Source organism: Pinus tabuliformis, chromosome 5_1 (genome assembly GCF_031772625.1).
Source record: "Pinus tabuliformis cultivar Carrire ecotype Pingquan chromosome 5_1, CPIR1, whole genome shotgun sequence".
Taxonomy (NCBI): domain Eukaryota; kingdom Viridiplantae; phylum Streptophyta; class Pinopsida; order Pinales; family Pinaceae; genus Pinus; species Pinus tabuliformis.
In genome coordinates this window covers 15,201,749-15,345,927 of record NC_142305.1, presented here as the reverse complement: position 1 = coordinate 15,345,927, position 144,179 = coordinate 15,201,749, and the positions used below count along the sequence as shown (strand labels likewise).

The window sequence follows — 144,179 nt, the reverse complement described above, 5'->3', positions numbered from 1 at the left end:
TTTCTTTGCTAATAATAATCAGCCCTACCCTAGTGATTTGTACTATCTGCTTAAATCCCGACACTTTTAATTGTAATTGAAACTTTGGAAGGGTGTCATTTGTTTTATCACCGATTGCGATGCGCTAATCTTGTACTGTTTCGAGCGCCGACATGACATGTCGTTGGAACCTTTGATATGCCCTGCTACTGTGGACCTCTCACATTTGCAATCACCGATATGAAGGATCGCTAGAACCCCCAATCTGCAATTTGCGATATGTTCCCAGACCTCTGATTTCTGACAATCGGCGATTTCTAATCGCTAGTTTTCTCTGCCCTCCTTTGTTGCTACTTTCAGAAAACTCTGATTGCAATTTGCGATGAGCTGGGACCTCTGATATGCCAGGACCTTACCCTTGGTCGTTTTCTCTTTGTTTTTTGGCTTTCAAAGGGCAGCTTCATTATGCTCTAACTTCTGATCCAGGAGTCCATTTTTGGACTTCCACATACAATTGGAAAGCTTATTCCAAGAACTATCCAATGGAGAGGGTTCGATTTAGCTTTGAGAGTTTCTGTGGTTTGGAAGATTGCTTCAAACTTCATTGCTCTTTTGCACTTCAGGCAACTGAAAACACATTTAGCAGTCAATGACAACAGAGAGTCTCTCTACTCAACTAGTGCAATAATATGAATTATATCACTAGTAAACATAAATAAGTAACAATCTATAATAAACTTCAAAATATTTTTCTTATTATACATCTCACATTGCGAACATCTTACATTGTTAAGACTAAAAAAATTAGGAAAATTAATTAAGTTATAACTTTATTATTATTATTATTAAAACAGAATTAGTATATGAATTAAATAATATCCATTTGAAAAAATATATATGATGATGATGATGATGATGATGACGGTTAATATCCAATGAGACAAAACTTTGGTCTATCGGACCTAAAGAAATGAATTATTTTGTTTTATTTAAGATTTTATTCCTATGGTCAAAAAGCTTGGAGAGAAGCCTCCCGAGCTCACTATAATTTTGACAACGCAAAAGGCTAGGAAGGTCAATATTGCAACAAAGATTTTGAAACTGAGATCTAATGTGGTTGTACGTGGGGCACTCTAAGAGGAAGTGATTTTCATCCTCGATGTTGGTATTCTCACAGAGATGGCAAAACCTTTCCATCCATGGTGTTTTAGGAACTGCCAACAACCTGTTTCACTATGGAGCTTGTGAGAGTTCGTTCTAATATTGGCTATATTAATTTTCTTCTTTGAGCTAGTTAAAACAGAGAGATACTTTCGATCTTCTAGGGTGGGGTTGATGACCTCCTTATAATATCTTAATTTTCTTTTAGCTGCTAAATCTTTCTCACACCACATTTTTTCTTTGAACTTAGAAGTAATAATATTTTTAATGTTATTAATGTTTTGCAATGCAACATTCTCGGTGATCTCCCAATGGTTTAACCAGGCCTTGGTGTCTTTATACGAACCTCGTTTGAGCCTTAGGTGGTTTTGGCTGAAATTTAAAGCTAGCTTAGGAAGTTTATGGTCTCTTATGTTATTGAGTTTGTGATTGTGCAACAGAAGCCTAGTCATAGCTAGGCTCTCGATAGGGAAAGACCCACTTCTATAAGGAGAATAGGATATGGTGTGTTGCTTTTAATTTTGAGGTTATACGTTATAAAACGCTTCTGGATTTGCTCAATCTTTCTCCAGGATTCTCTAGAGATGCTACAACCCCAAACCTCACATCCATATAAGATAGCCACAGTGACTAAAGTTTCAAAGAGGAACTTCTTTCTATCCCACATTACGAGGTTTTCCATTTTACAATTATTTTCAAGACCAAAATAAGCTTTCCATCCCCCATTAATCCTTTTCTCAATGCTATAGTTCAAGTTGAGCTTGTGATGAATATCAATTCCTAGGTACTTGTAGGTAGACACTTCCTCCAAGTTATTATTGTCATACATAAATTAGTGTAAGTGTCATTCTTGGATTTGATAATCATAACTTCTGTTTTATGAGTGTTAACAATCATACCCATGGTAGAGCACAAATCATTAAGAAGTATAATAAAAAAGACGTAATAAAATAACAATAAAAAAAAGTATATATATAAAAATAACATTTTTGATAATTAAATTGAAAAATAAAAAATATATATATTTTTGAAATAAATCTCAATTTTCTATTTTTATATTATTTTAATTAAATTAAAAACAAATTTATATAAATATCTTTAACCTCAATCTTAATTCATATTAAAAATATTTCAATGAATTTTTAACTACTAAATATACTTAGTAAAGATTAAATCTTACCACCCTTCGTTTTTGACATTTTACGTGTAATAAGACATTATTTTAAAACAGTTTCGAAGTTTCGCAGCTGCAGCGATGACAGCGTTATCTTTCCAAAAAATCCTCATCTACGATAATGTAAAAGGATCCGTCCGTTTTATGTGTGAACGCAGGATGCCAATAGGAATCTCGAATCTCAGTTGTCGTTGTAGTTGACCATCAATCTCGACCCACCTGCCTTATCGAAACACCTGGGCCGTAGTTATAAATTCGAAAGATTCAAGGAAAAGATGGATTTAAATTTAAATTTATTTTAAAATTTTAGTAGTAGTTACTAACTTTGTCACAAACAGAAAATTTAGTTGGTTAAACCACCTAATTTTATGAAAAAGTTATGAAAAAAAACGGTTCTACTAGGTAGCCTGGTTTTTTGATTAACCTAAGACAAGAACGATTAACCTAAATTAAAATATTTTGGTCAACGACAAGCATTATGAACATGTTGTCCACTCAATCTTTCTGTATTCATCCAATAAATTCTAACAGTAATTGTATAGCCACCCAATATACATTATTTAATGTGAATCCTCCTCGAATAAATTGGCATTCCAATCACCGAGTGGGGACTAACACAACATTACAACCAAAGCCAGGCATCTCTGAATCATCACGAGTCCCGTACTGACCATAGGCTAGCTAATTCGTATATCTAATGGCCGGGCATGATGCAGCTACCTCAAAAAGGCTTAGTCACAACGCCAATGAAAGAGATCGGCGAAAGAAATTGAATGGACTCTACTCTCAGCTGCAATTATTGCTTCCAAACACAAGTTCAAAGGTAAAATTCCAATCATTTCACTTTGCAACATTTTCAAATCCTTACAGGAAATTAGTTATAGTTTAAATTGGAGTAATGTTCCTCAAACATTAAGTTTTCTGCCGGAATTCTTCTGCTTTCAAAACTCTCCACTGACTAGCATTATTAATCTGTTTATCATTTGCCATTGGTTTTCAGGCGAAACTATACAATCCCACTATTGTCTGTGAAGCTCTAAACTACATTCCTCAATTATGCAATCAAGTCAAAGAACTAAGTAGACAACGTGACGAATTGCTAACTACCAAAAGAATGTCTGAGTGCTCAGTCTTGACTGTACCTGGCAATTCTGAATATAACACGGACCTCAGCGGGTCTTCAGCTCACAGTGTCTCACCGATCATTACAATAAATCGAGCTTTTGAGCGCCCAGATCAGCTGGCGATTACAATTATTACGTGTAAGGTTGGGGGGCTTGTCTTCTCTACTCTCTTGTTCTTGTTCGAACAATTAGGGATGGAGGTCTTCAATGCTTCAATGTTTGTTGCTGGAGAAAATGTGTGTTACAGTATTCACCTACAGGTCAGTCTACTCATTTATTTTTATGTTTGTTAATGTTTCGCATATATTACTTTTAACAGAATTCATGTGGAATTTGTTTTGAAGGAGTGTTTTAACAAAAAGGAGTTGTCTTTAAAGAGATTTTTTTGGAAGTTTTTCTTGTGGGTTTTCCTAGTCAAAATCTGGCAGTAATTTATTGTAATCCCAAGTTTGATAGCTAATTGAGCTAATTTCTGCACAATCAAAGCCTCTCATGGGTTTTTCAGGGTGCTGAATCCAAATATACAGTTAAAAAACCATTTTAAATAATACAAATCAAGATTTAACCTCAATTTTTTCCTTCGGATTCCGTCACCGAAATGTCCAAAAAATCGCACTAAAGACAACTCCATAACAGAATACTTGATCAATCTCAATTCAAAACCAATAAATAAAATTAACTGCTTTTAATATATTATTTTTTTCCCAAAAACATCTAAATTATATATCAAAAATTTATCTTCACTAACTATCCTTAAAAATATCATTTTAAAATTAACTCGAGCTAACCTAGGACAAGAAACTGAGAAGATTATTTTTAACAGTATTGTGGATTGTGTTTCAAGAAACTGAGAAGATTATTTTTAACATTATCGTGGATTGTGTTTTCAGATGAAGGCGAAAATTGGTGACTTGGACATTGCTGCTCTTCGCAATAAGATTATGTTTTTGTGGTTGTCCTCCGAGAAAAGAGCTCAAGCCTGAAAACGATGTGGGTGGGTTGAGTTGCAAAGACGAACAAAATTCTCCAACATTCATCTTTCATAGGAAAATTGTAACCATGATTGCAACTCGTTGTACAAATTCACTAGGTTAATGTATAAGTTCACTGGGTTAAGAATTGTAGGAATATAGGGTTAATGATTGTATGAATTTAGCAAGTTTGACAAATTAAGAGCTGGAAGGTTGGAGTAAGTCGTCATCAATGAGTTGGAGATTGTTAGAGCTTTGATAGTCCAATAACATGGAAGCATCATTTGTTTTCTTAAGAATTAAGTTTAAGAGTTGTGAATATGTTTATTCAATAGATATCATATTTATATTAAAATGTTTTATTATTTTCTTATAATTACATATATATGATTAGTGTTGGTTTAAGAATTTAAAAATTTATTTCTGGACCATTTTTTTTGTTAGGTGGATTTGTTAAAGAAGATATCAAATTTGTGTAGATGTTAGAGGAGATATATAAAATCTTTTTGTAGAGAGAAAGGAAATTGTAAGTGGAAAAATGACACATAAAGGAAGCATGTGAGACAAGGATAATTTTAGGGGCGAATGTTCGCCCTTTGGGGAAATTAAGGGGTTTTAAATTTTTAGTCGACGAATATTTTGTATCATAGTACATTTTTACAAATCACCTCAAATAGCCCACCTTATTTTAAGGGAGAGGGTAAAAAAATGTAAATTTAGCCCTTGAAATTAGGACTTACAACCTTCCATTCGCCCATTTTCAAGAATAGGTTTTATTTAAGTGAATCCATTAGCCCATTTTCAAGAATAGGTTTTATTTAAGTGAATCCTATGGGCCAAATACCATATTTATAAAAGCGGTATGGTAAATTAATAAAAATATAAATAAATGAGAGGTATGGTAAATAAATAAAACATTTTTTTATATTTACTCCATAAGTCACCTTATATACATGTAAGGGTGTAAACAAATAAAAATATAAGTAAAGTGGAGGTATGGTAAATAAATAAAACGCCTTTTTATACTTACTCAAAAGGTATGGTAAATAAATAAAAATATAAATAAACTAGACGTATGGTAAATAAATAAAACCTCTTTTTATATTTAGTCCATAACCCTCGTTCTATTTATGAAGGCTCAAGAAAGAGGTTTTATTTAAGTGAATCCTATGGGCCAAATACCATATTTGTAAAAGAGGTATGGTAAATTAATAAAAATATAAATAAACGAGAGGTATGGTAAACAAATAAAATATTTTTTTATATTTACTCCATAAGTCACCTTATATTTACGAACACTCAAAAAATGGGTTATATTTAGGTGAAACCTATGGCCAAACTACTATGGGACAAATACCATGGTCTAGATTGTTATTAATACCATGCAAAAAACCATTATTAACCCTAATATTAGGATTAATAAAAATAAAAATGGCACATGGTATTGACCCATGGTATTCACCAAAATGGCACATGGTATTCACCTGGAATGTAGCCTATTTAAATGGGGGAATTAAACCAACATGTAGCCTATGCTAAGATTCACTAGGACTTTACAAAGTTTTATTATTTAGTGAAAGACTCGCCAAGATCTTACAAGATTTTATAATTGAGGTAAATATTCGCCATGCCTGGTGAGAGATTCACCAAAAAATTATATATACATATTATATTATTGATAAAATTGCCTTCCATTTTTCCTATATACCATGGAGATTCGCCCATTTATTATATTTATAAATTTAGGGGGGTTCTTAAAATTTTCCCTGATGTGAGATGGAAAATGAAGAAGTTAAAATAGTAAAGATGAGAATGAGGTTAAAGGAGTTGTAAAAGTTATTTGCATATTTGGAAGAATTTCAAGGGAAATAGGTTTGAAAAACAAAGAGGATGGTTTATGGGAATGAAGATCATAAGCGAAAGGAGATGTCTTTTGAATAGGCACATCAATTTAGAAGTTTAGGAGAAGCTAACACTAGGGTGTCAATTAGGAAGGAATGACATAAAGTAAATAGCTAATTAGCTAGTTGAAAATAAAATTGGTAAATGATATTTTTAAAGGGAATAAGGAGTATGTATATAAAGAAAAGAGATATAAGTGTAGGACACTATGAATAAAACAACAAAAATAATATCATGAAAAAAGAGTTTTCATATTGTTATGGAGAAACAAAAATATGATTGGGAAGATCATGTGGTTGTATGTGTGGGAGATGTAATGGAGAAGTACTTTTCAAAGGAAATAAAGGAAGACAATACACCTTAACAATTTTTCAGTGAAGGAAGATGATCTACTAGAGAATGTTAATGAGGAATTTTTTATTTCCCTAATATGTTCTACTTTTATTTTTGATCATAGAAGAGGGTTTGAATGAGACCAAACATGGTTATGAATATCATTCAATTAAAGAACCATAGTAAAGTAAAATTAGGATCTAGATTTGGTCTAGTATGAAAAATTCTTATTATTGAGTTCGAATTCAAAAACTAATATTCAACAAGTTTATGTAGTTCTATAGCACTCAAATACGATTAGGTGTAGTATTTTTATATGCAAATTGTTAACTACCTATAAATCTCACTTTGATTAAGATCTTGGTAAGGTCAAATTGAGATATGATTAATATTCTATTAGACTAATAACTATGGATTATATTATATTTTCACTACTTAGATTCCATAGCAACATTAATTAAAACCATAATGAAGTCAACTTGAAATATGATAAACATTTTATATCATAAACTGATTTAAGAAAAAAACCCTAGATAGTGTGAATATAGAAAATTTATGCATGGGAGAGAGATGATGCACATTAGATCTTTGCCACATGCCATCTATTCTCTTCTGGAAGACACCTCCCTCTTAGGCCCCGTAACCTAATAAGAGTTAGGTGGAGGTGGTCACTATGGAGACAAGACTCCCAAGGTGAAGTTATGGGATGAGATCTAAATTTTTTGACTTTGACCAACTTTCTCAAAACTTCAAATGGAAAAATTGTTGTTTTCATCTCGTCCAAATGATTCCAATGGTCTAAATTTCATCTTGATGTGACTTAGGGATCCAAAGTTATGACTCTTCAAACATAGGAAATTTTAAACTTTTCCACATCACCTAACCTCCACATGGAAACCACACAGTGGCCTACATGGTGGGTGACATATCCACACCTCACAGTGGGTAGGCCCACATGGCACCTAAAAAACTTGCACCGCCGCCGTGGATAGACACACACTCATCCCTAGGAAGTCTGGGTCAACCGCCTTGATGTTTCGGTGCGATAATGCTATGTTGGGCTCAACCCCCTACCCCCAACCTAGGGGTTGGCCCGACCCCTTTCCAATATCGAATAGCTATGGGTTGGGATCAACTTGACCCCCCAAACTAGATGACTTGTGGGTGAATGTCTGTGTGGTCGACCCACCATTGGTTAGAGAGGATACTCGCTTTAGGTCCAACCCTTTTGGACAACTTCCCAACCTACGAATTGGTTGACTTTCTAACTGTTAGCCTCCTATTGCAATAGGTTTCATATTTCATGATTGACTGTTTTACATGCCAAATATGTCATCTTTTCATGCTGCAAGATTCCATATTTCCAAGTTCCATTTTGAAGAATCATACCATTTTTGAAGAGTGTTACAGATAAGGGAAAGCCAAACAGCTTAATCTTGGCTTCCCTAAGTTTTAATTACTTGTTTTAGAAAATAGAGAATGAATATCTGTCGAAACAGCTTAAACTTGGCAGATCAGTAGCTAGGTAGAGAAATGAAGGAGCCCAACTGCTTAATCTGGGCCCTTGGAAGATATAAGGGTACATTTAGATAGGAGGGCAGTCAAAAGAAAAGAAGATAATCAGGGTCTGCAAGTCTAAGTGCACCCAAACCAAAAAGAAGAAAAAATGTTAGGTAAGTAGGCTGGGTAAGTAAGTTTTTGAGGTTGCAGAATGAATAAGTGTGATCAATTTTTTATTTCAAAGTGTTATTTTACTTCAGATCACAAGTGCAAGGCAATTTTCCCTTGGAGCAGCTCAAGCGAGGCATGTCTAACTCCCCCTTCTTATTCCCCAAATCAGTCACTAACATCCCCTTGAGGACCTTGGGATCTGCCCAACCAGTCCTGTTACCACTTCATTTTTTGTAAAATACTAAGTCAAGCTTTGACTTTCTTCAGTGAAAAGAAGCCACATTTCTTGTGTAAAAATCATTTCTCCACAGTTCATTCACTTCCTATGTTTTAAAAGTTTCAGTTCACAAACTTAGCCTCTCCCCTACACTTCGCCTCACAAATTCATATTAACTTCTAACATTATTATATAAATCCCTATCTATTTTCCCTTCTCCTTACTAAAAAGCACTAAATAGCTCCCCTATGTACATATCCCCTCCCTCTGGTTGGAGGATAACCTTGACTATGCTTGGGAATCGCTATGTTTGCCTGAAACTTAGCTAGAACCCTCAGCTTGCCTCTCAAACCATCTTCTAAAAATGCATTAGGACTCATTCCTATGCATAAAATTCCCCTCCAAATGTATAAAATCCATCTTTGGCTGTGTTTTACTTTTCCCAAGGCATAAACCTTTTTTGGCCATAAACCCCTTTTCAAAACACATAAAACCCTTCTCAAGTGCCTTTGAGCTCCTCTGAAGCGTGCAATTCCTTTTTAGGTTATCGGACCCCTTCCGTGGCCTCAAAAACCCGTATTTCCCAGAGTTTTGATCCCCCCGCACATAAATATTAATTTAATATTCGGGCGGGCCCCCACATATAAACCTGTCACCAGCTCCACACTCTGTCAGCCCTCCGATCCACCCGCCCAGATCCAACGGCTCTCAGTGATTTCGGACCCGCCCTGATGATCGACGATTATCCTCTGATAGCCTAGCGGTTTTGCCGTCGTACAGAAGACAGGTGTCCGCCCTTTATTGCATCGGAGCCCCTCTGACAATTACCGCTCTCGTACAGAAGGCGGTCCGATGAAACCACAAACCGCCTTCTGTCTCTCCGTCCCTGACATCATCGCCACGACAGAACTACGTCACCCCCCGCATCAACCCACCACTGCGTCCTGTGCCACGTCGTCACCCTGCCATGTCACCACCATACCGGGACCCATTGCTGACGTCATGTTGATGTCATCACCGAAAAAAGGCGTGAAGGACGAAATCGCAGTGAAGGATGCCCAGAATGAGAAACTGAGGCAGTTTTTGATGCGCGATTAGCGCTTAACGCTAATCGCGCATCGCTAAGAAAAAATGATCAAAATGGAAAGCTGCCTGTGGCTAGGCTACCAGCAGGCCCGAAAATGCGCAGTTTGACAGGATTTCTTCATGAAGGTTTAGAAAAGGGGCGATTTGACAAATTCAAGAGTATCAAAGGAAAGACGAAGCCCAGATTAAATTAAAAGAGTATCAGTGAAGCGGAAAAGAGTATCATATCGGCAATACCAAAGCAGGTGAACATTAAAGACCCCCAAAGCAAAGTCAAAGAAAACGGTGAAGACATCTAAGGCTCTCAGATCACAGTTAATGCACATCAAAACCACTCAAGAGCAGGGGATCAAAGCCCAATGCACATTTATGGCTAAATGAACAGCACAGAGCCAAAAGGACACCATATTAACTCATTTTGATACCGCTGCCTCCAGCGCAGCTCAAAGATATTTTCCTGCATTAAATTTAGAACAAAATTAGGTTAAAGAAGTTATTTCCCTCAGACCTATTTAAGGTCTACTGTAATAGATATTTGAGATATTTTCCCTATATAAACCACCCTAATTCATTGTTTAAAGGGTTGGTTGGTTGATATTCCTGATGTTGGACTTGCGCTGTATTTTTGAGAAGCTCTGTAATCAAAGACTGCTGGAATGTTTTGGATGAAGAACTGATTGTTGTGTTATTAATGGTTAAAGAGTGACTCTGGAATTCCTGTGCTGCTACATGGCTCAATAAGTTTTTCTACCTCTGTTTACAGTTTTATTATGTTTCTGGACAATTGTGTTACCATCTAAATAGCAAGAAAAAAGAATAGCTTAAAGTTTTGCTTGACTGCACCTTATGCTCAGTTCTTGTTATTTCTATATGTTTTCTTCAGAAATGGTTATGAATATGCATACTTAAATGATCATGTTTACCCTGTTTCTTTCATATATAACTGTTTTTTAGGAATTCTTTACTGCTCCTAGACAAACTTTCATCACCTTCCCTCTATGTTAGCTAATGAAAGATTCTTAGTTGCCTTTCATTTCTGACCTTCATTCCATCTTTATTCCAGCCTGATATTGTTCTATGTGTAGCTATCCTGCTCTATATTCCTCTTGTGACCAAGAAAACGCAACACCAAGCCCTAATCCATGACTCCATGCCCAATGGTTTGAACTTCTCACACTATGCATCCCAACTCTGCTTGAAAACATCTCCTTCCCACCAAAATCAAAACAAAACCCTTGTATACCCTAACTAGCCTAAAATCAGCCCAAAACAAAGTTAAATCATAAAGAGAGAACCCTCTCTGACTGCAGGTAGGCTAGGACCTGCAGCCCAAAGATTGGTTTGTGGTTAACTCGGTCGTATCCATTAAGGAGCCAAGGGACAACCTAAGTGATAACATCATTGGCGACTCCACTGGGGACAATCCTCAGATAATTTCACAAATCAAGTTGGGAAGCTCTGCTGGGGACCTGTTGTGCTCTACAACGATCCCCCATTTCATAACATTTTCATTTACACAAAAAATTATTATATGGAATGGGTCCCTTTTTAAATTTAATTGGCATCAATGCTCTTGTGTTCAAAAAGGTATGATAATCAAATGAGTTTACGTATTTAAACCTTTTTGAATAAAAGTGTTCCAATAATGAAACATTCTTTTGTTATTGCGATAAAGCGATCGCAAGATCGCATATCGCAATGGCATAAGAGATACATTAAAACGGCACCTTGATCTCCACCGATGCGATATCGCTATCGGCGATCGGCGATATCCCATGCACATCTAATAAAGGCACATAACTCTTCCCCTGACGCGACGCGATATTGGCGATCGGCTATCGGCGCTGCCTCATGTGTAAAGAAAAATGCTTTAAGTTATAACCCCGACCCGATGCGATATCGTTATCGGTCGTCGGCAGAATCCCATGTACTTCGATAAGGCGCTCGGGTCTTATCCCCGATGCGATGTCGCAATCGGCACTCGGCAGGATCTTGTCTAAAGATTGTGTAGCATCTATTCCCCGATGCGATACGGTATTGCTCATCGGCAGTCGGCATTCTCAAAAATCATCATTTGAAACTTTAAAGTTACAACGATATCTGATTGATAAAGCGCAAATTTCAAAATGCCGTTAATGCAGGGGTAAGGTAACGCATGTGTATTTAAAAAACTTTGCCCCTTCGATTAACGAATACTTGCGTTTAACCGCCAAAATATCTGTTCCACGCTTAAGGGGGTCATTCAGCCGGATAACGGTGTGATACTCATTTAATGAGTAGCAGCCCTTAAATCACCATTAATGCATCTGCAATATCTTCCCAGTGATTGGATCCGCAGCCACTTTTGAGAATTAATATCACCACGCTTCAAATGATATATCTTTCCCTTTATGGATTGTCATTGTTATTTCCTTGTTACGATTTCTCTTGCCTCTGTGTAGAATTCATCTGTTGAGACAAGTCTGAGCATGATGGGGAAAAAATCCAAGAGGACCGCGGGCTCCGCTACTGCATCTGTTGCAGGACAAGCTGCCGCGGATAAGAAGAAAGGCCTAATTTCAGACACTACGTGCACTGGTCTCAATAGGACGTCATGGCAGGGCACATATAACCTATTAGAAGCTGAGAAACCTGAAGTGACAGTGACAGAGGCTAGTGTGGATGTACTAAAGAAGTCCGATGCTACTCTCAAAGACCTGGCCGACTCCTTTCTCCACAGAATAACAGCCAGAGAGCAGGTCCTTCCCTACACTGATGTAGTGCGCTGGGCAATCGAGGAAATTCCAATCATTGATAGAACGTTCCACAAAATGGATGGAAGGATTTTCGGGTCGTTCAAGCCAGAGCACCTAAGGCAAATGTATCATTTGCCCGAGCCGGAGAAAATCTATAACAAAGCCTTCGTGGAGAAATTTGCAGCCGAGAATGAAGTACAATCTGAACCCATCCGGGATTGGAGGTAGAATCCAGCCAAACACAAGCACGAAAGCTCGGGTAAGTATTCCGTCGATTCTTTGGCTTCTCCCTATTGCTATGCAGGGATTATGATGTGTAGGCTATGGGGGTTACATGACTCTTCTAATTTCGACATAGAAATGGTTCCCCTGATGGAAGCAGCTGTTAATAGTATAATCATGGATTGGGCCACCATTCTTTCTGATAAGTTGGCCATAGCTGTTCGTGACTTTAGAGCCAAATCCAGAGTTTCCGAAAGGAAAATCCCACCATTTTATTATAGCGCTTACATTATGGACACTTTATGTTTTAATTCTAAATTTCCTATCCTCGGTTGGAGGTGGACCACCCAAGACCCCTCACCCATTCATTTGTATCATCAGAAATTGTGGAAGTCCTCTTACAAGGACCATTTGTATCAAATTTGCAATGGTTTTATGGTTCCCATTCATTATTCCATTTTTGATCGGCCTATTCCCAAAATTTCCTATCTCGCTTCCTTCGACTTACCAGCTGTAGTAGGTTGGTTTGGAGAAGAGCATTTTACCTATATTAGGTTCTATGGGAGCCAAGCCAAACCACATGTTCTCCCTTTATATGTTCCAGACAAATTGTTGGCCCGAGAAATCTCCTATCAGATTATGGCTGAGAGTGTCACACAAACTCTCAAGAAAGAAAAGAAGAGGGGCTGGCCCTCTTTTCCCTTGAGAATTGGTGTTTATACTCTGCATGATCTCAAGCATGCAGAAAAAGAGGCAACAAAGATGCAAGCTTTATCCCTGGCCACTCTCCCAAGTAGACTCTATGATCCACGTAAAACTGTCTACACTGCCCTAGAACAGGCCAAATTAACAAAAATTGATCATCAAGAGGATGTGTTTGATGACCTATTCGCCGCTGCCGATACAATCGGTCAGACCAAAGAGCTTGCTAGAATGAGATATAATGATGAGACGCTAACTGAGTTCAATAAACTTAGGGAGCAGAGGTTGCAAACTCTGCCTCTAGATTTATTGACAACAACCCCAGCGTCTTCCTCAAGCGAGCCTGTTCGGTAATAGACGAGCCAACCTCCTGTTACAACTAATGATCAAAAGAAACAGCACGAGGAGAGGCAAAAGAAGTTACAGGCAAAAAAGCAAAGAAAAGAGCAAGCTGAGAGGCAGAAGAAGGAGCAGATAGAAAAACAGCAAAAGGCGCAAAAGGACCAAGAACAGAGAAAGCAGAAAGAGATAGAGGAACAGAGGAAGAAAGAAGAAGAGGAGAAACAAAAAAAATAGCAAGAAGAACAGCAGAAAAAGGAATTGGCAGATAGGTAGAAAAAAGAGCAAGAAGAGCAGCAGCGAAAAGAGTTAGGGGAGCAGCGAAGGTTAGAACAAGAAAAAGAGCGGAGCAAATCCCAGACAGAGCAACATAAGCAGACTTCCATTGATCCCGAATTGCTTAAACAATGGAACCAATTCGATTCCATTATCAATGGAAAGGAGGGCTCCAAAGATACAGACACCTCTAAGACAAGCGATGCACCAGATACCACTTCTTCTCAGGTTCTAAGTGGAACTAGCGGCCCACCCATTTCAAAGGATGTCGAGGTAATTACTATAGACCCTTCTGATCAAATTGTCCTCCAGGTGGAAGATATTCCTCCCCTGGATGTTTTCTATAGTCCAAGGCATAAAGCCGTTGTTAAGCGCTCAAGGAAGAGACGAAGGCTTGATCAACCTTCTATCTTTCCTGAGCAAACAGTCACGGGCAATGTAGTCTGGAAGGAGGAATTGGACCCCTCCGATGATCTAACCAAGCTATCGCAGTATGCGGGAGCTTATTCTGCAGCAACTATTGATAAGGCATCAGAGGTAAGTCTTCTGTTGAGGACTAAGGATCAGGAGATTTGTGCATTACAAGTAGAAGTAGCCGAGGCGCAAAATAAGGCAGCACAGGTAGAAGAACAGTTGCTGGCACAACAGCAAGCAAACAATGTATTAACCCAGCAACTGCAGACTGAAAAACAGAGAATCGACCAGAGCGCAATTCAGAAGCCAAAAGAATTGTCGGAGGCATTGGCACAGTTGAGGGCGGCGAATGAGCTGATGATGAAATCAAAAGATGAGCAAATAGCTCAACTATTAGCACAGTTTGAAGGCATCAAAGGCACCCAGAAAGTCGAAGATTTCAAAGCAGAGGCGGCTCAAATAAATAGTGCATTAATCTCTCAGATTAGACTCCTGTGCCAACAACTAACTGAGGCTGAGCCATTATGTGAAGTATCTACAGCAGTATGTCAGCAGATAGGGAAAGCCAGAAATGAGCTAGATCAGGCCGAAGAAACCATAGCCTCATATCTTGATTGGCAAGATACTGATGTGGGGAAAGCAGCGAACTTGCCTAGGATCTATGAGCCATTCAAGGACATACTCTTCACGGAATGGAACACTCAGATGGTGAAAGCGGAAAGGGAAGCTTCAAGGTGTAAAATGATTGCCAACAATATGATTGATTTAGTCAACAACACACTCTATTTGGCAAACATGATTTCCCAGTGTACACCTGGAAGCATAACAACAGCAAACATGATTGAACAAACAAGTTATCATGACTTGGAGGAGACGGGAAGGTTAATCGCTGGAGTAAATACTTTAACCTCCGAGGCATATTGGCTCTTTCTAATCAAGCCGCACACTCAAAGGTCAGCCCTTAAGTGTTTAACAGATTCTCTCGGATGCCTGATCCCCGACATTCAGGATGCCACATATGATGCCCAGCTCACTCCGCGTCTCAACACTCCACCGGAAGTAGAGCCAATGCTGGCGATATGTCAGCTGAGGTTTAAAGGCAAAGAGCCCACCGAATGAAGCATTGCTGCCGACTGCCAGATCGCCAAGAAAGATGGAAAATATTTATTGATGCCAATTTAATAGCTTTTCAGTTTTTCTTAGATATTTAGATTAGATTAGTATTTATAGACCCTTTCATTGTTTTGGAAAGGGTCGTAAAATTTTGTAATAGACTTAAAGGCTAATGTTTGCACTACTGTGCTTCAGTCTATATTCTTTTGTGAAACTCGACCGATAGTCCTTAATTTGACAAGAAGGCTGTTTCATGCAATTGCGCACTATTGTCTCTTGTTTGGAATGTTTTCTGGTTTGAAGAAAGGACTGCGACATAGCGATTTATATAATGGATTGTTGAAGCGGCTTACATGGTACTTTTATCTGCATCTGTCTTCTTTCCTCTTATATGAATTGCCGTGTTATTATTTCTTGCTATTGTTGAATACATGTATGCGCTGTAACAACAAATCTTCATTTCATTCCACTATTGGATGTGTCTGTGATATGCCCTTTCTTTTAAACATGCATGTAGCAATGATATGAATGACAATGTGTAGTAATTCGCTATTATCGCTCTGCATAACTAATTATGCAGAGCAATCTTAAATGGTTTAAACATCTATGCTTTAGTGTTAGAGTCATCTATATGCCTACCTTAAAGCACAGATCATCAAACGCTACGCTTTGAAAGATTGATAAGTCCCGGGATTAGATTATAGTTAATATATTTCGCCGATAGTTTTAGCTGTTCGCTTATCACCATCATACATCATAAGTTACTCATCCATCCCACTTTTATCCATTATTGGGAAACTGGTCCCATTATTCCCAATCGGAGCCACTATTCCAAACGGAAAAGGAGCTGTACTAAGGTCCGGACTGGGTGGTTTCCCCTTTGTTGTGGCAGCGATTTTCGAGACCTCAACAAAATTGGCGCTAGAAGGAAGGCATCAACTGTGAATGGCACATAAGTCCAAACCTATAAGTCATTCCAAGAGTATATCCCCCTCCGAATCCCCTCGACCTTCTCGTTTGCATACTGGTTTGCCGGTATCCAAACAAGGAGAAGGGGAATCAACTACCACTGCTCAAACCCATCATACCACAGAACAATTAGGTCTTGAATCACCTGAAGTCCAGTCTCTAATCCATAAACTTCAGAGCTTCTCGATATCACCACAGAAATCTGAGGTATCAGAAAGCAGTGCGACTTCGCAATTCAACCTCACTCACCCTCTCACCAGACTTCAAAGCAAAAAACTCGGTATTGAACCCACTGAGTTTCCTTTACCTAAAAGGAAAAGGGCAAAGAAAATTACTGAAGGATCTGATAGTGAAGAGCTTTCATCCACCTCCTCCATTGCATTTTCTCCTCTGCGAGGTCAACCATCCACTCCCCCATTACAAATTGTCATTCATCAGGGATCAGAAGCCTCAATATCCCAACCTATTCACTCCTCATCTTTGATCTCTTCCCATACATCTGGAATCCCAACAGTAGTGTCAACCACTGTCGCTATCATAATGGCAGACCCATGGACTAGGCCAGGAGCAGTCAACATGCCTGCACCATTGCATGATTTACCCGATGCTCCCGAAAAATGGCTGCCTAAATTTAATCCAGATGACGGGACCCAGGCTGAAGAACACATCAACAACTTTATGTTAGCAGTTAACCTAAAAGGAGTGACAGAGCAAGATGTTGTTGTAAGACTCTTCCCTTACACCTTACAAGGATCTGCAGGATCCTGGTATTTTTCCTTACCTTCTGGTTCAATTACCAGTTGGAACACATGCCAAGAGCAGTTTCTCACCAAATATGGAGATGACAGGTCCTTAGCCACTTTAATAAACGACCTCTCCAATCTGAGAATAGAGCATAGGGAACCAATAAAGGAGTTTAATGCTAGATTTAATAAACTCCTGAATAAAATCCCTACCGCTTCTAAACCAAGTGAACAAATACGAAGCGAATGGTATATTACAGCCCTACCCGCCAACATAGCTATTTTTGTAGACAGGGCTGGGAAACCTACCTTAGCTGAAAACATGAGAGAGGCACTTGCTGTTGAAAAGCACATCAATGCTTTAGAAAAGAAAGCTGCTTTGGAAGATAGAAAAGCTAAAAAAGTCTCGTTTAAAGAAGATTCCAAGAAGAAAACCCCAAAGGACCCGTATGACATGGAAGGTTTACAAAAGGTCCTTAAAACATTGTCTAACGAAATGGTTGAGATAAAGAAGCAGGTGGCCGAAACTTCAAACAAAAGACCATTTAGAACTTATAAGAAAACTGAATCAAAGCCGCCCAATGTTATATCTAACGCAGATTCAGACCAAGAAGAAGAGGAAGAGGAAACGACTTCACAAACCGATGATGAAGAAGAAGTAGCTGAATGCCACGGAATGTGGGATTTTATACTCCCAAACTCTGATACCGAGAATGAAGAAGAAGCCTTTCCAGTTACTACAAGAAGTAAAAGCACTCTTGAACCGGCCCAGGCAACTTCAAAGAAGAGGAGCGCAGGTGCTGCTACAGCAAAGGAAAAAGTTCCCCCAAAAAAGCCACCTGTAGTAGTTCCCCAAAACCAACCTTCAACTTCTAGTTCTCCTTCAACATCCAAGACACTAGTGGTATCCGATTCAATGGAATATAACATTGTTGATGACATGAAGAAAACTAAGGCAAATATAACCATGTTTGAACTTAGCAAACTAAAGCACCAACAAAAGTTACTTCTTAAAGAATTAAATGTTGTTCCCTCTACTCCCCTTCCCAGTGCAAGAGCTGCCAACGATTCAGGCCAGCCTCCTGCAGGTATGGTTGAAATTACCGATTCAGTTTTAATCGGAGATAAATCAAATTCTCACACTCCACCCTTCCTGCTGACTTATGAGATTTATAATAGAAACCTGCACAACTGTTTAATTGATTCAGGGGCCTCATCTAATATAATGCGAGCTTCAGTTTGTTCTAAGCTGAACATCGAACCCCAGAAGTCTGCCATTCATATTTTACAGTTGGATAGGACTAAGGTGCAGGTTGTGGGAGAAATTAATTCTGTAACCATCAGGTTGTCAGCCGACCCCAGAATTGTTCAGAGGATTGACATCTTAATTGCCGACATACCTGAATTTTATGGTTTGATTTTAAGCAGAGATTGGTCCGAAAAACTGCATGGGTATATTTCCACAGATTGGTCACATATGTGGCTTCCCTACAAGGGAAAGCCGAATCAGATAAGGATCGATCGGGAGAAGCATATGACCCACACAGTTACTGAATTTGAGCAAGAAAACCAACCTGTAGCATTCAACAACAACATTTTGGGGAACTATTCGTTAGAATCATTCTTTGGCAACTTTGTTTCCCAACCATCTCCTTTTTCAGTCAATCATTTTACATCTCAGATTGAAAATTTTTCACAAACAGATAAGTCCAGATGTTTTAATGATGATGAGAATAATGTAGATATTTTTGTTAATACTCCTTTATTTTGGTCTTTATATTTTGATGGCTCTAAGTCCAGCGAAGGCTCAGGAGTAGGTTGCATTTTGGTTAGCCCGCAAGGAGAAAAGACAATGCTGTCTTGTAGGTTAGAATTTGAGTGTACCAACAACACAGCCGAATATGAAGCTTTAGTCCAAGGCTTATATAAAGCGATCGGCCTTGAAGTACGATATCTAAAAGTGTTCGGCGATTCGGAAATAATTGTCAAACAGGTGAGATATGCAATTCACTGTCTTTCAAGTCACCTCAAGCATTATCAATCGCTAGTACAGGATCTTACCTCACACTTTTCAGCCTTCAACATTTCTTCCATACCTAGGTCACAAAATTCAGCAGCCGACCTACTAGCCAATATAGCTTCTAAGCTTCTACCTTCTGAAGACTACAGCCTTGATAGATTTTCTATAGAATTACTTTTTAGGCCTTCAATTCCTGACAATGTCACCAATTGGAGAGTATTTAACCATGACGAGGATATCTTGCAGTTTCTAACTTCGGAAAAATCCTATGACAATCAAGTCATTGAGGAAGATGATCACGATCTACTAATGAAACAAGCGCCTCAAGAAAATTCAATTCCCAAACCCGTGGTGAAGCTTGAAGACCTTTATGATATCAAAGACAGGTTTAAACCTGTAATTAATGCAAAGCTTGAAAGTTCCACCCTTAGGTTTGAATTAATAAATCTAGGCACTGACGATGCTCCTCAAAACATCAACTTAGGAATAGGACTTTCCCAGGAAGAAAAGGAAGCATTTATTAAACTATTGAGAAAAAACAAACAGGTCTTTGCTTGGAAATATGATGACTTAAAGACATATGATACATCTATTATCCAACATACCATTCCTATGCTTCCTGATCAGAAACCGATTCAGCAAAAGTTAAGAAAAATACATCCAAATTTGGAGGGCCAGATAAAGTCGGAGCTTAATAAGCTCTTGAAAGCCAAAATTATTTTTCCGGTCCAACATTCAAACTGGGTCTCTAATATGGTGCCAGTCAGAAAGAAAAATGGCGACATTCGAATCTGTATTGATTTCAGGAACCTGAATAAAGCGAGCTTGAAAGATAACTTCCCATTACCTACTATGGAGCAAATCCTCCAATCAGTAGCAGGCTCTGAATTGATGTCCTTTCTTGATGGATTCTCCGGATATAACCAAGTTTTGGTTCATCCTGATGACCAACTTAAAACCACATTCAGAACAAAATGGGGAACTTATGCATATCAGAAAATGCCTTTTGGACTCATAAATGCGGGAGCGACATTCCAGAGAGCCATGGATATAGCCTTCAAAGGGTTGATTAATCGATCAGTAGTCGTCTATCTAGACGATATTACTGTATATTCTAAAAAGAGATATAATCATTTGCATGACTTAAATCAAATCTTTCAGCGATGCAAAAGATATGGTATTTCTCTAAACCCAAAGAAGTCTTTCTTTGCTCTTGATCAAGGAAAACTCTTAGGCTTTATAGTATCCAAAGATGGCATTTATATTGATCCTGATCGGATTAAGGAAATTTCTGAAATCCCTTTCCCACACAATAAAAAATCGATGCAGTCATTTTTGGGTCAGATTAATTTTGTCAAACGATTTGTTCCAGATTTCTCTCAAATCGTATTACCACTTCAGACAATGATCAAGAAGAATTCAGTCTTCAAGTGGGGATCAGAAGAAAAGCAAGCTTTCGATGTTATCAAGCAATCAATAATCAATGCCCCAGCCTTGAATACTCCCAATTTTTCTAATCATTTTACATTGTATACCGTTGCGTCCGATGTATCCTATGCTGCAGTTCTCAGGCAGCCAAATGCTCACAACTTGGAAGCACCCATTTCATTTTTTAGCTCAAATCTTCAGGGTGCCGAATTAAATTATTCCGATGTGGAGAAACAAGCCTTTGTTGTGTTCAAAGCAGTCAAACATTACATGCCCTTTCTTTTGAAAACTCACACGAAAGTTATAGTCCCTTTCCCAGCGGTAAGGCAACTATTAATTCAAAAAGAACTGGGTGAAAGAAGGGCCAATTGGGTCACAGCCCTCCAAGAATATGACTTAGAAATAAAGCCAGCAAAGATTGTTAGGGGCCAAGGTTTTTGCAGGATATTGGCAGGCCCGAATCAAGCGATATGGATCAGACTGAATCAATCAATCAGATAAGTGTCACTGATTTTGAATCTCAATATGCAGATTTAATATTTTATTTGAAGAATGGTTATGCTCCTCCAAATTTATCTTACAAAAATAAAAGGGCCATTAGGTTAAAAGCGAAGAATTTCACTCTCATTGATGATGTGCTTTTTAGACAAAATTATGATTCTATCCTGTTAAGATGCCTTGAGAAACCTGAAGCTCAAAAGGTTTTACAGGAGCTACATGATGGGCCAGCGGGAGGACATTTTGGAGCAGACACAACAGCCCACAAAGTTATTCATGCTGGATATTATTGGCCTACTCTGTTTAGAGATGCTCATGAATACGTAAGAAAATGCTTCAATTGCCAAACTTCTAGTGGAAGACAACGGAAATCAGCTTTCCCTCTGCAACCTGTCAACATTGAACAACCATTTGAACAATGGGGATTAGATATCATAGGGGAAATTACTCCTCCATCTTCCAAACAACATAGGTATATCCTCACTGCTACCGATTATTTTACCAAATGGGTAGAGGCTATTCCTTTGAAGGCAGCAAATTCAAAGGCAATCATCGAGTTCATAGACCAATTCATCATTACCAGGTTTGGTGTCCCAAATGCTCTCGTTTTTGATAATGCTTCCTATTTCTCAGGAAATGCTATATATGATTTCACTATTAAGAGGGGGTTTAAACTGAAATATTCTGCTAATTATTATCCCCAGGGAAATGGTTTAGCCGAATCTACTAATAAGAATCTCATCAAAATCATTAAGCGAACTGTTGAACAGAATCATAGAAACTGGCACAAATCTCTAGTGTTTGCATTATGGGCTGATAGGGTTACACAAAAGGCAACTATAGGTTCCTCCCCATTTAATCTGGTGTATGGAAAAGAAGCAGTATTGCCTACGAATCTTGTTTTACCCTCTTTAGCCCTAGTACAGTACATTGAAGAGACTCCTTCTTCCTCTATCCAACTTAGACATGATCAAATTCTCAAATTAGAAGAAGAAAGGGAAAAAACTAGAATCACTCATGCCAAGCATCAACAAATCATCAAAGCATCCTTTGACTTAACCTCATCCGGCTCCAAACAGTTTCAAGTTGGTGACTTAGTTCTCAAATGGGACAAGGCCCATGAAGATAAAGGTAAGCATACCAAATTTCAGAAAATGTGGCTTGGACCATTTCAGATCTGTGAGAAGATAGGCCATTCGACCTTTTTATTGCAAGACTTATCAGGGGTGAGAGATTCTCTCCCTGTTAATGGCCTGATCTTGAAGAAATTCTTCAATTGAGAAGGTAATCCCTTCTCCTCTTTGTATATTTGTGTAGTTTGTAGGATCAGTAGGAAATAAAACTGTAGAGTATCCCCATTGACCTTTTGCTGGGTTTGAAGAAGTTGTCCCACAAAATAATATGAATATTTGCTTTTAGATAGTAGAACCCTCAACCAAAAAGAATAATTTCTAGGAAACTAGATATCTGTGTGTTCTGAAATCACAACCTAACGTTTTGGAAACTCTTCTCAAGAGGTAAAAGTTCTGTGAATCATTCTCTGTTTTCAAAACTGGTCTCCAAAGGTTATCCATTTTGAGATAGAAGCTAACCCATTTTCAGCATCTTCAACTCTTCACCTGTCATCCATCTGCTCTTAAGGAGAAAATTGTTCACCCCATTCGCTAAAGTTTATGGTTACTCAGAGTGTAATTCTAAAATATAAAAGATTAAAGATAAGAGGTCTTATTACAAGCCTGCTTACCATGTTCATAGGAAAGTAGTTTGACTGACATTACCAATACTGCCTACCAAAACAGGGTAATGGCTTGAAATTTCAAGACAAGAGGTCTCATCACGAGCCAGCTTGTTCAGTTAAATTATTACCAGTGAATGGCATTGTCAACAGCTGGCCACCAAACCAGGACAATGGCTTTTTATCTTATCAATAACAAAGAAGAAAAAACAGGTGAAAAATAAAATATGGGAACATGTTTTAGATTCATTCTGTTAACTACACTCTTATGTGAATGGAAAAGTGAACAATACTATGGTTAAAAGGTATCCCTGTCGAGACTATAAACGTTTGCTGGCAACAGAGGCTCTACCTATGACAGAGGAGTTAATTATAAAAGCTGATTTGGGAAAGTTTTTGTTTTATCATTATAAACCAATAAAAGGCCTATTTTAAAGACTTAGGATGTATTTATTTTTTCTTGAAACCAAAAGGAAAGAAGTTAACAGAATAAGTTCACTTGGTTCAGAACGCATGAATATCCAGTTAAATTAGAAGTTTTCCCTTCTGATTGAGTTTCTATTTTCAAAAAGCTTAAGTGTTTGTTTTAATTTCAGAGATAACTGGTTCTTCTAGCGAATCGCCAATTGTTGTGCTCTACAACAACCCCCCATTTCATAACATTTTCATTTACACAAAAAATTATTATATGGAATGGGTCCCTTTTTAAATTTAATTGGCATCAATGCTCTTGTGTTCAAAAAGGTATGATAATCAAATGAGTTTACGTATTTAAACCTTTTTGAATAAAAGTGTTCCAATAATGAAACATTCTTTTGTTATTGCGATAAAGCGATCGCAAGATCGCATATCGCAATGGCATAAGAGGTACATTAAAACGGCACCTTGATCTCCGCTGATGCGATATCGCTATCGGCGATCGGCGATATCCCATGCACATCTAATAAAGGCACATAACTCTTCCCCCGACGCGACGCGATATCGGCGATCGGCTATCGGCGCTGCCTCATGTGTAAAGAAAAACGCTTTAATTTATAACCCCGACCCGATGCGATATCGTTATCGGCCGTCGGCAGAATCCCATGTACTTCGATAAGGCGCTCGGGTCTTATCCCCAATGCGATGTCGCAATCGGCACTCGGCAGGATCTTGTCTAAAGATTGTGTAGCATCTCTTCCCGATGCGATACGGTATCGCTCATCGGCAGTCGGCATTCTCAAAAATCATCATTTGAAACTTTAAAGTTACAACGATATCTGATTGATAAAGCGCAAATTTCAAAATGCCGTTAATGCAGGGGTAAGGTAACGCATGTGTATTTAAAAAACTTTGCCCCTTCGATTAACGAATACTTGCGTTTAACCGCCAAAATATCTGTTCCACGCTTAAGGGGGTCATTCAGCTGGATAACGGTGTGATACTCATTTAATGAGTAGCAGCCCTTAAATCACCATTAATGCATCTGCAATATCTTCCCAGTGATTGGATCCGTAGCCACTCTTGAGAATTAATATCACCACGCTTCAAATGATATATCTTTCCCTTTATGGATTGTCATTGTTATTTCCTTGTTACGATTTCTCTTGCCTCTATGTAGAATTCATCTGTTGAGACAAGTCTGAGCATGATGGGGAAAAAATCCAAGAGGACCGCGGGCTCCGCTACTGCATCTGTTGCAGGACAAGCTGCCGCGGATAAGAAGAAAGGCCTAATTTTAGACACTACGTGCACTGGTCTCAATAGGACTTCATGGCAGGGCACATATAACCTATTAGAAGCTGAGCAACCTGAAGTGACAGTGACAGAGGCTAGTGTGGATGTACTAAAGAAGTCCGATGCTACTCTCAAAGACCTGGCCGACTCCTTTCTCCACAGAATAGCAGCCAGAGAGCAGGTCCTTCCCTACACTGATGTAGTGCGCTGGGCAATCGAGGAAATTCCAATCATTGATAGAACGTTCCACACAATGGATGGAAGGATTTTCGGGTCGTTCAAGCCAGAGCACCTAAGGCAAATGTATCATTTGCCCGAGCCGGAGAAAATCTATAACAAAGCCTTCGTGGAGAAATTTGCAGCCGAGAATGAAGTACAATCTGAACCCATCCGGGATTGGAGGCAGAATCCGGCCAAACACAAGCACGAAAGCTCGGGTAAGTATTCCGTCGATTCTTTGGCTTCTCCCTATTGCTATGCGGGGATTATGATGTGTAGGCTATGGGGGTTACATGACTCTGCTAATTTCGACATAGAAATGGTTCCCCTGATGGAAGCAGCTGTTAATAGTATAATCATGGATTGGGCCACCATTCTTTCTGATAAGTTGGCCATAGCTGTTCGTGACTTTAGAGCCAAATCCAGAGTTTCCGAAAGGAAAATCCCACCATTTTATTATAGCGCTTACATTATGGACACTTTATGTTTTAATTCTGAATTTCCTATCCTCGGTTGGAGGTGGACCACCCAAGACCCCTCACCCATTCATTTGTATCATCAGAAATTGTGGAAGTCCTCTTACAAGGACCATTTGTATCAAATTTGCAATGGTTTTATGGTTCCCATTCATTATTCCATTTTTGATCGGCCTATTCCCAAAATTTCCTATCTCGCTTCCTTCGACTTACCAGCTGTAGCAGGTTGGTTTGGAGAAGAGCATTTTACCTATATTAGGGTCTATGGGAGCCAAGCCAAACCACATGTTCTCCCTTTATATGTTCCAGACAAATTGTTGGCCCGAGAAATCTCCTATCAGATTATGGCTGAGAGTGTCACACAAACTCTCAAGAAAGAAAAGAAGAGGGGCTGGCCCTCTTTTCCCTTGAGAATTGGTGTTTATACTCTGCATGATCTCAAGCATGCAGAAAAAGAGGCAACAAAGATGCAAGCTTTATCCCTGGCCACTCTCCCAAGTAGACTCTATGATCCACGTAAAACTGTCTACACTGCCCTAGAACAGGCCAAATTAACAAAAATTGATCATCAAGAGGATGTGTTTGATGACCTGTTCGCCGCTGCCGATATAATCGGTCAGACCAAAGAGCTTGCTAGAATGAGATATAATGATGAGACGCTAACTGAGTTCAATAAACTTAGGGAGCAGAGGTTGCAAACTCTGCCTCTAGATTTATTGACAACAACCCCAGCGTCTTCCTCAAGCGAGCCTGTTCGGCAACAGACGAGCCAACCTCCTGTTACAACTAATGATCAAAAGAAACAGCAGGAGGAGAGGCAAAAGAAGTTACAGGCAGAAAAGCAAAGAAAAGAGCAAGCTGAGAGGCAGAAGAAGGAGCAGATAGTAAAACAGCAAAAGGCGCAAAAGGACCAAGAACAGAGAAAGCAGAAAGAGATAGAGGAACAGAGGAAGAAAGAAGAAGAGGAGAAACAAAAAAAAGAGCAAGAAGAACAGCAGAAAAAGGAATTGGCAGATAGGCAGAAAAAAGAGCAAGAAGAGCAGCAGCGAAAAGAGTTAGAGGAGCAGCGAAGGTTAGAACAAGAAAAAGAGCGGAGAAAATCCCAGACAGAGCAACATAAGCAGACTTCCATTGATCCCGAATTGCTTAAACAATGGAACCAATTCGATTCCATTATCAATGGAAAGGAGGGCTCCAAAGATACAGACACCTCTAAGACAAGCGATGCACCAGATACCACTTCTTCTCAGGTTCTAAGTGGAACTAGCGGCCCACCCATTTCAAAGGATGTCGAGGTAATTACTATAGACCCTTCTGATCAAATTGTCCTCCAGGTGGAAGATATTCCTCCCCTGGATGTTTTCTATAGTCCAAGGCATAAAGCCGTTGTTAAGCGCTCAAGGAAGAGACGAAGGCTTGATCAACCTTCTATCTTTCCTGAGCAAACAGTCACGGGCAATGTAGTTTGGAAGGAGGAATTGGACCCCTCCGATGATCTAACCAAGCTATCGCAGTATGCGGGAGCTTATTCTGTAGCAACTATTGATAAGGCATCAGAGGTAAGTCTTCTGTTGAAGACTAAGGATCAGGAGATTTGTGCATTACAAGCAGAAGTAGCCGAGGCGCAAAATAAGGCAGCACAGGTAGAAGAACAGTTGCTGGCACAACAGCAAGCAAACAATGTATTAACCCAACAACTGCAGACTGAAAAACAGAGAATCGACCAGAGCGCAATTCAGAAGCAAAAAGAATTGTCGGAGGCATTGGCACAGTTGAGGGCGGCGAATGAGCTGATGATGAAATCAAAAGATGAGCAAATAGCTCAACTATTAGCACAGTTTGAAGGCATCAAAGGCACCCAGAAAGTCGAAGATTTCAGAGCAGAGGCGGCTCAAATAAATAGTGCATTAATCTCTCAGATTAGACTCCTGTGCCAACAACTAACTGAGGCTGAGCCATTATGTGAAGTATCTACAGCAGTATGTCAGCAGATAGGGAAAGCCAGAAATGAGCTAGATCAGGCCGAAGAAACCATAGCCTCATATCTTGATTGGCAAGATACTGATGTGGGGAAAGCAGCGAACTTGCCTAGGATCTATGAGCCATTCAAGGACATACTCTTCACGGAATGGAACACTCAGATGATGAAAGCGGAAAGGGCAGCTTCAAGGTGTAAAATGATTGCCAACAATATGATTGATTTAGTCAACAACACACTCTATTTGGCAAACATGATTTCCCAGTGTACACCTGGAAGCATAACAACAGCAAACATGATTGAACAAACAAGTTATCATGACTTGGAGGAGACGGGAAGGTTAATCGCTGGAGTAAATACTTTAACCTTCGAGGCATATTGGCTCTTTCTAATCAAGCCGCACACTCAAAGGTCGGCCCTTAAGTGTTTAACAGATGCTCTCGGATGCCTGATCCCCGACATTCAGGATGCCACATATGATGCCCAGCTCACTCCGCGTCTCAACACTCCACCGGAAGTAGAGCCAATGCTGGCGATATGTCAGCTGAGGTTTAAAGGCAAAGAGCCCACCGAATGAAGCATTGCTGCCGACTGCCAGATTGCCAAGAAAGATGGAAAATATTTATTGATGCCAATTTAATAGCTTTTCAGTTTTTCTTAGATATTTAGATTAGATTAGTATTTATAGACCCTTTCATTGTTTTGGAAAGGGTCGTAAAATTTTGTAATAGACTTAAAGGCTGAAGTTTGCACTACTGTGCTTCAGTCTATATTCTTTTGTGAAACTCGACCGATAGTCCTTAATTTGACAAGAAGGCTGTTTCATGCAATTGCGCACTATTGTCTCTTGTTTGGAATGTTTTCTGGTTTGAAGAAAGGACTGCGACATAGCGATTTATATAATGGATTGTTGAAGTGGCTTACATGGTACTTTTATCTGCATCTGTCTTCTTTCCTCTTATATGAATTGCCGTGTTATTATTTCTTGCTATTGTTGAATACATGTATGCGCTGTAACAGCAAATCTTCATTTCATTCCACTATTGGATGTGTCTGTGATATGCCCTTTCTTTTAAACATGCATGTAGCAATGATATGAATGACAATGTGTAGTAATTCGCTATTATCGCTCTGCATAACTAATTATGCAGAGCAATCTTAAATGGTTTAAACATCTATGCTTTAGTGTTAGAGTCATCTATATGCCTGCCTTAAAGCACAGATCATCAAACGCTACGCTTTGAAAGATTGATAAGTCCCGGGATTAGATTATAGTTAATATATTTCGCCGATAGTTTTAGCTGTTCGCTTATCACCATCATACATCATAAGTTACTCATCCATCCCACTTTTATCCATTATTGGGAAACTGGTCCCATTATCCCGAGTCGGAGCCACTATTCCAAACGGAAAAGGAGCTGTACTAAGGTCCGGACCGGGTGGTTTCCCCTTTGTTGTGGCAGCGATTTTCGAGACCTCAACAAAATTGGCGCTAGAAGGAGGGCATCAACTGTAAATGGCACATAAGTCCAAACCTATAAGTCATTCCAAGAGCATATCCCCCTCCGAATCCCCTCGACCTTCTCGTTTGCATACTGGTTCGTCGGTATCCAAACAAGGAGAAGGGGAATCAACTACCACTGCTCAAACCCATCATACCACAGAACAATTAGGTCTTGAATCACCTGAAGTCCAGTCTCTAATCCATAAACTTCAGAGCTTCTCGATATCACCACAGAAATCTGAGGTATCAGAAAGCAGTGCGACTTCGCAATTCAACCTCACTCACCCTCTCACCAGACTTCAAAGCGAAAAACTCGGTATTGAACCCATTGAGTTTCCTTTACCTAAAAGGAAAAGGGCAAAGAAAATTACTGAAGGATCTGATAGTGAAGAGCTTTCATCCACCTCCTCCATTGCATTTTCTCCTCTGCGAGGTCAACCATCCACTCCCCCATTACAAATTGTCATTCATCAGGGATCAGAAGCCTCAATATCCCAACCTATTCACTCCTCATCTTTGATCTCTTCCCATACATCTGGAATCCCAACAGTAGTGTCAACCACTGTCGCTATCATAATGGCAGACCCATGGACTAGGCCAGGAGCAGTCAACATGCCTGCACCATTGCATGATTTACCCGATGCTCCCGAAAAATGGCTGCCTAAATTTAATCCAGATGACGGGACCCAGGCTGAAGAACACATCAACAACTTTATGTTAGCAGTTAACCTAAAAGGAGTGACAGAGCAAGATGTTGTTGTAAGACTTTTCCCTTACACCTTACAAGGATCTGCAGGATCCTGGTATTTTTCCTTACCTTCTGGTTCAATTACCAGTTGGAACACATGCCAAGAGCAGTTTCTCACCAAATATGGAGATGACAGGTCCTTAGCCACTTTAATAAACGACCTCTCCAATCTGAGAATAGAGCATAGGGAACCAATAAAGGAGTTTAATGCTAGATTTAATAAACTCCTGAATAAAATCCCTACCGCTTCTAAACCAAGTGAACAAATACGAAGCGAATGGTATATTACAGCCCTACCCGCCAACATAGCTATTTTTGTAGACAGGGCTGGGAAACCTACCTTAGCTGAAAACATGAGAGAGGCACTTGCTGTTGAAAAGCGCATCAATGCTTTAGAAAAGAAAGTTGCTTTGGAAGATAGAAAAGCTAAAAAAGTCTCGTTTAAAGAAGATTCCAAGAAGAAAACCCCAAAGGACCCGTATGACATGGAAGGTTTACAAAAGGTCCTTAAAACATTGTCTAACGAAATGGTTGAGATAAAGAAGCAGGTGGCCGAAACTTCAAACAAAAGACCATTTAGAACTTATAAGAAAACTGAATCAAAGCCGCCCAATGTTATATCTAATGCAGATTCAGACCAAGAAGAAGAGGAAGAGGAAACGACTTCACAAACCGATGATGAAGAAGAAGTAGCTGAATGCCACGGAATGTGGGATTTTATACTCCCAAACTCTGATACCGAGAATGAAGAAGAAGCCTTTCCAGTTACTACAAGAAGTAAAAGCACTCTTGAACCCGCCCAGGCAACTTCAAAGAAGAGGAGCGCAGGTGCTGCTACAGCAAAGGAAAAAGTTCCCCCCAAAAAGCCACCTGTAGTAGTTCCCCAAAACCAGCCTTCAACTTCTAGTTCTCCTTCAACATCCAAGACACTAGTGGTATCCGATTCAATGGAATATAACATTGTTGATGACATGAAGAAAACTAAGGCAAATATAACCATGTTTGAACTTAGCAAACTAAAGCACCAACAAAAGTTACTTCTTAAAGAATTAAATGTTGTTCCCTCTACTCCCCTTCCCAGTGCAAGAGCTGCCAACGATTCAGGCCAGCCTCCTGCAGGTATGGTTGAAATTACCGATTCAGTTTTAATCGGAGATAAATCAAATTCTCACACTCCACCCTTCCTGCTGACTTATGAGATTTATAATAGAAACCTGCACAACTGTTTAATTGATTCAGGGGCCTCATCTAATATAGTGCCAGCTTCAGTTTGTTCTAAGCTGAACATCGAACCCCAGAAGTCTGCCATTCATATTGTACAGTTGGATAGGACTAAGGTGCAGGTTGTGGGAGAAATTAATTCTGTAACCATCAGGTTGTCAGCCGACCCCAGAATTGTTCAGAGGATTGACATCTTAATTGCCGACATACCTGAATTTTATGGTTTGATTTTAAGCAGAGATTGGTCCGAAAAACTGCATGGGTATATTTCCACAGATTGGTCACATATGTGGCTTCCCTACAAGGGAAAGCCGAATCAGATAAGGATCGATCGGGAGAAGCATATGACCCACACAGTTACTGAATTTGAGCAAGAAAACCAACATGTAGCATTCAACAACAACATTTTGGGGAACTATTCGTCATAATCATTCTTTGGCAACTTTGTTGCCCAACCATCTCCTTTTTCAGTCAATCATTTTACATCTCAGATTGAAAAATTTTCACAAACAGATAAGTCCAGATGTTTTAATGATGCTGAGAATAATGTAGATATTTTTGTTAATACTCCTTTATTTTGGTCTTTATATTTTGATGGCTCTAAGTCCAACGAAGGCTCAGGAGCAGGTTGCATTTTGGTTAGCCCGCAAGGAGAAAAGACAATGCTGTCTTGTAGGTTAGAATTTGAGTGTACCAACAACACAGCCGAATATGAAGCTTTAGTCCAAGGTTTATATAAAGCGATCGGCCTTGAAGTGCGATATCTAAAAGTGTTCGGCGATTCGGAAATAATTGTCAAACAGGTGAGAAATGCAATTCACTGTCTTTCAAGTCACCTCAAGCATTATCAATCGCTAGTACAGGATCTTACCTCACACTTTTCAGCCTTCAACATTTCTTCCATACCTAGGTCACAAAATTCAGCAGCCGACCTACTAGCCAATGTAGCTTCTAAGCTTCTACCTTTTGAAGACTACAACCTTGATAGATTTTCTATAGAATTACTTTTTAGGCCTTCAATTCCTGACGATGTCACCAATTGGAGAGTATTTAACCATGACGAGGATATCTTGCAGTTTCTAACTTCGGAAAAATCCTATGACAATCAAGTCATTGAGGAAGATGATCACGATCTACAGATGAAACAAGCGCCTCAAGAAAATTCAATTCCCAAACCCATGGTGAAGCTTGAAGACCTTTATGATATCAAAGACAGGTTTAAACCTGTAATTAATGCAAAGCTTGAAAGTTCCACCCTTAGGTTTGAATTAATAAATCTAGGCACTGACGATGCTCCTCAAAACATCAACTTAGGAATAGGACTTTCCCAGGAAGAAAAGGAAGCATTTATTAAACTATTGAGAAAAAACAAACAGGTCTTTGCTTGGAAATATGATGACTTAAAGACATATGATACATCTATTATCCAACATACCATTCCTATGCTTCCTGATCAGAAACCGATTCAGCAAAAGTTAAGAAAAATACATCCAAATTTGGAGGGCCAGATAAAGTCGGAGCTTAATAAGCTCTTGAAAGCCAAAATTATTTTTCCGGTCCGACATTCAAACTGGGTCTCTAATATGGTGCCAGTCAGAAAGAAAAATGGCGACATTCGAATCTGTATTGATTTCAGGAACCTGAATAAAGCGAGCTTGAAAGATAACTTCCCATTACCTACTATGGAGCAAATCCTCCAATCAGTAGCAGGCTCTGAATTGATGTCCTTTCTTGATGGATTCTCCGGATATAACCAAGTTTTGGTTCATCCTGATGACCAACTTAAAACCACATTCAGAACAAAATGGGGAACTTATGCATATCAGAAAATGCCTTTTGGACTCATAAATGCGGGAGCGACATTCCAGAGAGCCATGGATATAGCCTTCAAAGGGTTGATTAATCGATCAGTAGTCGTCTATCTAGACGATATTACTGTATATTCTAAAAAGAGATATAATCATTTGCATGACTTAAATCAAATCTTTCAGCGATGCAAAAGATATGGTATTTCTCTAAACCCAAAGAAGTCTTTCTTTGCTCTTGATCAAGGAAAACTCTTAGGCTTTATAGTATCCAAAGATGGCATTTATATTGATCCTGATCGGATTAAGGAAATTTCTGAAATCCCTTTCCCACACAATAAAAAATCGATGCAGTCATTTTTGGGTCAGATTAATTTTGTCAAACGATTTGTTCCAGATTTCTCTCAAATCGTATTACCACTTTAGACAATGATCAAGAAGAATTCAGTCTTCAAGTGGGGATCAGAAGAAAAGCAAGCTTTCGATGTTATCAAGCAATCAATAATCAATGCCCCAGCCTTGAATACTCCCAATTTTTCTAATCATTTTACATTGTATACCGTTGCGTCCGATGTATCCTATGCTGCAGTTCTCACGCAGCCAAATGCTCACAACTTGGAAGCACCCATTTCATTTTTTAGCTCAAATCTTCAGGGTGCCGAATTAAATTATTCCGATGTGGAGAAACAAGCCTTTGCTGTGTTCAAAGCAGTCAAACATTACATGCCCTTTCTTTTGAAAACTCACACGAAAGTTATAGTCCCTTTCCCAGCGGTAAGGCAACTATTAATTCAAAAAGAACTGGGTGAAAGAAGGCCCAATTGGGTCACAGCCCTCCAAGAATATGACTTAGAAATAAAGCCAGCAAAGATTGTTAGGGGCCAAGGTTTTTGCAGGATATTGGCAGGAGCATCAAACATTCCTAAATCAAGCGATATGGATCAGACTGAATCAATCAATCAGATAAGTGTCACTGATTCTGAATCTCAATATGCAGATTTAATATTTTATTTGAAGAACGGTTATGCTCCTCCAAATTTATCTTACAAAAATAAAAGGGCCATTAGGTTAAAAGCGAAGAATTTCACTCTCATTGATGATGTGCTTTTTAGACAAAATTATGATTCTATCCTGTTAAGATGCCTTGAGAAACCTGAAGCTCAAAAGGTTTTACAGGAGCTACATGATGGGCCAGCGGGAGGACATTTTGGAGCAGACACAACAGCCCACAAAGTTATTCATGCTGGATATTATTGGCCTACTCTGTTTAGAGATGCTCATGAATACGTAAGAAAATGCTTCAATTGCCAAACTTCTAGTGGAAGACAACGGAAATCAGCTTTCCCTCTGCAACCTGTCAACATTGAACAACCATTTGAACAATGGGGATTAGATATCATAGGGGAAATTACTCCTCCATATTCCAAACAACATAGGTATATCCTCACTGCTACCGATTATTTTACCAAATGGGTAGAGTCTATTCCTTTGAAGGCAGCAAATTCAGAGGCAATCATCGAGTTCATAGACCAATTCATCATTACCAGGTTTGGTGTCCCAAACGCTCTCATTTTTGATAATGCTTCCTATTTCTCAGGAAATGCTATATATGATTTCGCTATTAAGAGGGGGTTTAAACTGAAATATTCTGCTAATTATTATCCCCAGGGAAATGGTTTATCCGAATCTACTAATAAGAATCTCATCAAAATCATTAAGCGAATTGTTGAACAGAATCATAGAAACTGGCACAAATCTCTAGTGTTTGCATTATGGGCTGATAGGGTTACACAAAAGGCAACTATAGGTTCCTCCCCATTTAATCTGGTGTATGGAAAAGAAGCAGTATTGCCTACGAATCTTGTTTTACCCTCTTTAGCCCTAGTACAGTACATTGAAGAGACTCCTTCTTCCTCTATCCAACTTAGACATGATCAAATTCTCAAATTAGAAGAAGAAAGGGAAAAAGCTAGAATCACTCATGCCAAGCATCAACAAATCATCAAAGCATCCTTTGACTTAACCTCATCCGGCTCCAAACAGTTTCAAGTTGGTGACTTAGTTCTCAAATGGGACAAGGCCCATGAAGATAAAGGTAAGCATACCAAATTTCAGAAAATGTGGCTTGGACCATTTCAGATCTGTGAGAAGATAGGCCATTCGACCTTTTTATTGCAAGACTTATCAGGGGTGAGAGATTCTCTCCCTGTTAATGGCCTGATCTTGAAGAAATTCTTCAATTGAGAAGGTAATCCCTTCTCCTCTTTGTATATTTGTGTAGTTTGTAGGATCAGTAGGAAATAAAACTGTAGAGTATCCCCATTGACCTTTTGCTGGGTTTGAAGTAGTTGTCCCACAAAATAATATGAATATTTGCTTTTAGATAGTAGAACCCTCAACCAAAAAGAATAATTTCTAGGAAACTAGATATCTGTGTGTTCTGAAATCACAACCTAACGTTTTGGAAACTCTTCTCAAGAGGTAAAAGTTCTGTGAATCATTCTCTGTTTTCAAAACTGGTCTCCAAAGGTTATCCATTTTGAGATAGAAGCTAACCCATTTTCAGCATCTTCAACTCTTCACCTGTCATCCATCTGCTCTTAAGGAGAAAATTGTTCACCCCATTCGCTAAAGTTTATGGTTACTCAGAGTGTAATTCTAAAATATAAAAGATTAAAGATAAGAGGTCTTATTACAAGCCTGCTTACCATGTTCATAGGAAAGTAGTTTGACTGACATTACCAATACTGCCTACCAAAACAGGGTAATGGCTTGAAATTTCAAGACAAGAGGTCTCATCACGAGCCAGCTTGTTCAGTTAAATTATTACCAGTGAATGGCATTGTCAACAGCTGGCCACCAAACCAGGACAATGGCTTTTTATCTTATCAATAACAAAGAAGAAAAAACAGGTGAAAAATAAAATATGGGAACATGTTTTAGATTCATTCTGTTAACTACACTCTTATGTGAATGGAAAAGTGAACAATACTATGGTTAAAAGGTATCCCTGTCGAGACTATAAACGTTTGCTGGCAACAGAGGCTCTACCTATGACAGAGGAGTTAATTATGAAAGCTGATTTGGGAAAGTTTTTGTTTTATCATTATAAACCAATAAAAGGCCTATTTTAAAGACTTAGGATGTATTTTTTTTTTCTTGAAACCAAAAGGAAAGAAGTTAACAGAATAAGTTCACTTGGTTCAGAACGCATGAATATCCAGTTAAATTAGAAGTTTTCCCTTCTGATTGAGTTTCTATTTTCAAAAAGCTTAAGTGTTTGTTTTAATTTCAGAGATAACTGGTTCTTCCAGCGAATCGCCAATTGTTGTGCTCTACAACAACCCCCCATTTCATAACATTTTCATTTACACAAAAAATTATTATATGGAATGGGTCCCTTTTTAAATTTAATTGGCATCAATGCTCTTGTGTTCAAAAAGGTATGATAATCAAATGAGTTTACGTATTTAAACCTTTTTGAATAAAAGTGTTCCAATAATGAAACATTCTTTTGTTATTGCGATAAAGCGATCGCAAGATCGCATATCGCAATGGCATAAGAGATACATTAAAACGGCACCTTGATCTCCGCCGATGCGATATCGCTATCGGCGATCGGCGATATCCCATGCACATCTAATAAAGGCACATAACTCTTCCCCCGACGCGACGCGATATCGGCGATCGGCTATCGGCGCTGCCTCATGTGTAAAGAAAAACGCTTTAAGTTATAACCCCGACCCGATGCGATATCGCTATCGGCCGTCGGCAGAATCCCATGTACTTCGATAAGGCGCTCGGGTCTTATCCCCGATGCGATGTCGCAATCGGCACTCGGCAGGATCTTGTCTAAAGATTGTGTAGCATCTATTCCCCGATGCGATACGGTATCGCTCATCGGCAGTCGGCATTCTCAAAAATCATCATTTGAAACTTTAAAGTTACAACGATATCTGATTGACAAAGCGCAAATTTCAAAATGCCGTTAATGCAGGGGTAAGGTAACGCATGTGTATTTAAAAAACTTTGCCCCTTCGATTAACGAATACTTGCGTTTAACCGCCAAAATATCTGTTCCACGCTTAAGGGGGTCATTCAGCCGGATAACGGTGTGATACTCATTTAATGAGTAGCAGCCCTTAAATCACCATTAATGCATTTGCAATATCTTCCCAGTGATTGGATCCGCAGCCACTCTTGAGAATTAATATCACCACGCTTCAAATGATATATCTTTACCTTTATGGATTGTCATTGTTATTTCCTTGTTACGATTTCTCTTGCCTTTATGTAGAATTCATCTGTTGAGACAAGTCTGAGCATGATGGGGAAAAAATCCAAGAGGACCGCGGGCTCCGCTACTGCATCTGTTGCAGGACAAGCTGCCGCGGATAAGAAGAAAGGCCTAATTTCAGACACTACGTGCACTGGTCTCAATAGGACGTCATGGCAGGGCACATATAACCTATTAGAAGCTGAGAAACCTGAAGTGACAGTGACAGAGGCTAGTGTGGATGTACTAAAGAAGTCCGATGCTACTCTCAAAGACCTGGCCGACTCCTTTCTCCACAGAATAGCAGCCAGAGAGCAGGTCCTTCCCTACACTGATGTAGTGCGCTGGGCAATCGAGGAAATTCCAATCATTGATAGAACGTTCCACACAATGGATGGAAGGATTTTCGGGTCGTTCAAGCCAGAGCACCTAAGGAAAATGTATCATTTGCCCGAGCCGGTGAAAATCTATAACAAAGCCTTCGTGGAGAAATTTGCAGCCGAGAATGAAGTACAATCTGAACCCATCCGGGATTGGAGGCAGAATCCGGCCAAACACAAGCACGAAAGCTCGGGTAAGTATTCCGTCGATTCTTTGGCTTCTCCCTATTGCTATGCGGGGATTATGATGTGTAGGCTATGGGAGTTACATGACTCTGCTAATTTCGACATAGAAATGGTTCCCCTGATGGAAGCAGCTATTAATAGTATAATCATGGATTGGGCCACCATTCTTTCTGATAAGTTGGCCATAGCTGTTCGTGACTTTAGAGCCAAATCCAGAGTTTCCGAAAGGAAAATCCCACCATTTTATTATAGCGCTTACATTATGGACACTTTATGTTTTAATTCTGAATTTCCTATCCTCGGTTGGAGGTGGACCACCCAAGACCCCTCACCCATTCATTTGTATCATCAGAAATTGTGGAAGTCCTCTTACAAGGACCATTTGTATCAAATTTGCAATGGTTTTATGGTTCCCATTCATTATTCCATTTTTGATCGGCCTATTCCCAAAATTTCCTATCTCGCTTCCTTCGACTTACCAGTTGTAGCAGGTTGGTTTGGAGAAGAGCATTTTACATATATTAGGGTCTATGGGAGCCAAGCCAAACCACATGTTCTCCCTTTATATGTTCCAGACAAATTGTTGGCCCGAGAAATCTCCTATCAGATTATGGCTGAGAGTGTCACACAAACTCTCAAGAAAGAAAAGAAGAGGGGCTGGCCCTCTTTTCCCTTGAGAATTGGTGTTTATACTCTGCATGATCTCAAGCATGCAGAAAAAGAGGCAACAAAGATGCAAGCTTTATCCCTGGCCACTCTCCCAAGTAGACTCTATGATCCACGTAAAACTGTCTACACTGCCCTAGAACAGGCCAAATTAACAAAAATTGATCATCAAGAGGATGTGTTTGATGACCTGTTCGCCACTGCCGATACAATCGGTCAGACCAAAGAGCTTGCTAGAATGAGATATAATGATGAGACGCTAACTGAGTTCAATAAACTTAGGGAGCAGAGGTTGCAAACTCTGCCTCTAGATTTATTGACAACAACCCCAGCGTCTTCCTCAAGCGAGCCTGTTCGGCAGCAGACGAGCGAACCTCCTGTTACAACTAATGATCAAAAGAAACAGCAGGAGGAGAGGCAAAAGAAGTTACAGGCAGAAAAGCAAAGAAAAGAGCAAGCTGAGAGGCAGAAGAAGGAGCAGATAGAAAAACAGCAAAAGGCGCAAAAGGACCAAGAACAGAGAAAGCAGAAAGAGATAGAGGAACAGAGGAAGAAAGAAGAAGAGGAGAAACAAAAAAAAGAGCAAGAAGAACAGCAGAAAAAGGAATTGGCAGATAGGCAGAAAAAAGAGCAAGAAGAGCAGCAGCGAAAAGAGTTAGAGGAGCAGCGAAGGTTAGAACAAGAAAAAGAGCGGAGCAAATCCCAAACAGAGCAACATAAGCAGACTTCCATTGATCCCGAATTGCTTAAACAATGGAACCAATTCGATTCCATTATCAATGGAAAGGAGGGCTCCAAAGATACAGACACCTCTAAGACAAGCGATGCACCAGATACCACTTCTTCTCAGGTTCTAAGTGGAACTAGCGGCCCACCCATTTCAAAGGATGTCGAGGTAATTACTATAGACCCTTCTGATCAAATTGTCCTCCAGGTGGAAGATATTCCTCCCCTGGATGTTTTCTATAGTCCAAGGCATAAAGCCGTTGTTAAGCGCTCAAGGAAGAGACGAAGGCTTGATCAACCTTCTATCTTTCCTGAGCAAACAGTCACAGGAAATGTAGTCTGGAAGGAGGAATTGGACCCCTCCGATGATCTAACCAAGCTATCGCAGTATGCGGGAGCTTATTCTGCAGCAACTATTGATAAGGCATCAGAGGTAAGTCTTTTGTTGAAGACTAAGGATCAGGAGATTTGTGCATTACAAGCAGAAGTAGCCGAGGCGCAAAATAAGGCAGCACAGGTAGAAGAACAGTTGCTGGCACAACAGCAAGCAAACAATGTATTAACCCAACAACTGCAGACTGAAAAACAGAGAATCGACCAGAGCGCAATTCAGAATCAAAAAGAATTGTCGGAGGCATTGGCACAGTTGAGGGCGGCGAATGAGCTGATGATGAAATCAAAAGATGAGCAAATAGCTCAACTATTAGCACAGTTTGAAGGCATCAAAGGCACCCAGAAAGTCGAAGATTTCAGAGCAGAGGCGGCTCAAATAAATAGTGCATTAATCTCTCAGAATAGACTCCTGTGCCAACAACTAACTGAGGCTGGGCCATTATGTGAAGTATCTACAGCAGTATGTCAGCAGATAGGGAAAGCGAGAAATGAGCTAGATTAGGCCGAAGAAACCATAGCCTCATATCTTGATTGGCAAGATACTGATGTGGGGAAAGCAGCGAACTTGCCTAGGATCTATGAGCCATTCAAGGACATACTCTTCACGGAATGGAACACTCAGATGATGAAAGCGGAAAGGGAAGCTTCAAGGTGTAAAATGATTGCCAACAATATGATTGATTTAGTCAACAACACACTCTATTTGGCAAACATGATTTCCCAGTGTACACCTGGAAGCATAACAACAGCAAACATGATTGAACAAACAAGTTATCATGACTTGGAGGAGACGGGAAGGTTAATCGCTGGAGTAAATACTTTAACCTTCGAGGCATATTGGCTCTTTCTAATCAAGCCACACACTCAAAGGTCGGCCCTTAAGTGTTTAACAGATGCTCTCGGATGCCTGATCCCCGACATTCAGGATGCCACATATGATGCCCAGCTCACTCCGCGTCTCAACACTCCACCGGAAGTAGAGCCAATGCTTTTGATATGTCAGCTGAGGTTTAAAGGCAAAGAGCCCACCGAATGAAGCATTGCTGCCGACTGCCAGATCGCCAAGAAAGATGGAAAATATTTATTGATGCCAATTTAATAGCTTTTCAGTTTTTCTTAGATATTTAGATTAGATTAGTATTTATAGACCCTTTCATTGTTTTGGAAAGGGTCGTAAAATTTTGTAATAGACTTAAAGGCTGAATTTTGCACTACTGTGCTTCAGTCTATATTCTTTTGTGAAACTCGACCGATAGTCCTTAATTTGACAAGAAGGCTGTTTCATGCAATTGCGCACTATTGTCTCTTGTTTGGAATGTTTTCTGGTTTGAAGAAAGGACTGCGACATAGCGATTTATATAATGGATTGTTGAGCGGCTTACATGGTACTTTTATCTGCATCTGTCTTCTTTCCTCTTATATGAATTGCCGTGTTATTATTTCTTGCTATTGTTGAATACATGTATGCGCTGTAACAGCAAATCTTCATTTCATTCCACTATTGGATGTTTCTGTGATATGCCCTTTCTTTTAAACATGCATGTAGCAATGATATGAATGACAATGTGTAGTAATTCGCTATTATCGCTCTGCATAACTAATTATGCAGAGCAATCTTAAATGGTTTAAACGTCTATGCTTTAGTGTTAGAGTCATCTATATGCCTGCCTTAAAGCACAGATCATCAAACGCTACGCTTTGAAAGATTGATAAGTCCCGGGATTAGATTATAGTTAATATATTTCGCCGATAGTTTTAGCTGTTCGCTTATCACCATCATACATCATAAGTTACTCATCCATCCCACTTTTATCCATTATTGGGAAACTGGTCCCATTATCCCCAGTCGGAGCCACTATTCCAAATGGAAAAGGAGCTGTACTAAGGTCCGGACCGGGTGGTTTCCCCTTTGTTGTGGCAGCGATTTTCGAGGCCTCAACAGGACCTTATTCAGAAAATTCCAAAAAACAAGTTAGAAGCTGGCGCCCAAGAAAAAAACACACAATACTAGGTCAAACCCAGACCCAAATCCACCAGCTATTTTTGAAAATCCAAATTTAATATCTCGAAACCTTAGCAAGCAAAAACAAGGAGAGCTTGCTAATTCTAGTCCTGAAACAATTCAGCCAAGCTGTTTTCCAACCCCTGTTAAAGTTTTGTTTTGTTCAACCCCTACTTCCCCTTGTTCATCATCCACCTCTCCAAGCACCTTTTCCACACCTCCATTCACTGCGCATACTACCACTACCACCACTGTTTTTACAGTTCTTCCAGCTGTTCCAGTCGTTCCACTTATACCTGTAAATATGGCTAACAGATATGCACCTTTACAGTTACCTGCAAATCCAGGGGCTATGCCTTAGGACTATCAAACTAAAATCACATACTTTGATGCTACTGGTTCTGGCATAGCCCTGCAGCATACCAAGAAAATGCAGGACTTTTTTGAGAGTTATGAAATAGATGATGATAGTGTAAGAATGAAGATTTTTGTCCAAAGTTTAACAGGAGATGTAAGGCCTTGGTTTAGAGCACTTACTACAAATTCCATAGCTGACCCAGAGGCTCTTTACCAAGCATTTCTTAACAGATGGGAAAAGAAGAAGGATCCTCTACACATATTATCCGAGTATGACACTATCAAAAGAGGCCCTCAAGAAGCTATCTTAGACTATTGTGCCAGATTTAACAATGTCTATAACACTATTCCACAAAACCTTAGACCTTCACCTGATCTTGCTTTATACAAATTCCCTGATGGATTTGATCCAGACATAGCTTATCAATTAAGAGAAAGAGCCCCTCAAACCTTAGCAGACATGCAGAATGTAGCTGTTAGTGTGGAGGCAAATTTGATTGCCAAGAGAAATAGAGCAAGAGCTGAGAGAAGAACCACTTTCAAAGATGAACCTTCAGCCTTTGAGCAAAAATTGGATACAATCATCAAAGGCATGGACACCTTTGAAAATAGAATGGGAACTATTGAAAGAAAAGCCACATGGGAAGGACAACAAAACAATCCTATGAGAAATCCAAACTTTAGAAAAAATCAGAACCCAAATGTTGGAAGGGCAAGTCCTGACCATGATATAAGACCTCCTTTTCATGAAATCTATGCCAAAGCATCCACATCTAATGAGCAGATAGAGGACACTCACATAAACTTGATGGGTTTGAAAAGTGAACAACAAGTATTTCTAACCCAGGAAGACCAAGATAACCATGATATAAATCAATTTCAGACCAAGTCTGGAGAGTCACTTGACTTCAAACAAGGCTATGATTCGGCTGTCTACAAAGTCCATAAACAATACAAATTGAGAACAAGAACCATTGATGTGTCTGATCCCATCAAGCCAAAGGATGCCAAGCTAGCTGAGAAAGTAAAGGACAAGACTGCTATCACAGAACCTGCTGACAAAACAGACCCAAAATTAAAAGAAGTGACCATAGAGGATGTATCTGACATACAGCCCTCTAATAACTAGCCTTTTGTATCCTCTCCCTCAAAAGACAAAGTAAATAGCACCCCTCTAAGCCTTCCCAAAACAGAACAATCTCAAGAAATTACTGATAACCAAGAGAAGATCACTGAAGATACAATGGAAAAGGGAAAATTCGCCAATCACAATACTAAAACATAGTTAGAAAAACCTTTTGATTTAGAAGCAGAAATTGGTAAATTAAAGATATCTATTCCTCTCTCTGAGCTTGCCAAACATGATGTGTACAGACAACAAATCAAAAAATCACTACAAATACCAGAGAACAGGGATAATGTTAATGTCTTAGATAATCAACCTGAATTACTTTTTGGTCCTGAGGTCAACGGTAAATCAAGACATGGAGCTGTTCCACCCTTTTATGTCAGTTTGCACATTCATGATAAAGTGTTGCACAATGCTATGTTTGTTTCAGGTGCTTCACACAATTTAATGCCCAAAGCTGTAATGCAAAAACTAAAACTTGATGTCACTAGACCCTACAAAAACTTATTCTCATTCGATTCTAGTCAGGTCAAGTGTTTAGGCTTAATCAAAGACCTTTGTGTGTCTTTAGTCCAATTTCCCAATAAAACGATCCTAATGGACGTGGTGGTTGCTGACATTCCACCAAAGTATGGCATGCTCTTATCAAGATCTTGGGGAGCAAAACTCCAAGGATCTCTCCAACTAGATCTCTCCTATGCCACTATTTCAGTCTTTGGGAAACCAAAGAGACTGTATAGAGAAACACTGATGAAGTATGTGGCAAGTAGTGAGAAAAAACCCCAAAAATTCCCATTTACTCAATCCATTCTGACATGGATTCCTTTATATTGTTCAATGATAATAGCTGCCCTCCCACTGATGAGAAGCCTTTGCCTTTAAAACAAGAAACATGCATCAATCAAGAATCGGTTTCCCATACCCATGAAACTGTTAAAACAATTAGTGCAACCAGCATACAAGAAGAACCACATGAAGCACAAAACCAAGGTCCACCCAATCCTAAAATGACTGAAACGCTTAATACTAACCACAAGCAATAAATCACATGGTATTTAGAGTTTGATGGTTCTGTTAATAAGCTAGGAGCAGGGGCAGGAATATGGATTCACAATACACATAATAGCCATGCAGAGGGTCATGCTTACAGACTAAACTTCAAATGCACCAACAACATGGCAGAGTATGAAGCTCTCTTTTTAGGCCTTAAACTGCTCAAAGCTCTTGGAGCTGCAAAAGTCTCCATTATAGGTGACTCCGATTTGATCATTCAACAGATGAAAGGCAACTTTGTTACTAATGACAATAGGCTGAGAGCTTATAGGTCTGCTGCCACAGAAATACTCAATTCTTTCACCGAATCCAAGCTTGCTAAGATTTCTAGAAAACATAACATGCATGCTCATAGTCTAGCTACTTTTGCTAGCACTTGCAACCTGTCCTTTGTGCCCAATTACCACTTTACTGCTGAGATAAAGCACAGGCCTACTATCCCTAACAATATCAAAGATTGGCAAGTGTTTGAGGATGATGCTCAAATCAACAATTTTCTTACCTTACAACAAGAATTCTCAAGCTTAAACATTGATGAAGATGCCATGAATGACCCACAATAGCAAATGAGCCAAAATGAGCAAACTATAACAGCTGGAGTAGCAAATCAAATGTTGCACCCAACTATTTTTTAGGAGAAAAATATGCAAGAGTTGAAGCAAATACATTCAGAAGAAATGGCTGAAGCAGAGGCCGAAGTAATTGATTTAAAAGACAATTTTCTACCTACTGGCCTCACTCCATTAGAAGACATATTTGATTCAAACGATGTCCCCAAAAAGCCAAAGATGCAGCCCTTAAACACTGCTGTGGAAGACTGTAATATTGGGATAGCAGAAAAGCCCAAAATGATTAAATTGTCCAAGTCTTTGCCTCTCGATCAAAAACCAAAATATGTTGATTTATTTAAAGAGTTTCAAGATGTATTTGCCTGGAGTTATGAGGACCTTAAGTCCTATGACACCTCTGTTATTCAACATACCATTCCCTTAATGCCAAATCAAAAGCCCTTCAAACAGAAACTAAGGAGAATCAAGCCTGTGCTCCTCCCTTTGATTGAGAAAGAAGTGAAAAGAATGTTTGAGGCTGGTATTATAGCACCCATTAGATTTTCAGAATGGGTATCCAATCTTGTTCCCACAAGGAAGAAACAGGGGAGATTAGACTATGTGTGGACTTAAGAAATCTGAACCAAGTCTCCCTTAAAGATCACTACCCTATGCCAAAAATGGACCACATTCTACAAAGAGTAGTGGGGTCATCAAGAATTTCTTTGCTAGACGGCTTTTCAGGTTTTAATCAAATACTTTTTCACCAGGATGACCAAGACAAGACAACCTTTACAACACCGTGGGGAACGTTTAAGTATGTGAAGATGCCTTTCGGACTAAAGAATGCAGGTGCTACCTTTCAAAGGGCCATGGACATTGCATTTGCCAAGGAAATCAATGATTTCCTAGTGATTTACCTGGATGACCTTACTCCCTTCTCAAAATCTGATCAAGAGCACCTAAAACATTTGAGACAAGTGTTCCTAACCTGTAGGAAATATGGAATTTCCTTGAACCCCAAGAAATCTCTCTTCAGCCTAGAAGAAGGCAAATTGTTGGGCCATATCATCTCAAAAGATGGGATTAGAATTGATCCTGAAAGAATTCAAGCCATCCTTCAAATCCCTTATCCAAGAAACATCAAAGAATTGCAAGCATTCCTAGGAAAGATCAATTTCCTAAGGAGATTTATTCCAAACTTGGTCGAGCTGATAACAATGCTAAATAAAATGTTAAAAAAAATTCCAAGGTAAAATGGACTTTAGAGGCCAAGCAGGGCATAAAATCTGCCTTAACACAAGCCCCAGTCCTCACAAGTCCTCAATTTGATAAAGATTTCATCATTTTTTCATTTGCATCTGAACACACCATTGCTGCTGTCCTTTTGCAGAAAGATGATCAGGGAAATGAAAAGCCAATTGCATTTTTCAGCCGAGCCCTTAGATATGCACCCTTGAAGTATCAAATCATGGAGAAGCAAGCATATGCCCTTGTTAAAGCAATCAAAGATTTCAGAATTTACATTTTATATTCACATGTGATTGCTTATGTACCAAATGCTGTTGTAAAAGACATATTAACTCAAGAGGGCATAGAAGGAAAAAGGGGCAAATGGATTGCCAATATCCTTGAGTATGACATTGAGATAAAACCCACCAAGCTGATAAAGGGACAAGGTTTAGCCAAACTGATGTCCAAAACCAATTTTCAAGCCTTAGACATTAATCAACTAGACAATGAACAGGAGCTGGCGACTCCACAGATCAGTCAAGCTTTTTTGCAATCCCCATGGTATGCTGATATATGTTTTATATTGTTAAACCTGTGTGATCCTCCAGGGTTGCCCAGAACCAAAAAGAGATTTTTAAATATGAAAGCATCAAAGTTTTGTGTCTTAGATAGTGCACTGTTTTGGAAAAGTCATGAAGGAATATTGCTAAATTGTCTAACTATGAATGAAACTGACAGTGTCATGAAAGAATTCCATGCAGGGGACTATGGAGGGCACTTATATTGGAAGTCCACTGCTGATAAAATACTAAGGGCTGGTTTCTATTGGCCCTCTTTGTTTGTTGATGTAAGAAAGTTTGTTGTTTCATGCCACAAATGCCAAATCTTTGGAGGCAAAAGAAAGCTTCTGCCCTTGCCCCTTAAGCCCATTTCAACCGAGAAGCCTTTCCAATAATGGGGTCTTGACTTCATTGGAGAAATCCATCCATCCTCTTCTGGCCAACATAAATTCTAACAGCCACAGATTACTTTACCAAGTGGATTGAAGCCATCCCATGTAGGCAAGCCAATGACTCCACCATTATCCAATTCCTCGAAACCAACATTTTGTCCAGATTTGGCTGTCCTGAGAAGATCATTACAGATAACACTGCTACCTTCAAATCCAAGAAAATGATTAGTTTTTGCAACAAATTCCACATTACCTTAGGCCACTCCACAGCTTATTACCCTCAAGGCAATGGCCTAGCTGAGTCCTCCAACAAAAGCCTCATCAACATCATCAAAAAGATTTTGGAGGAGAACAAAAAGAATTGGCATAAGAAGCTGGTAAATGCACTGTGGGCAGACAGATTGACCACCAAAAGATCCATGGGTACAAGTCCATATGAACTAGTTTATGGAATGGAGGCAAAATTCCCTTCATCTGTGGGAATCCCTGTAATCAAATTGCTGCAAGAAATGCAGGCAGAGCCAAATGATATCCAAAGAAGAATAACCCAAATCATCCATTTGCAGCAAACAAGAGAGCAAGTGTACGACAGAGCTCAGATTTTACAAGAGAAGCTCAAGAAAATGTTTGACAAAAGAACCAAGGCTGAAGACTTCTACATAGGCAACAAAGTCTTAAGATGGGATTCAAGAAGAGAGGACAAAGGAAAGCATGGCAAGTTTGATTTCCTGTGGAAAGGCCCCTTTATTATTTCTGCTGCTCAAGGTAACAACACATATTTTCTGAAGAATTTGGATGGCATCATAGCTGAAGAAGGCCCTGTCAATGGCTGAATGCTAAAGCACTATCATGATCCCATTTGGTGAATTTAGCACAATTCTGTATACTATATGTACATTAATATTAGTATTTTCAGCACTTTTTCTTATAACAGGCCAATAAGAGGGAACAATTCAGCAAATTTTGAAGGAAAGATCAAAGAAAGTTCTATTTCAGATCTCTGTTTTTGAAATAATTACAAAGAAGTGCTCAAGTGGATTTCAATATGATTACAAGCACCCAAAGGGCAAGAAGCGGAGCTGGAATTTTTCTGTAATTCAGCTCAAACGAATACTGCATATCAACTTATGAGAATTCAGTCAAAGGCATTAACAAGAAGGAAATTTTCAGCTCACAACAACAAGTGAAGATCAAGGCATTCTGACCTGCTGTTCTTGGCTTTTCATCCTGAAAAACCATCCCCAAGTGGAGCCACTGTTAGCCTCCTATTGCAATAGGTTTCATATTTCATGATTGACTGTTTTACATGCCAAATATGTCATCTTTTCATGCTGCAAGATTCCATATTTCCAAGAAGTTCCATTTTGAAGAATCATACCATTTTTGAAGAGTGTTACAGATAAGGGAAAGCCAAACAACTTAATCTTGGCTTCCCTAGGTTTAAATTACTTGTTTTAGAAAATAGAGAATGAATATCTGTCCAAACAGCTTAAACTTGGCAGATCAGTAGCTAGGTAGAGAAATGAAGGAGCCCAACTGCTTAATCTGGGCCCTTGGAAGATATAAGGGTACATTTAGATAGGAGGGCAGTCAAAAGAAAAGAAGATAATCAGGGTCTGCAAGTCTAAGTGCACCCAAACCAAAAAGAAGAAAAAATGTTAGGTAAGTAGGCTGGGTAAGTAAGTTTTTGAGGTTGCAGAATGAATAAGTGTGATCAATTTTTTATTTCAAAGTGTTATTTTACTTCAGATCACAAGTGCAAGGCAATTTTCCCTTGGAGCAGCTCAAGCGAGGCATGTCTAACTCCCCCTTCTTATTCCTCAAATTAGTCACTAACATCCCCTTGAGGACCTTGGGATCTGCCCAACCAGTCCTGTTACCACTTCATTTTTTGTAAAATACTAAGTCAAGCTTTGACTTTCTTCAGTGAAAAGAAGCCACATTTCTTGTGTAAAAATCATTTCTCCACAGTTCATTCACTTCCTATGTTTTAAAAGTTTCAGTTCACAAACTTAGCCTCTCCCCTACACTTCGCCTCACAAATTCATATTAACTTCTAACATTATTATATAAATCCCTATCTATTTTCCCTTCTCCTTACTAAAAAGCACTAAATAGCTCCCCTATGTACATATCCCCTCCCTCTGGTTGGAGGATAACCTTGACTATGCTTGGGAATCACTAAGTTTTCCGGAAACTTAGCTAGAACCCTCAGCTTGCCTCTCAAACCATCTTCTAAAAATGCATTAGGACTCATTCCTATGCATAAAATTCCCCTCCAAATGTATAAAATCCATCTTTGGCCGTGTTTTACCTTTCCCAAGGCATAAACCTTTTTTGGCCATAAACCCCTTTTCAAAACACATAAAACCCTTCTCAAGTGCCTTTGAGCTCCTCCGAAGCGTGTAATTCCTTTTTAGGTTATCGGACCCCTTCCGTGGCCTCAAAAACCCGTATTTCCCAGAGTTTTGACCCCCCCGCACATAAATATTAATTTAATATTTGGGCGGGCCCCCGCATATAAACCTGCCGCCAGTTTCGCACTCTGTCAGCCTTCCGATCCACCCGCCCAGATCCAATGGCTCTCAGCGATTTCGGACCCGCCCTGATGATCGACGATTATCCTCCGATAGCCTGGCGGTTTTGCCGTCGTACAGAAGACAGGTGTCCGCCCTTTATTGCGTCGGAGCCCCTCTGACAATTACCACTTTCGTACAAAAGGCGGTCCGATGAAACCACAAACTGCCTTCTATCTCTCCGCCCCTGACGTCATCGCCACGACAGCACTACGTCACCCCCCGCATCAACCCTCCACTACGTCTTGTGCCACGTCGTCAGCCTGCCACGTCACCCTGCCACATCACCGCCATACCGAGACCCACTGCTGACGTCATGCTAATGTCATGCTGACATCATCACCGAAAAAAGGCGCGAAGGATGAAATCGCAGTGAAGGATGCCCAGAATGAAAAACTGAGGCAATTTTTGATGCGCGATTAGCGCTTAGCGCTAATTGCGCATCGCTAAGAAAAAATGATCAAAATGGAACGCTGCCTGTGGCTAGGCTACCAGCAGGCCCCAAAATGCGCAGTTTGACAGGATTTCTGCATGAAGGTTCAGAAAAGGGGCGATTTGACAAATTCAAGAGTATCAGAGGAAAGAAGAAGCCCAGATTAAATTAAAATAGTATCAAGGAAGCGGCAAAGAGTATCAGATTGGCAATACTAAAGCAGGTGAACATTAAAGACCCCCAAAGCAAAATCAAAGAAAATGGTGAAGCCATCTAAGGCTCTCAGATCACATTTAATGCACATCAAAACCACTCGAGAGCAGGGGATCAAATCCCAATGCATAGTTATGGCTAAATGAATAGCACATAGCCAAAAGGACACCATATTAACTCATTTTTATACCGCTGCCTCCAGCGCAGCTCAAAGATATTTTCTTGCATTAAATTCAGAACAAAATTAGGTTAAAGAAGTTATTTCACTCAGACCTGTTTAAGGTCTGCTGTAATAGATATTTTAGATATTTTCCCTATATAAACCACCATAATTCATTGTTTAAAGGGTTGGTTGGTTGATATTCCTGATGCTGGACTTGTGTTGTATTTTTGAGAAGCTATGTAATCAAAGACTGCTGGAATGTTTTGGATGAAGAACTGACTGTTGTGTTATTAATGGTTAAAGAGTGACTATGGAATTCTTGTGCTACTACATGGCTCAATAAGTTTTTCTACCTCTTTTTATAGTTTTATTATGTTTCTGCACAATTGTGTTACCATCTAAATAGCAAGAAAAAAGAATAGCTTAAAGTTTTGCTTGACTGCACCTTATGCTCAGTTCTTGTTATTTCTATATGTTTTCTTCAGAAATGGTTATGAATATGCATACTTAAATGATCATGTTTACCCTGTTTCTTTCATATATGACTATTTTTTAGGAATTATTTACTGCTCCTAGACAAACTTTCATTCACCTTCCCTCTATGTTAGCTAATGAAAGATTCTTAGTTGCCTTTCATTTCTGACCTTCATTCCATCTTTATTCCAGCTTGATATTGTTCTATGTGTAGCTATCATGCTCTATATTCCTCTTGTGACCAAGAAAATGCAACAACAAGCCCTAATCCATGACTCCATGCCCAATGGTTTGAACTTCTCACACTATGCATCCCAACTTTGCTTGAAAACATCTCCTTCCCACCAAAATCAAAACAAAAACCTTGTATACGCTAACTAGCCTAAAATCAGCCCAAAACAAAGTTAAATCATAAAGAGAGCACCCTCTCTGACTGCAGGTAGGCTAGGACCTGTAGCCCAAAGATTGGTTTGTGGTTACCTCCGCCATATCCCTTAAGGAGCCAAGGGACAACCTGAGTGATAACACTAACCAAAAAAAAAATTGTCTTAATTTGCTTCTTTTCTGAGTTATTCAGCACTTTGACAATGTTATGTATTTTCTAACTTTTCAAGCACTGTTACCAGCACTTGATTTCCAATGAATCCAAAAGATTCATGAATAAACTTGGCAATAATCCATCATAAGAATGGTACGAGATCAATATCAATTTTAAATGAATTTCCTTCCATATATATAGAGAGATGGAACAAGTCATTAACAAGGCAGTAAACATACTTTCCTTGACTCAACAACCCTAATAGTTGATCACAAGGTCCAACATGACATTCATATACATATATTCAAATGAAAGAATGAAATCACAAGGGTTGGAAACAAGCCTCCTTCGATTTAATCTTGCATAGACCAATAGGCATACAACAACTATGCTAAAACTTGTTCAACAATTCAGCATGCCACAATGTTGATTAACACTACTATGAAATCACTTCAACTAGTGCAACTCAACACCATCATAGTGCACTAACTCTTGCATCCAAGATGGTAGTGTAGTGCACTCCTGCATCCAAGATTCTAGTGTAGGACCATTCATCTCATGAAATAATTCATTCACATCCTCATGTGGATTATAATGAGAATTTTATGCACATAATTACAAGTAAACCAAGGGCTTTTCATACAACCAATTAGTACAATATCAATTGACAGTTCAACATAGATTCATAACAAGGTCATACATGAGAATACTTATCGTGGTTTTGTTTTAATGGTGTGAAACTAAGTTGTGGAATACAAATCTCCAACCAACTGTAGATAGATGCATCCAAGCTTACTTGCAAATGTCACCCCTGATCTGGATTCTAGAGACGTGGGTGGTCTTGTTGAAGGCACTATATACCAACTGACAACTGAAATAGGGATTCCACAGGTCCCCCTATCTCCACCCACTAGCTACCCAAAAATAAACCAATACACATGGAATCGAGAGACCTAATATCTCCACCCTTCGACTATCCAATAACCACGCACACTCTTGAGGGAATTCTAGAAGCTTCACATCCACCCTAAAAGCATGAAACAAAGTGGTTCCACCCAAGAAGGGAATCTAGAACTCATTGTTAGAACCAAATGAAAAAAAAAGAAATGGAGACTCCAGAGCTTCCCCAATCATGAATCCAAGTCCTAAGTCTCTACCCTAGGCTGTCAAAGGGAATATAGAGAATGCCATCTCCACCCTCCATTCCCCAGGGAATCCTGAGACTAGACCTCAACTCAAGGAAGTCCTATTACTCGACCAAAAGTGTGAATCACTTCTGAGAGTGGCGAATCAACAAAATATCTTCCACACTATTGTAGGTGTCACTGGTTATTTTGCGAATTAGGTGCTCTTTCTTCTGTTGTTCACACCAAAATGTCATGTATCCTTTTGAGCATGTACCAACACTACCAGTGAACCTCCATTTTCTCTCCTTTCCTGAGCACATTTCCTAGTCGAAATGCTCCTCACAAGTTGCTATACATACCACCTTTGCATTGTCCAGAACATCCACAAGACTCATGTGTAATCCTCCTCTATGTGCGCACTCTTCCAGCTCATGTTTTTGTTTTATTTCGGGAATTCATTCTTTGCTTAAAAACAAATTCTCTCTGCTTCTTCTATGCATATCTATTATTTTATACCCACTCTCTATCCCCCTTCTCCAACCATGTGTTTTTCCATGAAGTCTCTCCCCACTTCATATGCAACTTTTGTGCATTTACCTTTTTCCTTTTCCTGTCCTATGCAGTTCCGAAGAAAGCATGCACCATGTCCCTTCCTTTAGCAGCCCATAATTCACAACATAAGTCCCATTTAAAAATCCCACTAGTTCATTAAAAATCAACAACCAGCCTTTAGTGGTTGTCCCAAAAACAATGCAATATTCTTACAACAAGTTGAACTTTCCAAGCAATTTTCCTCCTTCAGTCACTTGGAATCCATGTCCCTTACTCAATCCATTTTAATTTTTTAAAATTCAAATACAAAAACAAAAATATTCACATGGCATGCATAAGCCAAATACAACATGGTTATCAAAAACCCCTCCCCCTTGGGGGAACACCATCCCTAGTGTTCTTTGTCCATATACAATAGAGAAAAAATTCTTAAAGATAAATAAAATATTGTCTAAGGAGCTTTATATACAGAGCTCTATAGAAGATTCACAATTATATACGTGTTTTCTTCAACCAACAAATAAAAAAGGATAAATTTCTCTGAATTTATCAACCATTTCCAAAGTGGCTTCTTGGGCCCAAAGTGACTCCCCTGCAATTTGACTTTCTCTATTACTCAGTTGCAGAGAGTGAGAATCCTCCATTATAGAGTTCATAATGGATTTGGCTGGAACTCTCCCTCTGGTTCCACTTGTAGCACAAATCAATCAATCACATGATTAGAATCCTATACATATCTTTTAAGTAAAGAAACATGGGAAAACATCATGGGTTCTAACTGATGGATAGTAAGGCTAATATATAGGTCACTAGTCCTATCCTCTCAAGTAGCTTGAAAGGCCCAAAAAATGGTGCCAACTTGGCACATGACCCAATATTCAAGGAACATTTCTTGGGTCTAACTCTCAATTAAACATGTTCTCCAACCTAGAGCTTCTTGTGCACTCTATGTTGTTTTGCATAGCTATTTTGCATGTCTTTTGCTACCTTTAAATTTTCCTAATGAGTTCAATTTTCTATTCCATCTCTTTTAACATATCAGGTCCATTAAGGACATTATTCATTGGGATACTCAGCTAATAGGAGTATTGCACCTTCTCCCATACAATGCCTCAAATGGGATCATCTTTAGAGACTCTTGGTACACATTATCTTATGCAAACTCTACAAGTGGTAGATACCCTTCACACTTCTTTTGCTGGTGAATTACGTACATCCTCAACATGTATACAAAGGATTCATTTTACCCTCTCTATTTGTCCATCTGTCTATGGATGAGAATCAACTCCGTCCCTAAGGTTGTAAATAGTTCCTTCCAAAAATTAAAAGTGAACTTGGCATCTCTATCTAAAATGATCGTTTTGGGAACTCCATGGTGGTGAGAGCCAGTATTGCAGCAATAATGCTGCAACACTTGGGCTACCAACTTTACTTCTATCAACCCATTAGTTCGTAACAAACTTGGAAGCATCAATGCTATATGCACAAGTACTAGTTCTCACTGCAGGTTGTCACTTGGTCATCCGACGCGAGATCACTAGGAGCTCAAGCCAACTTCTATAGATTTTAGAAGAAGCTCTATGTGTGATGAAAGGAAAGAAAGATTACTCTACAGATGCTATTCTAACTCTAGAAAGGAAAAATATTGGAATGTAAAGCAAAACCTAGTAAACTCTAATTAACAAGCTAATTCTACTTTTTCCAAAAACACTATGAAAACCATGAAAGAAATGCCATTACCTACTCAAGGAAGTAAACAACATATATCCATGCTATTTCTGGAAGCAAATAAGCAAAAAACATATTTTTGGATTTTTATGTGTTTTTATGTGAATTTAACATGCATCTAATTTATTGTGTGTGAGTGTGGCAGCAAATAGGTGGCGTTAGAGGGCGGTTTTGGAGCTTGGGAGGATGTAGGATGGTGTGAATGGGTCCTAGGATGTCTAAGGTAGCCTTCTAGAGGCTTTTCCCACACTCAGCCTTCAAAAAAAAGCCTACAGGAAAAACTACAGGAGGACACAAGAAAACTACAGGAGGAAAACACGGAAACTACAGGAGGCCTATAGGAGGAGGCCGAGAGAAATTTTCGTTGTTTTGAGGGTGTGAGAGTGGGTGGAAAAGGTGGATGAAGGTTGGAATGAGGTGTTAGGGTGCCTAAGGTCTACCATTAATCACCAGGAGAGAGAAAGATGGCCGGGTTTGCTCAAGGAGAGAGGAAGAATTTCTATGAAAAATGAAGGAAACTAGGGCAGAATTGAGGTGAGGTTTGGGAGACCCATAGGGCATGAATCAGATGGAGGGTGTGATTTCTGGTAAGCTAGACTACTGTTGGAAGGGACCTGCTGCATAGAAACTGATAGTCAACCAAGAAAATCAAGCAACCAATGAAATGAGTGCATCCTAGGAAAGACAGAGTTTTACATTAAAATGGCCTAAACTATGATGCATAGAAGGAAATGCTGGGGAAAGTTATAAGAAAGGAAAGCATGCAAGAGGACTATTGTAAATCAGGAAGTGAACATGATAAAGAAGATCTAAAGCAAAGAAAAACTGGACTATCAACCTATTAGAGAGCTGCAAACACTAGAAGTCCTAGGAATGAGGAAAATTTGTGTTTTTGGGCAGCAAGAGAGTCTTTGCCTCAAATCATGTCCCAGAGGGAGGAAGAGAGGCAAAGGCACTGTTCTAGCCTTTTTAATCTTCTCCGATCACTGCTTAACCCGCTATAGAAAGCACAAATGGAAGCAAACTACTAACTCATCAAAAGAAACCTATTCTTAACCATAAAAGAAATACATCTAACAACAAACTAATCTACAAACTGAAGTAAAGCATACAAATACAAGTAAAGACGAGGTTTGCTACTTGGATTGGGCCCTAACTGAAGAGCTTCAGCCCTTTGAGGTAACTCAGTGCTAGCTCGAAAAGGATTCCATCTTCATTATCAAAAAATAGCAAGATTACATAAAATTGTCATAAAATAGTAAGATCGAAATTTGAGCAGAGTTTACATAAGAAAAAAGTCAACCCTAGTGAGGCCCTAGGCCTCTCTACCTATACATCTGAAGCTACCAACAACTTCCTTAAAATCCTGGAGGCTTGGCTCCCAAAACTCATGCTAACTATCAATCATCTTCCACTTGCTCAGTTGCCTTCTAGTGCATGATTCAGCTGCTTGTACTCTGAGCTGAATGAAGGGGAATTTGAAGTGAGGAGCAATAAATGAGCGGGATTCCATCCAATAAGTCCTCTCCTTTGTCTACTTTGAGTTATTACTGAAGTTTGACCACTAGATCCTTTAATTTGACCTCGAAATCCATCAATAATCTGCATTAAATACATGTTAGATTACATGGCATAATAACTAACTCAACTCACCCTATAAGCATAAATATAATCAGAAAATCATACAATAAGCTAAGAGAATGGTTGATTTTACTAGGTTAGGAGGTAAAATGATCCCATATAATTACCCATTTATGAGGCTCATCATCACACAGTCATCCCCAAGTAGCCTAAGCAAATCTTTAAAGTGTGCAATGGCTTGTGCCTGATTGACTAGATGTTTAGGGGCAATCTGAGGGTAATTGGCAAGTAGGTTGTGTGTGTTGATGAGTGCCATAGGATTTGATGTCTTAGCTCTTATCATTAATGGTTCATTTTTCTCTTTTATCAACAATATTTTTATTTCTGATGCCCTCAATTCTTCATGGTTCATCCATGATGCCATGGCCATTAATTGCAGATCCCCTAGCTTGGCATTGGGGTCCCACACATTTAGGTCTGTGAGGACCATGTTATGTAGATATAACTCTGCCATCTTTTCTTTGTCGTCAGAGTTTCTTTAGTCACACAAATCCATGATCTGCCTGTAATCTTGGAAAGGCATTGTGCCTCTTTGTGCCAAAGTTTTTATTTGGAATTGAAGCCATTGATCCTTTAGATTGAGGCCATAATATTTGGCTGGTGTTCTACATTATGAGGCTTCCATGGATAAGCTAGCCATGTATTCCAAATGAGTCTCTTTCTCCTGCAGCTACCTCCTTAGTATTTCATTCTCATTCTCAAGGTGGCTTCTTGTAATGGCTTCTCTGTCTCTGAGAGCACTCAATTCCTTGCCCATTTCATTGAGTTTGTTTTCTATGTGGCCAATATCCTCAACTACTTTGGATTTGGCTATCTACATCCACCTATGTGTTCTCACTCTCTCTTTTTCCAATTTGAAAAATAGTGGAATTGCAAATTTCTGTGGGATTATCTTGCCTCCCTCAAGTATTATGTAATAGGAGTCAAGATTAGGCTGGGGATCAGGTTCTTGTAGCTCTTATGCTTCTTCTTTCTCCTCTGTCTGTCCTCCTATCCTTTCCTTAAGCTTTTGAGTCTCCTGCAGTTTGGACAGTGTCTCTTGTAGAACTGTTTTAGCCTCCTGTAGGTCTGGTTTGGGTTCCTGTAGAATTTCCTTCCCCTTCCATGTAGAAGATCTTGTAATCCCCCTTTCATAGGTTATGGGTGTCCTGGAACGAGAGTCTTTCACCTTGGCAGATGGTGAATCTTCAATGTGGATGGGAGTCTTTGATGAGGGCCGAGGTTTGCCTGTTTTAATTCTGGTACTCTTCCTTGCCTTGAAATACATGGAGGTGTTTATTTTCCTCTTCTGCTTCTACTTGCTTGGTGTACTGAGGGCAGTGAGGGAAGCTGCTGCTTCTCTTTCCAAAGTTTCAGGGGACTCTTCTCTTTGCTCTGCCCTCTCTATCTCCTCTTCTCCCTCTTTTGTCTCTTTTTCCTCCTCCCGCTCTGTCTCTTTTTCTACCTCCTTCCTTTCTTGCTCTGCTATGTCACCACTTGCTTTATCTTCTCCTCCTTGTTATTCTCCCTCCTCACTAACAGTAGGACTAACATCATAGGTTAATACCTTGATGTCATCCTCAGCTGTCATATTTCTGAAACTTCCCATGCTATAGGGAGTGTAAGGGTATGGAGGGCTTCTTCTACTAGGATCTTGATTAGGCCATGGTGAGCTAACTGCTGTGAATTTCCTTCTTGCACCTTGGTGTTGGAGTCAATGAGGGACTGAAGGAGAAAGTAAGGGATGCTTAGCTTTTGATGTGCTGGGGTATCCATGCCATATCTCAATTCTTGGAGGATTTTGAAATGATATCCATAAACAATGTTGTGCCTCCCCTCACAAGAAATGTATTTGATTATTTGGTAGCTAATCTCATCCCAGGGATATGGTACACTTCCCCTCCTAATTCCATTCTTGTCTTCAACAAGGGTTTCATTGTCTTGGAAAAATTTCCTCTTGGCAGCCTGGCCCATTGGTTTCTCATCTTTACTCCAAGGCAGCCCAAGAGGAAGGGTAGTGACCCTACTGATGAATTCAGGGGTTATTTCATTGGAGAGGCCTTTAATGGTTACAGTAGCATGATTTTTTGTGTGAGGGACCAAAGAGAGAGAAAAATCATGGGCAATTTCATCATCAAACCCTCTAAACTTCTCAAAGAAATTCATCCAGTTTTCCCTTGTAAATATGTCCACCACTTGAGGATGTGCATGGAGCCTAGTGGAGTTAGTGGGCTCTTTTCTCATAAACCCCCCTATCATACTGCCTATACTTCTTTTTGAAAAACCAGATATGGAGTTGGAGACAAAGAATTTTGAGTGAAATAGAAAAACAGAGGGGACTGTGTTTTTTTTTTTTTTTAAACATAAATTTTTTTCTATGTATTTCTACCCTTTTAAAGACTCATTTTACTTTCAATTTGAGACCAACCCTTTCAAATTTTGGTATTCAAGAGAGGTTATTCATGAAGCCTACCTCTTTAGACTGAAATTTGTGCCACAAATCATGTTTCCTCCCTTCAAAATGACTCACTGCCCCTCCTATAGAAGCCAGCTGTCCCTCCTGTAGATTTCCTATAGGTGCTCCTGTAGAAAATTACGAGAGAAAAAGTATGGAGGAAATCGATGGAGGATGGTGATTACAAGGCTATGGGGGCACAAGAAGACTGCTGTGTGGCTGAGTTACAAGGAGAAGTTGAAGAAAAGGTGGTGAGAATGCACGAGGAGCAGTGCTCATCACCTTTTATGGATATTTTCGGTTATGAGTGCTGAGTTGGCAAGGTGTATGTTGCCCGTATTTGGTCCCCACCTACTTGGTCATCATGATTTCTCCTCGTAATCATCCCTCATTATTGCATCGAAGTTTACTCTTCCTCCCACTAGGTGATATCTCGGTTAAGTGGAGCCAACTAAATGAAGGTGGCCAAGTTAACTGGCAACCTTTCCCTCTTTCAATTTCAACCATCTTGTTGCCTTTGTATGATTCCTAATTACGCAAATGTAGATAGAGGAGTGATTTAGCTACTTACCTACAATCCAAGTGTATTTGCTGCCATTGACTATGAGGTGTTGTGGCTTTCTTTGCTGCATGCCTTCATTTTCCTTCATGCATGCTGTTCCTGCTTGCGGATGTGTTGTTGAGTGTTTTTGCAGGTTCTTCTATTACTGGAGCTGAGCTGCATGTGCCTTTTCAACCTTCAGATGTACTATCCCTTGCTGTTGATGCTGGACTTCTGTGGGATTAACTGCTACAGGAATTCCTACAGGAGCTCCTGTAGCTGCTTCTCCCCTTGAAACTTCAGCTATTTCCCTGTGCTTGGAGCTCGAGAATGATGCCAGAGGTGGAGATGCATGATGGAGGGATAGTATATAAGCTTCAGGTAAAGTTGATGGTGCCTTTTCCTCCTTTTATTTTTGTTTTTTTCAACACTGAAAAACTGTTTTTCTGTGTTTTTTTCTTGGAAAGGGAAAAAAATAAATAAAAAAATAATGTTGCTTGGAGTGTGATGCAGGCTTGGAAATGATGGCAAGGAGGTTTGAATATGGTAAGAGATATTATAGATTCCTCATGAAGCTTCTCTTGTCCCTCAAACTGCCTTCTGTAGACATTTTTGGCTCTCTGTAATTCCTACAGGAGCCTCCTATAGAAAACACAGAGCTTTCTATAGAAAACACAGTTTTGGAAGAAGAGGTAGAATGGGGTGAAAGAGATACCAAAAATGATGGAGGAAGGTGTGGAGAAGATGAGATGGATGTTGGTGTGAATGTCAGGGTCCCCTTGGTACCTTCTCCTGCTCCCTGTAGTCCTCCTACAAACCTACAATGCAATAAAAATTCATTTTTTCCTTCTCTCTTTTTTTTTTGAAAACAACTAGGACACCTCAGAGAGGTTTTCACCTAAATTTCCTGCCCTGGGCGCCTCCAAGGGAGGTTTTCACCTAAGGATCTTATTCTTCTCCCCCTTTTTTCTTTTGACATCGCTGGGTTGCCTCAAAAGAGGTTTTCAACCCAATGATGGGACTCAAGTGCCTCATGGAGGTTTTCACTTGAGTCCTTATTTCTTTCTCTTTTCTCTTCAGAGAGTGGGTGAAGTGGAAGCTAAGCCATGCTCCACTACCATTACTATTTTATTCAAATCTTCAATAAAATATCATATAGAGAGGGGTTTCTTGTAGACTTTCAACCGATGTCCATTGGCAAGCATGGGGATGGCTTCATCATCAATGGTTCTAATCAGAACTGAACCATTGTCATTACATTTCTCCACAATGTAGAGTCCCAACCATCTTGTCCTCAGCTTGCCTTTGAAATCCTTGTATCTTGAATCATAGAGTAGTGCCCAATCTCCCTCTTGGAATTGCTTCTCCCTGATATCTGTCATGCCATATCTTTCTCTAAAGCCGAACTACCTCTGTATGGAGAAGGGCTTGCAATCCATATTCATCCAATCCATTGAGCTGAAGTAATCTCTCTTTCTATGCATGGCTGAGGTCTAGGTCTAGCTGAGCTGCCATCCTTAGGGTATTGAATTCAAACTCTATTGACAGCAAATCCTTCTTCCCATAGACCAGTTCATAGGGTGTGAACTAAGTGGCCTCAACTAATCTGCCCGCCCAGTATTTTCTACTGTTGCTCACTACCTTGGTTAGGATCCCTTCCAATGCTCTGTTAGTGACCTCCACTTGCCCATTGGCTTGTGGATGGTAAGGGTTGGAAGTTTTGTGCTTGATCTTATGATGTGTGAGCAGGTCTTCAATCAAGTTGGAAGTGAACTGGCTGCCTTGGTCTGTGACCAACTCTCTCAGATACCTGAACTTGTAGAATATGTTTTCCCTCAAAAACTCAGCTACTTGGAGTAGCATGATCCAGATTATCCACAGTACTATGTTCCTTATGTCGACGTTTTGAACCCCAGAGGGGGTCCATCATCAGGACCAAAATTGATAGAATATGAATGATAGTTTTTTGAGAGAAGAATCTCCGACCAGAGTATATATACCAAAAACCTAGATATAGGAGCCGACCATATGAATTTTTAATTTTAATTTTAATTATTTTATTTATTTAAGTTTAATTATTTTAGTTTTAATTGTTCTAAACTACTTTTTCCTCTATCGCTGCTTTGATTGCTTTTGTCTCCGCCCACTTTGTCAGGTAGTCAGTGCACACAATGATGTATTGCTTCTACTTTGAAGGGGGGTTGATAGGCCCCACAAAGTCCATGCCCCACTTCTAAAATGGCTCAAAGGTCACTTGAGATTGCATGGGAACTTCATCCTTTGGAGTGGGTTTCCCCATCCTCTGACACCGATCACACTGGCTTGTGTATCTCCTCACATCCTGATGAAGAGTGGGCTAGTATTAGCCTGCTTGCAATATCTTGAAGGTGATTCTTTTTGCTGCAAAATGACCTCCACAAGGCCTGTCATGACAGGTCAGGAGGATGTCAAAGACTTCCTCTTCCCTGATACACCTTATTAAGATCTGATTTGGGCCAAGTTTGAAGAGATTGCCTCCAATCCAGGTGAAAGGGGTGCTTTTCCTTACTATCTTTCTCTTCTCTTTTGAGGATAAATGTTGTGGGAACTGTGCTGAAACCAAGTAGTTTGCTATATCAGAAAACCATGGAGAGAGTATTGATATAGCAAATAGGTGTTCATTCGGAATTTGGTCACACACCATTCCTTCTTCACCTGGCGGCAAATTTACTCTAGACAAAAAGTCAGCAACAACATTCTCTTTAGCAGGCTTATCAATAATGGTCAGATCAAACTGTTGCAGTAAAAGAAAACATCTAATAATGCGATCATTTACATTTGGTTTGTTCATTAAATATCTAATTGTAGCATGATCAGTGTGCACAAATGTTTGATAGCCTGTGATATGATGTCTGAATTTGTTTAAGGAATGAATGACAGCTAGGAGTTCCTTCTCGGTCACCGTATAGTTTAACTCTACCTTTGACAAGTTTTTTCTTATAAAGTATATGGAATCAGGTAAATTTTCATCAATTTGTCCTAAGGCTACTCCCATTGCTTTGTTCAAGGCATCTATGTGAATGTGAAAAGGTAGGGCCTAGTTTGGGCCTCTGAGAATTAGGGCAATCACTAGCTTGCTCTTCAAGGTATCTAGGGCTTCTTGACAGTTTTCCGACCATATGAACTCGACATCTTTGCCTAGGAGGCCAAACAAAGGAGAGGCTATCTTGCTGAAGTCTTTAATGAATCCCCTGTAATATTTGGCTAAGTCCAGGAAGCTTTTGACATTTCTCACCTTTTGAGTTGGTGGGACCCTTTGGATGATGGCAATTTTGTTGGGGTCCACCTGCAGTCCTTGTTGAGATATTGCATGACCTAGCACAGTCCCTTTAGTCATCAAAAATTCACATTTTTCCAGACTGAGGGACAGGTTCATCTCAATACACTTTCCTAGAAATTTCCTAGGTTAGATAAAGCTTCCTGAAAGGCAGAGCCATAAGGAGTAAATTCATCCATGTATATTTCTACTGCATCATGAACCAGTTCAGAGAATATACTCAATACCACTCTTTGGAAAGTGGCTAGAGCATTGCACAAACCAAAAGGAAGGACCTGGTATGGAAAGGTACCCCAAGGACAAGTGAAAGTGGTCTTATCTTGGTCTTCTGGGCTGATTTGAATCTGATTGTACTCGCTAAACCCATCTAGGAAGGAGAAAAACTTTTTCCCTGCCAGACCATCTAACACTTGATCTATGAAATGTAAAGGAAAATGGTCCTTTTTGGTGGCTTTGTTCAATTCTCGATAGTCAACACAAATTCTCCACTTACCATTTTTCTTTGGCACTAGCACTAAAGGAGAGACCCATTCACTGTCAGAGATGGGATAGATGAATCCTACATCAAGCAATTTCTACAGTTCTTCCTTAACAATATCTTTAAGTGTTGGGTTCATCCCCCTTTGAGGCAATCTGATTGGCTTGCAATCTTCCTTGATGCATATATGATGAGTACATACTGAAGGGTGCACTCCCTTCATTTCCTTATAACTCCAGGCAAAGGCATCTCGATGTTTTCTCAATATGCTGCATAGCTCCTTCTCCAGGGAAGTAGATAGGGATGGATTGATTTTCAATGTTCTTTCTGGGCCAAACTCTATATTTTTAACATAGAGAGAAGTGGGGTCAGCCACACAGATATCAGCTGAGGGGTTGTTTTGGGTTTCTCTTACTATGTCTTCTAATGGAGATATACTGGGAGGTGGATTCTGAATCAAATTTTCAATCATATCATCCTCATCTTGGGATTTTCGCCCCATGGTGATTTCGACTATACAAAGTGGTGCAGAATAAACTTCATCCTCATCCTCCTCTTCCAGCTAGAGAGGTATATCATGTTATAGCAAGGGTTGGGCAGGAGGATATAGGATTAACTGCTTGGACATGTGCCCGTTCTTTATGGTCATGTTCCCAGTCGGCAGTTGATGTAGGCATCGACTGTAGCCAACCAGGGTCTTCCCAAAATGAGAGGATACCTAGTGAGCTTTGCCTTTGGTTGGAGAACTAAGAAATCAGTAGGGTACTCCCAAGAATCAATGGAGACCATCACATCTTCCACAATCCCCTCAGGGGTCACTGTAGAGTGGTCTCCTAGCTGCAGCACTATCGTGGTCTTCCTCAAGGAGCCGTAGAGGTTAAGTTTGAGCATTGTGTCCTTTGTCATCACATTAATGGCAGTTCCCAGATAAATCAAGGTATGTGGGACCATTGTGCCATTGTTGTGGACATCAACTACTGGGCTTCCAGGGTCCAGATATTTTGGACAGATTATCTGCCCCAACATTAGGTCGGACAATTGTCCTATGACATTGATGGTTGGGGCATCTCTCTTGCGCCTTCCCGGATGACTAAAGCACTTCTCTTTCATCAACCTATTGTAGATGGGCACATCTTTTATGGATTGGAGAAGCGGTATCTTCACACATAAATGTTTCAATTCTCCTAGGAGTTCAGTCTCTTTTGGGGCAAGCTATATTGTCATGCATAGTCTCTCAGGAAAGGATGGAGTTGCTTTAGGTTCGCTTTCCTCTTTATCTTTCTCAACCTCGTTGGGTGGAGGTTGGCTATTTGGGAGAACTTTCCCAGATCGCAAGTTAATTTCTTGAATCTCCACAACTGTTATCGGGAAATCTAGTGTCTATGCAGAGCTAATAGTCCCACTAAGACTGGTAGCTATCTTAGAAACAAACAAACTAAAACTACTTTCGTTTTCCTTTATGAGAAGTAGATAAGAGGGGAACAAAGGAGACCAACCTCTGTCTTGCACTTGGTTCCTTGCTTGATTCCTCTCCCTTATAATAGATCTTTGCCACTCGCTTCCTCGTCTACCCAGCTTCAAAGAGCACCTGTGGAATCAAAGCAGCATAACACTATCCAAGAACAGAGATCTACTATCACAAACAACATAGGACCAGAAATATATTGACCACACAAATGCATATATCATCAATCATACAAGAATATGGAGGAAAACTTGAATAGCTTTATTAATATCAAGAATAGCAAAGAGGATTACAACCAATTGTTCTGACCCAGCATCATCCTCTCAGAAAGAAAGCCCTTCTTCACCTCATGCAAAGCTTAGATCACCCAAAACTATGATGTTACACCAAGAAACCAGCAGAACTTCCTTACAAGATACAAAATTCCAGCCTCTGGATCTCTGGGATGAGGGATCCATATATAGATGATTGTAGGGAGGTGAGTCAGCTTCTGAGATTTGATTAGTGTCCTCTCTCTGATAGTTCTTGATTCCACTTAGAGATTGATGATCTCTTACTCATCCCTAGGCGAATTCAGAGAGGCAAGTATCATAGGAGAAGTTTCTGGAAGATTCCATGTCGAACCACTTTGCAAACTATCTCTGCCATTTGTCCACTCTTTCTCATTGCACCCTGAAGAAGAGCTATCTAGTATGCATCGCACCTTTTACTCTGGGCAGGTGGGATGCAACACACCTTCTGCACTTGGCAGTCTGCATGGTCCAGATTTGACCAGTTCTGAGCAGTTTTCTGTGGATAACTTCTGGGAGATGATGTAATCAGCTGACCTTGTTCCTTTAGGTTGTGAAAAAACACTTTTAGGGACTTAGTATCCCTCAGTTTATAGACATATATGATTGGGGTTGCAGTGCCCAAAAATGTCTATAACAGTTGCTCCCTAAAGCATGAGTTCGTTAATATTTTGATGTCAGGTAAAATGTTTTATCATGAGGATCCGAAGTTTTTTTGAGTTGGAAGGCGACCTGTAATAAGATACAATACAATACATTATCTTCATAATATTTTCATGATCTAGCTGAGGTGGGCATTCCCATGCTCGGCTTTATAAATTCATTTTCATGTACATAAGACAGACAATCGTCTGTTTGCAGACTGATGATTCTGGTAGAGCCATCATCCCTTAGATTGGATGATTATTTGTGCAGAAATGATGTACGTTTGATGTCTTTATTTTCCTGAATATATATCGCAGCCTGGATGGATGAAACTAGATCCGGGGTCTTCAATCTCGTTCGATCTTCACTCAAAGTACAATTCGATCCATGTGAGAGATGTTCTGGAGTCGAACATGGAAAGACATCACCTTATTACCAGCTAGTGATGAAAGGTGTTAACAGGCGTGAGAGGAATCACTGATAATGATGATGACCCTCAAGGTACGACAGTACAATTCACGTGGTGTGAAAAAGGGACTTGATGTCGAACACCACGCAAACTCTTTCGGTTGAAGGCCATTGATGTAAACCTGTCGCCGGAAGTGAGAAACTTGCCATTGAGGCATGCAAGCTTCAAAGTACTGAAAGGGTTGTTCCTAGATCGACTTCCTGGATAATGAGCTGATGTCGACAAGAAGCGATCCATCGTAGGAGGGCATTAATGAATCCCACATCTACGACACAAAACGAAGCAAATGATTTTAATGGAGTTGAAAACGATCTGATGATATAAGGTTCAGGGTGGCGGTCATGAAAGAATCGAGCGTGAATGTATTGTAGTGGATGAGACACAGGTGAATGCTCTGAGCAAATTCTCTTGAACATATCGGCGACACTGACATGATGGATTGGTAGCGTTAACGCCAAATGTGGATGGTGTGATGGACCAATGGTGATATGACCAGTGAACGGAACAACCAACCTCAACTCGGATGCGGAGTGAAAGTGTCATGTTCAAGAGCGACTTGCTACCAATAAAGTTTCTTCAAGTTTTCTTCCCAATTTTTCCCCAGTCATTTCTGACCAGTACCTCTTTATTTTTGTCAAGCTTGAGGAGGATAACATATGCTTGTTCTATAATTTTCCCTTCAGGCGAACCCATCGCTATGTTTTAACGAGCCTAGCGATAGTGAAACTCGTTCTTGTCTGTATGGACAAGTTTGTCGCTATTCGGTTTTAACGAGTTTAACGACAAAGATAACTCAGTCCTTTTCAATTTTAGAGATTCTGAAAGGGATGTAAAGAAAATTCCAATAATCCTTTTTTTTCTTATAATCCCTTAAGTCTGAAAAAGTATAAAATGTTGGAAATAATACTGAGAGGGGGGATGAATCAGTATTATTAGATCAGATAAAACTTTTTCAATTTCATACTCAGATTCATACACGCAGCTTCAGTTAAGGATATCAGCGTATATACGCGACTTCGTTAAGGGCAACTAGCGTACATGCAGTGATCTTATGATTCAGTTAGCTTATCTTCAGTAAATGCATCAGAACATTATTAACCATATTAACAGTAAACAGGTGCAGTATAATAGAACATATCATCACACATAAGGCACACACATGAACACCATGATATAAGGTGGAAACCCAATGTGGGTGAAAACCACCTGCTGCAATTTGTTTCTATCTTCCTTTAATAAGAAACTTCTTTTACAATGTACTGGTGCAGTCCTTTACCAGCACGCAGGCTACAACCTGCAGAGGGCTACAACCCTCGTAGCTCTTGTACTAGCCGATCCATTTACTAGTACGTAGGTGCCAACCCTACAGAAGGCTACAACCTTCACTCGTTTTCCAGCTGCTCCTGGAAGGGAGCTACAACCCCTTGGCTCTTGTACTGGCTGATATGTTTACCAGTACGTAGGTGCCAGCCTACGATCTTCCCGGGACCACGTTTCATACATTTTCATACTGGATCCATAAGACAATCACCATTGTAGTACAACCTGCATCATCAATCACTGAAACCTTGTCAACAACATCATAACAACAACCAGATCCAACTCCATCTTCAAATATCATACTTCACATTGTATATGCTACTTGGATGAACCCAACCTGCGTGTATACGCTCTTTTACCAAAACCAACCTGCGTACAGATCTGCAAATTCAAGCTTAAAACTCCGCAGCTATATCAGACATCAAAACATACCCAGATCATAATAATAATAAACATGCGTCAGTAGATCTAGTCTGTCCACAGTCAAACCATATGAAGATAATTATTCCAAGCCTTGAGATCTCGTTCCATCATCCTCCACATGAGTGAAACCTTGGTTCAGATCACCAACCCATAACCAGCATTTGGATCTCACACTTCCTCAGATCTTCATCATTCACACACACTCACTACTTCCTCTGGCCTAATGATCTTTCTCCTTATATAGCTTTAGGCCCTTCACAATATCACGGTCCAAAACCATAGTAACCCAATAACATCAACTCAATACTAGGGATCAACATGTCTGTCGAGACTCCATGGTCCAAAACCATAGGCACAAATTCCAAGGACTAACTACCACGGACCAAAAGTAAGCTTTCCGACATGTACGCTCTTTTCCGTTCATGAAATTGCGTGTATACCCTACTTGGTATATAGCGAACCAGCGTGTATACGCGACTTGGGCTTAATGAACTTTCTTGGCATGCTGTACTAAGATCTGTCCTCTGATTAAGTTGCCATCACCTGTACCAACCTCTGAGTGAGTTGCCATCAAGGACAACACTTGAATCATAATGCCAACAATCTCCCCCTTTGGACTTGATGGCAACCACCACACCAAGTCACTCTCCCCCTTTGACATCAAGGGCAAAGGGCGGACCAAGATATTCTGTTCTTTGGTATACCTTTTGCTGTCCATACTCCCCCTGAAGTTCCTGATTGGGCTCCCCTTTGTATATGCCAAGTTGTATCAATCCATCCATGCTCCCCCTGAGCAGATGCAGGTTCTAAGACCAGCAATTCATTCAAGACCATGACTATCATTCATCATATGTGATCTGTACCATAAGCATCAGCCTGCAATATCATTCCTTTGATCAAACAACAAGATGTATCATTTAGCTTCATAGACTTTATCAACAACTTCTAACCATAATGCCAACAATGTAAAAGGCATGTGCTCCCCCTCAACCTGTGCCATCTATTTTTCTGTTAGATCTGATCATGCATACATCAGTAATAAGCATCAAGATCTCATCATCATCAAGTTAGGATTAAAACACTTCTAACATCTTACAAGTATCAAAACATTTCCAGACATCCTCAGCAGACTGTAATTGTTAACCAAGAGAGCAGATATTGGACTGAATCATATCAGACCCCTTTTCTGAGCCTATCCCCACTGCATTTCTTCAGACTGACATATACACGATTTTGTAGTGTGAAACTCACGTATATACGCGACTTCCCTTAATTAAACTTGCGTATGAGAATTAGAACACTGAACTTCTATACCTTCAGCTCCCCCTGAGTCTGTTATGTCTGTACTGTGCTGAGTACCTTGTGCTGTGCCACATCTTTCTAACTGAACTTCCTTCTTCTTCCATATCTTCAGGCATGTTGATGATTTCTTCTTATCATGAGCTTTGTTCCTGCAATCCTTTGCTCTATGTCCAAACTTGTTACATGCATAGCATCTTACATGTTTCATATTCCTCCTATAGCAATCAACAGCTTTGTGGCCAAACATATTGCAAGAAAAGCAATATCCATTAAAGTACCTTGAATGTGACGATCTTTCTGCATGATGGTCTTGAAACCTTCTTCTTCTACATATGGCTGAAACATGTCCAAGATTATGACATACATAACATTCAACATTTTTCATGGGAGGAGTAAAAGATTTTCTTTGAGGAGTCTCTTTCCTTGACTGTTGATGGGGTTGTCCTTTCATTTCCTTGTAGAGCCTTTCAGATTTTGCATTAGAGATTCTTGTCTTACTTTGTGAACCAGATTCACCTTCAATAGACTCATGAAAACCAAGACCAGTTTTGATAGCAGGGGACCTTTGACTACTAAGAATATCATCCAAGATCTTAGTACTATCTTGAAATCGTAATAGTTTATCTTTTTCTTCTAATTTACTTTTCAAGATATTTACCTCAACTTGATGTTGTTCTTCTCTTTCCAGACATTGCTTCTTCAAGGTCTCTTCAGCTTTCCTTCCTTCATCCAACTGATGCCTTAGTTCGAGGATCTCGTTTTCTTTCTCTTTATTCAGCGCTAGCAGCATTTGTCGAATTCTGGATGCACATTCCAACTGATCTTTTAATATGATGATTTCTTCTTTGAGGGCATTCTCCCTTTTGCTAGGTAGATCTTGCTGATCTATGATTTGATCTGATGCTTCATTTGCTTGTCCATCTTCAATCTGAGGTGATTCAGGATCTGAATACTTGCTTCCACTCAACAGTAGGTTGTCATTGTTCCTTTGAGCTGTATTCTTCTTCTGACGTGCTTTCTTCCCCATTGTTCTATGAATCTCCTTCAAGCGATCAAGCTTCTCTGAAGGACACGCTCTGATACCAATTGTTGGAAATAATACTGAGAGGGGGTGTGAATCAGTATTATCAGATCAGATAAAACTTTTTCAATTTCATACTCAGATTCATACACGCAGCTTCAGTTAAGGATATCAGCGTATATACGCGACTTCGTTAAGGGCAACTAGCGTACATGTAGTAATCTTATGATTCAGTTAGCTTATCTTCAGTAAATGCATCAGAACATTATTAACCATATTAACAGTAAACAGGTGCAGTATAACAGAACAGATCATCACACATAAGGCACACACATGAACACCATGATATAAGGTGGAAACCCAATGTGGGTGAAAACCACCTGCTGCAATTTGTTTCTATCTTCCTTTAATAAGAAACTTCTTTTACAATGTACTGGTGCAGTCATTTACCAGCACGCAGGCTACAACCTGCAGAGGGCTACAACCCTCATAGCTCTTGTACTAGCCGATCCATTTACTAGTACGTAGGTGCCAACCCTACAGAAGGCTACAACCTTCACTCGTTTTCCAGCTGCTCCTGGAAGGGAGCTACAACCCCCTGGCTCTTGTATTGGCTAATATGTTTACCAGTACGTAGGTTCCAGCCTACGATCTTCCCGGGACCACGTTTCATACATTTCCATACTGGATCCATAAGACAATCACCATTGTAGTACAACCTGCATCATCAATCACTGAAACACCCAATACTGAATCACTGAAACCTTGTCAACAACATCATAACAACAACCAGATCCAACTCCATCTTCAAATATCATACATCACATTGTATACACTACTTGGATGAACCCAACCTGCGTGTATACGCTCTTTTACCAAAACCAACCTGCGTACAGATCTGCAAATTCAAGCTTAAAACTCCGCAGCTATATTAGACATCAAAACATACCCAGATCATAATAATAATAAACATGCGTCAGTAGATCTAGTCTGTCCACAATCAAACCATATGAAGATAATTATTCCAAGCCTTGAGATCTCGTTCCATCATCCTCCACATGAGTGAAACCTTGGTTCAGATCACCAACCCATAACCAGCATTTGGATCTCACACTTCCTCAGATCTTCATCACTCACACACACTCACTACTTCCTCTGGCCTAATGATCTTTCTCCTTATATAGCATTAGGCCCTTCACAAGACCACGGTCCAAAACCATAGTAACCCAATACCATCAACTCAATACTAGGGATCAACACGTCTGTCGAGACTTCATGGTCCAAAACCATAGGCACAAATTCCAAGGACTAACTACCACGGACCAAAAGTAAGCTTTCCAACATGTACACTCTTTTCCGTTCATGAAACTGCGTGTATACCCTACTTGGTATATAGCGAACCAGCGTGTATATGCGACTTGGGCTTAATGAACTTTCTTGGCCTGCTGTACTAAGATCTGTCCTCTGATTAAGTTGCCATCACCTGTACCAACCTCTGAGTGAGTTGCCATCAAGGACAACACTTGAATCATAATGCCAACATAAAATAATACAAAAGGGATGAATTTTCGGTAATTTTAACGAGCCGAACAAAACAAGCGCTCAATCTTTTTGTGTAATAATCCCTCAGGTCCAAAAAGATTAAAATCTAGAGGAGGGATAGCACTTCCGGTCACTTTAATGAGTTGGAGAGGCTAGTTGCTCGGCAATATTTTCATATTTTATGAGTCAGATGAAAAGAGCTTAAAGGAGACTCATTTTTCGAGGAACGAGTGATAAATTCGGGTAGCAGCTAATTCCAGGTAAGGTTTGGAATTTTCCAATCACGGTAGTGTGACAAGGATGGCTAACAGGATCACTCTTCACAGCTGTTCCTCAAAAAGGGTAAACAATCAAATGGAGGTGAATGATCGGCCAAAACAGAGTGGAGGTGATGATGAGAACATGACCAAGGCTCAAAGTTTGATGATAACGCATTCATGATGGTTATTTACCAGAAATTGGTTCATTTTTTAATGAATGAGCTTAAAATCTAGGGGAAACATTTGCTCATTTCTTATGTTTAATTTTTAATGAGCTTGAACTCCACGTACAAACTGCTCAATACAATGGTCATTGATTACCTTGATTTTACCATTGACAACTTTGTTCCTTCAAAGGTTGTACTGCCTATTCAATTGCTTCATCAAACTAGTTAGAAATGAATAATATATGCTTGAAAAATGAGTCAAAACACTAATATTTTACTTGAATTACGTGAAAAGTAATTTAAAAGTGGTTTTTACCTCTCATTTTACCATTTCATTTGAACTTTGGTTTGTTGGAGCTTTGGAGGTGCTTTCCCCCTTGATTTTCACTAGCTGATTCCAAGAGATTCTGTGGATGATTCTTGGTGCCGTCTGGACCAGGTAAGTGCTAAACCTGAGCTCTTCAGTTTCATTCTTTCCTTTTTCAATTCTGAGCATGTTTCCTGTTTTTTCTGAGCCCCTGGGGTTTGAAAAATTTGCCTTGGCTCCATCGCACCTTTCCTACATCGAAAAGTGCGATGCATACTGGCCTGGCCATTGGCCAGTCAGTATGCATCCCACCCAGTACACTGCTGGGGGTGCGATGGGCGCAAGGAGGGAAACTTGTGCACAATTTTTTCATGGAATTTTTGCCTATTTTTCACCAAATCAGGATCATGACTCTTCTCTTGTCTGTTTTCAGAGATTCATCAGTGCAAAATTCCTATTACGTGGCGAGAACGTGAGCATGAAGAAGAGGACATGCTTGCTTTACATGATCTGGAAACGGTAACTGCACTGCGGAACTATGGCCTGTTGAAGTTCTTTCGCATCTCTAGCATGAGGCAACGAATCAACTTGTTGCAATATTTTTTCGATGCATGGGATCCTACTGACCAGGTGTTCCAGATTAGGGGCAAATCCATCCCCTTGACTGTTGTGGACATCTATTTTTTGACCGGTTTATCGAGGCGTGGTGCCCCTATCTCATTATCAGGTTCAGCCCGTGGGGGTGAATCCGTGAGAGATTATATTCGCCGGTATTGCAGAGAGGGATCTCAGCCGAGTAGGGATGGCAAGATCAATATCCGAGACGTCACTGACAGGTCCTTGAGGACCATTCTATTCACTTTTGCTAGACTGGCTGGTAGTGTGGCTCTTCATGTGGCCAACAGGTCTTATATGCAGTATGCCTTGGAATGCCTTGAACCAAAGGTGTTCAACTGGTGTGATGCAGTACTCCCTGTGATGAAAGAACAACTGACCAAGGTAAAAAACGGAAGATTGAAGAACTTTGGTTATGGTTCTATTTTGACCGCTTTCGCCTTGGAAAAGATCCCACTGATGCAGCCACAATATATTTCACTTGGTTTACCTCCACCGACTAAGCCATGGATGCAGAGATGGGTTGACTTCATGGCCCGACATGTGGGTCAGTCCCAAATTTCTTTCTCTGATACCTTCTTTGAGTGGTTCAACCGTCAGCAGATGGTTTTTGCTGAGTGTCCATATGCTGGTATGGATTTCCGGGGTGATCCGGATTTGGCACTGCTGGCTGGTGAGCAGTGGGGTGCCATAGGTAAATCCTCTGACCATATTCCTGTTTATTGCTTTTCATAATGTTCTTATATTTTCTTTACTCAAGACTAATCAAAACTCATGCGCTCATGTAGACATTGGACCAGTTCGACCAGCAGTATGTCCGAGAGCGCCAGCTGCCGCTCCGGCAGGAGAGGTTGTGGGGAGGGCTATCCTTCGCGACCTTGATGTGGTCGAGACTCTTTCAGCATTGCAGGATCAGGTCAAGGGTCTCACTCTTGGTATTTTGGATGTGAGGACTGACGAGCTACCTCTGAGGCTGTAGCGACATACTACTGGCGTGCCAAGTCGATGGACTCGGCTTTTACGCATGATTGCACAGGCGGTGACTTGTTATCATTAGCACCATTAGACTAGGGTGCCCCCTATCATTTTGAATTTTGGGTCATCTGACCAATTTTGTCTTGGTTACAAAAGTAAACCACAAATAGCTATATATATATTTTGATTTTCGGAGTTTTATTTTGGTTAAGTTACATGATCCTGATGCAAATATTGATGAAATGCTTCTTTTTATAAATGTTGCAAATGTCTATCTAACACATAATTTGCCAATGAGTCTGTTAATGTGTTTAAGTTTCTGGAAATATGCTGATATTGAATAGAATCAAACTGCCTTTCCGAAATCTTGACCCTTAGGAACATGCAATAGATAGTTGGATTTCGGACGGAGTAGATACCAGTGAGTTGTAGGATGACGAGTTGTGAGTCTAGCCTGACGACAAGTCGGTGTATGCCATGTGTGATGGCATCAGAGAGGAGTTCTATCAACGCGTTATATTCAACGATGTTATTTATTGACCGACCAATACATACCCCTCTGAAACTTACTAACTCTCTGCTTGGATCAAAAATGGCCCAGGCCGCAGAAGATAGGTTCCGTGAACTACGACTCTCTCCATCGTCATATCCAACAAATGATTCCAATAGGTTCGACATCTGCAACAAATGTAAAAAGTGGATTACTTGACCAAAACAATTACCCTTAGCGAAAACAAAAATGTAACAAAAGCATAGGGGTTACTACACTGAATCATGCGTAGTAACACTTAAGGTACAACCCGTTATGGGGTTGCGCCAGTGGAATCCCATCATAATCCACTAACTCGTAGGCCCCTTTTGCTAATACACGTTTAACAATATAGGGGCCCATCCACAAAGACTTGAATTTACCTGCTCCCAATTTATCGGATTCCTGGTCGTAAAGTAAGACCAAGTCACCTTCTGAGAAGACACGGGGTTTGACATTCTTGTCGAACTGCGCCTTGACTCATTTCTTATGGGCTTCATTAGCCAAAGCGGCATCACGACGGGTTTCATCCAATTGGATTAGTTCCAAGAAACGAGCCTCCTCTTCTGAAGTTCCGAGGAGAAGGTCAACTGCGAGTTTGAGGGACGAGATTTCACACTGAACTGGTAAGATTGCTTCTAGGCCATACACCAGTTGAAAGGGTGTAAACCCGGTTGCATTCCTTACCGATGTTTGGTATGCCCACAAGGCTAAGTACAAGATCAGGTGCCAACTCATTTTGTGGACTCCAATCATCCTTTGCAGCATTCGCTTCAGGACCTTGTTGATTGCTTCAACTTGTCCGTTGGCCTGTGGGTAATATGGAGTAGAGCTGTCGTGGGACAACGCCAATTTGGCATCCAATTCAACCATCATGTGATTGCGAAAATGTGATCCATGATCTGTGACTATGGCCTGTGGAACGCCGAATCTGGCGACTACATGATTGAAAAAGAAAAGGGCAGCCATTTCGCTGGTGTTGTTTAATGTAGGCATTGCCTCAGCCCATTTGGTAAAATAGTCTACCACGACTATGATATACCCATGCCCCCTGGTCGAGGTGGGGTTACATGTCATGAAATCTATGCCCCATTTGGTGAATGGCCCAACAGCAACTACTGGTTGCAGGGGTGCGGGTGGTCTTCTGGTTTTGCTATCGAAAATTTGACATGCATGGCAACTTCTGACTGCGGTTATGCAATCTTTGAACATTGTTGGCCAGAAGTATCCTGCTCGTAAAAATTTTTGCGCCGTAGCGTAACCAGATTGATGCCCCCCACACACACCTAAATGGTAATCATTCAGGACTTTTTCAGCCTCCTCATGGGTGAGGCACCTCCTTAGAACTGTATCCACGCCACGACGGTAAAGCGTATCACCGATGATCATGTAGTATTTTGATTGGTATCCAATACATCTTTGTTCCGAGCGAGAGGTATTAGACCTATATTTTTGGGTTTGGAGATAGATGATTATATCTCCATACCACGGATTGCTTGAAGATATCAGACAAAGATTCATCCACGTTGGTTTCTTCGGATGTTTCATCGTTGGACGACGATGGGAGATCGCATATTAATTCTGCGAAAACCAGGGATTTCTTTGATTTGGATTTTACAAATTCCATATCAAACTCTTGAAGAATTGCTATCCATTTTGAATATTTTCCCCCCAGCAACTGTCGCGACAAGATATAAGTCATGGGGTCGCAATCTGACAAAATGGTAGTTTTTCGAAAGAGGACATAGTGTCAAAATCTCTGTATCGCTTGAACAGATGGGAGAGCCATCTTTTCAACGTAGGAATACTTGATTTATATATCATTTAAGTTTCTACTAAATAATATATAGGATGTTCAATTCCATTGTCTTCTTGAACTAAAACCATTGCGATGGTTGTATCCGCTGCAGTCAGATACAGGTTAAAGTCTTTTTGATAATCAGGAGCGTACATTAATGATGCTTTTATTAGGGATTCCTTTAAAGCATCAAAGGAAGCTTGCGCGACCTGATCCCAGACGAAGGGTACTTCTTTTTTCAATAGACGTGTATAACCTTTAGCAAGTTCGGCGTAATTTGGAATGAACCTCTTCAAAAAGTTTGCTTTCCGTTGGAGTTTCTCAATCTGAAGCAAATTTGAAGGTGGAGGAAAATTTATGATTTCCTGAACCTTACATGGGTTGAGACGAATCTTGTCCTTTGAGACTACAAAGCCAAGAAAACGACCAGAACTGACATAGAACACACATTTGTGTGAATTGAGTCGTGTCTTGTAGTGTCGGCAACATAGAAATATCGCTCTCAAATGTTGCGGATGATTGGTCTGCTTTTGCGAATGAGTCGGAAGATCATCGAGATATGGTTGAACAATGTTTTCGATGTCATGGAAGGCATAATTCATTGCCCTCTGAAATGTTGCCCCTGCGTTCTTTAAACCAAAGGGTAACTTGCGATGTGAAAATGTGCCCCACGGACAAATAAATGCAGTCTTTGACTGGTCCTGTGGGCAGATATTTATTTGATTATACCCGGAGAATCCATCCATAAATGAAAAGATTTCACATCTGGCGCATTCATCAATTATTTGGTCAATAAAGGGTGCAGGGTAGTTGTCTTTTGGACAAGCTTGATTTACATCCCTATAATCGACGAAGACTCTAATCGTTCTTTGTTTTTTCATTATAGGAACAATGTTTGATACCCAATCGGTTAGAGGAACCGGGTAAATAAAACCAGCATGGAGAAGTTTTTCAACTTCTACCTTGATGGCAGCGGCTTTCTTGGGGTGCACCTGCCGTAGCCGTTGTCGTACTGGTTTGACATCTGGATACATCTTTATTTCGTGTTCAACTATACTTGAGTCAATGCCTGGCATTTCATCATATGAGCAAGCAAAGACATCTTTGAATTCATGAAAAAGAACTTCGTATCTTTCGAGTTCTGAAGGAGAACAACATTTGCCAACATAAATATTCTCTACAACATCTGTTTTGGTTGAGATACTTATGGCGATAGTCTCTTCGATATTGGACAAGTTTCGCTTGGAATCCACCGTGTTTACAGTATTTGATAGGAAATCAAAAACTGAAGGATGATGAAGGTCATTAGGAGTATCTTCTTGACAATCCAGAAGATGGGAACGATGGTGGTATTCTTCCCATGACGCCCCGTCAATTATCATTGACTGAACAATTCCTTCGTCTATGTAATGTACTTGCGACCAAGGATATGAAGGGGTGCCATATTCCTTAGACCTATCTATCCAAATTCTTGATGAGAGTTGATTTGGGTTTGCCTCCCATGCCAAAAACATTGATTGCTACAATATTTCTATTGGGCTTGGAGGCAATACCTGCAGATGATCCATGCTAATATCGTTTTCTGAGATCTTTTGAATAGAAGATATCATATTGCAGGTTCCTACCATCGCCACTTCCGCCAGATTGATTGGAGGTGGGAGGGAAAAAGTCCCCATTAATATAGGGTCTTTTAGTAGGCCTACTCCGATATTTTGAAGTGAATGGGGGCTTCCATGGATCATCGGAATGCTTCCCGTAACTTGGGAACTATTGGGGAGAAATGTTTGTTGGTTGACGATTGTAATTCCCCCTTGAAAGGGAAATGCAATCTTCCTGAAGTAGGTCAACACAACCGCAGCCATAGCATATATCCAGGGCCTTCCCAGTAGGATGTTGTAATCGAGGTTTCCATCGATTATTTCAACATCTATTTCTACTGTTTCCCCCCCCAGTTCAACTTGAAAGTTACTTAAAATCCCATATGGGGTATATGTTCGTCCATCAAATGCTTTTAATGTCGTCAAAGATCGTGACAAGGTTGGAGATCCTAAAGTATTCCAGCAACTCATTGACATAATACATGTAGATGCCCCCTCATCAGTAATTGTTCGATGAACAATTTTGTTGAGGGCTTTCACTTGAATGAGGAAAGCTAGTTGAGCTGGTAACTGAGGATCATATCCTTTGTGATTAAAGGACACAAGATTAGAATCCTTTGGGTCAATCCCACCTATTGCTGATAATAAAGCTTGCTTTTGGGAGGGGAAATTTTGCATTACCTCAAGTGTCGACATAGCGGATGGTGATTGGGCCAGATCTTCCACCATATTATAATGTTGTGCTGCTCTGGCACGAGGATTAAATGTCGACTTGTGTACTCCTCCCTTTGGCGGTTTTATTGTTAGCTCTGGAATGATGGGCGGCACAAATTATGTCGAAGTTGTTGTCGAACTGCTAGGTTGATATTTATCCTTGTTGTTCGACAGTTGTGGATTCCCGTAATCTTTATTCCTTGTCGTTATCAAAGCATCATTTTGCTGCTTCGAAACCGACAACATCAGCACTTGGGACGGGGAAGCATTGTCACTGGCAACCAGATTTGTTCCTGGATTTGGAAACGGATCAGTTAATACAGGCGAAGCTTTTGAATTCTTGAAGAATCTTTTAAGCTCAGCTTTATATGGACAATCTCTTATCCAATGATCCTCATCACATATAAGACATGGACGATTTGGTTTCTTATCTCCAGAAGGGTTTGCAGAAGATTTTTCAGGTGATGATTCCTCCTGTTTCTTCTTCTTCCCTTTGTTTTTCTTCTTGCCTCTTGGTTGCTTGGTTTCTTTGCCTTTGTCAGTTGAGACGGCATTTACTTCCGAGGTGAGAAGTTCCTCATTTGCATTTTGACTAGAAATCTTACGGGCCTTTTTAGATGTAGCCTTTGTTGATTTCATGTTTGTCGTACCAATCACGCCATCGTCGGCATGAGAGTCATTGTTTGATTTAGGAGGAGGAGGAATGGAGAATTCCAGTCTGGGAGCATCATGGATTTTATCGTAGAGCATGCCAAACTGAGTATAAATCAAGTCTAAATATTGCGCACGAGCAATAACTTGCTCTTCAGTGACGACTCCTCCCTTTGCCACATCTTCTTTAATGGAAGCTAATAATGACTTAATAAGCCATTCAGCTAAAAGTTGATCAGGAACATACGTTTTTACCATTCTACAACGATGTCGCCACTCATGAATATGATCGGATATGTGAGTGGCCGTCGTTTGCTTGAAATTGGTAAGAAGTTCTATTCCCATTTCGTACCTTATGGGTAACTGAAAATGGGTTAAAAAGGTTGTGGCTAGGGTATTGAAGTTATCAAACGAAGCTCTAGGTAATTCGATATACCATTTTGCTGCTGGACCAGTTAACGTTCTCTGAAAAAGGCAAAGCCTAATCGAATCATCATTTAGGGTGTTTGATGAACACCACAGATGAAAGGTCATCACATGATTCGACGGGTCTTCACCCGAATTTCCATTAAATTTAGGAATATCTGACGGAAGTTTATGCAGAATCGCTGTCCACCAAGGGGTGTAAGCAATTGGATCATTCGTTAGAAGATTTAGATCCGGTAACTCTAAAGTCGCCACGAAGGGTAACTGTTGATTTAGTTTTGGCGAAGCATACTTAGGATAAGATGGAATTGCCTGAGTAGTTGGTCTTTGCATACCAGCATAATGCATTTGATGCTGGTAACTTTGGTAAGGTTGATGGGCATAACCATTATAGAATGGTTGATTTTGACTGTTTTGAATATACGGCTGCCCATTATTTGCAAATATTTGTTGCTCAGATCCTTGGTAAGCTTGTTGGAATAGCGGTTGTTGATATTGCACCAGCCATGGTTGTGAAGCCATGTGCTATTGTCCAATACTGGCTGTTTGACCAAGATGAGGGGTAATTGTACCCGTTTGGGCCTGTTTCATTCCACTAGTTGGTGATTGTGGTTGAGTCACAGGGATAAGAGGTTATTGCATTACGACCTGAGAAACCTGAGGTTGGCATACAACAGGCAACGCTTGTACTTGTGACACCGTCACAATAGCCGACGTAGTTGGTATATTTGACATAGGTAAACATTGTTGGATCGAGTATACAACTCTTGGTTGTTGAGGCAGTATTGGCACCCAACTGCTAGATGTAATTCCAGCATAACCTGAATTTTGTTGTGAACTCTCGTATGGTTGTCCTCCCGGAGGAGACAATGAAAGGGTATATTTCCCCCCATATGGCGGTAATCTGGTACTTAAAGGAATGATTTTCCCTTGAGGACCGGACTGCCCAAATTGACACCATGAAGGATCAATTTGCTGAGACTCAACATAAGAGCTCCCGGATATTATTCTGGATGAACAAACGGGAATGGAACATATTGTCAAAATAGCCCCTGAGTGGGCCCCATCTAGCGATTCAGAGCTAGTTGGGATAGATGGTATGCTGGCGAACATTGTTGGAGTGACAGCAGGAAGTTCTGCCATCGCTGTGTCAGATGACACAGTCCTAGATGTCGACGGTTGTTCAGACATTTCTAGTCTATCCAAAAGATTTCCTAGCGATTCTACAGGAGCTTCTGATAACGGTAGACTAATTTCTGATAAAGAAGGATATAGGTTGATCCCGACTCCAAATTGTGATGGAGTACTAGATGGAGGATCCTCCACAATCTCTTCTATAGCAATCAGACCAGGTGGAAGAGGTAGACCGTCAGGTCCGTAAAATATTTCTGGTGTCGAAGAAGGTATAGATTCTGTAGCGACAGATGTTTGGGGAATAACACCTTCCGAATCAGCTGTAGATGGAGCTGGTTCAGTAATACAAGTGTTTACCTTCACACTAGGATCAGTTCTACTGTCCTTTGGTGGCTGTGGAACTTCTTCTGTAAAGGAAGGGATACCAGAAATCTTTGGAGTAACCGGAGTCCCTGATGGTGTCGGAACACTCGTTCCAACTTTACCAGGGGATTTTGAACCGGTTAAATGAGTTCGCTTCGCCGATAACAATTTTGATTCTGGAGACAAAGACGGTTGACTCGTAAGCCTCCGCGAACAACGGGGTTTCAATTGACTTTCTTCCACGATTGCGGATTACTCGATCAACTAAAAATCAAGGGGAAATATGTTTCTTAATTAAATTAATTTTAGACGCTTTGACACAACTTGTTTTTTCAATTTTTAAGAGTCGAGAAAAAACAAAAGATGACTCTAGTCGCCTTCGATTTTTAATGAGCTTGAAGTGACAAGTGCTCAGATGGACCTTTTCTTTTAAGGAGTCTAAAAAGGAATGAAAGAGACTACTCTGGAAGTCTAGACAGAGGGATTACCAAACCAATCGCAAAACTACAGAATACTTTTTACGGTACGACAGTCAATCTTCCCGAATGCTGTGTTCAGTGCATTGCGATCGATAGGGCGGCAGACACGGCTTCCTATGGATAAAGGATATAGCCTATTGTGGTCTCCCAATATATACTCGACGGTACGTGGGAGCACAAGTTCGTACTGGAACTTGTCGTCTAAAAGTGGAGGAATCACCCAACCAGCAATGAAAACAATAGTTACCAGGCTTTACGACACTGGAATACGTCTCTAGCCTAGACTTCTAAATGTTGTGCGTTAGGTTCCAAAGCATTTTTATCTTCATTAAATTTATTTTACAGTTGATCTTGTTTAAGAAATTTTCCTTTTAGGTTCACCGCGTGATGTAGATATACAATTCCTAAAATGCAATCTAAGATGATAAACAATCGTTTAATCTTCTTTTTGCAATGAAAATCCTAGCTACTAAAGAAAGAGAGATGATATTCTTTCAACATAGAGCAGAGAGCACACACTATATGCACTGTGCTAAATCAAACCAACAAATAGTCTAAATGCAAATGCACATGCATGTATTTTTTTTCAGCCTTCTTAATGTGTGAATGATAAAAAGAAAGCTAAACGCAAATCTGAATTATTTTTCAAAGCGACATTACTAACAAGCTTCTTTTCAAGACAAAATGAAGACAATGACGACACTTTGCGATTTGGAATTGAAAACTTGCTTTCGACACTTGAAAAACTATTAATTCAAATCAAATACAAGAGTAACAGTGTAATCGACTATCAAGAACAATCGGATTCTCTTCTATGACTGAAAATGACACTTGCGACACTTCCAAATCAAGAAACGACAGTTCAATTACGCTACTTCTTTGTAAAAGAGAACTGAAAATGGCTCACAATACATAAAAACATTTACAGTTCTTTGCACAATGGAGGCGGAATAATGGCAAGGAAGGGGGTTTCCACAGAGGTGTACTGACTACAGACAGCAAAACTCCTGAACAGAGCTGAAAAGAGTGAAGAAAAACCAAAGTCTAGAGGCAAAATTACCCTTCTTTGACTATCGCACCTGTTACACAGGGATTCCATTATGCATCCCACCTACTGCACATGGGAAGTGCGATGCATACTGATATCCTTGAAGAGAGGGTGCGATGGTACAGTGCGAGACTTTTGATCCAGTTCTTGATCACAGTTTGCAGCACAGTTCAGGGATTTAGGCCGAGCAATTGATAATCAGTAAATAAATCACAGGGGTAGATCTAAGGAGGTTACTAGAGACACCACAACGACAATTAGGATGTTTACAAATCAATTGTTCAATTTATAAACAAAACCCGGAGATAGAATGAAGCAGCATTGATCTACTTTGCACCTGCATAGCAAATGCAGTTCGAAGGCTTGCTGGCTTGACTTCAGGCTCCGTCTGTAAGTTTATAAAACAAACAAATATAGAAAAGTAAACAAGCTATTAGCTCCCCAGTGGAGTCGCCATTTTGTTATCGGGAAATCTAGTGTTTATGTAGAGCTGCTAGTCCCACTAAGAGTGGTAGCTATCTTAGAAACAAACAAACTAAAACTACTTTCGTTTTCCTTTATGAGAAGTTGATAAGAGGGGAACAAAGGAGACCAACCTATGTCTTGCGCTTGGTTCCTTGCTTGATTCCTCTCCCTTCTGATAGATCTTTACCACTCACTTCCTCGTCTATCTAGCTTCAAAGAGCACCTATGGAATCAAAGCAGCATAACACTATCCAAGAACAAAGATCTACTATCACAAACAATATAGGACCAGATATATATTGACCACACAAATGCATATACCATCAATCATACAAGAATGTGGAGGAAAACTTGAATAGATTTATTAATATCAAGAATAGCAAAGAGGATTGCAACCAATTTTTCTGACCCAGCGTCATCCTCTCAGCAAGAAAGCCCTTCTTCACCTCATGAAAAGCTTAGATCACCCAACACTATGATGTTACACCAAGAAACCAGCAGCACTTCCTTACAAGATACCAAATTCTAGCCTCTGGATCTCTGGGATGAGGGATCCATATATAGATGATTGTAGGGAGGTGAGTCAGCTTCTGAGATTTGATTAGTGTCCTCTCTCTGATAGTTCTTGATTCCACTTGGAGATTGATGATCTCTTACTCATCCCTGGGCGAATTCAGAGAGGCAAGTGTCATAGGAGAAGTTTCTGGAAGATTCCATGTCGAACCACCTTGCAAACTGTCTCTGCCATTTGTCCACTCTCGCTCATCACACCCTGCAGAAGAGCTATCTAGTATGCATCGCACCTTTTACTCTGGGCAGGTGGGATGCATCGCACTGTCTGCACTGGGAAGTCTGTATGGTCCCGATTTGACCAGTTCTGAGCAGTTTTCTGTGGAGAACTTCTGGGAGATGATGTAATCAGCTGACCTTTTTCCTTTAGGTTGTGAAACAACACTTTTAGGGACTTAGGAGCCCTCAATTTATAGAAATATATGATTGGGTTTGTAGTGCCCAAAAATGTCTATAACAACCACATAAGTTGGGCATGATGGTTCCCCACTATACACTTGCTGAGCCTGTCTGTTGTTCGGGTTCAGATTTGGCTGGGCAGGAATTTGGGATTGCCTTGGTGGAGCAGAAGGTAATGGCTGTGGTTGGGCAGGTGGTGGAAGCAGAAGAGCAGGAAGAGAGTTGTATTGTGGCCTCCACCCCTGATGAGATGCATTCCACTGAGGTTGCAGCTGAGCATAGGATTGAAATGAATGGGTGGCTGGTTGGGCATGATATTGAGATGTGAAGGACCAAGGAGGAGGTGTGGACCAGAAAGGATGAGCAGGAGGGCTCCAAGAAGGTATGGAGGTGACTTGGTTGGGTTTTTAGTATGCATGAGATGTCCCTTGCATCTGCTGCTGGTATGGTCTAGGTCCATTCGATCTCCTTTGGCTTATGTAATAGATATGTTCACTGACTCTTTCAGCCCCTTGGTATACAGCTTTAAGTCTGGGCAAGGAAGGGCACTTATCTGTAGAATTATCTTCTTCACAGACTAAACAAACCTCTATAGAGTTCAATGGGCATTCATTCCTAGGATGCCTCCTGGTGCATCTAGGGAAAAAAATGGCCAAAGCCCTCTCTGCTTCCTCTTGTTTTCTTTTGATATGTAAGGTATCCATTTGCATGGCAAGAGTCTGCAGCATCTTACTCTTGAAGTCTTCCAGCATGTTTCCAATTTCACCTTTAATGGATGAATTGGAAGAAGAGGTATTCACTATGGGTTGACTCCCCTTACCTTTCTTTCTGGCTGCTCTAGAATGGCTTCTAAAAACAGTATTTATGTCCTCATAGGATAGTTGGTAGATGTCTCCCCTAGCTAGTAGATGGAGGGTGTCTAAAAGGTATTCCCGAATTCCCCTGATCAGGACCAACTTTAGAGACTCAGGGTCAAGTGTACACCTGGCCCTTTTGTAACTGAGCTGGAATCTCTCTTCACAGTCTTCTAGGGACTCATCACTTCCCATGGTCATTCGGAAGATTTCTTCTTTAGTATCTTTTGACCTACAATAGTCTCGATACTTGTCGTTAAAGGCCTGATGCATCTGAGCCCAAGTTGTGATGCTATTGCCAGGTAATCCTATGAACCAACACAGTGCTGCATCCTTGAGAGTAGAAGGAAACAGTTTCAACTTTTTCTCGTCTTCTGCACAGTCATAAGTTCGATAGATGATAGCAAACTCGAACAAGAAGGTGTAAGGATCTTTTGTAGTCAAACCATGGAAGTGAGGTAGGGCTGAAGGACTTATATTCTTCATTTTGGTGTCCACATTGGTCTCTCGAATGGGGAAGGTAACCTCTATTCTCTCTCCATTTCCCCTATCATTTCTGTTTTCAGCCATTGGCTCCGAAGGAATGTTTTCTTCTTCTTCTTCCCCTATAAGTTCCTCAAATATTTCTCGCTATTCACCTAAGGGTTCTTCTTGAGTGCAACCACCAAAGAAGAGAGAAGGTTAGCTGTGTGAAGCAGTGGAAGTGTTGGGGAAAAATTTTCCTAAGTTATCTTTATTCCTACGAGGCATGAAAGGAAATCTTTTTGGTTGGTTTTCTGTTTCTTTTTCCCCACACTGAAAGGACCTACAAAAACTAAAATTGTAATTGAACAAAACAAACTGCAACTAGCTGAAATAAACTTGCTGAATGGAAATTTGCAAAATTGAAAAGGAAAGCAAGGAAATGCAGAACTGAAAGAAAAGAAATGACTAGTCTACTCTTGCTGAAACAAACTATTAGCAGAATGTTGCAATAGGAAATAGAAGAAAGAAATAATCACAGAATACTCTGACGCTTCCCTAGCAACGATGCCAAAAGGTGGTGAGAACTAGTATTGCAGCAAGAATGCTGCAACTCCTAGGCTACAAATTTTACTTTTATCAACCCGGTAGTTCGTAACAAATTTGGAAGCGTCGGTGCTATATGCACAAGTACTATTTCTCACTGCAGGTTGTCACTTGGTAAGTTGGCGCAATATCACTAGGAGCTCAAGCCAACTTCTATGGATTTCAAAAGAAGCTCTATATGTGATGAAAGGAAAGAAAGATTACTCTACAGATGCTATTCTAACTGCAAAAAGGAGAAAGACTGGAATGTAAAGCAAAACCTAGTAAACCCTAATTAACAAGATAATTCTACTTTTGCCAAAAAAACTACGAAAACCATGAAAAAAATGCCATTACCTACTCAAGGAAGTAAACAACATCTAACCATGCTATTTCTGGAAGTAAATAAGCAAAAAACATATTCTTGGATTTTTATGTGTTTTTATGTGAATTTAACATGGATCTAATTTATTGTGTGTGAGTGTGGCAGTGAACAGGTGGCGTTAGAGGGTGGTTTTGGAGCTTGGGAGGATGTAGGATGGTGTGAATGGGTCCTAGGAGCTCTAAGGTGGCCTTCTAGAGGCTTTTCCCACACTCAGCCTTCAAAAGAAATCCTACAGGAAAAACTACAGGAGGACAGAGGAAAACTACAGGAGGAAAATAGGGAAACTATAGTAGGCCTATAGGAGGAGGTTGAGAGAAATTTACGCTATTTTGAGGGTGTGAGAGTGGGTGGAAAATATGGATGAAGCTTGGAATGAGGTTTTAGGGCACCTAAGGTCTACCATGAATCACTAGGAGAGAGAAATATTATTGGGTTTGCTCAAGGAGAGAGGAAGAAGTTCTATGAAAAATGAAGGAAACTAGGGTAGAATTGAGGTGAGGTTTGGGAGAACCATAGGACATGAATCAGATGGAGGGTGTGATTACTGGTAAGCTGGCCTATTGTTGGAAGAGATTCATTGCATAGAAACTGATAGTCAACCAAGAAAATCAAGCAACCAATGAAATGAGTGCATCCTAGGAAAAACAAGTTTTACATTAAAATGGCCTAAAATATGATGCATAGAAGGAAATGCTGGGGAATGCTGTAAGAAAGGAGAGCATGAAAGAGGAATATTTTAAATCAGGAAGTGAACATGATAAAGAAGATCTAAATCAAAGAAAAACTAGACTATCAACCTACTAGAGAGCTGCAAACACTAGAAGTCCTAGGAATGAGGAAAATCTATGTTTTTGGGGCATCAAGAGAGTCTTTGCCTCAAATCATGGTCCCAGAGGGAGGAAGAGAGGCCAAGGCACTGTTTCTAGCCTTTTGAATCTTCTCTGATCACTGCTTAACCTACTATATAAAGCACAAATGGAAGCAAACTACTAACTCATCAAAAGCAACTTATTCTTGACCATAAAAGAAATACATCTAACAACATACTAATCTACAAATCGAAGTAAAGCATAAAAATACAAGTAAAGAGGAGCTTGGTGTTGTTGGGAAAAGTATCCAATACGGAATGACCCTATCCCACTCTAAGGGTGATAGTTCCTTAGCAACAATCAAAGCAAAGCTATTTGAGATTACTTCTTTATGAGATGTAAAAGAGTGGAGAAAGAGATCCACTAACCGATGTCTTTCGCTTAATGATTGATCCAATCTTCTCTCCTTGCTGCTTGCCCCCAGCTCCTTGCTCTTTCACTGGCCCAGCTACACCAAGATCCTACAAAATGGCAAGAGAGGGAAACTACAAGAAGCATACATTCATAATTGATTCAAGGATTAGAATAAATCAAATACACAAGTATAACAACACACCATTGAGACACATGTATATAGAAGAACCTCAAATGCTTTATTAATGGAAGAAGTAAGGTTCAGGAAGTGATACAACCATAAAAGGCCCAATCCAGCATCACCTTCCCAGCAGAAAGAAATCTCCTCTTCACCTCCTTCAAAGCAAATCACCCAATAGTTCTAAACTCAAACCAACAGCAATTCTTTACATTCACAAGATTCCAGCCTCCTTAGACCTCATGAGAGAGATCTATATATAGGAGTTTTGGAGAAAGGATGAGTCAGCTTGAGGCTGGCATGAAGCTGACAAGTGTCCTCTCCCACTTCAGTTCTTAAGTCCACTTGGAGGTTCTTGCTTCCACTTGGAGATTTGGAACCTCTTACTCATCACCAGTCGAATTCCCTGATCCAAGTGTCATTTTGGAAGCTTCCTGGGCGTTGACACCTTGAGGAATGACTCTGCCACATGTCCAAACTTGCCCAGCGTAGGTAGCCTTCTTTGGAGTTGACATTCAACGCAGACAGACAGTGGAGCAGTTGACATTCAGCGCAGATGCTCAGTGGAGCAGTTGACATGATCCAGAATTGCCTTGTTTTTGAGTGTTTTCAGGTGGAGAACTTTTGTTGAGTGCTGTGGTTTGCTGGCCTTGTTCCTAGAGGGGTAGGAACAACATGTTTAAGGACTTTGGATCCCTTAGATTATGGACATTTCATGCTTCATGCTGTAAGGCACAAAAATTTCTATAACAGTTGCCCCCTAAAGTATGAGGTCGTTTATCGGGTGAAATTCTTTATCAGGAGGATCCAAAGTTCATTCAATCGCTGAGAGGTGACTTGTAATAAGATACAATACAATACATTATTTTTCATACTGCTTTCATGATCTAGCTGAGGCGGGCATTCCCATGCTCAGCTTTATAAATACATTTTTCTGTACATAGAACAGACAATCGTCTGATGGTAGACTGATAATTCTCTGTGGAAATTATCTTCCTTTGAGTAGGATGATCATCTGCTGCACATGTTAATGTTTTTATTTCCTGAATATATATCGCAGCCCGGATGGATGAAACTAGATCCGGGGTCTTCAAACTCGTCCGATCTTCACTCTAAGTACAAGTCGATCCATGTGAGGATTTCTTGGAGTCGAACATGGAAAGACATCGCTTGATTACCAGTCAATGATGTAAACTGTTAACGAGCGCGAGAGGAATCACCGATAATGATGATGACCCTCAAGGTACGGCAGTACAATCCACGTGGTGTGAATAAAGGACTTGGCGTCGAACACCACGCAGAATCTTTCGGTCGAAGGTCATTGATGTATACCTATCGCCGGAAGTGAGAAACTTGCCATTGAGGCATGCAAGCTTCAAAGTACTGGGGGGGTTGTTCCTAGATCAACTTCTTGGATAATGAGCTGAAGTCGACAAGAAGCGATCCATCAAAGGAGGGCCTTAATGAATCCCACATCAGTGACATGGAACGGAGCTAATGATTGTGATGAAGGTGAAAACGATCTGTGAAATATGATTCAGGGTGGCGGTCATGAAAGGATGAAAGATGATGTATGGTAGTGGATGGGACACGGTTGACTCTTTCTGAACAACATCTCTTGAACATATAACGACACTGATGCGATGGATCAGTAGCATTACCCCAAATGTGGATGGTTTGGCGAGACCATGGTGATGAGACCGGTGAATGAAACAACCCAACCCGATGTGGTACCGAGGAAAAGTGTCATGTTCAAGAGCGAATTGCTACCATTAAAGCTTTGAGGTTCTCCCAATTTTTCCCCAGTCATTTCTGACCAGTACCTCTTTATTTTTGTCAAGCTTGAGGAGGATAACATATGCTTGTTCTATAACCTTCCCTTCGGGCAAGCCCATCGCTATGTTTTAACGAGCTGAACGATAGGGAAACTCATTCTCGTCTAAAGACAAGTTTGTCGCTATTTAATGTATTTTAACGAGTCTAGCGACAAAGACAACTCGGTCCTTTTCATTTTTAGAGAGTCTGAAAAGGTACGTAAAGTTAACTCCAAAGGTCCTTTTTCGTCATCTAATCCCTTAAGTCCGAAAAAGTATAAAACAATACAGAAGGGATGAATGTTCGATAGTTTTATCGAGCCGAACCAGACAAGCGCTCGATCTTTTTGTGCAATAATCCCTCAGGTCCAAAAAGATTAAAATCTAGAGGAGGGATAGCTCTTCCAGTCATTTTAACGAGCTGAAAGGCCAAAACTTAGAAAAATTTTCATATTTTACGAGTCAGAAGAAAAGAGCTCAAAGAAGACTCGTATTTTGAGGAACGAGTGATAAACAGGGATAGCAGTAGATTCCAGGTACAGGTTGGAATTTTCCAATCACGGCAGTGTCACAAGGATGGCTAGGTGAAATCACTCTTCGCAGCTGTTCCCCAAAATAGGTAAACAATCAAGTGGAGGTGAATGATAGGCCAAATGAAAAGTGGAGGTGACGGTGCAAACACGACCAGGGCTTTTATGGCTGATGAATTTACGATCTCAAATGGTTATTTACCGGTACTGGGTTCATTTTTTAAAGAGCTTGAATGCACCAAAACACTGCTCAATCTTATGTTTATTTTTTAACGAGCATGAACTATGTGCTAAAACTACTCGGATCTTCACTTTTCTATTTTTTAACGAGCATAAATTCCGCGGTAAAACTGCTCGATGATAAGTTTGCATGCCCCCAGCATAATAACGCAAATCGAGGTGCATGCCCCCCAAGCTTCATTGCATTCAACTCGGTGGTTGGAATGAAGGTTTACCTTTGAGAAAGGGGATTTGTTTCATTTTTTAATGAGGTTGACACAAGATAAGAACCGTCCTCGGCGTCCAAATCCATTAGATGTAGAAGGTTTCATATTCAACTGTGGCCACTTCCACCAGATTACTCAGAGGCGGTAGGGCAAAAGTACCCATTAAGGCAGGGTCTTTTAGGAGACCTACTCCGATATTTTGGAGCGAATGATTCCTTCCATGGATCATTGGAATGCTTCCCGTAACTTGCGAACTGTTGGGGAGAAAAGTTTGTTGGTCAACGATTGTAATTCCTCCTTGGAAGGGAAATGCAATCTTCCTAAAATAGGTCGACACAACAGCTGCCATGGCATATATCCATGGTCTTCCTAGTAGGATGTTGTAATCAAGATTCCCATCGATGACTTCAACATCTATTTCTACCGTTTTTCCCTCTAGCTCAACTTTCAAGTTATTTAGTATACCATATGGGGTATATGTCCTTCCGTCGAATGCTTTTAACGTTGTCGCAGACCTCGACAAGGTTGGAGATCCTAAAGTTTTCCAGCAACTCATCGACATAATGCATGTAGATGCCCCCTCATCAATAATTGTTCGATGAACAGTTTTGTTGAGGGCTTTCACTTGAATAAGGAAAGCTAGTTGAGCTGGTAACTGAGGGTCATATCCTTTATGATCAAAGGCCACAAGATTAGAATCCATTGGGTCAATTCCACCTATTGCTGATAATAAAGCTTGCTCTTGGGAGAAGCAATTTTGCGGTACCTCAAGTGTCGACATAACGGACGGCGATCGGGGCAGGTCCTCTATCTGTGCTATTTTCTCACAAGGATTAAATGTCGATTTGTGTACTGCTCCCTTTTGCGACTTTATCATTGGCTCAAGGACGATGGGTGGCACAACTTCGGTAAAAGTTGTTGTCGAACTACTAGGTTGTTCATTAGCCTTGTTGTTCGACAGCTTTGGATTCCTGTAATCCTTATTCCTCGTCAAAGCATCATTTTGCTGCTTTGATACAAACAACATAAGCACTTGGGATCAGGAAGCATTTTGATTAGCAACCAGTTCGGTTCTCAGGCTTGGAAACGGATCAGTCAACACAGCTGAGGTTTTCGAACTCTTAAAGAATCTTTTAAGCTCAGCTTTGTATGGACAATCTGCAGTCCAATGATCCTCATCGCATATATGACACCCCGTAGGGGGTTTCCTTTTTCTCCCTTTCTTTTTCTTCTTGCCCCCTGGTTGCTTCAGTCATTTGCCCTTGTCGTCCGACATGGCACATACTTCCGAGGCAAGAAGTTCCTCATTTGCATTTTGACTGGAAATCATACGGGCCTTTTTAGATATAGCCTTTGTCGATTTCATGTCTGTTGCGCCAATCACGCCATCGCCGGCATGAGAGTCACTATTTGATTTAGGAGGAGGAGGAATTGAAAATTCCGGTCTAGGGGCGTCAGGTATTTTATCATAGAGCGTGCCAGACTGAGTATATACTAAGTCTAGATATTGTGCACGAGCAATAACTTGCTCCTCCGTTACGACTCCCCCCTTGGCCACATCTTCCGTTATGGCAGGAAGTAACGACTTTATAAACCATTCAGCTAACAGCTGATCTGGAACGTAAGTCTTTACCATCCTGCGATGACGACGCCACTCATGTATATGATCGGATATATGTGTGGCCGTCGTCTGCTTGAAGTTGGTTAAGATTTCTGTTCCAGTTTCATACCTTATCGGTAATTGAAAATGGGTTAAGAAAGTCGTGGCTAGGGAACTGAAATTGTCGAAAGAGGCTCTAGGTAATTCAATATACCATTTAGCTGCTGGACCCGTCAATGTCCTCTGAAAAAGGCAAAGCCTTATCGAATCATCGTTCAGGGTGTTCGACGAACACCACAGATGAAAAGTCATGACGTGATTCGATGGGTCTTCACCTGGATTTCCATTTAATTTAGGAATGTCCGATGGAAGTTTATGCAGAATCGCTGGCCACCAAGGGGCATAAGCAATTGGATCATTCATCAGCCGGTTTAGATCTGGTAATTCTAGAGTTGCTACAAAGGGCAACTGTTGATTCAGGTTAGGCAGAACATACCCAAGATAAGATGGAATCGCCTGAGCAGTGGGTCTTTGCATAACAGCATAATGTATTTGATGCTGGCAACTTTGACAAGTTTGATGGGCATAACCGTTATTATACGGTTGCCCATTACTTACAAAGAATTGTTGCTCGGGTCCTTGATATGATTGCTTGAATTGCGGTTGCTGAGTTTGAACCAGCTCCGGTTGTTGGACCATTTGCTGTTGTCCAATACTGGATGATTGACCAAGATGAGGAGTCATAGTACTTGTTTGAGCCTGAGTCGCTCCAGATAAGGAGGCACTAACCGGAGGTTGTGATTGCGTTGTCGAGACAAGAGGCTGTTGTATGGCAACCTGGGAAACTTGGGGTTGACATACAACAGGTAGCGCTTGTACTTGCAACGCAATCAACATGGCAGGTATAGTGGCAACATTTGACACAGGGTGGACTGGTTGCATTGAATATGCAACCCTTGGCTGCTGAGGCAGTATTGGTACCCATCCGTTGGATGTAATTCCAGTTTGACCAGAACTTTGTTGTAAACTCCCATATGGTTGTTCTCCGGGGGGGGAACAATGAAAAGACATACTGCCCTCCATATGGTGGCAATCCAGTGCTTAAAGGGTAGATTGGCCTTTGAAGACACATTGGATCAAGTTGTTGAGTTTCAACATAAGAAATACCAGATGATAATCCAGATGAAGAAATAGGAACTAACCATGTCGTAGAAACAGTCTCTGATTGGACTCCAGCTTGTCGTTGACAATTTGCCGGGACAGATGGTATACCAGCGAACATCGTTGGAGTAGCAGCAGGAGGCTCTGCCGCTGCTGTGTCGGATGACACAGTCCTGGATGTTGACAGTTATTCAGACATATTTAGTCTATCCAAAAGATTTCCTAGCGATTCTACAAGAACTTATGATTCCAAAAGACTAACTTCGAAGATCAACGAGGGAATGGTGATGATTATCTCGTTTAAAATAAATTTTAACGACGCTTAGACACAACTTGCTTTTTCACTTTTAAAGAGTCGAGAAAAAGTTAAAGATGACTCTAGCCTCCTTCGATGTTTTAACGATCCCGAAGTGACAAATGCTCGGATGGACTTTTTCAGTTATAGAGTTTGAAAAAGGCCAAAAGAAACTACTCTGGAGTTCTAGGCAGGGGGTGTGCCAAACTTTTCGCAAAACCACAGAATACATTTTACGGTACGGGTGGTCGATATTCATGAATGCTGTGTTCACTGCATTGCGATCAGTAGGGCGGCCGACACGGCTTCCTATAGATAAAGGCTTTATTCCTATAGGGGTCTCCCAATATATACGCGATGGTACGTGGGAGCACAAGTCCGTATTGATACTTATCGCTTCACCGTGGAGGAATCACCCAACCACTCAATGGTAAGATATCACGTTTAACGACGCCGGAACACGTCTCTAGCTTAGACCTCTATGTGTTTGCGTTATGTTTCAAAGCGTTGTTATGTAAATTCAATTTATTTTAGGTTGATCTTGTTTAGCAGTTTGCCTTTATGGATCACCACGAGATGTATGGTACAACTCCTAAATGCAGTCTAAAGACGAGAAGCAAGCTTTTTCAATCTTTTCAACTTATGAAAATCTTAACTACTGAGGGAAAAGAAAGACATCATCTTTTCACACAGATCATAGAGCACACACTAATGCACTTTTTCCTAAATCAACATGCAAGCTTTCAAAATGCACATGCACAATGCAGGTATTTCTTTTCTCTTTCTTAATGTTGATGTACTACAAAAAGAAAGTTGTTGTATAACTTTGAATTCAATTTCAAGTGAAAGCAAACAAGCTTTTGTCCAAAATCAAAAGACACCTTAAGATTTACTTGTTTCAACACTAGAAATACATAAATTCAAACCATATGACGAAAGCAAAATCTCAATCAGCTATGAACAGCAAACAAACTAACTCTTAAGATCAGAACGACACTTATCACAAGTCTAGATCTAAGAGGCCACAGCAAGACTAGTTCACTTTCGTTATGGGAAACTGCAAATGATGTAAGAAATACACAAAGAACAAATACATTTTCTTTATACAACCGAGGCGGAATAGTGGCAAAGAAAGGTGGTTTCAGATAGGTACATTGACTGATAACAGGCTGCAAAAACAAGGATAAAAACAGGGCAACAGGAAGCAGAGAACCCCAGTTGCACAAGGCCTCACTGGTTCAGCGCAGGTACAACACTGTCAGTTTGACATTCAGCGCAGGTAGCCCCTTCGGGACCTGCGATGAAATGCAGACTGCCTTCACAGTACCTGCAATGAAGAGAGAAACTCTCATTTCTCTTGGTTTCCGGGTCACAGATTGCTCAAAAATCAACAGTTTTTGGCCAAATCAGAGCTACCAATCAAGTACACACTAAAGGATGATTCAAAGGAGGATGAAAAGCTATCACTAAGAGCTGTTCAGAGTCCTTGTGGATCAGCTCTTCAAATCATAAACATGCCCAGAAACTAAGCTAGAGTAGCTGCCCTCTACTTTGCATTTGAAAGATCCAAATGCAGTTCGATTCGGTACTCCCTGTGTTTAGGAAATGAATAGAAAAACACAAACAACCAACAAGATACGATCCCCAGCAGAGTCGCCAATTTGTTGTTGGGAAAAGTATCCAATACGGAATGACCCTATCCCACTCTAAGGGTGATAGTTCCTCAGCAGCAATCAAAGCAAAGCTATTTGAGATTACTTCTTTATGAGATGTAAAAGAGGGGAGAAAGAGATCCACTAACCGATGTCTTTCGCTTAATGATTGATCCAATCTTCTCTCCTTGCTGCTTGCCCCCAGCTCCTTGCTCTTTCACTGGCCCAGCTACACCAAGATCCTGCAAAATGGCAAGAGAGGGAAACTACAAGAAGCATACATTCATAATTGATTCAAGGATTAGAATAAATCAAATACACAAGTATAACAACACACCATTGAGACACATGTATATAGAAGAACCTCAAATGCTTTATTAATGGAAGAAGTAAGGTTCAGGAAGTGATACAACCATAAAAGGCCCAATCCAGCATCACCTTCCCAGCAGAAAGAAATCTCCTCTTCACCTCCTTCAAAGCAAATCACCCAATAGTTCTAAACTCAAACCAACAGCAATTCTTTACATTCACAAGATTCCAGCCTCCTTAGACCTCATGAGAGAGATCTATATATAGGAGTTTTGGAGAAAGGATGAGTCAGCTTGAGGCTAGCATGAAGCTGACTAGTGTCCCCTCCCACTTCAGTTCTTAAGTCCACTTGGAGGTTCTTGCTTCCACTTGGAGATTTTGAACCTCTTACTCATCACCAGTCGAATTCCCTGATCCAAGTGTCATTTTGGAAGCTTCCTGGGCGTTGACACCTTGAGGAATGACTCTGCCACATGTCCAAACTCGCCCAGCGCAGGTAGCCTTCTTTGGAGTTGACATTCAATGCAGGCAGACAGTGGAGCAGTTGATATTCAGCGCAGATGCTCAGTGGAGCAGTTGACATGATCCAGAATTGCCTTGTTTTTGAGTGTTTTCAGGTGGAGAACTTTTGTTGAGTGCTGTGGTTTGCTGGCCTTGTTCCTCTAGGGGTAGGAACAACATGTTTAGGGACTTTGGATCCCTTAGATTATGGACATTTCATGCTTCATGCTGTAAGACACAAAAATGTCTATAACACTTGGCTACTTGGATTGGGCCCTAACCCAAGAGCTTCAGCCCTCTGAGGTAACCTAGTGCTAGCTCAAAAAGGATTCCATCTTCATTATCAAAAAATAGCAAGATTACATAAAACTGTCATAAAATAATAAGCTGAAAATTTGAGCAAAGTTTACATAAGAAAAAATTCGACCATAGTAAGGCCCTAGGCATCTCTACTTATAAATCTAAAGCTACCAACAAATTCCTTAAAATTAGGGAGGCTTGGCTCCCAAAACTCGAGATAAATATTAATCATCTTCCACTTGCTCGGCTGCCTTCTACTGCATGATTCGGCTGCATGTACTCCGAGATGAATGAAGGGGAATTCAAAGTCAGGAGAAATAAATGAGGGGGGTTCCCTCCTATAAGTCCTCTCCTCTGTCTACTTCGAGTTATTGTTGTAGTTTGACCACTAGATCCTTGACTTTGACCTTGAAATCCATGAATAATCTGCATTAAATACATGTTAGACCATATGGCATAATAACTAACTCAACTCACCCTATAAGCATAAATATAATTAGAAAATCATACAATAAGCTAAGATAATGGTTGATTTGACTAGGTTAGAAGGTAAAATGAGCCCATATAATTACCCATTTATGAGGCTCATGACATGCAACCTTACAATATCATTTATGAAGATTTGAGCCACTTTACTAGTTGATTTGGTGGACTTGGATACTACGAAATGAACCACCTTTCTCAACTTGTCAATGACCACCATAATTGCATCATTCTAACTAGAGGTTCTAGGAAAACCTATAATGAAATCCATGGAGATCACCTCCCACTTCAATCCTGGAGTGGGGATGGGCTACAATAAACCTGTTGGATTCTTGCATTCGACCTTCACTTTCTAGCACTCTATGCATTTAGCAAAAAAATCAACCACTTCATTTTTCAAATTAGGCCAATAATAAGACTTCTTGATGGCCATGGGAGTATTTGGGTATCCCAGATGGTTGACATATGAATTTCTCTCATGATGAGCCATTTCAATTCCTCATTGTTCAACACATAGATTATATACTTGAATCTAATCAATCCATCATCCATGAGATTATATTCCTCATATTTTTCATCCTCACAATTTTTTGGTAGTTTTTCCTTTATCTGGCGATATTTCTCATCATGTTGCCCCACATGCTTAACCCACTCCACTAGGTCTACTCCATAAGAAATTATGGCCTCCACGTGATTCAATTAAATACTTCTACTGAGTGCATCAACAACTCTATTCCTTTTTCCCTTGACGTACTTGATCTCAAAGGTCAAACTCACTAATAGCGAACCACCTAGCTTTCCTAACATTCAACTTAGGTTGATAAAATACGTAATTTAACCCACCATGATATGTCATGAGCATGAATCTCCTACTGGGAAGGTCATGCCTCCACATATTCAATGCATGGGTAATGGAAGATAACTATAAATAATGAGTCACATAGTTTTCCTAATACACATTCAACTTCTGGGACTCATAAAAAACTACCTATCCCTCCTGTATCAAGACTCCATCGAGCCCCTCCTTGTAGACATCTATACACAACAAAAAATATTTATGTGGATCTGTAATCCTTAGCACTAGTGCATTAGTGAGAAACTGCTTCAACTTATCAAAGTCCGTTGTACATTTAACTGTCCACTCAAACTTCCTTCTTTTCCTTTGCAAGGATGTGATGGGATGTCCTATCTTGGAGAAGTTTCTAATGAACCTCCTGCAGTAGCCTACCAATCCCATGAATGATATTATATTATTCACATTCTTTGGTGTTGGCCACTCCATGATGGCCTGAACCTTTTTTGAATCAACTGATATCCCTTGGAGACAATGTGCCCAAATAATCATTTTGTGACTAGAAGAACTCACACTTGCTAAGATTTACACAAAGCTTATGCTCCCTCAGCAACTATAGAATTGCAACCAAGTGCTTCTCATGCTCTACTTTAGTCCTCGAATAGACCAATATGTCATAAAAAATAATAATCACAAACATGTCCAAGTGAAACCTCCCTCTTGGGCTGAAACCTAAAAAATGTTATGTGTAGGTGGTCACTATGCATACCCAACTCCTAAGGTGTAGTTATGGGAACAAGATAAAAAATTTCAACTTTGACCAACTTCCTCAAACCTTCCAAATGGACAACATTGTTGTGTTAGCCTCATCGAGACAATTCCAATGATATAAATTTCATCTCAATCAGAATTACAAATCTAAATTTATGGCCCTTTAAAGATATGTTATTTTAAACCTTGCCACATCACCTAACCTCCATGTGGCAGCCACATTGTGGCCAATATAATAGGTGATGTGTCTACACCCCATTTTTGACAGGCCCACATGGAACATGACACACCTACACTACCACCGCCAATAAATCTACGTGGTAGGAACTCATACCTACGAAGGTCGAGATCAAGTCCCTTATATTCTAGAACATGAAAATACTATGTTAGGCTCAACCCCTTTTTGGCATCAAATTTATGTTGGTCGAGATCGACTTGATCCCCTCATCTAGTTGACTTGTGGGATGATGAATATGTGACTACCTCATCGTATGTCACTGCAAAAAATTGCTTGAGGTCTAAACCTTTTGACTGAACTCTCGAACTCCAACCTAGCTGACCTACTAACAAAAAAAATTATTTTAACTTGCTTCTTTTATCATTTATTCAACACTTCGACAATGCTATGTATTTTCTAACTTTTCAAACTTTTCAAGTACTGTTACTAGCACTTGATTACCAATGATACCAATAGATTAATGAACAACCTTGGAAACAATCCATCATAACAATGATACCAAAACAATAACACTTTTAAGTGAATTTCCTTCCAAATGTACAAAGATCTATAATAACTCATTAACAAGGCATTAAACATACTTTCCTTGACTCAACAACCCTGTTAGTTAAGCAATAAGGGAATACTTTTCAGCATCCCATGCATATACATCTATTCAAGTGAAAATAAAGGCATCACAAAGGTTAGCAAAAAATCCCCTTCCTTTCAATCTTGCACAGACCAATAAGCATACAACAATTATGCTAAAACTGTTTCAACAATTCAACATGCAGTCAATACAAGATTACAAATCATTCCACAATGTTCATTAACACTACTATGCAATCATTTCAACTAGTACAACTCAACACCATCACAATGAACTAATTCCCACATCTAGGATGTTAGTGTAGGACCATTCATCTCATGAAATCATTCATTCACATCCTCATGTGGATTGCAATAAGAAATTTATAAACATAATTAGAAGTAAACCATGGGATTTTCATACAACCAATAAGTGAAATATCCATTCAAAATTTGACATAGATTCATAACAAGGTCACACATGAGAAGACTTATCTTAGATTTGTTTTGATGGTGGGAAACTCAATTAGGGACTACAACTCTCCACTCAACTGTAGACAATTTCAACCAATCTTACTTGTAGTTGTCACCAATGAGCCAAATTCCAGAGGTTGAGGTGGTCTTGCTCAAGGGATTATACACCAACTGCAAGCTAAAGCAAGGAATCCAAAGGCCCCCCTACCTACACCCACTAGCTACTCAGAATTCAACCAATACATAGGTAATCTAGAGGCCTCCTATATCCAGCCTTCAACTATCCAATAGCCACACACACTCTCAAGGGAATTTTGGAGGCTTCACCTCCACCGTAGAAGCATGCAACATAGTGGTTCCACCCAAGAAGAGAATTCATAACTCAGTGTCAAAACCAATTGAAAAGAAAAGAAATGGAGACTCCAAATCTTTCCCAGTTGGGAATCCAAGGCATAGGTATCTACCCCAAGATCTCAAGAGAATGTAGAGAATGTAATTATCCACTCTCTAGCTCCCCAGGGTATCCTAAGAATAAACCACACCAGAAGGAAGTTTGGTTATGCTCCTATTACTCAACTGAAAGTATCAATATCTTCTGAGAGTGATGACTGAGACAATTCTCCTCCACATTGTTGTAGGTGTCACTGTTTTTTTTATGAATTAGGTTCTTTTCTTCTGTTGTTCACAACAAAATGCCTTGTATCCTTTTGTTGAAAAGCTGGAATGTTATGCCAACAGCAAGGGGATCTCCCTGGTGTAGAATCCCAACTAGACTCTACATCATTTGGATTAGGAGTCCCATATGGTATGTAGGCCCAACTTCCATCACGTTGGTTTAGATTCACTTTGGATGAAAGATGTACTAATGTTATAGAATAAATAAAGCTTTAAAAAACACAAGTAAGAAACTTATGGAAAATAAACACGTGTGATTCAAATTTAAAAAGGAACGCAACAAATTACGGATATAACCATAAATACAAAAACACAACAAAAATAACACTTCATTTCATTAATATCACATACTAAAATATGCTTACAAACAGAATGGAGATAAACTAGCTCAGGTGATGGTAGCTTATCTCTGAGAAGAGATGTGGCAGTTACATGCCTCTAACTGTGTTATAATGAGGCTTAGGGGCCTATTTATTATTGAAAAAATAGAGAAAAACCTAAACAACCAAAAACCTAACCCCAATAGATGGAACACAAAGATTTTGTGGGTCCTATTGGGGTTAGTTGGGAAGCCAACTTCCTGGGGTCGTAGCTTGATCCTATTATCTCCATTTGGCGCATACAATAACTTGTTGGAAAGATGTCTTCGAGTACTATAGGATTTGCGGTAGGCCCATTCCTACGGCTAGACCATTCCTATGGCTAGCCCATTCCTATGGCGACTAGCCTATTGCAGACCTCAAGAAAATGTCATTTAGGGGGAAAAATGGCTCCGGAAGTTCAAGACCTGAAAAACTGCTAAAAATCATAAATGTTGCAATAAACAAGGAATAGATGAAACCGACTGGAGGTATAGGTGGAATAGGTGGGTGGCCACCAATATCCACCTAGATCAGTCCTACCTCCTTATGAAGAAATGATCCACATTGCGTACAAAGCCTCCATGAAGTGAGGAAATTTCTATTGAAGCTGGTCCCTAGTGAGGGAGTTTGCCTGCTTTGATAACTCAATATAGATGAATCCTCTATTGGTGAGTGTTCTTGATCTGTGTGTCCATGATCTGATCATTTGTGGTCAGTTCCATGTACTATGGGTTTGTTGGAAATAATATTGAGAGGGGGGTGAATCAGTATCATCAGATCAATAAATTTATTACCCAAAAATATTTGTATACACTACTTCAGCTAAGTGAGCTAGCATGTACACGCGAATATACTTAAAGAAACTAGTGTATATGCATAGAAATTTTGATTTACCCAATTTATCATGCATTGAACTTTAACTAGTATATCAAAGATTTATTAGATAGTGTAGTAAAATCAGAATAAATCGTCACACATAAGCAACACACATGAACACCAAGATATAAGGTGGAAACCTAATGTGGATAAAAACCACCTGCTGCTGTCATCTCTGTCTTCTTTTAATAATAAGAAAATCTGTTTACAATCTTGTACTGGTGCAGACTTATACCAGTACACATGATTCTACCTTCAGAAGCTTACAGCCTTCTCTCATTCTCCAGATTCAACTGGAAGGGAGCTACAACCCCCTAACTCTTGTACTAGACGATATGATTACTAGTATGTAGGCAATAACCAACAGAAGGCTATGACCTTCTTCCTCCAAGGACCACGTTTCAGAAATTTCAGACTAGATCCATCAACAACATCATAAATACAATTCAATCATTAAATACATCTACATCAACCAATCACTCAAACTCAATCATCACTTTCTAAATCAACCACAACTAAATCAATAAATCATCATCACAATCAATTTGATCATTCAGAATACTATCACTAGAATACAATAAATAGAACCCAAACCAGAACCCAGAACTTTGCAACGGCAAACATAAACAATTGAAACATACTTTATAAGGTATACGCTACTTCCATGCATCAAACCTGTGTGTATACACGTTTCTATCAAAGCCAACTAGCGTACACATCTGCAAATATTAATTCATAATTCTGCAGCTATTCCGGACTTCAGTTATACCTAGATCATAATATTTACAGAACAACACATGCGTTAGTATTCAGATCTAGACTATACATGATCAAACCACATAATGATAATTCATTTCAAGCCTTAAGATCCTGATCCATCATTAGATCTTATCCTTCATCAACCGCTAAGGTTCATCCTTGGTTCAGATCAAGCACAACACCATAAGCCAATAACCTGCATACTAGATCTCACACTTCATCAGATATTCGATACTTGCATACCTGTCCTAATGATCTTCTCCTCCTTATATAGTTTTAGGACTTTCTCAATAGCATGGACCAAACCCACTTAGGACCAATACCTTGGACCAAATACCTAGGGTCAATATCTCAGACCAAATACCTTGGACCAATACCTTGGATGAAAATACCTTGGACCAAATACCTCGGACCAAAAGCTTAGTTTTCCAAGATATACATGCTTTTCCTTTTGTGAAAGTGCGTGTGTACATATATGCGACTTGTGTTCCGTGAACCTGCGTGTATACGCAGCTTGGTTAAGGTGAACCTGCGTATACCTCTCTTTCTTCAATCTTTGTAGTCTGATCTGTAATTCTTTGCTATTGACATGTTGTACTGTTATCTATCATCTGAGTGAGTTGCCATCAAGGACAACACCTGTATCATAATGCCAACAATCTCCCCCTTTGGACTTGATGGAAACAACAACATCAAGTCACTCTCCCCTTTTGACATCAAGGGAAAAGGGTCATGCTCCCCTTGAGTACATGTTGAATTCTCTGATTGAGCTCCCATGCTGAGATGTACTGAAACTGTCCATGCTCCCCCTAAGCACAAGCAAATTCTGTAAAAATATTTTCTAAAAGGATAACATGACTCTATAACTCAACTATGTGAGGATGACCTTCCTATCACCAATGACTCATACATCCATGCATCTCCCAACCAAGTGGGGATATACCAAATTTGACTCATCCACCCAACCAAGTGGGGATATACAAATTGTTTATACATGAAAAAAACAAGAAATATTACATCATCCATCCCATGTAAAGTGGGGATATAAATTACATCATTTGTCCAAGAGGACTCATTCAAATGTATGAGAAGACATATCACACCCTAGACTTTTACATGACTTGAGCAACAAATGGTATAAATATCTGAAGCCATAGCTGGACTCAGCAATCATAATGCCAACAATGCTGAATGTACGTGAAGGCTAATGCTCCCCCTGAACTGGTGCTACTTGTGCTTTGTTAACAGGTCAAAGATGAAGGCATTTTTGTTAGTGAGATAAAATTAATGAACAGAGCATATTAATCATCAATATCAGTTAGAGCACCCATATCAGAGCTTGCCCCACTATTTTTCTTGTCTGAAAAACATATACGCTCCTTGACCCACAGAAACCCATGTGTGTACATGACTACACTTCATGAAACACGCGTATAATAACGTTTCTCTGAAAAATTTGATTTAACAGCAGGATGATGCAGCAACTACTCCCAGATTTTGTCTGAGATATTCAAATGTCTCTCTGGGCAGTGGTTTAGTGAGTATATTAGCAACCTACTCTTTGGAGGGAACATATTCCAATTTGACCTTTTGTTCAAGCACTTGTTCAGCAGCCACATATTCTGCTTCAGCTGTAGATAATGCAATTGAACTTTGTTTCTTGCTGAACCAAGACACTAACCTAGAACCCATATAGAATGCACCACCACTAGTGCTTTTTCTGTCATCAACACTTCCTGCCCAATCTGCATCTGTATATACATGAAGAGTAAGATCTGTATCTCTAGGATACCATAAACCAAAGTTCTGTGTTCCTTGAATATATTTGAAAATCCTTTTGACTACCTGAAAATGTGATTCCTTTGGATTTTCTTGGAATCTTCCAACTATTCCTACTACATGCATGATGTCAGGTCAGGTACCTGTTGGATAAAGTAGACTGTCAATCATAGATCTGTAAGTTGGTTGATGTATTGCTGTTGATTCATCATTTGAGCTGAGACTGCATCATGTTACCATTGGGGTACATATAGGGTTAGAATCTTCCATTTGTACCTTTTCAATATCTATTTGAGATATTTGGTTTGTGAAAGAAAAATACCATCTTTATTTTGTTGAACTTGTAGACCAACAAAATAGGTAAGTTAACCAAGCAAGGACATTTCAAATTCTTGTTGCATTACTGAAGAAAAATTATGACTCATGGATTCTTCATTGCTACCAAAAATGATATCATCAACATAAACAACAATTATTTGTTGGAAATAATACTGAGAGGGGGGGTGAATCAGTATTATCAAGCAATTTACCAAATCTTCCTTATTTGATCTTTTGAATTATTCTTGCATATCAGTACCATAAAATAATGAGCATGAATAAAGAAAATAGACAGTCACACCAAAGAACACAAGATGTAAGGTGGAAACCCAATGCGGGAGAAAACCACCTGCTGCAATATGTCTCTATCTTCTTTCAAGAAATTCTTTTTACAATGATTTTGTACTGGTGCAGTCCTTTACCAGCACGCAGGCTGCAACCTACAGAGAGCTACAACTCTCTCTCGTTTTCCAGTCTCTCCTGGAAGGGAGCTACAACCCCCTACTTCTTTTCATGAAGAATCAAATGATCAACAAGTATACAACAGATACAGTCCACTACAGATATCAGATCAGTAATTACAGAAATAACCCAGAACACCTTATGAACAGAAATATACAGTCAACAGATCATCTTAAGACAGGGACGCATATTTTCTTTCTGTGACCTGCGACTGGTCGCAGTCTACCTTCCACTGTTCTGCGTGCCGACGCACTGTTCCTCTATGCTTTGCTGCGACCGGCGCACTCAGAAACACTATCGCGCCGCGTCTTTTGCTTCAGAGACGCACCCAATAACACAGTCGCGCCGCGTCCTTTGCCTCAGAGACGCACCTGAGCCTTTACTGTACTGCGTCCCGGCGCACTTTCCCTTCACTGAACCTGCGTCCCTTCAGATATAAAAGATATGAGGACTTCAGAACCAACCCAAACACTCAGATCCATAGATCTGATCATGCGCCATAGAGATCACAGTCCATTAGAAGATTCGCCTTCATAGATCTGGACTAGATCTCACCAAAAGATATTCAACCAAGATGATGCATAATCCAAATGAACTCCTTTCCTTTATATAGGCAAGCTTCTCCCCAAAACATGGAACAATACCACGAGCCGACACCATAGAAACACAAAACCGTCGGCTAGATACCACGCAAGAAACCCCCACGTGCTTTTCTCTGCCTTGAAATGTGTGCACTGGGCGGACGCACCTCCTGAACGGCTGGCCGGCGTCCCTGGACGCGGGTTCTGTATGGTATACCTGCGGGGACGCACTTGCTGAACATATTTCCTGCGTCCTTCTTGATTTATCACCTGAATGGGTTTGCCATCAAGGACAACACCTGAATCATAATGCCAACAATCTCCCCCTTTGGACTTGATGGCAACCACATAATCTTCAGCTTCATTCTCCCCCTTTGACATCAAGAGCAAAGGGTATCCTCCCCCTATGCTCATGCATCTCCAGATCTGTAACCAGAAATCCATCATGAAGGAGATAGAGACATATTGCAGCTATTTCCAAGATCTCCTTCTCCATAATGCCAACAATGCATTATGTGCTCCCCCTGAGCCTATACCACCAATAGGAAGATGATCAACAGTAAGATGATGCATCAACAACCCCCAGCTTTTGCCTGAGGTATTCAAAAGTGTCCCTGGGCAACGGTTTGGTGAAAATATCAGCAACTTGTTCCTTAGAAGGAACATACTCCAACTTGACCTTCTGTTCAAGTACTTGTTCCCGGAGAAAATGGTACTTGATTGGTATGTGCTTGGTTTTTGAATGCATAACCGGATTCTTTGAGATGCTGATTGCACTTGTGTTGTCACATAAGATAGGGATTGGAGGAGTACAAGTGATTTGATAATCCTGCAAATTCTGCATCATCCAAAGGAGTTGGGTGCAACAAGATGCAGCAGCAACATATTCTGCTTCAGCTGTAGACAAGGCAATTGAACTCTGTTTCTTGCTGAACCAAGAGACCAGTCTGGGACCCATAAAGAACGCACCACCACTTGTGCTTTTCCTGTCATCCACGCTTCCGGCCCAATCTGCATCTGTATAGGCATGAAGAGTAAGATCTGTATCTCTAGGATACCATAAGCCATAATTTTGAGTCCCTTGAAGATATTTGAAAATTCTCTTCACTGCTTGAAGATGAGTCTCCTTCGGATTTGCCTGAAATCTTCCAACTATTCCAACTGCATGCATGATGTCTGGTCGGGTACCTGTCAAATATAGTAAACTTCCAATCATAGATCTGTAGGTTGGTTGATGTACTGCTGCAGATTCATCATTTGCACTGAGACTACATCCTGTGACCATGGGTGTACATACTGGTTTTGCATCTTCCATGCCATATTTCTTCAAAATCTGCTTGAGATACTTGGTTTGAGATAAAAAGATTCCTCCTTCCTTCTGTTGGATTTGCAAACCAAGGAAATATGTCAGTTCTCCTAGCAAGGACATTTCAAATTCTTTCTGCATGACTGAGGCAAAGCTTTGACTCATAGCTTCTTCATTGCTGCCAAAAATAATGTCATCTACATACACAACAAGTATTAGCAATTTGTCATTTTCAACTTTTATATACAGATTGCTATCTGCTGAACCTTTTAAGAAACCTTGTTGATGAAGATATTTGTCCAACCGGTAGTACCAAGCCCTTGGAGCTTGTTTGAGACCATAGAGAGCCTTTTTCAATCGGCATACAAGATTTGGATCATTTCCAAGAATGAACCCATCTGGCTGTTCAATGTACACTTCTTCTTCCAAGTCTCCATTCAAAAAGGCTGATTTCACATCCATTTGAAATACTTTGAAGTTCTGAAAACTTGAGAGAGCAAGGAACATTCGGATGGCCTCAAGTCTTGCAACAGGAGCAAAAGTTTCTTCAAAGTCTATTCCTTCTTGCTGCGCATACCCTTTACAGACGAGTCTGGCTTTGTTTCTAATTACTTCTCCATTTTCATTCAATTTATTTTTGAAGACCCATTTTGTTCCAATAACATTCTTATCTTTTGGTCTAGGAACCAGCTCCCAAGTGTTGTTCTTTTCGATTTGCTCAAGTTCTTCATCCATTGCTTTCACCCAACATTCATCTTTGCATGCCTCTTTCACATTTTGTGGTTCGGTGGAGGAAAGTAATGCCAAATAGCTTGAAGCTTCTGCAACTGTTCTTCTAGTTTGTATACCTGCTTCTTTTTGTCCCATGATCTGAGATTCTGGATGGTTCTTCTGAACATATCTGGATGGAGTCTTTTCTTCTATTCTTGTCCGTTCTTCTGCTTCTTCGTGAGGTTCTTCTTGAGATTCTTCTTGAGGTTCTTCTTCTTCATCATTCTGTCTTTGAGGGTAGCTCTCATCTTCTTCGATGTCTTCACGATGTATTTGCCTAGGAATATATCCCTTTTCATCAACCACTACATCAATACTGTCAACAATTCTGCCAAGTCTTTTATTGTAGCATTTGTATGCTTTGCTATGTGGAGAATAGCCAAGAAGAATGCCTTCATCTGCTCTAGGATCAAGTTTGCCAAGCTGCTCCTCAGTATTCTTGATATAGCATTTGCTCCCAAATATTTTGAAGTGCTTTACCGAAGGAGTTTTACCACTCCAGAGCTCATGAGGGGTTTGAGTGCTGTTCACCCGGACATTTGTCTTGTTGAGAATAATAACCGCAGTATGTGCAGCCTCACCCCAGAAGGTTGCGGGGGTTCCTGATTCATCAAGCATAGCACGAGCCATTTGTTGGATTGTTCTGTTCATTCTTTCAACAACTCCATTTTGCTGAGGCGTTCTAGCTGTAGAGAATTCTCTCCTTATCCCATGTTCATCACAGAAATCGAAAAATTCATTTGAAGTAAATTCCCCACCTCTGTCAGATCTGAGGCACTTAATTTTGTGACTTGATTCATTTTCAGCCAAGGCTTTGAAGGTTTTGAATTTTTCGAATGCTTCATCTTTGTGCTTCATAAGACCTAACCAAACAAACCTGGAGAAATCGTCAATAAATAATATCAAGTATTCCTCTCCTCTAGGTGTTCTTTTTCTGAATGGTCCACATACATCTGTATGTACTAGCTCAAGAGGCATGCTGGCTGATCCTTCTTTCTCTGGAAAGTTAGTTCTGGTTTGTTTTCCAAACTGACATGATCTGCATATGGTGTTGTCAGGAATTTTGATATCTGGAAGATCGCGAACTGCCTGATATTTGCAAGCTTTCCTTATTTGTGAGAAGCTTAGATGTCCCAACCTTCGATGCCATAACCAGTGCTCTTCATTCTTGCTTAGATAGCATTGTTGTTGTCCTTCATCAAATATGTATAGATTATTTGGAGTTCTCTTTCCTTTGAGAACTGTTTTACCTGTATCAAGATCACGAACAAGGCATCCATTTGATCTGAATATAACCTCGGTTCTTTGATCACACATCTGGCTGACACTTAGTAGATTATGCTTCAATCCATCAACAAACAAAACATTTCCAGCCTTAACATCTTCTTTTAAAGGAGCAATACCTTTTCCTTTTATAGTTGCAGGAGTATCATTTCCAAAAGAGACTTTCTTTCCCTTTTCTAAATTAGAATAAGACTCAAGTTTTTCTTTATCACCTGTCATATGCTTCGAACATCCACTGTCAATGTACCATAGATTTTCTTGTCCTTCTGCATAAAATGCTATCCCACATCTTTCTGTTTGAGGTTCCTTTATTCTCCATGTTTTGGCGCCTGAGGCTTGTTCCTTTTTCTGCTCTTGTACCTTTCTTTCCGGAAACCTGCTTCTGCATTCAAAGTCTTTATGTCCAAAATTATTGCAAATAGAACATTCAACTTCATTTTCAAGAGCTGAAAAGTTGTTATAGGTCCTTTTTGTAATCCCTGTCATACTTCTTTGTTTTTGAGCTTCCCTAGTCATGATTGTTTTATACGCAACACATTGAGCTGCTTTGTGACCAAAGTTATGGCAAGAAAAGCATTGTCCATTGAAGAAGCTTCTGCGATTATTGGATCTACCAGCCAACTGATTGTAATTTCTATTTTCATCTATTCTTGAACTAAATTGAGAAGATTTTACCTGTGGCTGGTTGTGGCTTTTGTTCGCCCTTAAGCTGGATTGCCCCTGATAGTTTCTGCTTGACATTTGTCCCTGCTTTACCTGATGATCTTCCTTGTGCTCTTGCTCATTTCTTCTTGCTGCATCAAGATAACTTTTTGAAGTGGATGCTTGAGAAGTTTCTCCATTATAGCCCAAACCTGTCTTATTTAGTGGAGACCGCTGCACACTGATAATCTCATCCAAAGTTTCAGATCCTTTGACAAACTTGAGATTAATAGTTTTTGTTTTCTCAATTTCTTTTCTAAGACCAACAATTTCACCTTCTAATTTTTCAAGATGTTTTTCCTTTTCATCAATTTGGAATTGTAGAGTATCAATAATCATGTTCTTTTCTTCTATGCATCTCTTGAGTCTAGTAATTTCATCATAAAGGTTATCCACATCTACAGCATCCTCATAATCATCATCTTCAAATGCCATTAACAACCTATATTTATTACCTTGTTCATCTTCATCACTGTTTGATAAGCCATCACTATCTTCATGGGTGTAGTAGCTTTTCTTATTTGCGCTTTGTTTCTTGTTCCATCTAACTGGTTCCTTTCCTTTATCCTTATAAGAGCATTTTGCAGCATAATGACCTACTCTTCCACAAGCAAAGCATTTGAAAGGTAGCTTACCTTTGAACCTTCCAGAACCTCTTTGAAGATTTCTGACAAAATTTGATTCTTCTTCCTCTTCTTCTGGATCATGGCTTGCTTCATAGTAATCTTCTTTGCCTGATGCTTTAAAAGCAGCCTCCCTTCTGTCTGATGGTCCTCCCTTTCTCATTTCATAAGCAGTTAGAATTCCATGTAGCTGAGACATAGTAAGAACACGGAGATTTTCTTTTTCTTCTATTGCAGATACTTTGGATTCAAACTTGGGGGATAATGATCTTAGAATCTTTTGAACTACTAGAGACTCCTTTACTTCTTCACCCAAATTTTTCATACAATTTACAATCTCATCTACCCGAAGAAAATAATTAGCCACACTTTCATCATTATACATCTTGAGAGTCTCATATTGAATTCTGAGAGTTTGAAGTTTGGCTTGTTTTACCTGTTCATCTCCTTCATAGCTTGTGATCATTTTGTCCCATATTTCTTTTGCTGATTTGAAGTGCATTACCTTCATGAATTCTGTTTGGGATATACTTCCTAATAGAGTACTGACTGCTTTTGCATTTGTTTCATACTTCTTTTTCTCAGCTGGATCTGTAGGAGTAGCTGAAGGAAAAGCATAGCCTGTTTCTACAATGTCCCAAACTTCAGTACCAAGAGATTGAAGATATGCAGTAACTCTTACCTTCCAATAATTGAAGTTTGTCCCATCAAAAACTGGTGGCCTGATTGATGCTTCTCTCTCGTAGTTGCTCATGATGAACGATCTACCTTCAAGCGATCAAGCTTTTCTGAAGGACCTGCTCTGATACCAATTGTTGGAAATAATACTGAGAGGGGGGGTGAATCAGTATTATCAAGCAATTTACCAAATCTTCCTTATTTGATCTTTTGAATTATTCTTGCATATCAGTACCATAAAATAATGAGCATGAATAAAGAAAATAGACAGTCACACCAAAGAACACAAGATGTAAGGTGGAAACCCAATGCGGGAGAAAACCACCTGCTGCAATATGTCTCTATCTTCTTTCAAGAAATTCTTTTTACAATGATTTTGTACTGGTGCAGTCCTTTACCAGCACGCAGGCTGCAACCTGCAGAGAGCTACAACTCTCTCTCGTTTTCTAGTCTCTCCTGGAAGGGAGCTACAACCCCCTACTTCTTTTCATGAAGAATCAAATGATCAACAAGTATACAACAGATACAGTCCACTACAGATATCAGATCAGTAATTACAGAAATAACCCAGAACACCTTATGAACAGAAATATACAGTCAACAGATCATCTTAAGACAGGGACGCATATTTTCTTTCTGTGACCTGCGACTGGTCGCAGTCTACCTTCCACTGTTCTGCGTGCCGACGCACTGTTCCTCTATGCTTTGCTGCGACCGGCGCACTCAGAAACACTATCGCGCCGCGTCTTTTGCTTCAGAGACGCACCCAATAACACAGTCGCGCCGCGTCCTTTGCCTCAGAGACGCACCTGAGCCTTTACTGTACTGCGTCCCGGCGCACTTTCCCTTCACTGAACCTGCGTCCCTTCAGATATAAAAGATATGAGGACTTCAGAACCAACCCAAACACTCAGATCCACAGATCTGATCATGCGCCATAGAGATCACAGTCCATTAGAAGATTCGCCTTCATAGATCTGGACTAGATCTCACCAAAAGATATTCAACCAAGATGATGCATAATCCAAATGAACTCCTTTCCTTTATATAGGCAAGCTTCTCCCCAAAACATGGAACAATACCACGAGCCGACACCATAGAAACACAAAACCGTCGGCTAGATACCACGCAAGAAACCCCCACGTGCTTTTCTCTGCCTTGAAATGTGTGCACTGGGCGGACGCACCTCCTGAACGGCTGGCCGGCGTCCCTGGACGCGGGTTCTGTATGGTATACCTGCGGGGACGCACTTGCTGAACATATTTCCTGCATCCTTCTTGATTTATCACCTGAATGGGTTTGCCATCAAGGACAACACCTGAATCATAATGCCAACATTATTAGCAATTTATCAGTTTCAATCTTTGTATATAGATTGCTATCTGCTGACCCTTTTGAAAAACCTTGCTGGTGTAGATATTTGTCAAGGTGGTAATACCAGGCCCTTGGAGCCTATTTTAGACCATAGAGAGCCTTTTTGAGTCTATATACAAGTTTTGCATCATTTCCAAGAATGAATCCTTCTGCTTGTTCAATATAGACTTCTTCTAAATCTCCATTGAGGAAGGAAGATTTTACATCCATTTGGTATACTTTGAATTTTTGAAAGCTATGGCTTCAAGTCTAGCAACAAGTGCAAACATTTCTTCAAAATCTATACCTTCTTGTTGAGCATACCCTTTACAAACAAGTCTGCCCTTGTTTCTAATGACTTCCCCATTTTCATTCAGCTTGTTTTTGAATATCCATTTAGTTCCTATAATATTTTTATCATGAGGTCTAGGAACTAATTCCCAAGTATTATTCTTTTCAATTTTCTCAAGTTCTTCATTCATGGCCTTGACCCAACATTCATCTTTGCATGCTTCATTTAAATTTGGAGGTTCGATGGAGGATAGTAATGCTAGATAGCTTGAGGCTTCTGAAATAGTTCTTCTTGTCTGTACACTAGCCTCTTTTCCCCCTAAAATTTGAGCTTCTGGATGATTTTTATGAACATACCTGGACGGAGTCTTTTCTTCTATCGTTATCTCTTCTTCTGGTGCTTCATTAGTTTCTTCTTTAGAATCATTGTGATTTGATGTCGGAAAATAATCCCCATCTTCTTCATTGTCATAATATTTGGTTTTTATCTCTTTTAGCTTTTTGCATGCTTCATCAACTACAACATCAATACTTTCAAAATTTTTCCCAAGTCTTTTATTATAACATTTATATCCTTTACTTCGGGAAGAGTAACCAAGAAGAATACCTTCATCTGCTCTGGGAACAAAATTACCAAGTTTTTCATCAGTCCTTTTGATATAACATTTGCTTCCAAAAACTTTAAAGTATTTTATAGTAGAATTCTTACCATACCAAAGTTCATGTGGAGTTTGAGTGCTATTTACCCGAACATCTTCTTGGTTGAAAATAGTTATGGCAGTGAATGCAGCTTCACCCTAGAAGGTTGCAGGAGTTCTAGATTCATCTAGCATAGCTTGAGCCATTTGTTGAACAGTTATGTTTATTCTTTCTACCACTCCATTTTGTTGAGGAGTCCTTGCGGTGGAGAATTGCCTTTTTATTCCATGTTGTTCACAAAAGTCAAATAATTCATCCGAGGTAAATTCCCCTCCTCGATCAAATCTGAGGCATTTGATTTTGCAATCTGATTCATTTTCAACCAAAGCTTTGAAGGCTTTGAACTTTTCAAATGCTTCATCTTTATGCTTTAGAAGACCTATCCAAAACATTCTGGAAAAATCATCAATGAAAAAAATAAAGTATTCTTCTCCATGAGGTGACATTTTTCTTGATGGTCCACATAAATAAGTATGGACAAGTTCAAGAGGCTTACTAGCTAACCCTTCTTTTTCAATGAAGTGAGATCTAGTTTGCTTACCGAATTGACATGGTTTGCATATTGTATTTTTAGGGATGTTGATATCTAGAAGATCACGAACAACCTGGAATATGCATGCTTTTCTTATTTGAGAAAAGCTTAGATGTCCCAATCTTCTATGCCATAGCCAATTTTCATCATTTTTTCTTAGATAGCACTGTTGTTGTCCTCCCTTGAGTATGTACAAGTTGTTTGGAGTTCTTGTACCTTTGATCATAGTTTCTCCTATATCAAGCTCACGAACAACACATCCATTCGATCAAAATACCACTTCATTTCCTTCATCACACATTTCACTGACACTCAATAGGTTATGCTTTAGACCGTCTACATACATAGCATTCCCAACTTTAACCTTTTCTTTCAAGAAAATAGAGCCTTTACCTTTTATGACAGTAGGAGTGTTGTTTCCAAATGAGACATTATTTTCCTTTTCTAAGGCATTATATGAGTGAAATTTTTCTCTGTCACCTGTCATGTGTTTTGAGCATCCACTGTCGATGTACCACTGATTTTCTTGTCATTCTGCATACAAGGCTATACCACATCTTTCTGTTTGAGGTTCTTTCCTTCTCCATATCTTAGGATTTAATGGAGTTTGCTCCTTTTTATATGTTTACCGAAATTTGTTCCTGCATTCAGATTCTTCATGGCCAAAGTTGTTACAGATTGAGCATTCTATTTCATTTTCAAGAAGAGAAAAGTTATTTTAGGAACTTTTTTTGATCCCCGTCACATTCCTTTGATTTCGTGCTTCTCTAGTCATGATGGTTTTGTAAGAAACACATTGAGTAGCTTTATGTCCAAAATTATGACATGAGAAACATTGACCATTAAAGAAGTTCCTGCAATTCTCGAATCTATTGACCTGGTGATTGTAGTTTCTATTGATATTCATCTTTGGAGAAAATTGAGTGTTATTTACCTAAGGTTGGTTGTGGCTTCTGTTCATCCTTGAAACAAATTGAGTTTGATTTACCTAGTGATCTGCTTTATGCCTTTGCTGACGATTGTCATACTGTTCATTGTTCTTTGCTACAACAAGATAGCTTTTAGTGGAGGTTGACGGCTTCTGTGATTAAGATGCTTCTTTAGTATATCCAAGACGTGTCTTTATCAGAGGAGTGCTGCACTTTGATAATTTCATTTAAGATTTCTGATCCTTTAGAAAATCTAAGAATGAGAGATTTCGTTTTCTCAAGATCCTTTCTTAGACCCACAATTTCACATTCTAGTTTTTCATTGTGTTTTTCTTTTTCAGCAAGCTGGTATGTCAAGGTATCTATAATCATATTCTTTTCTTCTAAACAGATTTTGGGTTTAGAGATTTCTTCATGAATGTCATCTTCTTAGAAAGCATCCCAAAGATTATCATCGTCATACGCCATTAGAAGTCTATATTCATTACTATTTTCATCTTCATCACTATCTGATAAACCATCGCTATCTTCATGAGTATAGTAACTCTTTTTATTTACAACTTGTTTTCTATTCCATTTTGCATATTCCTTCCCTTTTTCATATTAATCCTTAGAGGAAATTTGACAGCATAATGACTGACTCTACCACAGGAAAAACATTTGAAGGGTAGTTTACCTCCAAATCTTCTGGAACCCCGTTGAAGCTTCTTGACAAAGTTTACTTCATCTTCTTCTTCTGAAATATGTCTTGATTCATTGAGTTCTTCCTTTCCTTTTGCTGAAGCTTTAAACATGGATCCTCTCATATTTGATGGACCTCCTTTTCTCATCTCAAAGGCAGTTAAGATTCCATGAAGGTGTGTCATAGTGATAGTCTGCAGATCCTGTTTTTCTTCTATGGAAGACACTTCTGATTCAAATTTAGTAGACAAGGATTTTAAAACTTTCTCAACTAAGGTAACTTCCTTTATATATTTACCCAGATTCTTCATACAATTGATAACATCATCTATACGTAAGAAGTAACTAGCTATACGTTCATCATTGTGCATCTTAAGAGTTTCATACTGAATTTTGAGAGTTTGAAGTTTAGCACGTTTTACCTGAGAGTCTCCTTCATAGCTCAGAACGATTTTGTCCCATATTTCTTTGGTTGATTTGAGCTGCATAACTTTGAAAAACTCTGATTGTGATAGACTTCCCAATAATGTATTGACAACCCTGGCATTTGTTTCATATTGCTTTTTACTTGCTGTATCTGTAGGAATTGCTCATGGAAATGCATATCCTCCTTCCACAATTTCCTAGACATCCGTTCCAAGTGATTGTAGATAGGATGTGGTTCTTATTTTCCAATAAACAAAGTTGCTCCCACCAAATATTAGTGGTCTAATGGATCCCACACTTTCTTGATTACTCATGATGATGGATCTCCCTTCAAGTGATCAAGCTTCTTCTGAAGGACCTTCTCTGATACCAATTGTTGGAAATAATATTGAGAGGGGGGTGAATCAGTATTATCAGATCAATAAATTTGTTTCCCATACAAATTTGTATACGATACTTCAGCTAAGTGAACTAGCGTGTACACATGACTATACTTAAAGCAACTAGCGTATATGCAGAGAACTTTTCATTTACCCAATTTATCATGCATTGAACTTTAATTAGTATATAAGATATTTATTATATAGTGCAGTAAAAGCATATTAAAGCATCACACATAAGAAACACACATGAACACCAAGATATAAGGTGGAAACCCAATGTGGGTAAAAACCACCTGTTACTGTCGTCTCTGTCTTCTTTTAATAATAAGAAAATCTATTTACAATCTTGTATTGGTGCAGACTTATACCAGTACGCAGGCTTCTACCTGCAGAAGCTTACAACCTTCTCTCATTCTCCATATTCTACTGGAAGGGAGCTACAATCTCCTAACTCTTGTACTAGCTGATATGATTACTAATATGTAGGCAGCGACCTACAGAAGGCTATGACCTTCCTTCTTCCTCTAATGACCACGTTTCATAAATTTTTAGATTGGATCCATCAACAACATCATAACTGCAATTCAATCATTAAATACATCTGCATCAACCAATTCCTGAAACTCAATCATCACTTTCCAAATCAACCACAATTGAATCAATCAATCATCATCACAATCAATCTGATCATTCAGAATACTGTCACCAGAATACAGTAACTAGAACCCAAACCAGAACCCAGAACTCTGCAACAGCAAATAGAAACAACTAAAACATACTTAATAAGGTATATGCTACTTCCATCTATCAAACCTGCATGTATATGCACTTTTATCAAAGCCAACCAACATACACATCTGCAAATATTAATTCATAATTCTGTAGCTATTCCGGACTTCAGTTATAACCAAATCATAATATTTATAGAATAACACATGCATCAATATTTAGATCTAGACTATACATGATCAAACCACATAATGATAATTCATTTCAAGCCTTAAGATCCTGATCCATCATTAGATATTATCCTTCATCAACTGCTAAGGTTCATCCTTGGTTCAGATCAAGCACAGCAACATAAGCCAATAATCTGCATACTAAATCTCACACTTCATCATATATTCGATACTTGCACACCTGGCCTATTTATCTTCTCCTCCTTATATAGTTTTAGGCCTTTCTTAATACCATGTACCAAAACCACTTAGGACTAATACCTTGGACCAAATACCTAGGGTCAATATCTCAGACCAAATACCTTGGATCAAAATACCTTTGACCAAATACCTTAGACCAAAAACTTAGTTTTCCAAGATATACGCGCTTTTCCTTCTGTAAAAGTGCATGTGTATGTATACGTGACTTGTGTTCCATGAACTTGCATGTATATGTAGCTTGGTCAAGGTGAACCTGTGTATGCCTTTCTTTCTTCATTCTTTATAGTTTGATTTGTAATTCTTTGCTGTTGACATGCTATACTGTGATCTGTCATCTGCGTGAGTTGCCATCAAAGACAACACCTATATCATAATGCCAACAATGAGTGTTCTTGAACTGTGTGTCCTTGATCTGATCATTTATGGTCAGTTCCATGTAGTGTGGGTTTATCTCTATTGTGTGAGTTGTTCTACAATATGGGATGTGTCCAACAATGGTGGAAAGTATGGTCGAGGGCGGTCTACATTCAAAACTGGGTGCAAATCAAGGAACAGTGGAATATTGATCTCAAAGGAATTGTCTCCTACAGCCTTGGTGATGGTGTATGACCCATATTGGAGTGGGTGAAGCTTACGATGGGGTATGAGTTACTCCTTTTGTATATGAAGCCAAACTTTGTCGCCCACCTGGAACTTTTGAAGCACCCGATGTTGATCATGGTGCTGCTTGTATTTAGCATTGGCTCTGTCAAATATATCATGGACCTGCTTGAATATGTGTTGAATGCACTCAATGAATCTATTAGCTCTGTCAGCTTCAGACTGAATGTGAGTTGAATGTGCTTGAGAAACTGCAAACTCTATCGCCACATCAATGGGACATAATGGATGAAATCCCAAACCTACCTGAAAAGGTTGTGGCCCGTTGAGCTATGGAGAGTTCTATTGTAGTTTTTCTTGACATAGGGGAGGATTTCATCCCATGTGCATGGGTGATTTGAGTTGTACATGCACATAATGTGTATGATCATCTTGTTGATGACCTCTGTTTGGCCATCATTTTAGGGGTGGAAAGTCGTGGGCTTTGTAAGTTTGGTATACATCATCAACCAGATACTTGACCAAAATACACTCATGAATCTGTTGTCCTGATCTAAGACAATGGACTATGGGATCCCAAAGTGTACCCACACTCGCTCAAAGAAGAGCTTAGTAATAGCCTCTATTGTGATACTCTTCTTATAGGCTGCCATAATGGCCATCTTAAAGAATCTGTCGATGACCACAATAAAGTAGTTGTTGATGTGCTTGGTAGAAGGAATTTTCGATTTTTAATCCATGGAGATGGATTCCCAAGGTCAAGTAGGAGTAGGTAAAGGAGTATATAGGCCTTTCTTCTTGATGGTTAGCTTGGAAAATCCGTAGGAAGTGCAGGATTTAATGTACTTTCCAACATCGTGACAAAGGTTGACCAATGGAAATATTTCTACAGTATTGCGACTATTTTCTCTACTTTGAAATGTTCAACGACCCAACTATAGTGCACCTCCCAAATAATCTTGACATGCTCTCTTGAAGGAACACAAATGTGTCCCAGGTGGCATAATAGTGCATCCTAGAGGTGTAAATTTTGAACTCGCTTACCTTCCATGAGTGTTTGGTATGTGCTGCCAAATTTTGGATCGCTCTTGTGAAGGTGCAACCACCCCGAGGTATTGTGTCTATAGGATTTGAGCACAATGATTAGACTAGTGGTTAGCTAAGGAAGTCTACAACATTGTTGGTGCTTCCCTTCTTGTACTTAATTTTAAAATGGAGTTGTTGCAGGTATGTGGACCATTTTTGATGGTGATCATTCTGCAACTTCCCTTGTGCTCGTATGAGTTGCATGGGTCTGTGGTCATGTGGATGGAAGTTTCCTTCCCTAGAATGTAATGCTTCCATTGAATGTAGGCATGCACAATGGAATACATTTATTTTTCATAGGTGAGATACTTTTCAACTGTCTTCGAAAGTGTCTCATTATGGTAATCCACTGGATGCCCCTTTTGAGTAATAACTATGCCAACGACATAGTTGGAGGCATCTATCTCAATCTCAAATGGTTGCTTCAGGTCTCGTAATGTGAGCATTGGTGCAAAGCAGAGGCAATGATTCAACTCAAAAAATGCCTTCTATTGGGTTTCGAACCAAAAGAACTTTTCTTTCTGTCTGCCCTTGCTGACTTGACTTAAAGGCCAAGTGATATGAGAGAACACAAAAATGAACCTACGGTAGAAATTGGAGAGACCCAGAAAGTTGCAGAGCTCTGTTAGAGTGGTTGGGGCTGGCCAATCATGAATTAATTGTATCTTGGCTAGGTCCACATGCACACCCTGATCATCAATGATGTACACTCTATATTGAACCTTGGTCATGCCAAAAGTGCATTTCTCCAAATTGGCATGCAACTTGTGTTGTCATAGGGTTTGGAGGACCTGTCAAATATGGTGGAGTTTCTCTTCCCAACTCTAGTTGAAGATGAATATGTCATCTAAATAACTAGCATGAATGCATTGGTGAACAGTCACAAGATGTCATTCATAAATTCCATGAAGGTTGCAAGGGCATTTGTCAACTCGAAAGGAATGACCAACCATTGGAAAAGACCCTCCCTGGATTTGAAGGAAGTCTTCCACACATCACAGGGCTCGATAGGAACTTGGTGATAACCAGACTTCAATTCAATCTTGCTAAAATATTCCCCCCCCCCACCCCCCCTTGAGTTGGTCCAAAAGGTCATTAATCCATGGGATTGGGTACCTATTTAGGACAGTGATCTTGTTCATCTCCTGATAGTCAATACAAAGTCTCTAGGTCTTGCCCTTCTTCTATACTAATATAATTGGCCTCCCAAAAGGTGATGAGATTGGCATGATTTTCCCTTTCCGTAACAGCTCTTGAATCTACCTCTTGATCTCATCGTTCTCCAGAATAGAGCGTCGATAGATCAGTCCATTGGGTAGTGGCATGCCCAGGGTTAGATCGATGGAGTGCTTGACATAACAATGCAAAAGTACCCATGTAGGTGAGGTGAAAAATCTCCTTGTATTCCTCCACAACCTTGTCCATTTGTTGCTACTGTGCGAAGGAGCCCTGTCTGGAAGCGGTGGCCATAATGTTTTTCTTGCCCTAAGGGTGGATCATAAGGAAAACAAATTTCCTGTTTTGTGAAATGATCTTACTGCATTTTTTTGTAAAGATCAAAGATATGGATGTAGGCGAGGCTACCTTTGGTATCCTGTAAAACTTATTTCCCAAAGTAATAATCACAGACCGAGGTCTAGACTCATACAAAGTTATACTTCCACAAGTATGGTTGTCCTAATAATACATCACACACTTCAAGAGGAGAAACATCACATAGTACCTCATCCATGAAGGGCTTGATGCTGTAGGGAAAGTGACACTGATAGCTCATGCGAATACCTCATCATTGTTGAAGCCACCCGATAATGTATGACTGCGGATGTGCTATAGTCAGTAGGCCCAACCGCTTTACAAACTTTTTGACGGTGCTGGACCTGCCAACATGTCAAGGGATCTCCATGGTAAGAAGTCCCAATTAGACCTTAGTCTGTTTGCTGTAGGATTCCTAGCAGTGGGTCGTATAGTAATGCCTTGACCGCGATTTCGCACAGATGAAATTAAGATAACTATGTTGGTAGAAAGTGTGTGACAGTTGCAGTGAGCCAAGAAAGGTGGATGAGAGGTTCTAACACGTGGGAGTTAAGATGAGTGCGCCCCTTAGGAACTTGTGATAGCATGCAGTTAAGAAGGGAACACACAAGAAAAGATACATCACAACATGGAAGGAAAGTTAGCAAGCAATCCAAAGTGATGGTTAAACCAATAGCACATTTCAGAAAGATTCATACATACATACATACATAGCTATACATGCATGCATAAGTAAACATATACATATATCATTTAGAGTAAACTAGATAGCATAGAATACAATACAACATATGCATGAAACTTGCTAGCTCTTTTTATATTAAGAAGTGTAAGTTCCAGTCATACAATACATCGATTTCCAACCACTAGTTCCGATAATGGAACATTAGAGCCACAATCGCCTGCTCCTCTAAAGAGATGTACTAGCTCTACATAGTGGAGACACCAAGGCTCATTACAATATTGTCCAAGCTCTCTCCAAGATATTCTTATTGGAAGCTTGGCTGACCAAATGCCTATACAATGAGCTATGAGGGACTATTTATAGCAAAGGGTGGGATGACCCTTGACTTTCCCCTTTGTGACAGTTCATATACCCTCATAACTCTTCATCTACTCTATGACTGTTACATCCAACTATCAACACTTGAATTACACTTGACATGACATTACATTATAATTCACATGTACCCATGTGAGAGAAATGGCCTGAGCAAGCCATGCTAGACATCACTATGTCTTAGACAACCATGGAAGTCCAACTCCTCAACATCCTCGTGCTGATCAATAGTAACATATTGATGCCAAGATCGGTAGTTCACGATGGTGTTCTTGTGCTCCAAGGTGACATCTTTCTAGAACCTGACTCTTTCTTCCATAGAATCTGGGTACACTTCTCGAGCTCCTCTGTTGAAGTCATCTATAAGCATGCACATCATTATCCTTAATGCGGTTGGACCACCAACATACTTGTGCATGATGTCTACAGTTATGGGCAAGCCTTGGTTGGTGGTGATGCACATCAACTCATCGAAGTATGAATCAAGCTCTAGTCAGACTTGTGCCTTTGTCTTTGCCTGGGTGAGAGTCCCAATAGATGGGATCGCATGTGCGCACACCATTACATCCATACTATTGAACACACATGCATGGGAAGCCTGTATAGTAGTGATGAGTTGCAGGAGCTCTTCATAGTTTCGGATCTAACTCCGGATACGTGCCTTCACCTCAACCGCACTGGCCTTCATCATCTTAGGCAAGTGAAGTGGGGCTCCTTTGTATCTCATTTTCCATGTTTGCATGTAATCAACAACAACATGCAATTTTGTCAAGGTACGTGCTCTTCTAACACATCCCTGCTTCCATTCGTTGAGCTGGATGACTGCCGTATGCACGGTGCCAAACTTGGAGTAAAACACTCGCATAAATGTGTCAAGGGAAAATAATTCATCTAGTATTTCCTTCTTCAGTTCAACTCAGGTGGACACTAACACCGACTCTCCACCTTGCTTGGCTGTCTGAAGTTCTTTAGCTATTCACTCATTTTCAGCTATCAGAAAGCGAACACTTGAGCTAGTGGCTTCGACATATAGTCTAGTTGCATCGGCTAAGGTTGCTAGATGTTTGTGCACATCAGAAACGATCATTCATTCCTCAACTTGTGTAGGAGATGTATGGTCATCCAGAGTCGACAATCTATGATACTACACAACTCTATGTTGAGACTTTTCGAATGAGATGTTGTGCATCTCTCCTTCCGACTGATCTCAATACCTCCTCGGTCGCTTGAGACTTTCTCATCATCTGGATGCGGTGAAGCAAGTAAGTCAACCTCTTGGTGGTGAGGCATAAGGTTGATGTCTTGTTCAAATTACCATTGCTCCCTCTCTGTATCCAATTGTTGAAGTGCTTGCTCTATCTCATGAGCGAAGTTCTTCTCCTGCGATGGGTTACACTGTTTTTCTGATGCCAGCTGTTCTGATGAATCCACTACTTGTACAAGCATTGTTTCATCTGTTTGCACATTTTGTGCCCCCTGTTATACCTATTGCTTCTGCACTTCCCTCTCCATTGGGCATGGAATCCCCCCATGACATGTTTTTGGGCTCAAGGCCCAAGTTTTGACTCGATATTGTTGTAAAGACTCAGCGAATTGCGGGCACGGAGCACGAAATGTATGATAGAGTCATATGATTGTCTGCCCTAGTTTTGTAATGTAATGTCAGCCTGCCCATGGTTCACGGACCATGGGATTGTATAAATATAGTGAGGCTCTAAGTGTAAAATAGAGGATAGCGAAGAAGTAGAGAGAAGAGAGAGTCTAAGTATCTAAGTGTGTCTTTGGGTCATAGGGTAGGAGAAGGCTCTGCAGCTGAGTGCGCAGAGGCCTAGTAGTCCGCAGCTGAGTGCGCAGACCCCTATAACTGAGTGTGCAGGGCGGAGTCGAGTATATAACATGAGAAGAAATTAATAAAGAGAAGTTTTTTTACCAATTTGTGTATCTATTCTCGGATTAATGCATGTTTGATATAAATTGCAAATATATTGTTTATTTAATCTACGCACCTGTATGAATGATTTATATTGCTAAGTATAACTTAAAGCATGTAATTAGGCTAAATTGATCAAATAACAATGGAATATGAGTAATGACTTGGGTAATAACAACATTTTGCCCCCGAGTAGGGTTGCGCAAAGGTAGTATCTCAGGCTGCGAGGTACGGGAAAGTGCGTGAAGTGTCACATCTGTAGACACATCTTGTTGACATCTATATCAAGTTGGTTTCCATCAAAGACAAAATCATAAAGTCTATTGTAATCAAGGACAAATCATCAGATAGGTTTTCATCAAGGACAACTCATTAGGTAGGTTTCCATGAAGGACAACACATAATTCATAATGCCAATAATGTTATTCCTGTTCAATTTTGCATAAAATAATGTGCTCATGAACTTGTTATTTATTGAACATGTGTGAGCAAGTGACCTCAACACTTAGAAACCAAGAAGAATACTTAAAAACTTAGCATAATGTTAATCAATCATGAAGTGACTATGGAACAACATATTGTTATATCCTCAGTAGGTTCCAAAATTCATGTGTAGGAAAATGTTTGGAGGGTGTTAAGCACAACGTCAACACTTGGAGACACACTGATAGAACTCCAACTTCTTTGTTTATGTTTTATCCTTAAGTGAAAGGTCTCAGTATTTAAGGAAGTATTGATTCATCACATGGATTACCTTGGCTCACCCATTTGACCCAGTTATGGATATTTTCTCCTCTATTTCTTCTCTCGGCTAAACACATTCACAAAGCTTGCCAAACCACAATTGTTTCGATTCAGGAGAAGGGTAATATAAACTTGTGATTTTAAGATAATAAGAGTCTTAGTTTTCATCTCTAGTGTTGTTTCGTTGCCAGTAGGCATGGACAGTACCCCAACGGAGACACTATAGAAACACAAGAATTGCTTCAATGCTAGCAAGCCTGAACAATACTCCAGCGAAGTTACTTGCTTCACCTCTTTGCACAACAAGATTTGATCTTCTTTTACCCTTTATTTACTTATTTATAGGACTATGATTAGACATTTATTTATTTCACTCGGGCAGAATAAGGATCCCGAATTATTGAGAATAGAAGGGGTTGTTCCCTTAGAGAAGGTTATATATACCTTTGATGTTGTTTGCTCACTATTGATTTTCCCCTTTCCTTTCTTATACTTGATTGGATCGGCAAGAAGAGCACCATTTAATTACAACACCAAATCAGGGAATGAAGATCCTAGGATAGATATAGGCTTTATGAGTTGACCAACGGCTTCCTGTTAAAATGGATCATGTTTTCCATTCAAACTTCATTGACTTTAAATATTTATAAAGCAAAGATAGAGAACAAGATGACATATGAGCCAATAATTTCTCATCATCACAATTTACCTTTTCAAATTTTTCCACATTGTCTTTTGAGCCAAGAAAGAACATTTTCATGCAGAGTATTATTAAGCAAAATCAAGACATACAAGACAAGGCATATCAATAAGACAAAAGAAAACAAAGCAAACAACCCAAATGCAAGGACTAGTGCAAGATGAAATTCAGGATCATGCAGTGCAACTAGAGAGCTAGAATGTACCTAAACCTACTCCTAACCTAATGGGCTAGAAGTTCAAGGATAAGTGTAATGGAATTTCCAGTGTAGCAACAGTAACCACTCCTGACTTGCAATTATAAAGATACAAGAAATTAAAAGAAATATAAAGCATTGTGCAAGAGTAAAGAAAACAATTTGAAAATATTGCACAATGAATTGAAGGTCTTGCTTATCAATAGAAATATGTGCCATACTAACCAACTTTAATCAGTCTCCATCTTTACCTTGTTCCTTGAAATGACGATCATACAAGCCTTTAAGGTTGCTCGTGAAAGTGCATTCATTCGTCTTTCCAAATATTGAAAATATCAAGAATGATCAAAACTTGTTATTTGTGATGAAACTTTCCAAGTAATATTGCTCTAACCATTCAATGATTGGATCATGATATTTAGAACAATAGATTTGAAAAGCTTTATCCTCATGAGAAAATGAATTTTCAACTAGCACATTAAAATCGCAAAGAGAAACTTCTGAGGAGAATTTGTTCTATTATTGTTTAAAAGCTTTGTCAATACGGCAAGAACTTGACATAACCATGAGCTCATGATAAAGTTCCTCAACTATCCAACAAGAATTTGAATCGTGAAATGATAAACCATGAAGATCATTGGATTCAAAAAAATCAATCAGTCTAAAATGACTATGATCAGTTTGGTGGCTATAAAATCCTCAATTATCCATTAGTTCTATTTATATATAATTAGACACTATGCCAATAAAATGAAATATTAATTCATTTAGGTCGAAAGTGTCTTTTACTACGATGGACGAATATTAATTAGATAGGACGAGGTGAGTCGATTAGGGGGTGGGAAGAATGACGATTAAGAGCTAGGGTTACTAAAAGTTGTAGAGATCGTTTCCAATGGAGGGCAGCAAGGGAGGGAGCTCAACTACCTCCTACAAGGATGCTGTAACTAGCAAAGGTAAATCACAGGTAATGAACAACAAAGGTTTTGAGCATGAAAGGAGTAGGGATAATGTAAAGGAGATAGATGGGACCATTACCAAGGAAAATGGTAGCACAAAGGACAAGGAGGAAGAAGACAAACATCAGGGTTCAAGAGACAAAAAACAAAAGGGACCTTGCAAGCCAAAGGCAGAAATCACTCCTAGAGTAATATTAAATGATCCTGCTCTGCAGGAGCACAAGGAACACATGGGGACCTACGCCATTATCTGTAAATTCATGGGACTATGGCCCATTGAAAAAGCTTTAAAGACGTGGATCAAGTATCACTGGAAACCCAAAGGAAGCATTGATATACATCTTGGGTCAAAGGGATTCTTCACAACAGTGTTCTCAAACATCGAAGATAAAGACAGAATATTCGAAGGAGGACCCTAATTTTATGCAGCAGTCATTCTCTATATGAGGCCTTGGATGATGAACTTTGTCCCAGAGTGGGAGACTTTCACTTCAGTTCCAGTTTGGGTAAGGCTCTATTCTATACCTCGAGATTATTGGCATTCTGAATCGCTAGCTGCCATTGGCAATAAACTCAGGCATTTTTTCAAAGTTATTGAAGCCACAAGAAGAGGGAAATATACCTCCTTTCCAAGGATATGTGTGGAAATGGATCTATCAAGAGCTCTTTCGAATGAAGTCATCCTGGAATGTTTTGATGAGGAGTGGGTGTAGACAGTGGACTACGAGCATATCCCATTCAAATGCCGTAGATGCCATGAGCATGGACATCTGTTAAGAGACTGCCCTCTCAGTAAAGCAGAAAACAAGGGGAAACTCAATATAGTGAAGGACGCAAAAAGTTTTCAGAAAGTGGCAAGTAGAGGAAAAGGAGGAAGAAAGGGGATAAGCCACAACATAACGAGGGGTGAAAGGACAGTCAGAACAAATTTCAAGTGCTGGAAGAGAATGAAGAAAACACGAGAGAAAATCAATCTCAGGAGGAAGGTCCTAATGAAAAAGAGAAAGAGGAAAACAATAAAAATTCTCAAGTTATTGGTTATAAAAAAGAGACGTTAATGAGTAAAATAGAAATGGAGATGGACCAGGAAATGACCCAAAGTGAAATAGATCTGGAAGATCATGAATTACAGGAAATTCTCGATAAGGAAAACCTGGATCTGGAAGGGTTCTTGATGCAGGGAACCAAGGGAGGAATAGATTCACTACCTCAAGAAGAATGTAACAGAATACAGTAGTTGTTTTTACGGAAAACTCAGGAAAGAGGGTTAGATAAAGGTAAAAGCATTCACAAGCAGGAACAAAGAGGTGTGAAAACTCTAAAATCAACTCTAGGTTTAGCAACTAGAAATCCAAGAAAGAAGAGGGGCAGGAAAAAGGAAAATGAGCCCTTGATGGAGTCTGGAAAGCTAATGATAGATTCGGGTAAGATGAAACATCTAACTAGTTACGCCTTTACAAATATTTAATTATGAAGTTCATATCTTGGAATATCAAAGGTCTAGGTAGTAAAATAAAACAAAGAATGCTAAGTAACAAAATGAAACTAGAAACGCCAGATATAATCTTCATTCAGGAAACAAAATGCTCCATTCAGAAATTAAGACAAATCCATAGAAAATGGCTTAATAGATTTGAGTTTCTAGAAGTTAAAGCAGAGAACATAGTGAGGGGCATTCTCACTTTATGGAACCCCCAAAAAGTTAGCATAATAGATGCAGAGGCATCAAGAAATTATTTATCAGTAATTATTCAACCAGTGGGGGTTTTAGATACCTTCTTGGTCACAAATGTTTATGGTCCTCAAAGAATAGATGAGAAACTCAGATTTCTAGATTCCCTAGTAGATCTTAGAAGCAGACATGAAGAAATACCTTGGGTCATGGGAGGAGATTTTAACATTATTAAATCTCTTTCGGAAAAAAAAGGAGGTATCAGATTGCTAAGTAAGGACTCTGAAGTGTTCCAAACCTTCACAGAAGATATGAAATTGGTTGACTCAGAAATGAATAATGGCCTTTTTACTTGGAACAACAAAAGAGGAGGTGAGGCATAGGTCGCCTCCAAGCTAGATAGATTTTTGATCTCAGAGGAGCTTATGCTCGCAAATAGAGAAATAACAGCTAGAGTTCTTCCCTTTGGAGGCTCTGATCACTGGCCAATTCAATTAGATATCAAGGGGATCAATTCTCCCAAGAATAGACCCTTCAGATTTGAGAATATCTAGCTCTCCCACCCAGATTTCATCAGCAACATTGAAAAATGGTGGTCCGAAGATTTGCAGATCTAGGGCACTAAAATGTTCCTCCTACATAAAAGACTGCAACATATGAAACTCAGACTCAAAGAATGGAACAAGAAGGAATTTGGTAACATTTTTGTGGACAAAAGATCAGTGGAATCCAAACTACAGGAACTCAACCAAGCACTGATCAAAAATGGTTTTGATAAAGTCAAAAGTGAGCAAGCTAATAAACACCATCAAGAATGGGAGAATTTATGCAAACAAGAGGAATCTTTCGGAGACAAAAGTCTCGAATCCAATGGCTTAAATAAGGTGAACGTAATACTAGATTTTTCCATAGATCCACTATGGACAATAGAGCTCATAATAGAATCTCTTCGATATTGAATGAGAATGGGGAGCTTCGGACCTCTCATAAGAATATCGAAGCTGTGTTGGTATAGCATTTCAGAGGCATCACTAAAGAAAACAATCCAGATAGAGAGAAATGCATGAAGGAAATTACAAAAAATATCCCTAAGCTGGTGTCAAGAGAGGACAATTTTAACCCAAATAAACCAGTAACCGAAGAGGAAGTCACTGAGGTAATTAAAGATATGCAGAATGGAAAATCTCCAGGACCAGATGGTTTCTATGTAGAATTTTTTAAAGCCTGCTGGAACATTGTTAAACAGGACATTTTGAATGTTGTGGAGGAATCCAGAAGAAACAGGACTATTTTGAAAGCCCTCAACACCTCCTTCATCTCTTTGATCCCCAAACAGGATTCAGCCCTGACTGTTGATAAGTTCAGACCCATTGCTTTATGCAATGTGGTTTACAAGATTATTTCCAAGGTTTTAGCTAGCAAACTCAAACCTCTACTTCCTTCTTTAATTTTAGGGGAACAATCTGGTTATGTGGAAGGCAGACAAATCCTAAATAACATTATTCGAGCCCACAAGGTAGTTCACACACTAATCAGCAAGAAGCAGGCTGGTATGATCATGCAATTAGATATTTCCAAGGCATATGACAAGGTGAATTAGATCTATATCAAGAAGATCCTTATTGCTTTTGGGTTCAATCACAACTAGGTCAGATGGGTTATGGCTCTGGTAACCTCTTCCAACTTTTCTATTTTGGTGAATGGCTCGCCCTCTGAGATCTTCACTCCTTCGCGAGGCCTCAGGCAAGGAGACCCACTCTCTCCCTTTCTCTTTATCCTCATGATGGAAGGATTGGGCAAGTCCATAAATCAGGCCAAAGCTTTGGGAAAGATTAAGGGCCTTCAATTAATGGAGAATGGTCAGGCAATGACTCACCAAGAATTTGTGGATGATACCATGCTACAAGGAATTCCCATAGTTAAAGAAGCTTCAGTGTATAAACAGATTCTAAATTACTTTTCCTTGGCTATAGGTATGGAAGTTAATCTCTCTCAATCAATTTTTTTTTCTTAAATACTAACATTGCTATTCAGAGAAATATCTCTGGAATTCTAGGATTTCAAAGGGATTCCCTCCTTTCAAAGTGTCTGAGAATTCCCCTTACAGCTAGACCTTTGCACAAAAGTATTTGGGAACCAGTGCTCAACAAGATGCAAGACAAAGTCAAGAAATGGACTATCAGATCTCTGAACCTAGCTGGTAGGTTGATTCTGACAAAGGCCGTTCTGAAATCAATCGCTATTTTCTTTTTATCAGCCCTCCTAGCTCCCAAAGGTTTCTTACAACAATTCAGGAATATCCAAAGAGACTTCCCTTGGGGCGAGGAGGAAACAAGGAAGAAATGGGCCCTGGTTTCCTTGCATAAAATCTGTAAACCCAAGAGTCACGGAGGTCTAGGCTTAGATGATCAGGAGATTATGAGTAAAGTTTTGGGAACCAAGCTCTGGTGGAAATGGGTTAAAGAACCAGAAGTTCAATGGGCTAAAACCTGGAAAGAAAAATATGCAAGTTCCTGGAAAACAAATGATATTTTAAGAATGTCTGGAAACATAAAGGGCTCTTACATTTGGAATAAAGCCTGGGAAAACAGAAGCCTAGTACAAAACAACAGTTTCTGGGAAATCAGAGAAGGTGATCTTGCTCTCTTCTAGGAAGACAAATGGCAGCAAGAACCAATGCTGTTAAGAGAGGACTTTATGAGCCTTAATTAGGAAACATACTCCCAAGGATTAATCAAAGTTAAAGATTTCTGGAATCTCCATCATAACTCCAGAAAGTGGAGAAACTGGAGAAGCATAGATTGTAGAGATGATAGCTCCATAAAAATAAAAGAAGAGGCAATCATGAGTATGTTAAAACAAAAAAAAATCTTGGTTATAGAGGGGCAGGATTAGTTAAGATGGGGCCTCAATAAAGAAGGCACCTTTAATCTTAAGGAAGCAAAAAGAATTAGCTTGAACCTAGATTCCTATATGTTGGCGAAATCCTGGCAACAACTTTGGAGCCACCAAGGGTGGATGAAGATCAAGCTTTTCATGTGGTTAGTTCATCACAAGAAGATCTTAACATGGGACAATATTCAGAAAAGAGGTGTTAATGGGCCTTCTAGATGTCAGCTATGTGAAGTTCAAGAAGAGACAATGGAGCATATTCTCAACAACTGCACCTATACCACTTGGTTGTGGGATACTTTTTCCACCATTTTTCAAAAGACAGATAGAGATAAAGGAAGTATCATTAATACCCTAAACAAGTGGAGAAGAAAATTTTCAGAGAATGAGCTCCTTAATTTGGCTTGGGCCTTTACGCCAAGCTTCATAATCTGGAATGTTTGGAAAGAAAGGAATTAAAGAACTTTCAAGGATGAAAAAACTACCCCTTTTCGCCTATTGGATCTGATCTTGAAGCAGATTAAGCAGACAGTTAACACCACTATTCGCAGATATCCCAAGAATCCTCCCACAGAAAATGAGTTGAGAACTCTCAGACATATGGGAATGCAAGAGATCATTCCCCATGGACTAAGCAGAAAGGAAAGAGATTTGGAAATGGAAAAGGAGTTCTGGCATCCTCCATCGAAAGGTTATATGAAATGCAATATTGATGGTGCTTCAAAAGGAAACCCTGGAATAGCTGGTTATGGAGGGGTTTTAAGAGATGAAGAAGGAAACATCATCTTTATATTCCACTTCCATTTAGGTATAGCCACCAATAATATGGATGAATTAATGGCTGTAGAACAATGTCCAGAGCTTCTGAAACTAAATCATAGCTCAAATGTCATTATCGAAGCAGACTTAGAGATCTCCATAAATGTGGTTAAGAGAATCAGTTGTGGAGCAGAGCTGGAGAAGGTCTCAAAACACTGGAGACTAATACAAGTGTACCAAAGAATTTAAAAACATCTCCTGAATCTTCGTATAGTTAGTTTCAACCATGTTCGACGTAAAGCCAATAAACTAGCGAATAAACTGGCCAACCAAGGAGTAATTAATTCAGAATGCAAAATTGAGATGAAATGGTAGGAGATGCCTCAGAGCAGATTGAAAGCTCTCTGCAATGGACAAGCGGCAGAGGACAAAGAAATGTTTAGATACTAGGCCAGAGTGAAAGTCATGGAATGATTATGTCTAAGCAAGTTAGATCACAGTGCTCTGGTTGGTACCTTGAAGCAGGGCAAGCATAGAGCGGTCACTTATCACCCTGGTGTAAGTTGACCAATCACCTTTTTCCTTCGGACTGCAACTCAGGGTCCAATTTACAATCACTGGCAGTCTCTGGTGCAAGTTCCAAGGTGAGCTTTGAAAGGGAAGGGTGGTTGGAATTTCCCAGCAGAGGCTTATCATCACCAATTCTCCTTCGGAACGGAAAACCAGGCAAATCGCTATTTCAAGGTGATCGCAAGGCTTCGAAACGGTAAAGGGTTTTGGAATTTTAGCAGCGATTCCAGTAGGTTCTCAACACGTGGCAAGGGAGTGGTACAGAATACCAACCTCCATAGCGTAATAGTGTTCAAACATCTTGGCTATGCGATATTTCGTCGAGCCGTTCGATGTCGTAGATTGAATCGACGGTCAGAATTGGCTGTGTAGTTTTGTGGGGCCACTAGTCTTATCAAACTTTTCGAGACAGAGATGTGGGGGTTAGAGGAATATTACAGTAGGTTAAGGAATCATATAGTTCAACCTAAGGTATTAATTGAGAGATCAACATTGCATTTTGTAAATGGAAGGGCCATAAATAAGGCAAAAGGACCTTATTGCGTCTCGAGTCCATGAAGAGGTAAGGTTTTTTGTATATGCTGTAACACTATTTTTTATTTAATAAAATAGAAGGATAGTCTCTTGCTTCAGCAAAAAAAAGAAAGAAAGATTAATTCATTTAAAAGAATAATTGACATCACAAACTTAATTCATTTAAAACAATAATTGAATTAGACACTATGCTAATAAAATGAAATATTAATTCATTTAAAACAATCATTGACATCACAAACTTAGGAAACCAATTACAATACCCATCGGCTAGAAAAAGACTGGAAATAAGGGTCAAATCAAACTAGGTATTGATTCATTGAATGACTCAAGAATTTTATATCTGTCAAGAAGACATATTGTACCATAAAGATGATTAACCTCATGACATACAAAAGAGGGATAAAAAGGTGCTTAATCTCAAAAGGGGAGGAATCTTCCAACTTAAAATGAATTTATTCATGATGATCAAAAGGACAGGATTTCAAGCTATATGTATCCATAAAATATATTCTCCCCAATCCTGAGTGTGATTCAAGGGATTCACATGATGAAGGATTAACCACCCAAGAATATTTCATCTCATCAATTTTTTTATCTTGGGGGTTAAAAGAATTGAATTGGAAATGTTGAAATTCCTTCAAGGATGATCTCACTTCCATTGGATAAATGTTAAGGAAATAATTATGCATGAAAATATGGAACCAAATTAGATTGGAGATCTCAACGAGATTGTTAGAACTTGACATAACCCTCAGCAAGGGCTGAATTTCCTTGACTTCCTAACATGTATATGAAATTTCTTTTTGTGGATCAACAAATTTTGTTGGCTTAGAAAAATTAACAGGTACGTATGTACCACTATCATCATATGTAACAATAAAAAAACTAGTAATGTCACTAGTTTCAGCCAACTCAATATTAAGCATATCAAACCCTTAATTGATAGATAATTGAGATGCATCAGTCAAAAAAATCCCTTGTTCATTTAGAGTTGTATCATCTTCTTCTTGACATATGAAAGATTTACAATTGAATAGATCATGAATAATAGATTCGAGATTTTCATCCTATGATCGTAGGATTACACCATCCTGTACCTAGTTGTAGTCATGACCAACCATATAAGTATCTAAAGAATTAGGAAAATATGTTGGTTGAAAAAACCTATCGAACAAATTCAGGTACAATAAATAGTGTGGTAGAGGTGAAGAAAGATGAAAACACTTAGGAGGAGAAACACCAGTTGTAACTAAATCAGATTGACCTTGTAAGAACAACAATCAACATGCATGTTATGATGCATGAGATTATTTTCATCATCATAATGATAAAATATAGGCATACAAATGTAGAATTCAAATTGATCTTGATTTTATTCGACATGGTATACCAAAGACTCTAAATATTGACAATGAATTTATTCAAATTTAAAGTATGAAGATGCATGAATTGAAGAAACTACAAAATCATTATGAATTAAAAGAGACTCCCGTCACATAAATGGAGATTTCAAGCCATGAGAAGTAGATTATGAATCAATACCTCTCTAATCTAAGCCTGCAAAAGAAAGAAATATACCATCCATTTTACTTGGATATCCATCACCAGATATGTTAATGGAGACAGGGTTTCAAGGTGATGGTTCTTCAAAGTCATAACTTGAATGAAGGATTCAAATGATTTGAAAGGTTATAAAGATTACAAGATGCATGATAAACTAAGAATGTAGGATCATTATACTAAAAGAGAGAAGAAATATGAAACATGTCTTCAACACTTTGCTCCTCTACCTATGAAATGAAACTACAATGTTCTTGGTTACTGCTTGAAACAACAAGTTGAAAATCATTAAAAGTTGAAATAGGTTGATCAAGAATATCATGAAATAAGGAATCATGGGACGTAGATGGTAGAGGTTGAGAAGTATCCCTTGAGGGAATTATGTTTTCAATTGGGTCATATACAAGATTAGGATTATGTACATTAATTTGATCTTGGAAACCTGAGGGATCAAATTTTATTTCAAGCTCTCTGTAATTTATAAACTATTCCAAGTTCTCATCAACAGGATCCAGATCATGGGAAATGTGTGAAGGTTGAAGGGAAGGATGAAAAATTCTATTTTAGATTTCCCAACTTTAACATCATCACTAGGAGGCACCCAAATTGGTACTGGGAAAGGAGGAGGAAAAGGAAAAAATGAAAAAGAAGGTTCATCCTGACAAATTTGGGGTGTCTCATGGGTTGCATAATTTGGGAGAGAAAAATAATCTACGGGTTCAAATGAAAAATATTTCAAGGTAAGTAGAATCAAACTATGAAATTTTTAACTGATAAAATTATAGTTAAAATATTCTGTAGGAAACTCATAGCAAAGGCGAGGAAACTGATTAAGAAATCCTCTACATAATCACTAGATTTCATTACGAGAAAATCAATCCTATAACGTAAATATTGACAATCACAGCTATTAAAATCTTGATGAATCTCCTTAAAGAATTAATAAAATGAATGAATAGAAGTGGTTGACAAGGTATGACGCCATTTCTTAACCCAACCTTCAAGAGTGAGGGTAAATAATACACAAACAAAATCTTCATCATCAATTTAATTAGATTTACAAAAGCCAAAAAAAATAGATATATGTTTGTCTATGAATATACCACCCTTTCCATCAAACCTCAATTGAGAAAAGTCATCAAACTATTCTACGGAGATGAAAATATTACTAGGAGATCCATTAGAAAAAATTTCAAGGATTATGATTTGGGGAAGAGACATTTAAGGTTAGAGATTCAAAATACACTCAAGACGATGCTAGAAATCCATCAACCAGAGGAGCATTAATCTAGGTTGTCATTGATGTCAATATGGCACTAGCCGAGATGGAAAATATTCTTGAGATGCCTAGTTCCAAATGATGATGTCATAACTCTTGCTCGAAGAAGATGTCAAGCCACGAAGATGTCAAGAAACTAATGAAGAAGTGTGGCCCAAACGAGTACTTGAACTAACTATAATGTTGCTGAGTGCCAATCATGTGCCTTTATTGGTGATCTAGACCTTAAGTGAAATGATGTATCTAATATACTGATGTCATGTGTGATGGCTCTTGATGACATGGTTGGAGACTACATGATGACATGAATGTTTCACTATTACATATTGACACTATAATGAATCACTTGGTGACATGTGATGACATGGAGGACTTCATAATGATGTGAAAATAATATAAAAACATAGTTGGATTCATAACAATGAAGAAGCCATTAATGACCTCATGCTGTCCCAAACATTTTATGCACAAAAATTCAAGGAGAGTCACAAAGAAAAACAAATTTTTCCACCTTAGACGCATCTTATCTCAATGGGACCTACACCATCTTAAAGAGGATTTTTTCCTCTTTCTAATCGGCCCATTGTCCCGAAATGCCTAGTGGTTGTTAAGATAATGATTTTAGTTAAGAAAAATATAATTAATGTTGAGCTGACCTATGCTCAAAGACACAAGTCGACCTCACTTCAAATAGATGTGCCCCTTCATTTATAAACGAAATCACTATAAATATAGGTTTGTACTACTCATTCTGCCCATCAAAATTTTTGGTGAGGATCACAAAAATTCAGAGATAACACAGTGAGATAATAGAGGAGTAAAAGGAGGTTGAGAAGGATATATTTGGGCATATTTTGGACAGTGAATTTTTTGGAGAATCTGTGATTTGGACCTATTAGTTTTTCAGATTTTGGACTGCAATATTTGGCCTATGTGATACCCATTATAGGCTTGCAAGACGTCTGCAACATAGCTCTATTTTTGGACCTATTGTAACACAAATTTTGGCCTGTAACTTTGGCCTATTTCAGGCCTAAAATTTCAGCCTCTGTAGCACTTTAATTTGGCCTAAAATTCAGCCTATTACATGATGAGTTCAAGGACTGGACATGGGACATTCTGGGCATGTTTTTGTTTGATATGTATCTTTGATGTATTCTTCAAAGAAGGAATGAGACATTGTTTGTGGAGAAAGACGTGGCCAAGTGAAGGCTGAGTCACCTTATGGTATAACTCAGGATTTTTCCATGACTGTAAGGAAAAAAAAATACATAAAAAGGTCTAATGTCTAAATAAGGTAAACCTAGCCATAAAATACTATAAACTAGGTTGCAACTTCAATCAAGTTGTATCCAGAACTGTGATTCCTTTAGATCTGTGTTGAAGTTTCCAAGGAATACAACAAGGAAATTTATTGGTTCCCTAAGTTCAGTCACATTGAAGAAGAAAGTGGTCAGATAGTGAGCAGAGTTGTGTGCCCTAGATCAGTGATTTGGGTTTGAAAAATTAGTGATAAAAGGGGAGAGTTGTAGACTCTAAGAACAATATCATTTGGAGCAGTTGAAGTACTATTGGAAAGCAGATTGTTGAGCCCTAGTACAGTCATCCTTGGAGAAGCAAAGTAGCAACCCATGTGTGCATAGATCGTGATTAAAGATCTAGAAGACAGAGTTGAAGACCTATTTTTGGAGCACACTTGAAGACAAGACAATTTTGGAGGTGCCTGATTTGGAGAAGACAATTTTGAAGTAAAGAAGTTTGTGGAGATCAGTAGAAGGACATCATTAGGACTAGCAACATTGTTGAAGAACCCTTGATGTCTTATTGAAGTAGTTTTTTTTGAAAGACCTTGTAAGGGTGGTGTGTAGTCCCACTGATTGGACCATTTTGGAGTTTGTTATTGAAGAAACTTTGAAGACATTTTGAAGGCACCCTTGGAGACCACAATGTGTTGTTGAAGTCATCATGAGGTAACCTTAAAAATTGTGTTTGGGTGACATGAAGAGCAGTGGTGATACCTTTTAAGAAGACAAGGTTGTCATTGATGACATGACATGGAGGCTAAGGGAAGGCATAGCTGAAGATTAAGAAGGCTTGTTGAATAAGACATTGGGATTCATGAAGTATAACCAAATACATATTGACGAAGTAAAGTAAGGTTTGGAGCCCAAGAGGTTGGAGCCTTGAAAAGACAAGGTTGGTGCCTTGGAGGATAGGTTTGGAGCCTTAGAGGATCCGAGTCCCCAAGAAACTATGTCAGAGCCTAAACCAGATATAGGGCTGAAGCCCTTGAGGTTGGTTCCTCAAAATTGACAAGGTTTGACCCTTGGAAGTCCAAGTCACTACTTGGAAAATACAGGTTGCAGCCTGGGAGATTGAGGATTAGTGTCTTCATCTAGGGTTGGAGCCCTATATACATTGTACTTGATTTATTGAGAAAAAAAAATTAATAAAAGCATTTATTCTTATTGTCCATTTTTTGTTCTAAATATAAATGATCTAAGTGGTAAAAGTAACAATTGAAAAGGAATACTGATTCACCCCCCTCTTAGTATTTCCAACAATTGGTATCAGAGCCAGTACCTTCACTCAAATCCTAATAGCTTGAAGGTTGATCATTAGAAAACAAATGGTGAAGCCAATGAAGAAAGTTTCCAATGCTCCAAAATATGTGTCTCCCTCAACCACCGAAATTGAAGTCAACCAATTTGTGACTCCATTTTTCAATGGAAACATTGATATATGCGAGGTAAGAATGAGGAATTTCTTAAAGACTCAAGGCACTGAAGTCTGGAAATCGGTGATTGTTGATAGCATGATGGATGGAGAATCCAAGGAACATAATACAAGAGCAATGAAAGTAATATTGAATGGGCTAACTGATTCTATGAAGGCAAATTTTGAGAAATTTTCGTCAGCAAAAGGCATATGGGATAAACTTCATGATCTTCACTCAAAAGGAGCGTTGAAAATGATCTCTAGTCAAGAAAATGATGGAAAAAAAGAAGGAAATCTAGAGCCCATCAAGGATGGTGAATATAAAAGTGATAACATCAAGGCTAAAGAAGACCTAAAAGATGAAGAGAATGAAAAATATTTTGAAGAATATCTCCTCACTAAACTTATGGCTACCATGGAAGAGATTAAAAATTTGAAAAAGGAAAATGAGGAACTTAAGAAGGAAGTGCAAGTTGGTGACCAGGACAAGAAAAGGAAGGAAGTTGACCTTGTCAAGCTTCAAGTACAAGAAAGAGATGAGGAGCTCACCAAGATTAAGGAACAATTTCATCAAAATAAGAGAAATCATCATGAATAAGTCATATCCATGACAAAAAGCAATTGGATAAGGCAAAGAAACAGGAAGATACCTTGTCAAGCCACCTTGAACAAAGGCACAAGAGATTGAAAAAACTTGAAGTAGAGATTTGTCAATACAAGGAAGAGGTCTCCTCCGTTAGATCTCAACTAGAAAAAGCAAGGAAGTAAGCGCAAGGACCTGAGAAGGTGATGGAAGCTTTGAAATTCATAAAAGGACAAGTTGATGAAGAAGAAAAGAAGAGAAACACAATGATATGCCAACTAGAAGGAAAGGATGATGACATCACCAAGTTAAAATCAAAAATCACTTCTCTTAAAGCCCAATCATGTGAAGCAACTAAGATGAAGGAAGAAATGAACATCATACTATCAAAGAAGGATGAAGAATTCAAGAACATGAAAAAGAAATTGTCTTTCTTAAAAAGGAAGTTGACTTGATGAATAAGAACTTCAAGAGTTCTCAAACCCTAGATGACATCCTAAGTCATCAAAGGTCTCCCCTTGATAAATCAGGTCTCGGCTATGTAGGTGAATCATCAAGAAAGAATGATGCAAACCCTAATGCTTCAAACAACAAGTATATGAGGAATCTTGGAAGAAATGTTGATGCTCCTAGTTCTAGTAAAGGAAAGGAGAAGAATGAAGAACACATTGAAAAAAATCCTACTCCAAGAAGACTTGCAAATGGTGTCAAGAATACAGAAGGCAATGAATATCATCAAGGAAACCTTCTTCTCCCAGGTACCAAAGTATATTTCTTGGTTATTGCTATTCTTGTACAAACTTTGGTCACATGGAAAAGGATTGTAGGGCATATCACAAAGACAAATATAATGGTCGCTGTCAATCTCTGAGAAGAAATTTCGCAAGAAGAAGTCATGAATTCTTATTCATAAACAGCATACAGTGCTTCAAGTGTCTTAAAATGGAACATATGGCACATGATTGTAACTTCACTTGGGCCCCTACACAAGCTAGAACCATTCCAGAGAAGAAAGTTACACTAGTATGGAGAAGGAAGCAAATTGAATCCAGAAGTCTCTTGAACACTCCAACCAACAACACTTGTTGTTGACCTGATGAAGTTATCATTGATATTCCTAGTATTTGATGAGGAGAATCTTCCAAAAGGAAGACCATGCATATAGTTAGGGGGAGATTATGATGATTAATCTTTCTTGTAGAAGCTAGCTATGAATGGGCCCTATGAAATCATGGATGAGCCACATCGACAATCATCCTTTGATAGGATCGTCTCTTGGGAGAAATTCCATTAAAAAACATGAGCCCTTATTCATCCATAAACTATTATTGAAGATCTTTTCCACTTGGTCACTAAGAAAGAATATTTCATGAGCTAGAGGAGGTCGTGCAGATAGGGGGAGTTGGTTCATCACATGAAGGAATGCTAGTACATCTATTATGGACCACATTTCTATAAAGAAAAGCATCATGATAGGGGAGTAACATACCCATGAAGATATACTATTCATGAAGAAGAGAAGCAGCTTGACAGGGGGACTTTTCGGGCACCCCATTTTCCATTGATGTCAAAGGGGGAAAGAATGTTGAAAGGGAAAGAATATTGCCATAAATGACATAGAACACATATTTCATTAAATTTGGAATTAAACAATGGATCTAGAATTTCAAAGTACCTGTAAAACTCAATTCTTGCAATCTTCTTGTAATATAATTTTTCCAATTTTAATGAAATATGTGTTATAGGGGGGGATTGCTAATATAGGTTGTCATTGATGTCAATATGGCACTAGCCGAGATGGAAAATATTCTTGAGATACCTGGTTCCAAATGATGATGTCATAACTCTTGTTTGAAGAAGATGTCAAGCCATGAATATGTCAAGCAGCTAATGAAGAAGTATTTCCTAAAAAAGTCCTTAAACTAACTATAATGTTGTTGAGTGCCAATCATGTTCCTTGATTGGCGATCTAGACCTTAAGTGCCAATGATGTATCTAATATATCGATGTCATATGCGATGGCTCTTGATGACATGGTTGGAGACTATATGATGACATGAATGTTGAACTATTACATGTTGACACTATAATGAATCACTTGGTGACATATGATGACATGGAGGACTTCATGAGGACGTGAAAATAATATAAAGACATAGTTGGAGTCATAACAATGAAGAAGCCATTAATGACTTCATGTTTTCCAAAACATTTATGCACAAAAATTCAAGGACAATCACAAATAAAAATCATTTTTTCCACCATAGAGGCATCTTCTCTCAATGGAACCTAGACCATCTTAAAGAGAATTTTTTCCTCTTTCTAATGAGCCCTTACTTGTCTCAAAACTCCCAGTGGTTGTTGAGATAATGATTTTTTAAGTTAAGAAAAATATAATTAATGTTGAGCCGACCTATGATCAAAGACACAAGTCAACCTCACTTTAAATAGATGTGACCCTTAATTTATAAATGAAATCACTATAAATATAGGTTCATACTACTCACTCTGCCCATCAAAAATTTCAGTGAGGATCACAGAAATGCAGAGATAACATAATGAGATTACGGAGAAGTAAAAGGAGGTGGAGAAGGATATATTTGGGCATATTTTGGACAGTGAAATTTTTGGAGACTCTGTGACTTAGACCTATTAGTTTTGAAAATTTTGGATTGCAATATTTGGCCTATGTGATACCCTTTACAGGTATGCAAGACGTCTGCAACATAGATCTATTTTTGGACTTGTTGTAACACAAATTTTGGGCTGTAACTTTGGCCTATTTCAGGCCTAAAAGTTTAGCATCTGTAGCACTTTAACTTGGCCTAAAATTTAGCCTATTAAAGGACAATTTCAAGGAATGGACATGGGACATTCTGGGCATGTTTTTGTTAGATATGTATCTTTGATGTATGCTTGAAAGAAGGAACGAGACATTGTTTGTGGAGAAAGACGTGGCCAAGTGAAGACTAAGTCACCTTATGGCATAACACATGAGTTTTCCAGGACTATAAGGCAAAACAATATCTAAAAATGTCTAATATCTAAATAAGGTAACCCTAGCCGTAAAAGACTGTAAACTAGGCTAAATCTTCAATCAAGTTGTATCCATCAGTGCGATTCCTTTAGATCTGTGCTGAAGCTTCCAAGGACTACATCAAGGAAATTTATTGGTTGCCCTAAGTTCAGTCACATTGAAGAAGCGAGTGGTCAGCTAGTGAGCAACGTTGTCTACCCTAGCTCAGTGATTTGGGTTTGAAAAATTAGTGATGAAAGGGGAAAGTTGTAGACTCTAAGAACAATATCATTTGGAGCAGCTTAAGTACTACTGGAAAGTAGATTGTTGAGCCCTAGTATAGGCATCCCTGGCGAAGCAAAGTAGTAGCCCATGTGTCCATAGATTGTGATTAAATATCTATAAGACAGAGTTGAAAACCTATTTTTGGAGCACACTTGAAGACAAGAAAATTTTGGAGGTGCCCGATTTGGAGAAGAAAATTTTGAAGTAAAGAAGTTTGTGGAGATCAATAGAAGGATGTCATTAGGACCAACAAAATTGTTGAAGAACCCTTAATGTCTTACTGAAGTAGTTTTTTTTTTAAAGACCTTGTAAGGGTGGTGTGTAGTCCCATTGATTGGACCCTTTTGGAGTTTCTTATTGAAGACACTTTGAAGACTTCTTGAAGACATTTTGAAGGCACCCTTGGAGACCACGATGTATTACTGAATTCATCATGAGTTAACCTTGAAAATTGTTTCTGGGTGATATGAAGAGTAGTGGTGATACCTTCTAAGAAGACAAGGTTGTAATTGATGACATGACATGGAGGCTAAGGGAAGGCATAGCTGAATATTGACAAGGCTTGTTGAATAAGACATTGGGAGTCATGAAGTATAATAAAATACATCTTAACGAAGTAAAGTAAGGGTTGGAGCCCAAGAGGTTGGAGCCTTAGAGGATCAGAGTCCTCAAAAAACCAGGTCAGAGCCTGAACCAGATATAGGGCTGGAGCCATTTAGGTTGGTGCCTCAAAATTGACAAGGTTGGAGCCTTGGAAGTCCAAGTCGGTGCTTGGAAAATACAGGTTGGAGCTTGGGATATTTAAGATCGGTGTCTTCAGCTAGGGTTGGAGCCCTATATACATTGTACTTGATTTATTGAGAAAAAGGAATTAATAAAATCATTTATTTTCATTGTTCATTTTGTGTTCTAAATATAAATAATCTAAGTGGTAAAAGTAACAGTTGAAAAGGAATATTGATTCACCCCCCCCCCCCCCCCCCCCCCCCATTATTTCCAACAAGGAGTCTCCCCAACGTGAAGCCCAATTAGACCTCACACCATTTGGTGTAGGAGCCCCAACCAGAAATATGGTTAGTTGGCATTGTCCTTAGGGATTTTCCTTGGATGCCATGATTAAGATAGAGGTTATACATACATTCTTTGAAACAAGAAAGTAAACTGACACTGTGAGGCATACAATTTCAATGTATACAAGGTACTTTCACAATAGGGAGAAATAAAGTGAGCCTATAGAAGAAAATTAATAATGTTATCCTAAAAGAGGCACACAAGAGCATAAGAGCATCGTTATACAACCGACATAGTATTTTGCAAGACAACCGTGATCATAAAACCAAATACAACACACCTTCAACAAGATAAGTACCAAAGCCACCGAAATAGTTCAATTTCCTTTGTACATGTGATCAAAACATATACCACAAAAATATAAAGAATAGTCTTACTATATTCACGATACATGCATGAGAATGTTATATCTCATCGAGCTTCATATATTAAGTGGAAGTGCCAAGATAAATCAGTACAATTCTGCCACAGTAGCCCCAGTAGTGGAACATTAAGTCACCACTTGCTCCTCCAAAGAAATAACTTCTCTCCTATGCCAAGGTGAAATTTCAAGTCCCAAAAGTCCTTTTACTTGAGTTATGAGGTTGTATTTACAAAACATTAGGTGACTCTCTGCCTCCCATGTGACTCTTGAGCTTCTACAATGACTTTTTGAATTCTTACATGACCTTTGAGCTTCTATATGAATTTAGATTCTTTTTAGTGATTGTTCATATTCGATGTGGGACCCTTGGTCTTCCAAAAGTTTTACATTTTCTCATTTTGGAGAATTACATTACACAAATGATGTGGCATGACATTATGATGCATGTGATTTTTGAGATAACTCCTAACAATGATGAGATGGAATTTCATGATGATGAGACATTACCAGCATGGTCCTTTTTTTGTTTTCTTTACATCTTCATGATGGATCTTGCATGTGTTTCATCTTCATTGTCCAAGGGGTTGATTGATATGGAGTCTTCATGTGATATAGATGTTTGATATTATATGGTAAGCTAGTTTCCCTTCATCTTCTTGGTTAATGACTTCTTCATGGTTCTAGCTTCACAAGTGTCTTCTCATATGATCTCCTTCTCTTCCTCTTTGAGCATGATCCTATCATGTCAAGATGTAGTACCTGCAAGAAGAATACACTCATGACAAGATGCTATCAGTCCAAAAATATCCTAGTCTATCTTTCTTCATGGAAATTATTGATTGAGCCCGGACTAGGAACCAGATAGGGAGGAACACTCAGGGATTGCGCAACCCTTAGTTCCAAGGGCCAAGAGTGATGGATTGAAGCTTGAGACTATGCAATGTGAAATTATGGAGGCTGTGGAAAGATGAATACACATTTTAGTAGCTTAGTGAGGCATTATTGAGCCTTAAAGTTTCCAAATGCATATTACAAGAGAAAGAGACAGGCCTAGGGATTGCACAATTACGTAGTTCAAGTAGGCAGGATGATAGCTTGATGCTTACCACTATACAATGCGTAGAAGGAAGTTGAAGAGAAGTATGAAATGTGTAGTTGTGGAGGTCAAGGGGCTAGGGTTGAGCACTAATAATACACAATGCACAGTTATAGAGGGAGAATGGTCAGTGGATTTTGTAGTTGCACAAT

At 39.5% G+C, this 144,179-nt stretch overlaps 1 protein-coding gene across 1 annotated transcript; it reads left to right on the top strand.

The window, feature by feature from the left end:
* Positions 1-3,011: 3,011 nt before the first annotated feature.
* On the top strand, positions 3,012-4,421 carry LOC149163304 (transcription factor bHLH101-like). The gene is made up of 3 exons (XM_089429066.1): positions 3,012-3,137; positions 3,315-3,698; positions 4,329-4,421. Exons 1-3 carry the CDS (start codon positions 3,012-3,014, stop codon positions 4,419-4,421), a joined length of 603 nt encoding a protein of 200 aa, XP_089285192.1.
* The last annotated feature ends 139,758 nt before the right edge of the window (positions 4,422-144,179 follow it).

Excerpts from the sequence above, each read along its gene's own strand:
- LOC149163304 (XM_089429066.1), top strand. The coding sequence starts at position 3,012 with ATGGCCGGGCATGATGCAGCTACCTCAAAAAGGCTTAGTCACAACGCC. Across the intron at positions 3,138-3,314 it reads TTCCAAACACAAGTTCAAAG|GCGAAACTATACAATCCCAC; the intron begins GTAAAATTCCAA and ends ATTGGTTTTCAG. Across the intron at positions 3,699-4,328 it reads GTTACAGTATTCACCTACAG|ATGAAGGCGAAAATTGGTGA; the intron begins GTCAGTCTACTC and ends TTGTGTTTTCAG.